Source organism: Rhinoraja longicauda, chromosome 31 (genome assembly GCF_053455715.1).
Source record: "Rhinoraja longicauda isolate Sanriku21f chromosome 31, sRhiLon1.1, whole genome shotgun sequence".
NCBI classification, from domain to species: domain Eukaryota; kingdom Metazoa; phylum Chordata; class Chondrichthyes; order Rajiformes; family Arhynchobatidae; genus Rhinoraja; species Rhinoraja longicauda.
In genome coordinates, this window is record NC_135983.1 from 29,236,817 (window position 1) to 29,368,584 (window position 131,768).

General features: G+C 48.9%; 3 protein-coding genes across 6 annotated transcripts; 2 read left to right on the forward strand and 1 right to left on the reverse strand.

Moving 5' to 3' along the window:
* Window positions 1-11,447: 11,447 nt before the first annotated feature.
* LOC144608419 (uncharacterized) lies at window positions 11,448-119,554 on the forward strand. 3 transcript variants are annotated; one of them, XM_078426163.1, is made up of 23 exons: window positions 11,448-11,521; window positions 16,632-16,697; window positions 17,209-17,349; window positions 19,719-19,928; window positions 22,389-22,569; window positions 23,349-23,599; window positions 25,304-25,455; window positions 28,268-28,445; window positions 35,298-36,371; window positions 38,486-38,671; window positions 40,669-40,828; window positions 42,608-42,774; window positions 43,830-44,049; window positions 48,963-49,184; window positions 99,702-99,849; window positions 101,437-101,600; window positions 102,459-102,602; window positions 105,033-105,311; window positions 108,489-108,574; window positions 110,888-111,045; window positions 112,977-113,622; window positions 116,615-116,806; window positions 119,139-119,554. In XM_078426163.1, exons 3-23 carry the CDS (start codon window positions 17,257-17,259, stop codon window positions 119,364-119,366), a joined length of 5,139 nt encoding a protein of 1,712 aa, XP_078282289.1. In that variant the 5' UTR covers window positions 11,448-11,521; window positions 16,632-16,697; window positions 17,209-17,256; the 3' UTR covers window positions 119,367-119,554. The 3 variants fall into 3 exon arrangements, with proteins under 3 accessions (XP_078282289.1, XP_078282292.1, XP_078282290.1); XM_078426166.1 differs by lacking the exons at window positions 112,977-113,622; window positions 119,139-119,554 and having other exon boundaries at window positions 116,615-116,658; XM_078426164.1 differs by lacking the exons at window positions 11,448-11,521; window positions 16,632-16,697; window positions 17,209-17,349; window positions 19,719-19,928 and having other exon boundaries at window positions 22,484-22,569; window positions 23,310-23,599; window positions 118,718-119,270.
* Window positions 52,126-68,744, reverse strand: rnf224 (ring finger protein 224). 2 transcript variants are annotated; one of them, XM_078426130.1, is made up of 2 exons: window positions 68,616-68,744; window positions 52,126-52,847 (listed from the first exon to the last, which is right to left on the reverse strand). In XM_078426130.1, exons 1-2 carry the CDS (start codon window positions 68,694-68,696, stop codon window positions 52,350-52,352), a joined length of 579 nt encoding a protein of 192 aa, XP_078282256.1. In that variant the 5' UTR covers window positions 68,697-68,744; the 3' UTR covers window positions 52,126-52,349. The 2 variants fall into 2 exon arrangements, with proteins under 2 accessions (XP_078282256.1, XP_078282257.1); XM_078426131.1 differs by lacking the exon at window positions 68,616-68,744 and adding an exon at window positions 68,338-68,393.
* rnf208 (ring finger protein 208) lies at window positions 82,936-85,460 on the forward strand. The gene has a single exon (XM_078426167.1). The coding sequence runs from the start codon at window positions 83,750-83,752 to the stop codon at window positions 84,485-84,487; it is 738 nt and encodes a 245-aa protein (XP_078282293.1). The 5' UTR covers window positions 82,936-83,749; the 3' UTR covers window positions 84,488-85,460.
* Window positions 119,555-131,768: the final 12,214 nt, after the last annotated feature.

Below are 131,768 nucleotides of genomic sequence, written 5' to 3' on the forward strand. Positions count from 1 at the left end.
CCCAATCATGTTTGAGAGATTCTGCTCTGTTATAAGTGGGATATAATTAAAGTTGCTAATGTATTCTTCACACATGGGAAAATTAGTCTCTTAGTGGAATAATTAATCTCTTCTCTCAGAAAGTAATGATGGGTCTGTGGAAACATGTCAGAGCGAGAGTATTTGTAAGGATCATGAAAGTAAGGTGCGTCACTGTGGTAAAGTTGGGTAGGCATGCCATCCAATCTGAAAGGAATATTCCCATGCCAACATTCCAACTTGATTGAGTTACTGAATTACTCCAGTGTTTTGTGTTTATCTTTTGTGTAAACCAGCATCTGCAGTTGCTTCCTATACTTTCTAACTTGATTTCCTGTTCTCTGTCACTGTAATCATTTTGCACAGAGCTTTGCTCTGTGGTTAACCAGGTTTCGGTCTGACTAAGCGAAATAACCGAAGATAGACCCAAAATGCTGGAGTAACTCAACGGGACAGGCAGCATCTCTGGAGAGAAGGGAAGGGTGACGATTTGGGTCAAGACCCTTCTTCAGACTGAGAGTCAGGGGAGGAGGAGATAAGGAAGGGTAAGGTGTGAGAACGAGATATCAAAGGGGGTGAAGATCAAGGACAATGTTGAATAGATCATTGTTAGCTCGTGGAAGGTAATCCACCTCCTTTGATGTGTCTTTCTCACACCTTACACTTCCTTACCTCCCCCTCCCCTGACTCTCAGTCCGAAGAAGGGTCTTGACCTGGAAAGCCACCCATTCCTTCTCTCCAGAGATGCTGCCTGTCCCGCTGAATTACTCCAGCACTTTGTGTCTATCTTCGGTTTAAACCAGCTTCTGGGGGTATAGGGAGAAGGCAGGAACAGGGTACTGATTGAGAATGATCAGCCATGATCACTTTGAATGGTGGTGCTGGCTTGAAGGGCCAAATGGCCTCCTCCTGCACCTATTGTCTATTGTCAATTACAGTTCTTTCCTACACAAGCTGAACAACATTCTTCCAATGTGCTAACCGTGCAGAATAGTTCAGACGATGAAACAATGAGCGTTGCTTTCAATTGCCGCTCCCAGCAGCTTGCCTGGGTTGTGGAACAGCCCATGGAAATCCCAGAACAACTAAGCTGAGGAATGCACTCGGGTAAGCCCTTGGGGGGCAGTGGGTGTACCTGGACCTGAGTCATTTACAGGTGTTCCCTAATGTTGGCCCTCCTGGGTGTTCTTTATTTAAAAGTTATTTATTCCCTCTCACGTTCTCTGGTGAGTAACTCACAAGCTTACAATCTTGGTAACATCTCGGTAACACCCTTTAGGCTAGCACTACTCTGAGTTAGATTTAGTTCCTGGGGCTACGGAATCAAGGGATACGGGGAGAAAGCAGGAACGGAGTACTGATTGTGGATAATCAGCCATGATCATATTGAATGGCGGTGCTGGCTCGAAGGGCCGAATGGCCTACTCCTGAACCTGTGTTTCTATGATATGATGCTGAATGGGATTGCATCTTTTATATCCTCCCTTTCTATTTGTTTATCAGTCTTTGGTTGAGTTGATCTTTGTTTATTGTCACATGTACCGAGGTACAGTGAAAAGCTTGTGTTGCGTGCTAACCAGCCAGTAGAAAGACAATACATGATTACAATCGAGCCGTCAACAGTGTACAGATAAGGGAATAACGTGAATAACATTTATCATATCATATCATATCATATCATATATATACAGCCGGAAACAGGCCTTTTCGGCCCACCAAGTCCGCGCCGCCCAGTGATCCCCGTACATTAACACTATCCTACACCCACTAGGGACAATTTTTACATTTACCCAGCCAATTAACCTACATACCTGTGCAAGATAAAGCCAGTAAAATCTGATCAAAGATAGTTTGAAGATTTCCAACGAGGTAGATCGTGGTTGATGGTGGTGCTCTAGTTGTTGGTAGGATGATTCATTTGCCTGAAACATCTGACCAAAACTAGGGAGCAGTCCTGAACGGACTATTGGACTATCGTCTGCTTTCAACCTTCAATAAAATGAAATTCCACCCTCCTTGTGTTCTTGTAAACTCGAACACCTTGCGTTGAGGACTTTATATTAGCCATGCAATGTAAACAATTGGCCATAAATTATACACACAGCATTAGGATTCCATAGAAACTTCCAGACTGACAACAAACAAAGAGAAGGTAGAAACTAAGAATTACAAATGCTGGTTAATACACAACAGAATACAAAGTCCTGGAGTAACTCAGCAGTCAGGCTACACCTCTAGAGAACGTGGACGGGTGATGTCCTGGGTGGAGACCATTCATCTCTGGAGAACATGGTTGATGTGGTGTCGCCAGTTGGAAGGTGGGAAGGATGTTCTCCAGAGATGTGTAGGAAGGAACTGCAGATGCTGGTTTAAACCAAAGAGAGACACAAAAAGCTGGAGTAACTCAGCGGGACAGGCAGCATCTCTGGAGAGAAGCAACGGGTGACGTTTCGGGTCGAAACCTTTCTTCAGACTGGTTAGGGATAAGAGAAACAAGAGCACAGAGTGGTGGGGGAGGGGGGGGGGGGGAGGAGGGGGGGCAGCGAGAAAAGATGTTGTAGAATTCTCGACGGAAAACCTCTTCAAAGTACACATACATTGAGGAGATTTCGCAGTGGGGCAGACAACATGTTCCTTCTTACACATTTTGGCTGCTCCACTGTGAATCTCCTCAAGGTATGTCTACTTTGAAGAAGTTCTCTCTCCAACCAGTTCTGCAACATCCTCTCTCGCTGTTCCCCTCTGTGCTCTTGTTTCCCTTATCCCGACTCAGTCTGAAGAAGGGTCTCGACCCGAAACATCACCCATTCCTTCTCTCCAGAGATGCTGCCTGTCTCGCTGAGTTACTCCAGCATTTTGTGTCTATCTGTAGGAAGTATCTGATCCACTGTGCCACAGTGAGGTTCAAATGGTGTTTCTGCTCAGCCTAGCCACTGGTGCCAACTTCACTAACTTACCCACTGCTCTACACAGGGCAAACAGGCTGCCTTCATTCATCTCCATCAAATCATCCTCTGCAGGGCCTTTATTCAGATCAAGTGGATCCAAACAGATCCTAACTTAGGAACTAAAAACTGCTAATGCCATAAATCTGAAATTAAAACAGAAGATGCCAGAAATGCTCAGCAGGCCAGGCAGCATCTGTGGAGAGAAACAGAGTCAATGTTTCACCAAAATTGAAAAAGTGGGGAAACAAACCTGCCTTTAGCTGCAGAAAGGGTGGAGAGAACTGTGTGTGTGATGGAGCGGAGACCAGAGTTGTTATTGCAAACACGAGCAGTTAGAGATGAAAGAGAAAAGAAGAGGCAATTTGAAAGTGATCCTCCAAGCAACATTTGTAGGAGGAAAACAGGGCGTTACCTGAAATTCTTGAATTCAACATCGAGCCTGAGGCTCGGCATGCCGCTACAGAAGGCGAGACGCTGCTGGCCGAGCTAACAGTAGTGCAGCAACTCAGACAGGAGTCTGACGCAAAGCCCAGTGGAGGAGTGGGACGGAGAGTTAAAGTGAGAGGTGTTGGAAACACAGGGCCAATCTTGAGGACTGAACGGATACCATTACTTGGTATCACTTACCAACGTCAACATTCCAGATCACAATCTCTTCTCTGTGAGAGGAGGTGTTAGAGCCTAGTGGGCACATCTACACTTTAAAACGTCTCTGTTTTTGTTTTTGCTTAAAACAGAGAAGGGTCTCCACCCAAAACGTCACCTCTCCAAGTTCTCCACAGATGCTGCCTGACCTGCTGAGTTACTCCAGCACTCTGTGAAACGTCACCTATCCATGTTCTCCACAGATGCTGCCTGACCTGCTGAGTTACTCCAGCACTATGTGAAACGTCACCTATCCAAGTTCTCCACAGATGCTGCCTGACCTGCTGAGTTACTCCAGCACTTTGTGTCCTTTTGTGAATTAAGCAGTATCTTTGCAATTCTTTGTTTCTAAATAGAAGCTTTGCTTGTGATGCTAATTTATATATAAAGTTAGTGATCAGACCTGTTTGTATTCTTCAGACATGAGATAGATCTGACCATTTTTAAACATCTTTTTGTTTTAAACATTGTTTTTTTCTATCTGTAAAACTGTTGTTTTATACACCAGGCCTTTACTGTCTGTGTAAACCGTGCTGCTGTGTGTGTCTTTACTGTCTGTGTAAACCGTGCTGCTGTGTGTGTCTTTACTGTCAGTGTAAACCGTGCTGCCGTGTGTGTCTTTACTGTCAGTGTAAACCGTGCTGCTGTGTGTGTCTTTACTGTCTGTGTAAACCGTGCTGCTGTGTGTGTCTTTACTGTCAGTGTAAACCGTGCTGCTGTGTGTGTCTTTACTGTCTGTGTAAACCGTGCTGCTGTTTGTGTCTTTCTCACACTTCAGTGCACATGCTCCAGACATTTCAGCACTAGCCTGCAGTTATTGGTTAAGCCTGGTGTAAGGAAATATTTTGCCAATGGGTCCTTCATTTTTTTAAAAATGTATCTAATTATTTTCTTGTATCTGCCTTTTTGTAAGTTTCTCCAAGGAGCTCATCCAGTTGTATCTGATTGCTGTATTTGAAGAAGGGTCTAACTTGTACATGTTATCCTTTAAACCAGGGGTAACGTATCTCAGTTACTTCTGTATCTCGTTGCTAAAATGCTGTTTGTGCTTGAATTTTGATTTTTACAATTGTGCATTGGATGATGGCCACAAAAAGCTGGGGTAACTCAGCGGGACAGGCAGCATCTCTGGAGAGAAAATGGGTGACGTTTTGGGTCAAGACCTTTCTTCAGTCTGACCCGAAATGTCACCCATTCCTTCTCTCCAGAGATGCTGCCTGTCCCGCTGAGTTACTCCAGCATTTTGTGTCTATCTTCGGTTTAAACCAGCATCTGCAGTTCCTTCCTGCACTTTGGATGATGGTGGTAGGCAAATTCCTGAGTCTTGTCCTCTGTCTACCCAGCCATCTCTTGCTGCAACAGAGTGCTTGTTCCTGCTGTCTGATGTTGTGGCCAACATTCCCTACCCTTTGGAGATGACTGAGTGTAATCCGTGCCTGATTGCTGGGACTTGTAGGGTCAGGGTGAATTCTCCACAAGACTTCTCGGCTGCCAGAGTCCAAGATTCAAAAAGGTCACGTTTAATATTAGATGTGCTCCCCACATTTCTGTTGGGACTATAATGTAGTGAGACATGAAATGAGACAGTCCACAATTAGTAATGACAGAATGATCTTGAAAAAGATTTAAGTGAGAGAATGATCAGGTATTTTGCAGGAACAATTACTCCCCAGAGCACTGAAGATCTTCTTTAGTGCATTATGAGTGAAATCTCAGGAATTTATGACCTTTTGAGAAACTAGTTGGAGACACCCTGACGGCATGAAACTGTCTGGCAGTCTCTGTTTCTCCCCTGAAACATCTATAGCGATGCTCATTGGTGGAACTACTTGCGTCTTTTTTCAGTAAGTTCTTTGATTATTTGCCCTGACTGCAGTGACAATTGTACTTGTGTAAAGGAACGGTGACCTTTGGTAAATTAAGGTGTGGTAAGAAAGAATTTAATTACGCACTATCAGAATAAACATATTATTATTACAGATGCCACTCAATTGTCAAACAGGGGAATACTAGATGATAGCATCAGACATACTTGGAGGTGTTAGTGGCAGCAAACAAGAAGACCCTGCCTCTAGGAGAGCTATCCAATTCCCTACTAGTTCCATGTTGCTCTACAAATACTCTCCCTGAAACGTTCATTTATTTGGCTTCCACTATCCTTTCAGGCAGCACATTCCTGATCACACCTCAATACTTAACTGTCTGCTCTTTGATTTGCCAAATCACAAGTCAAACTCCTCTATCTGTGATGTTGGACAATGGGATGTCATTAGAGTTAAAGAGTGATGCAACACGGACAGGTCCTTTGGCTCACCAGGTCTGCACGACCATCAGCAACCCATTCAGTTTTGTTTAGTTTACCTCCTGACCCATCTGTGCAAGAGTCTGTGGTTCTACGATAACTTCTGCAGCCATTTCTGAATCCACAGAACCAGGTTCAAATCATTCTCAATGCCAAAGGATTGCCCATGATGAAGATTTAACAAGCATACACATTGCTTATAGGGGGATTGCACGGTAGTCATACGGTCAAAGGTGTGATGCACGGTGTCGCTCAAGCCTTCTGGAGTACAAGGCAGCTTCCGGCATACACTCGTAACACCCGCAACACGTCAGTCCCACTGAGTTACTCCAGCATTTTGTCTACCTTCGATTTAAAGTAGCATCTGCACTTCTTTCCCACACATTTTGTCCATTCCACTGCAAAATCTCCTCAAGATACATCTACTTTGCGACATTCTCCTGCTCTCTCCGACGAGAGTTCAGCAGCATCCTCTCTCACTGCTCCCCCTCTGTGATTCCGCTGTATCATTTGGTCAGGCCAAACCCTTGGCCTTCCTTTTCTCCTTAACTTCATCCAGTTTGGCTACACTCCCTGCCTCCATTGTCTTCCAATTCCAGCATTTAAGTGAGCTGATTTAAATGCCTCCACCACCAATATCCATAGCCTTAAAGGCTTTGCAGGAATATCTTTTGAGATGTAACCAGAGCCACTGCAATTGCTCTCCTGTGTCCCAAAGCAGGAAAAAGGGACTGTAAAATACAAGTAAGCTCTTTTTCATTAAGCCCTAAGGAAAGACACAAAGTGCTGGAGTAACTCAGCAGTTCAGGCAGCAACCCAGGAGAGCATGGACAGGTAATGTACTGAGCCTGGACCCTTCTTCAGATCAGTCTAAAGAAGGGTTCCAACCCGAAACTTCGCCTATCCACATTCTTCAGGGATGCTACCTGACCTGCTGAATTATTCTGGCAGACATGTCTTTCTCTGGTATAAACCAGCATCTGCAGTTCCTTGTTATTACAAGCCCCAAGGAGCAGTGATTTGTGAGTTCTGCAGCTGGTATCTGGCTTATCATCTGTCATCAAAAGAGCATCTTAAACAAATGTCATCTTCACCATAGAAAGAGGTCCCAAAGAACACTACGACACATGGCACAAACTAACACAAGGACAAATTAGTCCATCCAATCAATGAGTAAGGGTAGGGAGAATGTAGGAAAGAAGTTGCTGGGGGTTATGGAGAAAATACCAGAGCTCAGAGCCAGAGCTCGGAGCCAGAGCTCGGAGCCAGAGCTCGGAGCCAGAGCTCGGAGCCAGAGCTCGGAGCCAGAGCTCGGAGCCAGAGCTCGGAGCCAGAGCAGAGAGAACCATATTCCGTAAGTCATTTCCAGAAGGGTGGAAACAAAATAGAAAAATGGAATAAAAAAGGTCTGCTTCACAAGGAGAGAAATATTGAGGAATATATCCTGACTATTTTCAGCTATGAGATGAATTATTTACTTTGATACGAAGAATTAAGACAAAAACAGATTTATTTAGCAAAATGTTAACATTCTGCCCAATCTCACTGTAAAGAGTTACAAGAGTGCTGATGCATAAAACATAGAAAATTAAAATGCTGTATGTCAAATGGTGTGTTGGTCTTTATTTCCAAAGGAAAAAGAAGAAAAACAGAATTTGAAACAAAAAATAAAGAATAGTGAGAACACTCAGCAGTCAAGTAGCATTTCATAGAATCATAGAGGAATCTAGCACCAACAGGCCCTTTGGCCCATCATGTCCTGCCGATCATCAACAACCTAGCTATGTTAATCTCATCTACAGTACTTTATTTATTGTCTTTTATGCCTCTCTGACAATGACCCTCCATGGGGTCGGCTCTGCAGGAGTCTCTCCCATTTTCATTAGTTATTGCTACCTTTAATTGCAGAAACTTGTCTTCTAGAAGAATGAGGAAGTGTTGTGGATGATACTGGGGCGGTGAGATTGACATGGTTCAACAGGCAGTGTTTGCATGTTGTGGTATGTAGAGTGAGGTTTGCAGCTGTACTATGTTTATTGTGATGAAGTTAAGCAGCCTAATAGGATTAAGCACTGTAATTATGTGGTGCCATTCATAAAGAGTTTTGGTTGTGTTGCAAGTTCAGTGGTTTTGGCTTCAGAGTCTCTGGCAGAATTCTGGCAAAAAACTGCGCCAATTCAACGGGACCGGAGATCCTGGCAGCCATAGTAAGTGCTTGCCTCTAGTACACCGCTTGTCCTCCAGAAGGCATTGCATGGTAACAGACGGGTTAGGGATTGTGACCTCGCCTGCCATGCAAGGGCCCTGATTCACCTGCTGTTTGCTCTGTACAGAGATATACTCTCCCACAGTATAAGAAAATAACTGCAGATGCTGGTACAAATCGATTTATTCACAAAATGCTGGAGTAACTCAGCAGGTCAGGCAGCATCTCGGGAGAGAAGGAATGGGTGACGTTTCGGGTCGAGACCCTTCTTCAGACTGAAGAAGGGTCTCGACCCGAAACGTCACCCATTCCTTCTCTCCCGAGATGCTGCCTGACCTGCTGAGTTACTCCAGCATTTTGTGAATATACTCTCGCACATTTCCCCGGTGAGGGACGAATAAAGGAATATATTATTATTATACATCCTGCTTACGATACTTTGTCATGTATCATTTATGCTTTCCAAATACTATTTAGGTTCTATTGCAAAGCACCCAAAGCCCCGATTGATTGAGATCCAACGTTTCAAATGGTAGTTCTCACAGTGTCTAGGGACTTCTCCCAAAGAACTACAACAAACGTAGCAGACTGGGCCATTTACACTGATCGACCGTGCTGGCATTATCCATTCTGGCCTCCCCTTCCTTGATATTATCACAACCTGTAAACTCAACTCGTTCAATGTTCAGGGAGATTGGTCCATCTTCTGGACATTATCTCTATCTTCTTACATGTGTAGGAAAATAACTGCAGATGCTGGTTCAAATTGAAGGTATACACAAAATGCTGGAGTAACAACAGCAGGTCAGGCAGCATCTCTGGAGAGAAGGAATGGGTGAGCAGAAGGGTCTCGACCCGAAACGTCACCCATTCCTTCTCTCCAGAGATGCTGCCTGACCAGCTGAGTTACTCCAGCATTTTGTGTCTACCTTGTATCTTCTTACAAGTTATTACTGAAAGAATTGTGTGGAGAAATTGGACAAATGTTGGGGCGACATGCAGTGTGTGTGTGCTTTCTGATCACTCTCTTTGATCACACACATGCAGTGTGTGTGTGCTTTCTGATCACTCTCTTTGATTACACACATACAGTGTGTGTGTGCTTTCTGATCACTCTCTTTGATCACACACATACAGTGTGTGTGTGCTTTCTGATCACTCTCTTTGATCACCACACATCTGACTCAGAATTAAAATTGTCAGTTGGCATTTTGCTATCTGAAATGAATCTGCTCATTTCATTAAGAAACACTCCACCTCCACCAATCTCTACATTAAACCACCATGCCAGGTTATGTAAATGGCTTTGATGTATCTCTTTGAGGTCAATGAATCATATGATTGCACGACAAATCAAACTTTCTTTTGAAGAAGCCTTTCTCTCGGCTGTTTTGCGGCAGATTTCACTGCCAGGTTGTTGCACAAGCCTTAAGCATGCAAAGAGAGAGGAAATCAACTCAAATACATAGCTAGGAGGAAATTCAAAAAAGGCATAAAAATACAGAAGCATCTCTGTACTTCCCTGATCAAGCTGACATGAGACTTTGTCTAAAATCCACACAGATTACGTCACATTTAACTACAGTAACCTTTTGTTATAACAGATTTCACTGAGAGCAGACGGACCCAAGGATGGCTGTCACAGCTACCCCGGCTCACACCACCTCCCTGGCCATTTGCAGCCCCGGCTGTCCCCATGCCTCCCCTGGCTCGCGCCACCACCACACCGGACTCCACTGCCATGACCGCCGGCACACACAGCTTCTCCTCCCCCACCCAAGCCGTGCCTGCCACCGCCACCACCGACCCTTACCTGCAGGCAGTGACCATCAACTCCGCCAATCCTCACCTCTCACCCGGCCACCAGCAGCCCTGGCCGACAACTCACCTGGATTCCAGGCCCAGTTCCAGACTGAGAGTCTGAAGAAGGGTTTCGACACGAAACGTCACCTATCCATATTCTCCAGAAATGCTGCCTGACTCGCTGAGTTAGTCCAGCACTTTGTCTCCTTTTGTGTATTAACCAGCAACTACAGTTCTTTGTTAATAATACAATGATAATACCTTACTTGGTTATGGCGGACAATCAGAAATAATGGAGCATTTCCCCCATATAGTCCGTTACAACGAGCATTTACTGTACTCTCTTTGGTTTCACTGGTTGTGATCAAGCAAAGCATTAGATGATCAATAACAGAGAGAAAACAGGAACTGTGATGTGATGAGAATATTTTCCAGAGTGATTTTTATTCCTCCACCTGTGGCTGTGGTGGTGGATATCTATCGTCATTCTCTGTTTGCGTTTGGGAAAATGGGGTTGAGTCATTTTCTGGTACTGCAGTCCTGGTGAACGTACTTCCACAATACGGTTAGCTGGAGAATTCCAGAATTTACACCCAGCCACTCAGATGGAATATGAAGGATATATTTCACAGTCAGGATGATGGCCTGTCTTGGAGGGGAAGCTGCAGATAGTGGCCATCCCACGTCCTCACCATTGTTGGAGGTTATGGGTTTGAGACATGCTCCTCAGGAAATGTTGGCATGGCATGAAATGTCCTCTGTACCGGGTGCACACTGAAGCTATGGAGACTGGTGGAATCGATAGGAATGGTCGATAATATGTTACTCAGTGGGCTGTGGTGCCTTGGACTCCATCAAGCATAATTTAGTTTAGAGATAGAATAGAGATAGAGATAGAATAACATTATGGGGGACCCCTACCACCCCAGCTGCTACGGTCAGGCAAACGCCTCCGCTGTCACGCTGTGAAAACAGAGAGGATGAGACGGAGTTTCTTCCCACAAGCCATCAGGACTGTTAACTCTCATATCACCAGGGACTAATTTAATTTACTGTATTAATTTATTTTTTGTGTTCTATTCTGTTTTGTAGTTTTAGCACAAACCGCAGGCGTTGCCACTTTAATTTCACTGCACATCTTGTATGTGACAAATAAAGTTGACTTGACTTGAATATGGAACAGGCCTTTTCTAGCCCACCAGGTCCATGCTGGCTGACCAGCGATCACCCGTAAATGGGGAGAAGGCAGACACGGGTTACTGACTGTGAATGATCAGCCATGATCACAATGAATGGCGGTGCGTACAGGTTCGAAGGGCCGAGTGGCCTCCTGCTGCACCTATTGTCTGTTTCTATGTTTTAACTGGTTCCACCCTGCACACAAAGGGGGCGCGCCCCCGTTCCCGCCGCCAGAGGGCGCTCGCTGTGCGCGCCCCCGTTCCCGCCGCCGCCAGAGGGCGCTCGCTGTGCGCGCACCCGTTCCCGCCGGTGACGCGGCGGCGTTTGTGCGCGTGCACATTGTCGCGGCGGTTGCCGTGGCGACGGGGGCGGCGCCGCCAGGTGAGAGGCCGCAGGTGGAGGGAGTGAGCGCAGCCTCAGGTGAGGCCGGGCCCGGGCCCGGGGCAGGGGCAGCACTTCCCCTCGGCCAGGCCTGGACATTACCCACCTAAATCAGTGCTGGAGTAGCAGCGGGACAGGCATGCTGAGGGGGGGGGGCATGGCAGGGGAGGGGAGGGGAGGGGAGGGGCGGGACAGGCATGCTGTGGGGGGGGGGGATGGCAGGGGAGGGGCGGGCAGGGGAGGGGAGGGGAGGGGAGGGGAGGGACAGGGGCGGGGCATGGCAGGGGAGGGGAGGGACAGGGGCGGGGCATGGCAGGGGAGGGGAGGGCAGGGGAGGGGAGGGGCGGGGCAGGCATGCTGTGGGGGGGGGGGGGGGGGGGGAGGGATGGGATGGGATGGGATGGGCGGCCCTTGTCCATACTGAGGGCGGGGCATGGCAGGGGCGGGCAGGGCAGGGCAGGGGAGGGCAGGGGGCGGGACAGGGGCGGGGCATGGCAGGGGAGGGGAGGGACAGGGGCGGGGCATGGCAGGGGAGGGGAGGGCAGGGGAGGGCAAGGGGCGGGACAGGGGCGGGGCAGGGGAGGCCAGGGGAGGGCCAGGGGCGGGGCGGGGCATGGGCGGGGTAGCCAGGGGAGGGGAGGGGAGGGGAGGGGAGTCTAAAGGTGGGGAAGGGCAAGGTGTGAAAACGACTGAAGTTCAAAGACAACGTCCATCAAGGAATGTCACGGTTGGCTGAGGGGAAGGTGACAACAAGTAGTACAATCAGTAACATCAATATGTGAAGAAGTAACATCAGTAACATCAATATCAGTCTGAAGAAGGGTCTCGACCCGAAACATCACCCATTCCTTCTCTCCCGAGATGCTGCCTGACCTGCTGAGTTACTCCAGCATTTTGTGAATAAATCGATTTGTACCAGCATCTGCAGTTATTTTCTTATACATCAATATGTGAAACTGGGGTGTGTAGGAAGGAACTGCAGGTGCTGGTTTGTGAAGATAGACACAAAGTGCTGGAGTAACTCAGCGGGTCAGGTAGCATCCGTTTGTAGTGATGATCGTAGTATGGTAACGTGTCGATAGAAGGGACTACACTCATTCAATCCAGAAAAAGACATTATCATAGAATAGACAATAGGTGCAGGAGTAGGCATTCAGCCCTTCGAGCCAGCACCGCTCATTCACATGCGATCATGGCTGATCACTCTCAATCAGTACCCGTTCCTGCCTTCTCCCCATACCCCTCACTCACGCTATCCTTAAGAGCTCTATCCAGCTCTCTCTTGAAAGCATCCAACGAACTGGCCTCCACTGCCTTCTGAGGCAGAGAATTCCACACCTTCACCACTCTCTGACTGAAAAAGTTCTTCCTCATCTCCGTTCTAAATGGCCTACCCCTTATTCTTAAACTGTGGCCCCTTGTTCTGGACTCCCCCAACATTGGGAACATGTTATCTGCCTCTAATGTGTCCAATCCCCTAATTATCTTATATGTTTCAATAAGATCCCCCCTCATCCTTCTAAATTCCAGTGTATACAAGCCCAATCGCTCCAGCCTTTCAACATACGACAATCCCGACATTCCGGGAATTAACCTAGTGAACCTACGCTGCACGCCCTCCATAGCAAGAATATCCTTCCTCAAATTTGGAGACCAAAACTGCACACAGTACTCCAGGTGCGGTCTCACCAGGGCCCGGTACAACTGTAGAAGGACCTCTTTGCTCCTATACTCAACTCCTCTTGTTACGAAGGCCAACATTCCATTGGCTTTCTTCACTGCCTGCTGTACCTGCATGCTTCCTTTCATTGACTGATGCACTAGGACACCCAGATCTCGTTGAACTCCCCCTCCTCCTAACTTGACACCATTCAGATAATAATCTGCCTTTCTATTCTTACTTCCAAAGTGAATAACCTCACACTTATCTACATTAAACTGCATCTGCCATGTATCCGCCCACTCACACAACCTGTCCAAGTCACCCTGCAGCCTTATTGCATCTTCCTCACAATTCACACTACCCCCCAACTTAGTATCATCTGCAAATTTGCTAATGGTACTTTTAATCCCTTCGTCTAAGTCATTAATGTATAATGCTGCATGTCCCACTAAAGTTAGAGAAGTCAATATTCATACCGCTGGGGTGTGAGCTGCCAAGCGAAATATGAGGTGCTGTTCCTCCAATTTGTGTTTGGCCTCACTCTGGCAGTAGAGGGGAGGTGCAGGACAGAAATGTCAGTGTGGGAATGGGAGGGGGAGATAAAGTGTTTAGTGTAAAGGAGATCACGTAGGCCTGGGCGGACTGAGCAGAGTGATTTTTGACCAATGATTTGTCAGGCATTCTTGATGCCATTGGTGAAAATAGACCTGGACTTGCATGAGTGAGTGGGCCGAGTGGCCGATTGCAATGCTGATTTTCACTTTGGTACACGTGACAATAAACTAAACTGAACTGAACTGATTTGTGCAGTCTGATATAAGCCAACTGTCATAGCAGGCTCTGGGATGGCTCATACTCTGCAGCAGTGTATGATTGAATTTCATCTGTAAGTTGAGGAAATGTGTGACAAGAAATTGGATATTTTAGTGTGGCTTTTCTTCAGTTAGGAACAGGAGAATTCCCCCTTTGACCTCCCTCTGCAGATAGTAACCTCCAGGCAGTCCATGTACCTGTAGCAACCTTCATCTCCTTTTTTTATTTAGATTCTATCTTTGCTTTAAAATATTCAATGACTGTTTGCACTCCATTTCAAACACTCAGCACTTTCTGAGAGAAAAATATTGTCTCATCTCAATCTTAAATGGGTGACCTTTTACTTTTAAGCAGTGACCCCTGGTTGTTAATTCTCCCATAATAGGAAACATGTTCTCCACATTCACTCTGTGAAGATCCTTCAAGATTGGTTTGTGATTCAATTAAGTCACCCCTCAAAGCTCCAGCAGATCCAAGCCTAGTCTGTCCTCATAAGACATGCATCCCCCAGCCTGCCATTCACTGTGCAGGTCCTGCCCTAGTTTTACTTCCTAAAATGCAACATCGACCTTGGACTTCTCTGTACTAAACTCTATTAACCATTAACCTCAGCCCACGTGCCCAAGCCATCAAGAACCTGTTGTAATTTTTGACAACCGTCTTTGCTATCTACAGTACAGTCTGAAGAAGGGTCTCGACCCGAAACGTCACCCATTCCTTCTCTCCCGAGATGTTGCCTCACCCGCTGAGTTACTCCAGCATTTTATGTCTACCACCCACTTTAGTGTAATCTGCAAACTTATCATGCTTTGTACGTTCTCATCCAAATCATCAATATTTTATTTTATATTTTGTGGAAAGAATAAATCTGAACTATTTTTAATCTTATATTATAAGAAAATAACTGCAGATGCTGGTACAAATCGATTTATTCACAAAATGCTGGAGTAACTCAGCAGGTTAGGCAGCATCTCGGGAGAGAAGGAATGGGTGACGTTTCGGGTCGAGACCCTTCTTCAGACTGAAGAATATTTTTAATCTTGTTGGGTAACTTGGCTGGAGGTATTCAACTGTTAAGACCAATATTGTTTGCTTCGCATTGCAGTCAGTGCTTTTTAATATAATGCGTAGTAGGTTCCCTGATGCTGTCTGTGGCAGCGGGAACTTGGGAAGAGCTGAAGACAATTATCTCTGGCATTTTTTATTGAATACATGGATATGCACTCAAGTTCCAAATAACTAAAGAAGGTGATGTTCTTTCTTTTCCTAAATGTAACAAAAAATGCCTGAAAAATTCAGCAGGTCGAGAGTATCTGTGGAGCGAAACAGGCAATGTTTTAGGGTGATGACCTTTCATAAGAACTGGGAAAAGCTAGAAATGAAACAAGTTGCAGAGAAAAAGAGAGGTGGAGAGAGTAACATAGATGATAAGGTAGAAATCAGGAGAATAGTTGGTGCTGGCATGGAGGATGAAAGCAAATGAAATCTAAAACACCAGAAAGCAAGAGGGAGACAAAAATGAATGTTAAAAGTTGGAAGTTCAAAACTGGAATGGCTGAAATGGTGGTCTGAAAATATGAAATGTTGTTCTTTGACCTTATCCCGCCTAGACTACTGCAACTCCCTATACACTGGGATCAGCCAATCATCCCTGTCCCGCCTGCAATTGGTCCAAAATGCCGTAGCGGGACTCCTGACGGGTACCCGTAAAAGGGACCACATCACCCCGATTCTGGCCTCTCTCCACTGGCTCCCAGTACAGTACAGAATCAACTTCAAGCTCCTCCTATTCACATACAAAGCCCTAAACAGGCTTGCCCCCCACCCCCCCTCCCATATCAAAAATCTTCTAACCCACCACTCTATCTCCAGGTCGGCCGACTTGGGGCTACTGACTATCCCGCGGTCTAGGCTTAAGCTCAGGGGTGACCGCGCTTTTGCGGTTGCAGCTCCTAGACTGTGGAACAGCATCCCTCTCCCCATCAGAACTGCCCCCTCCATCGACTCCTTTAAGTCCAGGCTCAAAACCTACTTCTACTTCCTAGCATTTGAGGCCCTCTGAGGGGGCGCTGTGAACTGTTTATGTATGTGCTGTTATGTTTGTGTGCCATTGTATGTTCGTTCTTAGTACCTGAACTGATGTACAGCATTTTGGTCAACGTGGGTTGTTTTTAAATGTGCTATACAAATAAAATTGACTTGACTTGACTTGACTTGACTTATGTTATTCTTCATTGAGGAAGCCCAACTAAAGGGAGGTTAGGCTGAGGTGATAATGAATGTGGAAATGTGAATTAATGAGAATTAAAGTTATTTCTGCTTGGTGGTTCACTATGATTCTCAAATGAATGCAGTAAGTTATCGAGTTTTGTGTTTGATCCAGTGATTATAGATTTACTAAGTTCAGTCCATGTTTTGCTGCTTCAGTCCTGTCCACATTTCTTCCTGAGACTCGAGTTTGATTGTAATGTACCTGTGTTGTGAAAGCCCCCTGGAAGGCAACCTCTCCCCTGTAGAACACCGAGAAACAATGGGATACATGGCTTTCTATCCATGGAGGAACGTGATGGTCTTAAATACTTGATTCTATTACCTGTTCTTGAAACTAGGTAAAACTTTCTTAACCTCTTTTACTTTATTTACTTTTACATTTTAAATAACCTTTCTTACCAGGACTTGAATTTTAACCAGATGAAATTAACTGGAAAAGAAAAACAGATCTTGGAAGTGACCATCCCTGTAAGTGAATCAATGCGCAAATTAAAACCTTTCAATAAATAGTTTTTTTTGGTCATATTTCTCTCTCTCTTTCTCTCTACCTTTCTCTTTCTCTCTCTTTCTCCCTATTTCCAGCCCTGCTCATGTTAAGGCATTTTTTTATTTTGCCGATGCTGAATAATTCCTGTATTCTGTCCTTGAATACTATTCCTTAATAATATTAATTTTACATTAAAATAGAAAGTGCAGGAGTTACTGAGTCGAGCTGAAGTGTGTAATAATACCCGCCTAGCAAGTGGAATAACATGCTGTCTGGACAGTATTACAGTGAGACTGTATACAGCCTGACTTAAAAAGTACTTGAGATATGGTATAGTAACTACCCTGGACAGGTTTCACATCTCTTGTACAGTGGCAAACTCATCTCTCCCTGTGTACTATTAAGCATACCGTCTTTGTTCTCTTGAAGTTCAGGGTGAATGCTAGTGATGCTGAGGACATAAGTTTAAAATCTGACCTGTATTCTGTTCAGAATTCTGTGAATCACACGTATATTGATCCGACAGATGTGTGAGTGAAGATGATCGCAAATGCTGACCAGAGCAGTGTGCCTAATGACCCCCCCTGCAGTCTAGAGTCACTTTCAACAGACATGGCTGCAGACTCTCAAAAGGTATATATTCATATATTATTCCTTAAATAACATGGCTGAACAACATTTTTCCTTAGCGTCATGTGTTTGATAAAATCAGGCATGGACGTTAAAAGGGATAATTAGTTGAGATAATAAGCATAAAGAGCCTTGGTAAAGAGTGTGTGGTTACACTCTTGTGTCCGGCATGATTGACCTGGTATTTGAGCCATAAAGTCACCCAATTTCATGCTACAATCAGTTGGTGAGTCTAGCTGATGCATTTTAGCATCACAGAAGTAGGTTTTCAATTTACTGTGTTTGGCCATGATGTATCAGGTTGCATGATAAACTCTGTTAGGTTAGATTGGATTGCAGACAGCGGAAAAACTGGCTCTCATTGCATCATTTTATGTGAAAAGAATGTTGGGAATGTGAATTTTAAATCACATTTCTCTCGGAAGTAAGCTAGCTCCCGCATAAGAATCCAACATTTTTATCCATGAAGGCTCCCTACCTGAAACAAGCATGAAGACCACAGAATGATCACAGCAGGCCCGAGGGCATTCAGGGCTCCAGTTGGCCTCACTCCCTTGCCTTTTCTCTGTGGCCTTAGACCTTCTTTCATTTGTGATCGTTGTCAGTGCCTTTTGAATGCTACTCTATTGCATCGGCCTTCACTACTCCCCTGAGACGAGCATTCCACATGCTAACCGTTGCTATGTGAAAGTAAATGTCCTTGTGAGACTTTGATTATTTTGCAAAACTGTGTTCTCCATGTTCTGTGTTCTCTGGTTCTTGATCCCACTACTCACTACCTACCTACCTGTTACCTTCATGGTTCTGAATACCTATCAGTTCACTCACAGCTTTCTCTCTTCCATGGGGAACCACCACACTCTTTCCAGTCTATCCATGCTCTGCACATATATCCCCAAATCTCTCCGTTCTTTTACCCCTTTTAGAATTAAGTCGTTCAGTTTAAAGATGGGGCAGGTTTTTAACACAGAGGGTGGCGAGTGCCTTGAAATGTGCTGCCCGGGTTGGTGGTTGAGGCAGATATTATAGTGGTATTTAAGAGAGGCGTATGGATGTGCAGGGAATGGATGGATATGGATTATGTGAATGTTGGTAAGAGTTGGTCGTGGCAACATGTTCAGTACACACATTGTGAGCTGAATGGCCTGCTCTTGTGCTATACTTTTCTATGTTCATTGCACCTTCAAGTTTGTGTCATAGGTAAATTTGGAAAATCTGCCCTATATACCCAGGCTGATGTAATAAGTTTCAAGAAAAACATTTGTTAATTCAGCTTAAAAATAAAGTGTGGAGAAGGGCCTTTTGCCCTACCGAGTCCACGCTGGCCAGCGACCATTCTGTACACTAACACTATCCTACGCACTCTAAGGACAATTTACAATTATACCAAGCCAATTAGCCTACAAACCTGTACATCTTTGGAGTGTGGGAGGAAACTGGAGAAAACCTACGCGGGGAGAAGGTACAAACTCTGTACAGACAGCACCCGTGGTCAGGACCCAACCCGGGTCTCTGGTGCTGTACGACTGCAACTCGACCGCTGTGCCACCATGCCCCCCCTTTACTAATCAATCCACACGTTCTTTTACTGACCTCTGGGGAATTCCAGTGTATACATTCTTTCAGTTCGAAAAACAATCTTTCACTTCTACAGTGTGTTTCCTGTTACCCAGATTGCTACAGCTCCTGGCTTCAGTATTGATGACAAGCCCATTATGTAGCAACGAATCAAATATTGTTTGGAATCAGTATATAATACATAAAGTTTATTTCATTCCAAGGTTCTCTCAGTTACGTCATCAAAACATGCTATCTTATTTGTTAGACATGATTCACCATCTTCTGACTAAAGAAATTCCTCCTCATCTTCTAAAGTTATGTCCTAAAGGTGCCAGGTCCTTGTTTACAGTCCACTGTATTTATCATTATCTCAGCTGAAATTTCACCCCATCTGTTCCAATTAGATCTGCCGCATCCTAATCAGTGAACTGCCTGGAGCCACTGCTGCTGATGAAATCACTTATTTCAACTTTGTTCCTGCGGTGCATTTTGTTAATTCCACAGAAATAGTGAGACGCTGCCAGCCCTTGCCTGAGCTTGATAGCGTGTGTATTGTTTATGCTTTGAACCTGATATTTGGATTGTGTTGTCAAATTTTCCAGTATATTCTGGCTTGACCAATGTAGTTTAATAAACTATAAACCTCCTTTCCTGACCAATACAGTTTTATTATTGTATACACTCGGTATAAGAGCAGGTGCCCTTCAGCAGCAGGTGAAGGTTGATTGCAAACAGTTGGTCCTCCTGCCTTTGGCCAGAGTTTATACAAGGGTTCTGCTGACTACCTGTTGTTAACCATGTGTCTGTTGCAGGTTGCTTGCCTGCAGGTGCAGGGGGATGGAGCATTGAAGAAGGGGAATTACCAGGAGGCGGTCCACAGTTATTCCCAGGGTCTCGTGCTGGATCCAAAGAATTGTGAGCTACTTTCCTGCCGGGCAGTGGCACTTATCCAGATGAAACAGTATGAGGATGCCAGAATGGATGGAGAAGTCCTGATCCAAATCCAGCCCACGTTTCCACAGGTAAAACCTGTGGGGAAAACCCTCTCAGGCAGTTTCAAAATTGGGGGAGGAAAAAAGTCTGCTAAATGCACTGATTGTGCAAAACGAAAAATATTTGTTTCTCTCATTATCTTGGATTTAGGGGATCTGACTACCTGTCCTTGTTTAACAGTATAAAATTATTAAGGGGTTGGACACGCTATATGCAGGAAACATGTTCCCGATGTTGGGGGAGTCCAGAACCAGGGGCCACAGTTTAAGCATAAGGGGTAGGCCATTTAGAACTGAGATGAGGAAAAACTTTTTCACCCAGACAGTTGTGAATTTGTGGAATTCTCTGCCTCTGAAGGCAGTGGAGGCCGATTCACTGGATGCATTCAAAAGAGAGTTAGAGCTCTTAGGCTAGCGGCGTCAAGGGATGTGGGGAGAAGGCAGGAACGGGGTACTGAGTGTGGATGATCAGCCATGATCATATTGAATGAAGGTGCTGGCTCGAAGGGCCGAATAGCCTACTTCTGCACCCATTGTCTATGTATTTATGTACCTATGTATCCCTAACCAATCTGAAGAAGGGTCTCAACCCAAAACGTCACCCATTCCTTCTCTTCAGAGATGCTGCCTGTCCCGCTGAGTTACTCTAGGTTTTTGTGTCTATTTACCTAAAAGGAGAGGTTGGGAAAATTGGATTGACATCTTGGGATTGTGCTTGAGGGGAGGCTGGATAGAAATATATAAAATTATGAAATACATAGATAGGATAGGCAGTCAGAAAGAACCCTTCTCATAGGGTGGAAATGTCAAGGACTACAGGGCATCTCTTTAAGGTGAGAGGGGCAAAGTTTAAAGGCGATGTGTGGGGCAGGTGTTTTACAGGGATTTATAGGTGTCTGGAACATGTTGCCAGGGATACTGGGTGCCTGGAAGGTGCTGGAACATGTTGCCAGGGATACTGGGTGCTTGGAACGTGCTGGAACATGCTGGAACATGTCGTCAGGGATACTGGGTGCTGGAACGTGCTGGAACATGTCGTCAGGGATACTGGGTGCTTGGAACGTGCTGGAACATGCTGGAACATGTCGTCAGGGATACTGGGTGCTGGAACGTGCTGGAACATGTCGTCAGGGATACTGGGTGCTGGAACGTGCTGGAACATGTTGCCAGGGATACTGGGTGCCTGGAACGTGCTGGAACATGTTGCCAGGGATACTGGGTGCCTGGAACGTGCTGGAACATGTTGCCAGGGATACTGGGTGCTGGAACGTGCTGGAACATGTTGCCAGGGATACTGGGTGCCTGGAACATGCTGGAACATGTCGTCAGGGATACTGGGTGCCTGGAACGCGCTGCTGGAGGTGCGGTGGTGCAGATACAATCGTGGCATTTTAAGAGGGTCTTCGATAGGCTTGGATCTGGAGGAGATTGAGCGATATGAATCATATGCAGGCAGAGGGGATTAGTTTAACCTGGCGTCATGGTGGGCATGGACATTTAGGGACAAGGGGTCTGTTCTTGTGCTGTAATGTTCTCTTTTCTATGTAATGCCCAGACTGATGAAGGCAAGACTGCCAAATGCCTTGTTCACCATCTTGTCCACCTATGTTGCCTCTTTCAGAGAACGATGTAGTTGTACTCCTCAGTCTCCCTGTTCTAAGACACCCTCCAGTGCCCTGTGATTTACTGTATAAATCCTTCCTGGTTTAACTTAGCAACATGCAGTTATGTGCACTTGTCCAAGTTACATTCCACTTGCCAATCCTTGGCTCACTTTTCCAGCTGATCTAGATCCTGTTGTGATTTTAGATAACCTTTTTCACTTCATATTATACAACCAATCTTGGTGCCATCTGCAAAGTTACTAACCATGTCAACTATAGTCTCATCCAAATGGATAATGTCAGTGACAAACAGCGTTGGACCCAGCATCAATCTCTGCTGCGCACTGCTGCTCACGGTCGACAAAGCACAGCGGACCACGGAGGCATCTGCTTCCATTCTTGGGCAGCCTCCCAACTGATATTCCATCTGACAAGTATCAAAGGTAGACACAAAAAGCTGGAGTAACTCAGCGGGTCAGGCAGCATCTCGGGAGAGAAGGAATGGGTGACGTTTCGTGTCGACACCCTTCTTCAGACAACCTCCAAAAGCAGTTTTAAACTCTTCATGTTGATTTTTTAACTTTGGTCTTTTGCAGTCGGGCCGGGTAATGGCTCACCCCATTAAATCCCGACAGCTCAGGGTACCGCACATTACACGCTGGGCAGGTGAGGTAGAGCCGAGGCCTGGTACCCCATGCATTACCTGTTGGGCAGGTGAGGTAGAGCCGAGGCCTGGTACCCCATGCATTACACGTTGGGCAGGTGAGGTTGAAAACTACAGATTTAAACAGTAAAAAGGCAGGGAAGTGCAGACCTGGGACAGCTAATCACAGGGTGAGATTCTGTGTCTTTGTGCTAAAACCCTGCTGCTTGTGTTCCATCACAGAATTATTACTTGGTGTCTCTGGCGAATGGGTGTCTTGGCAATCTCCAGCAGGCCTTCTGGTCTATGCTTCGCTGTCTGGAACTTGATCCAATGCATCAGAATGAGCTGGTGAAAGAACTTTACAAGATCACCAAGAAACTATGCAACACTGAAGTAGAGGACAATTACTTTGATGACAAAGGTACTCGATTTATTATCCTGCTCTAGAGAACCTTTAAAATCCAGCGTCAATCTTTCTCCTGTTTTTCCACTGCCTGCTACATTGATGAGAGGCTGGGAATTGAGTTACTGATGTGCCACACCCCCCGCTGTGCTTTGGTGCTTCACGGGTCAGATGTTCTTTAAATGTTGTGAGAGTACCTGTCTTCAGGCAGTACTTTCCACAATGCACCCACCTTCAGGGTGACACATTATTCCTGAGATTCCATCTCAACCATCTCATCTTAAGCATGGCCTCTAGTTACTTGACACGTCTGCCATGGGTCCCACAGGGTCGATGGTTGCAGGAGACAGTTTGGTTCATTCACCCAACGATAGTCCTGTCAGCTCCTGAGATGTTTAATGGTACACCAAGGCTTGTTGCTTCCACAGGGGGTCGTGGTAAAGGGGGGCTGTAATTTGCCACTTGCACTCAGGCCCAATATATCTTAATATGCGAGTGACTACAATCCTTTGTGGCCGGCCGCTATGACAGAAAACAAATACTACCCGATAAACATCATTTGCATTTCTCAAACATATGAAAAACAATCTTTTCATCAGATCAACCTTAATGAATGAAAGCTCCGATTATGATGAACTGGAACACTAATCCTGTTTTTCTGTCTGGAGATGCTGATTGACTTGCTGTGCATTTCCAGCATGTGTATTTGTTATTTTAGATTTGCAGCATTGTATTATTGAAACGTTATGTCTTGACAGTTGTGACAGTCTTGAGATAAGCATACATCTGCTGTTTAGGGCCGGACGAGGTGCTGCTGGAGATTGGGAAGCTGCTCTGTGATGCATCGTTGCACAATCCCTGCGTACAGCTGGTCAGCTCGGCCGTCCAGCTTTATCAATCTACGACGAGCGATTCCATCAGAATGCGGTTCCACATGATCCACGCCACGTCCTATTCAGCAATGAAGGAAATGGACATGACCAAAGCGGCCTATGAAAACTGTCTGAAATTAGCACTGAGGCTGGGCAGCACTGAAGAAATAGTCAAGGTACAAAACAGGGCAGCATTGATCTTCGTCTTTCCCTCCTGATCTATCATGGAATGCAGTGCTGTGGGCAGGAATAGGTTTCCTATTGGATTATATCCACGACAGAGGTCAACCCAGATCAGTTGTGACTTTCTCTTGTGAGGGAAGGAACTGCAGATGCTGGTTTAAACTGAAGATAGACACAAAAAGCTGGAGCAACTCAGCGGGTCAGGCAGTATCTCTGGAGAAAAGGAATAGGTGACGTTTAAGGTTCAGTTTAGTTTATTGTCACGTGTACCGAGGTACAGTGAAAAGCTTTTGTAGTGTGCTAACCAGTCTACAGAAAGACAAAACATGATTACAATCGAGCCATTCACAGTGTACAAGATACATGATAAGGGAGAAGGGAATAAGGTTTAGTTCCAGACCCTTCTTCAGATAGTCTGATAAAGGGTCTCGACCCGAAACGTCACCTATTCCTTTTCTCCAGAGATGCCTGCTGCCTGACCTGCTGGGTAACTCCAGCCTTTTGTGCCTATCTTCTGTGACTTTCTCTTCATTTAATTGGAGGATGTTTCTCGTATTATAGTACGATAGTACAGGTATTATAGTATTATAGTACAGCTGCTCCTCAGCTTCCGATGGGGTTCCGTTCCGAGAAACCCATCGGAAATCGAAAGTATTGTAATACACGCGGTCACGTGGCCGGAAGCGAGTGGCAGCTCGCTACGGGTCGCTGCCGTTGGCACCATCACAAAGACGAACTATCGCAAGTCGACACATCATAAGCCGGGGAGAACCTGTACCAGTTATTCAGCATGAACTGCACAGGTCTTGGACTGCCTGGCCTTGGCTGTTGCCAGGGTAGTGAGTGAAAGGCCTGATGTTGTTGCCGCTTCCAGTGAAGTTCATGCTTGCAGGAGATGCTGACTTCCACTGATCCCCTGCCAGGCTCAACAGGGTCTACTAACATAGTCTGAATTGCATTCGGTCCAACTCATTTGTATAAGTTTCCCAGCCTGCAGAATAGGAGGGGAAAATCAATCAATTTGCTCTTAACATTTATTTATAGATTTTAAAATCTGTTAACATTTCATGCTTTTAATTATTTACTGAGATTTTAATATAGTTAGAATGTCCTGAATACCTCTGCCATTTAAAAACTTGTCACATAGATAACTATATTCTGCACTCCGCATCTTCCCCTTTGCTTTATCTATTGCACTTGAGTTTGAACTGCTTGTATCTACATATGGCATATCTGATCTGTTTGGATAGTATGTGGAACAATGCTTTTCATTGTACCCTGGTGCATGTGACAATAATATACCTGAACCTAAATGTAGGAACTACTGTACCACAGAAGGTAGAAGGTGTATCAACTTCAAATGGGGATCACAGGGAACAAATCCCAATGTAACAGCATTGTTTTACACCTCACGTGATTTAGCCAGCATTAGTCTTCACCTATAGTTAAACAAAGAAAATGCTGGAAAAACTCAGCACATCAGACAGCATCTCATTTCAAACATCCCGCATCTGCAGATTTTATTAAATTTATATCTTACCCAGTCTAATAACAAGACATCTTAGCTAGTATATGACAATGAATTAGACCCCACAATTTCTCTGTGCTATATTCTCAAGTTGAAACCTCATCTGGCTTATAATGTAAAGGTTCTTATGGAAGAGTGGTGTAAGATGTAGCCGGGATTCTGCTTGCAGTGTTACGAAGGTCTGGCAGAGGTACACAGGGAAATTGGACAACCTGAAGAAGCCATCCAGTGCCTGCTTGAACTGCTTGCAATCGGGGAACACGGTGAACAGCAGCCAAGTCATCAGCAGTCCCCATACGAAAGACAGCCTCTACCCACAAGGTAAATGATTGAAGTTAGGGCATAGAATCAAAGAAGATAGACAACTGGATATAGAAAAATGTAACACCTCAAACATCTATTTCACTGCTTTCAGTCTTACCTGTCTGTTTCTGTCCTCTGACTCTAGTGTGTGTGTCCTCTTAACTTCAGTGTCCTTCCTGCTCACTCGGGTGTGCGACCTTCCCAGTTTTGACAACGTGGAAAGAATAAAACAGGATTGATGTAGTTAATATGTTAGTTAATGTAGTTAATATATTATTAACTATATTTCTATATAATACATGATAATGTTATTATTAATAATGAAGGAGTGTAAATAGATGGTTGATGTTTGGCACATACCCAATGGGCTGAAAGCATATTTGAGTGCTGCAGTCTGTGTGTCTGAGGGGCTAAATGGTTTACAAATGTTTCTAAATTCCAATATTCTACAGATAGTGGCGGTGTTTCAGAGGGTTTGGTACTTTTATTCCAGACACTAAGTATACCTGGTGCACAGTGGAAAACCTGCAAGTCTACTTCTCCCTCAGAGCTACATTGTAAGCCTTCATTGTGAGCTCAGAATCTCCAGAGGGACAGACAAGCTTTGGCCTCTAGATTTAAAATGAGAGTGCAACAAACTGAACCAAGCTGATATTTCTTTTGTCATAAATCACTCGAGTCATTAGTGATCCCAGATGATTGGGAAACTGCCAATATTACCCCGCTGCACAAGAAGGGAGCAAAGCAGAATAGTGGGAGCTACAGGTCTGACTTCGGTGGTCAGTAAGATTTTAGAGTCCATTATAAAGGATGAGTTTATAGAGTACTTAGAAGTTCACGACAAAATAGGCCGATGTCAGCATAGTTTGGGAAGGAGAGGTCTTGCCTGACAAATTTGTGGGATTCTTTGAAGAAGTAAATAGCAGGACAAACAAAGGAGAGTCAGTAGATGTTGTGTACTTAGATTTTCAGAAAGCCTTTTGATAAGGTGCCACCAGTAAGGTTGTTAAGGAAGATGAGAGCCCACTGTATCAGAGGGCAGATACTAGCATGGACGAGAGCCCACTGTATCAGAGGGCATATACTAGCATGGATGAGAGCCCACTATATCAGAGGGCAGATACTAGCATGGATGAGAGCCCACTGTATCAGAGGGCAGATACTAGCATGGATGAGAGCCCACTATATCAGAGGGCAGATACTAGCATGGATATCATGAAGATGAGAGCCCACTGTATCAGAGGGCAGATACTAGCATGGATATCATGAAGATGAGAGCCCACTGTATCAGAGGGCAGATACTAGCATGGATATCATGAAGATGACAGCCCACTATATCAGAGGGCAGATACTAGCATGGATATCATGAAGATGAGAGCCCACTGTATCAGAGGGCAGATACTAGCATGGATGAGAGCCCACTGTATCAGAGGGCAGATACTAGCATGGATGAGAGCCCACTATATCAGAGGGCAGATACTAGCATGGATATCATGAAGATGAGAGCCCACTGTATCAGAGGGCAGATACTAGCATGGATATCATGAAGATGAGAGCCCACTGTATCAGAGGGCAGATACTAGCATGGATATCAGGTTGGCTGGATGGCAGAAGACAGAGTGGCAATAAAGGGGGCTATTTCTGTTTAGCTGCCAGTGACTAGCGGAGTTCCGCAGGGATCGCTGCTGGGGCCACTGCTCTTCACGTTGAAAATTAATGATTTGGACGAGGGGATCGATGGCTTTGTGGCCAAGTTTACGGATGATACGAAAATAGGTAGATGGGCAGGTAGTGTAGAGAAAGCAGGGACTCTGCAAAAGGACTTGGCAGGTTGGGAGAGTGGGCAGAGAAGTGGCAGATGGAATATAGTGGAGCAAAGTGTGGAGTCATGCATTTTGGTAGTAGGAATAAAGGCGTAGACTATTTTCAAACCAGAAATTGGAGGTGCAAAGGGACTTGGAAGTGCTGGTGCATGATTCTCAAAAGGTTCATCTGCAAGTCGAATCGGTAATAAAGAAAGCAAACTCAATGCTAGCATTTATTTCGAGAGGGCTTGTATACAAAGCAGGGCTGTAATGCTGAGGCTCAATAAAGTGCTGGTCAGGCCGCAATTGGAATACTGTGAGCAATTTTGTGCACCATATCTGAGGAAGGATGTGCTGGCTCTGGAGAGGGGCCAGAGGAGGTGCTGGCTCTGGAGAGGGGCCAGAGGATGTGCTGGCTCTGGAGAGGGGCCAGAGGATGTGCTGGCTCTGGAGAGGGGCCAGAGGATGTGCTGGCTCTGGAGAGGGGCCAGAGGAGGTGCTGGCTCTGGAGAGGGGCCAGAGGAGGTGCTGGCTCTGGAGAGGGGCCAGAGGAGGTGCTGGCTCTGGAGAGGGGCCAGAGGAGGTGCTGGCTCTGGAGAGGGGCCAGAGGAGGTTTGGAATTCATTGCCACAGAGGAACACATTGCCACATTGTGGAGGAAAAGTCAATGGATAGTTTTACGGCAGGGATAGATAGAGTCTTGATTAGTATGGATGTCAGAGGTTATGGGGAGAAGTCAGGAGAATGGGGTTAGGAGGGAGAATATAGATAAGCCATGATTGAATGGTGAAGTAGACTTGATGGGCTGAATGGCCTAATTCTGCTCCTATCATATGAACTTATAAATGGAATAATTGATGTCATTGTAGAACACTGAAGTTATCCAATGTTAAGATGCTCCTGAGTCTCAGTAGTAATACTCAGCTATCTCCTCACACTTTATTTCCCCTTGAGTCCATAGTTTGTTTCCTGAAGTATTATGACCGCAATGTTGAAATGATGCTGACTTGCTGTGTTTTTCCTAGCCGCAGACAATTCTGGAGTTCAGAGAGAGATAAGGCTGTCTATCTGAACCTGACTGAAGCCTATTGTCTTATTCATCAGTACCAGAAAGCATTGACTTTTGGGAAGAAGTACCTGGAGCATCTAATAGGGGGACCGCTTAGTAGCTGCAGTCAGGATATTACATTTGCTTATTATCAGGTAGGTATTGTGTATCTGTACTCCTAGATCCCTCTGCTCTGCAACCCCAGGGCCCTACCATTCATTGTGTAGGTCCTGCCCAAATTTGACTTTCCAAATGCAAAACCTCAGCCTTATTAACATTAAACTCCATTAGCTGTTCCTCAGCTCACTTGCCCAGCTGATCAAGAGCCTGCTGCAATTTTATTAAATAACCATCTTCACTATCTATGATACCACCCACTTTAGTCTCATCTGCAGACTTAAAAATGGCCAGCAGGAATGATCAAAAATCACTGCTACACAAAAATCACCACACACTCTACACTGACAAACTGCATTACTGAAATAAAATCTTGGCTTCAATCAAACTTCCTCAAACTCAATTGCAACAAATCTGAAATCATCATCATTGGTCCAAAAATGCTCACCAAATCCACCCAAAACTTCATCCTCAACATTGATGGTCTCCCAGTATCCACCTCACCTCACATCCGGAATCTTGGAATCATCCTTGATCAAACCCTCTCCTTCGACAAACACATCAAACACATCACAAAGACAGCCTTCTTCCACCTCAAAAACATTGCCCGTCTCCGTCCATCCCTCTCCTCCACAGCTGCAGAAACCCTCATCCACGCCTTCATCACCTCCCGTCTGGACTACTGCAACAGCCTCCTCTATGGCGCACCCTCAAAAATCATCAATAAACTTCAATACATTCAAAACTCCGCTGCCCGTCTACTCACACACACCTCGATCCGTGACCATATCACCCCCGTCCTTTATAAACTCCACTGGCTCCCCATCCCCCAGAGAATCCAGTACAAAATCCTCCTCATAACCTACAAAGCCCTCCATAACCTGGCCCCATCCTACCTGACCGACCTCCTCCACAGGCACACTCCCACCTGCACCCTCCGCTCTGCCGCTGCCAATCTCCTATCCCCCCACATCCGGACTAAACTCAGATCCTGGGGGGACAGGGCTTTCTCCATCGCTGCTCCCACCCTATGGAACTCACTACCCCAAACCGTTAGAGACTCCCCCACACTCACCACATTCAAAACATCGCTGAAGTCTCACCTGTTCAGTACTGCCTTCAACCACTGAAGGTCACCTCACCTTCTGTCTCCTTTCTCTGTTCATTTATTTATTTACTTATTTATCTATTTATTAATTTCCCTATGTTCTCAAAATCTCTGTAAAGCGTCTTTGAGTATATGAAAAGCGCTATATAAATAAAATGTATTATTATTATTATTATTACTGCTGTAAAACAAAACACGAGCAGAGCTGGAGGGACTCAACTGGGCCGTTGAACTCAGGAATGGCAAAGTCACTTCCAGTTCTGTCTGGGCATCTGGGGACTGGTATCTAAATTGGGAAAGTGGTCCCCCGGGCTCTTCAAGCAACTTCATCTTCACAGGACCTCATCACATGGGTTCTACTGGAAGTTTGAACAGAAATCCAACTGCCCAGGCCCTGGTAGCAATGTCTTGGACATATAATAATAATAATAATAATAATACATTTTATTTATATAGCGCTTTTCATATACTCAAAGACGCTTTACAGAGATTTTGAGAACATAGGGAAATGAATAAATAGATAAATAAGTAAATAAATAAATGAACAGAGAAAGGAGACAGAAGGTGAGGTGACCTTCAGTGGTTGAAGGCAGTACTGAACAGGTGAGACTTCAGCGATGTTTTGAATGTGGTGAGTGTGGGGGAGTCTCTAACGGTTTGGGGTAGTGAGTTCCATAGGGTGGGAGCAGCGATGGAGAAAGCCCTGTCCCCCCAGGATCTGAGTTTAGTCCGGATGTGGGGGGATAGGAGATTGGCAGCGGCAGAGCGGAGGGTGCAGGTGGGAGTGTGCCTGTGGAGGAGGTCGGTCAGGTAGGATGGGGCCAGGTTATGGAGGGCTTTGTAGGTTATGAGGAGGATTTTGTACTGGATTCTCTGGGGGATGGGGAGCCAGTGGAGTTTATAAAGGACGGGGGTGATATGGTCACGGATCGAGGTGTGTGTGAGTAGACGGGCAGCGGAGTTTTGAATGTATTGAAGTTTATTGATGATTTTTGAGGGTGCGCCATAGAGGAGGCTGTTGCAGTAGTCCAGACGGGAGGTGATGAAGGCGTGGATGAGGGTTTCTGCAGCTGTGGAGGAGAGGGATGGACGGAGACGGGCAATGTTTTTGAGGTGGAAGAAGGCTGTCTTTGTGATGTGTTTGATGTGTTTGTCGAAGGAGAGGGTTTGATCAAGGATGATTCCAAGCTTCTGGATGTGAGGTGAGGTGGATACTGGGAGACCATCAATGTTGAGGATGAAGTTTTGGGTGGATTTGGTGAGCGTTTTTGGACCAATGATGATGATTTCAGATTTGTTGCAATTGAGTTTGAGGAAGTTTGATTGAAGCCAAGATTTTATTTCAGTAATGCAGTTTGTCAGTGTAGAGTGTGTGGTGGGGGAGATTGACTTGGTGGAGATGAGGAGCTGGATATCATCGACGAAGCAGTGGAAGTTGAGACCATGACGGCGGATTAATTGACCAAGGGGGAACAGGTAGAGGATGAAGAGGAGGGGGCCAAGGACTGAGCCTTGGGGGACACCTTGGGGGAGGGGAGCGGTGGGGGATTTACAGTTGTTAATGGAGATGAACTGGTGTCTGTCAGAGAGGTAAGATTTGAACCAGGATAGGGCTGTGCCGGTGATGTTAAGGGAGGTTTCAAGTCGGGTGAGGAGAATGGAGTGATTTATGGTGTCAAAGGCGGCGCTGAGGTCAAGTAGGATGAGGATGTTGAGGTTGCCAGCGTCGGAGGAGAGGAGAATGTCGTTTGTGATTTTGAGGAGCGCAGTTTCAGTACAGTGGTTTGAGCGGAATCCGGATTAGAAAGTTTCATACAGGTTATTGGTAGAGAGGTGGTATTTGAGTTGGGAAGCTACAGCACGTTCCAAAACTTTGGACAGAAAGGGTAGGTTGGAGATTGGTCTGAAGTTGTTTGGGGTGTCAGGGTTTAGACCAGGTTTTTTCAGAATGGGGGTGACAGCAGCGATTTTGAGGGATGGCGGGACGATGCCAGTGGACAGGGAGGAGTTTATTGTTGCAGTGATAAGTGGAGAGAGAGCAGGAAGGCAGGCCTTGACAAAGCTGGAGGGGATGGGGTCCAGAGAGCAGGTGGCAGTTTTTATTCCTGTGAAGAAGTCAGAGAGGTCGGTGGTGGAGATTGGGGAGAACTAAGGCAGGGGCTGACAGGATAAGGGGGGGGCAGGTGGTTTGAGGGGGAGCAGGTACGTTGGTGGTTAAGGTGCTGTAGATGTTGTCTATTTTGCTTTGGAAGAATGAAAGGAAAGTGGTGCATTTGTCAACTGTGAATGATTGGGAGATGGTGTCCAGGGGGCTGAGGAGTTTGTTTATTGTAGAGAAGAGTGTTTTTGGGTTTCCGGAGCCAGAGTGAATTATTTGAGAGTAGTAGGTGGAGTGGGCATGGGAGAGGGCATCTTTATAGTGCTGTATGTGGTCTTTGTAGGCTTGGGAGTGAATTGTGAGACCTGTTTTGTTGCGGAGTCTTTCAAGTTGGCGGGCATGAGTTTTCATCACGCGGAGTTCAGGGGTAAACCAGGGAGCAGAGTGGGTGAAGGAAACTGTTTTGGTTATGGCTTGGACATATGGCTTCCATTGTCCATATCCACCCTGTGCTAATTGTAATACAATTGAACATTGATAAATACATTTAGACAGGTACATGGACAGGACAGGTTTAGAGGAGTATGGGCCAAATGCAGGCAGGTGGGACTAGTTGAGATGCGACATGTTGGCCAGTGGACAGGTTGGGCCGAAGGGCCTGTTTCCACGCTGTAAGACTCTAAGATGTTTACTGCTTGCTTGGGGGCAAGGAAACACACATATCCTGAATACTACTGAAGCTAACAAAGATTCAAAATAATGCACCATGAATGCTTTATATGCCACAAATGGCAACGTGACAAAAGATTGCAGCAAGTTTATTATTATCATTAAAATAAATAACCGGCATAATAATGAATGCACATATTGCAGTAGATTGCTCAAGGCACTCACTCACACGCATCACTGCACAGGTTCTAGACTGGAAAACAAAACCTGTAAGGTACATCGTGTAGAAAGCTGTTGTGAAATGAGCTGCAGGTGGCACAAGGTAATTGTGAGCTTGGGCTGCACGTAATTGTAATAAATGCCGGTAGTGTTGGGCTTAGGGCTGGAGAAGAGCACTTGTCGTTCAAATATTTTGCTTGATCTCAATGCTCAGTGGAGCAGGACTAAGTCTTTTTACCCATTTAATGAGACGCAATGGAAAAGAGAGAGGAGTGGTGACAGTGGTGACAGTGGTGACAGTGGAGTCAGGAAACACAGGCTGGTCAGGAGCTGATTCTATTCATATCTAAAAGTCCCGCAATCTCTATTGAACCTGTGAGATAATGATCCTTCACAGTAACTTGTGTCATGGATTCCAACGATTCTCAGCCCGCCCTCTTGAATAAACATCCCCTTATGTTGAGCTCCTCTAAACATCCCAGCCAGGAAAACATCAGTCCCTGCATCTTTGCTGCCAAACTACCTTATGAATTGTCTGTATTTCAATGAGATTACCTGCAATTCTTGTACACCCCGCAGAGTAAAAGGTGAGCTGTTTATTCTCATGTCACAGGTAGGCCTGCCAAACTGGGCATCAATCTGTGGAATCTTTCATCTGCTGGCTTTATCGCGAGTAATTACAGTGTATGTCTGTTAGCTGCTGTGGGAACTGCAACTTTACGTTTGGTGATGCTATCGTACGAGAGGTTAACACTTGGTTATTTGCTATGAAATTGGTTGCATTGTTTTTGTAAATCATTGGTACCATGCTTGAAATACACAGCAGGTTAGCAAACATTTATGGAAACAGAAACAGAGTCAATGTTTAGAAACATAGAAAAATAGGTACAGGAGTAGGCCATTCGGCCCTTCGACCCAGCACCACCAGCCAATATGATTATGGCTGATCATCCAGAATCAGTACCCCGTTCCTGCCTTCTCCCCATATCCCTTGATTCTGTTAGGCCGAAGAGCTATATCCAACTCTCTCTTAGAAACATAGACATAGAAACATAGAAAATAGGTGCAGGAGTAGGCCATTCGGCCCTTCGAGCCTGCACCGCCATTCAATATGATCATGACTGATCATCCAGCTCAGTAGCCTGTACCTGCCTTCTCTCCATACCCCCTGATCCCTTTAGCAAAAAGGGCCACATCTAACTCCCTCTTAAATATAGCCAATGAATTGGCCTCAACTACCTTCTGTGGCAGAGAATTCCACAGACTCACCACTCTCTGTGTGAAGAAATGTTTTCTTATCTCGGTCCTAAAAGACTTCCCCCTTATCCTTAAGCTGTGACCCCTGGTTCTGGACTCCCCCAACATCGGGAATGGTATGTTGGCATTGCTTGAAAACATCCAGTGAATTGGCCTCCACTGCCTTCTGTGGCAGAGAATCTGTGCCTTCTGATGCACAGATTCACAACTCTCAGGGTTTCAGATCAGTAAGTCTTTGCCTGAACTGTTCTGTTGAAGGATCTCACAGCTGAAACATTAACTCTGTTTCTCTTTCCACATTTGCTGCCCAGGATTCCTGGCATTTTCCATTTTTGTTCCAGATTTCTAGCATCAGCAGTTTAAAAAAAAAAATCATTTAAAGCCATTCAGTTAAAACCTGTGTTTATTTTATATACTAAGTTGGTGAACGAGGGTTGGTGATATCAGCTCTGGAGACTTTTCAGAAGAACCCACGAAACACATAAAAACTCAATTCAGATATATTCTGCCTGTCTGCTGTTGTGTGTTTCTGGCACATTTGCATGTGTGGGGCAGGGGGTTGAGCCCAGAACTGACAGTCGGGCCACAGTCGAGCTACTGAACACTGTGCTTCAGTCCCAGGAGATGCCTTTGGATTGATGGTTTCCTATTGCGCTCTCTTGTCCAGTCCACGCACCCCCCACACCCCCGATACCCAGGCTCTCTGCATCTCCAGTCCACGCACCTACTCACCCCAATACCCAGGCTCTCTTGTCCAGTCCACGCACCTACTCACCCCGATACCCAGGCTCTCTTGTCCAGTCCACGCACCTACTCACCCCGATACCCAGGCTCTCTTGTCCAGTCCACGCACCTACTCACCCCAATACCCAGGCTCTCTGCTTCTCCAGTCCACGCACCTACTCACCCCCGATACCCAGGCTCTCTGCTTCTCCAGTCCACCCACCCCCCACACCCCCGATACCCAGGCTCTCTGCTTCTCCAGTCCACGCACCTACTCACCCCAATACCCAGGCTCTCTTGTCCAGTCCACCCACCCACCCACCCCGATACCCAGGCTCTCTTGTCCAGTCCACGCACCTACTCACCCCAATACCCAGGCTCTCTTGTCCAGTCCACCCACCCCCCACACCCCTGATACCCAGGCTCTCTGCTTCTCCAGCTCGAGCCTCCTGCTCATGTCCACATTTATTTCTTTGTTTTCTCCTTAAAGATGCTACTTAAAATCAGTCTTTGGAGTCCTGCTTAATTGCTCCTTAAACGGCTCAGCAACAAATATTGTTTGCTAACGTTTCTGTAAAATGCCTTGAACATTATAATACAATTTAAAAAAAAATGTTTCAGATTGTAACTGTTGCTGTAATGATAGATCCACAATGAGGACAGTGAAGTTACAGTGGAACAGCAAGTGTTTTTCTAACCAAGTGTATCCTTGGTACTAAAGGTCTGCAATATTTCCATGGCTGCCGGTTTCTAGATTGGATTAGGGTAGCAGGGAATGTCAGTAAAAGACGGTGATTCATTGTGTTTGTGTTGCAGGTTGCAAAGCTACAGGAGAAGTTGGGGCTTTACAGTGACTCAGTGAACAGCTACCAGCAATACTGTGATCTGAGCAAGGTACTGGGCAACAGCACTGCAGCAGCTGAGGCCCATGGAGCAATAGGTTCAGTTCACGCTGCACTGGGCAACTATGACCTGGCAATGTCGCATGCCCACAAGAGCTTCAACATGTCCCGAGCTGGAGGAGACCGCAAACTTCAACTGGCAGCACTGATTAGGCTTGGGGACATTAACAGTATCATGGAGAACTTTGAAGAGGCAGCAACTTGGTATGAACAAGCATGGGATCACAACAGGATGGGAGATACACCTAAACTGAGGAGTCAGACTGCTCTGGGTCTAGCGGAGGTTTACAAAGGGACAGGGCACTATCAGCATGCCTTGTACTTCTATGAGCAGGCACTGGAGGCTGCCGAGGAGGCAAGTGAAGGTGAGCTGATGTACAAATGTAAATTCAAGATTGCATGCTGCTGTCAGTTCTCCTACTCTGCAAATGAACTAGCGAAAGGTTGCAAAGCCGTGAAGGACGTGATAGCACATTACCACTGGCTTAGTAGGAAAGCCATTGTGGAAGGCATCGTGCAACCTGAGGAAGTTACTCACATTCTTGTGGAGAGCTACGATGTGATCCAGATAATTCTTGAGAAAATAGGTGAGCACGTCATGGCACTGCAGTACGCAGAGGCAGGGAGGAGGCACAGATTTCTAACATGCGCATTAATGGAGGAGGAACTGTCAGCATGGAATAATTCTGAGGATCCGTCTTTGTCATCAGCCATCCCAAGCTTGGAGAAGCTCTACAGCATCGTGGACGCCACCTCTGGATCCGTGCTGTACTACTCGTTGGTGAAAACGGGCCTGTTAGTCTGGATGCTGAAGGCAAAGCAAGGTCTAGTTTACTTCCATGCCACCGACAGCACTATGTCAGAGGCTGTCCACAAGCAGATCTGCCAGTTCCTCCAGTTACTCAAGAACAGGTCCCTGCTTTATGAGACTGAAGCCAGGAACATCCCCAAACGGCTGAAGCAACCCCCGGGTGACATAGCAAACAAGGTAATGATTGAATGTATAGACCAGGGGTTTCCAACCTATCGTCCTGTTTACCCCTTTGCAACTTTTCGAAAGTAAATTTACCTCCACCCTGTTTTGTTCAGTAATTTGAGTTTACACTTCCACCATAATAAAGCAACCGACAAAGGGGACATTTTAAAATACTGTTTTTAACATTATTATTTTAAGTTCAAATAACAATAATAATAGCACATAACAATGTTATTTCACTTATTTCTGAACAACTAATGAACGGGTACCAGTGTACAAGAACCAAACACAGTCAGTCAATGTGTACAAATCCAGAATCAACAAATCTACCCCCTGGGTCGGTGAAGTTTACCCCCTCGGGGGTAAATGTACCCCAGGTTGGGAACTCTTGCTTGTTTAAACCGATTAAAACACAAGGCAATGTCTTTGTGGGGAAGTACCGTGTGGTCTGGTGGATAAGTGTGTCTTGTTAGTCAAGGGGTACCACTGTCAACCTTGAAACAGACAGCTGTGGGTCCAGTGCCTGTGCCAGGGATTTGGGTCTCACATTTAGGAAAACACTCGAGTGTCTAATGCCCAGACTTTACCAAGCCTTTCAGATAGTCATAAAATATCCCGTGACATTATTTCAGACAAACAAGGATTTCTCCTGCAGAAACAAAGAACTGTAGATGCTGGTTTATACCAGAGATAGACACAAAGTGTTGGAGCAATACAGCGGGTCAGTCAGCATCTCTGGAGAAAAAGGATAGGTGACGTTTCAGATCAGGACCCTTCTTCAGACATTCTTTGGTCTGAATCAGAATTCCCACTCTTGTTTGCTTATTTATTGATCCTTCTTGTGTTTGCTGAACGAGGACTGGACTGGGCACCAGAGATGGTCTGCTCCTAAAAGCTGCCAGATATTTGACAAACATAACTTATATTCTATCCTCCACTGCCGAGAAATAGCCTTGCTTTTATCAGGCATCTTGGATAGTAGTTCTTCTTGATGAAGTTTGTAGAATCTCCAGATAAATGTTTTTATAGTGTTTAGGAAGGAACTGCAGATGCTCGTTTACACCAAAGATAGACATAAAATGCAGGAGTAACTCAGCGGGGCAGGCAGCGTTTCTGGATAGAAGGAATGGATGACGTTTCAGGTTGAGACCCTTCTTCAGACTGAGAGTTAGGGGAGAGGGAAACTAGAGATATGGAAAGGTAAGGTGCAAAAAAGGACAGATCAAAGCAGATGGTGATCAAGGAGTTGTACTATGGTTGATTGTTGGCTTGAGGGGAAGGTGGCGTACAAACAACAAGGCGTACAAACTCGTGTTGGTTGTGTCTGATTGTGCACAAAGCCCAGCTCCACCTCATTGGCAGGCAAAACGATGAACTTACACCAAGGTTCACCAGGTTAACCCCTGGGATGGAGGGACTGTCATATGAGGAAAGATTGGAAAGACTAGGCTTGTACTCACTGGAGTTTAGAAGGATGAGAGAGGATCTTATAGAGACGTATAAAATCACAAGCTGGATGAAGGAAGAATGTTCCCAATGTTGGGGGAGTCCAGAACCAGGGGCCGCAGTCTAAGAATAAAGGGGAGGCCATTTAAAACTGAGGTGAGAAGAAACCTTTTCACCTAGAGAGTTGGGAATCTCTGGAATTCTCTGCCACAGAGGGCAGTGGAGGCAAATTCACTGGATTAATTTAAAAGCGAGTTAGATAGAGCTGTAGGGGCTAGTGGAATCAAGGGATATGGGGAGAAAGCAGACACAGGTTACTGATTGCAGATGATCAGCCATGATCACAATGAATGATGGTGCAGGCTCAAAGGGCCGAATGGCCTCCTCCAGCACCTATTTTCTATGTTTCTAATTCTGCTTCCTGACCTACTCAATTACTCCAGCATTTTCTCTCTATCTTTGGTATAAACCAGCATCTGCAGTTCCTTTTTATTACATGAAAAAAGTTAATGTTCTGTTTCGGTACATATGACAATTAAATCTCTTGACTCTAGATTAAGGCTCATTCATCATATTATTGCACTACCTGCTGCAGATGAAGGCTCATTGTTCATATTATTGCACTAGCTGCTGCAGATGAAGGCTCATTGTTCATATTGTGCATTATCCTTCTGCTGCAGGTCCCTTGGACTGCCCATTCATCCTGTAAGTCTTCCAGGGCAACATGCGGCCCGCCAGAGGATGGGATGGAGACGGAGCTCTGGAAACAGATGTACCTGCTTCTGTTGGGACCTCTCAATGAGTTGCTGGATGAGTTGCAAGAAGGCAGCGAAATTCTGATTGTACCTGACCAATATCTCATCCAGGTCGGTATGGGTCCAAGCAAGACAGGGGGGTTGCTGAAATGGTGGAGTGGACGGGGCTGTTTGAAGTGATGAACAGATTATATCACAAAGCATTTCTGAAATGTATGCCATTGTTGAGAGGAGATCTGGGAGGTACACAGAATCGAAGGGCAATTAGTACCAAGTCAATTGTTCAAACAGGCCAGACCACGGTGGAATTCATTTGTGTAAATAGCATGAAATGCAGTCAATAAAATTGAAGAGCTACAGGTAATTAGGGCCATGGTGAGGGTTGCCAACTGTCCCATATTAGCCGGGACATCCTGTATTTTGGGCTACATTAGTTTGGCCCTTGTCCCGTATTAGTAAGGTTGCCAACTTCCTCACTCCCAAATACAGGACAAGGTGACGTCACCGCCCCACGCCCCACTTAACCTCACCCCACCCGGGCGGCCGGCATTGGTGGAGCGGGAGCACGTGACCGCTGCCTGGGTGAGGTCACGTGGGGCGCGGGGCGGTGACGTCACCCTTTGTCCCTTGTTTGGGAGTGAGGAAGTTGGCAACCCTAGCCACGATACATTGGTAACCCAGCAGTATGAACATTGACTTCTCTAATTTCAAGTAACCCTTGCCTTCCCTCTGTCTCCGTTCCTCCCCCACCCTAAGCGTCCTACTAATTTCACTGTTGTCCTGCTTAATTTCACTATCCACTCATTATCGCCTTCTCCACAGTCAACAATGGACCAATGTGGGCACCACCTTTACTTGATCATCTGGCTGGCTTAGATTTGTTCTTTCATACCTTTCATTCATTTGTTCCTTGTACCTTTTCATATCTCTAGCGTCCCTCTCCCCTGACTCTCAGTCTGAAGAAGGGTCTCGACCTGAAGCATCACCTATTCCTTTTCTGTAGTGATACTACCTGACCCGCTGAGTTACTCCGGCTTGTTGCTTCTATCTTCCATAATCGCAGAGATCTTGCTCAAAGTAGGGGAGAACTTACAATTCTGGGCTACAATGTTCCAAGGAAGTTTTAAACTTTAGACTTTTAGACTCATGACATGACAGAATGTAAAGAGGTCCTTGAGACAGTTTAATGAAACTTTCCCTGTCAGAATCTTAAACAACAGTAAAACCAGATAGGGAAACATAGAAACATAGAAAATAGGTGCAGGAGGAAGCCACGGCCCTTCGAGCCAGCACCACCATTCATTGTGATCATGGCTGATCACCAACAATCAGTAACCTGTGCTTGTCTTATCTCCATATCCCTTGATTCCACTAGCCCCTAGAGCTCTATCTAACTCTCTTTAAAATTCATCCAGTGAATTGGCCTCCACTGCCTTCTGTGGCAGAGAATTCCACAAATTCACAACTCTCTGGGTGAAACATATGTAGTGAAAGATATCTGGGAGGCAGACAGGTAAGGGTTGAGCTTAACTTGTATGTAGATATGTAGTGAAAGATATGTAGTGAAAGATATGTAGTGAAAGATATCTGGGAGGCAGACAGGTAAGGGTTGAGCTTAACTTGTATGTAGATATGTAGTGAAAGATATGTAGTGAAAGATATCTGGGAGGCAGACAGGTAAGGGTTGAGCTTAACTTGTATGTAGATATGTAGTGAAAGATATGTAGTGAAAGATATCTGGGAGGCAGACAGGTAAGGGTTGAGCTTAACTTGTATGTAGATATGTAGTGAAAGATATCTAGGAGGCAGACCGGTAAGGGTTGAGCTTAACTTGAGAAAACTAGATTGGGAAAATAGATTAAGGGAAATGCCAAAATTCCACAAAGAATGATCCATCTGTCACTATTACATTGTGCCATTTATAAATCCATTGTGCATTGTACCATTTATAAATCCCATTCACATGTCCCTCATCCTGCCGAACCCATCCTTACATTTGCAATTAGCGAGATTACCCTGAAACACTGGCTGTTGTGCCATTATTTGTTCATTTCCCATTCTTTTGATTCCTTCCTCTTAAATCTGATTGATTCCTTCTTTAATTCCAGATTCCCTTCGCAAACCTACCAGACGTGAATAATAAGATACTGGGAGAGAGGTTTTGGATTACCCTTGCACCATCCCTGTTTGCAGTTGAAGTTGTGGCTAATTTGAGTGAAGATTTTAAGCATAAAATAGAAAGTAGATTACCGTTGGATGTGAAATCAGGTAGTCCATCTCTTTGTGCACCAATTCCAATACCTTCAGTTGCCCATCATCGATGCGTCACTTTTTAACTATTGGACTTGAATTCTAAATCATGTCACTCCCAATTAACACTGATTATTCCTGCAGGGAAACAAATCTCTTTCGGTTGTATATTACATAATACTTCCAAAAGAAATGAGTTATTAAGGGTATTTGTTTAAGGGAGGGCATTTTTTTGCCTATGCTCTAAAATGGTGTCTTATGCGATTGAGCACTTTCCTGGGGCAGGTTGTGCTGCACAATTCATTCATCAGAGCTAGAGAGTGTTTGGCTGCTGCTTATTGAAGCCCTGGTGTTGCAGATGGTAATGCTAATCAGTGTGCAGTGGCTAATGCTGATATCAATCAAGAAGTTTAGCAGAGAAGGCCACTTGCTCCAAATCTGCACTGTTTCTTTCAAAGAGAGTTTCAGTTCCACTCTCCCTCCAAGGGGCCCTTTGACATGTCCTTCATCTATTATTTCTCCAATTTCCATTTGAGAGCTGGTATTGAATCTGCATCAACCATCCGATGAGTCGTTGAAATCCAAATTCTAACTTTCACAATGAATAATTCCTCATATTATTTGTGGTTTCATTCCTTTTACCTTTAAACTTGTGCCCTATTGTTATTGACACTTTGATCATTGGGCAGTGTCACTCTTTATTTACTTTATCCAAATATTTCTTAACTTTAAATACTCTTTCTTATTCTGCTCTAATAGACAATAGGGGCAGGAGTAGGCCATTCGGCCCTTCGAACCAGCACCACCATTCAATGTGATCATGGCTGATCTTTCACAATCAGTACCCCGTTCCTGCCTTCTCCCCATACCCCCTGATTCCGCTGACATTAAGAGCTCTATCTAGCGCTCTCTTGAAAGCATCCAGAGAATTGGCCTCCACTGCTTTCTGAGGCAGAGAATTCCACAGATTTATAACTGAGTGAAAAGGTTTTTCCTCATCTCTGTTCTAAATGGCCTACCCCTTATTCTTAAACTGTGACCCCTGGTTCTGGACTCCCCCAACATTGGGAACATGTTTCCTGCCTCTAACGTGTCCAACCCCTTAATAATCTTATATGTTTCAATAAGATCCCCTCTCATCCTTCTAAATTCCAGTGTATACAAGCCTAGTCGCTCCAGTCTTTCCGGGAATTAACCTAGTAAACCTACGCTGCACTCCCTCAATAGCAAGAATATCCTTCCTCAAATTTGGAGACCAAAACTGCACACAGTACTCCAGGTGCGGTCTCACTAGGGCCTTGTACAACTAATGGGAACATGCAGGGTAACTGCAGACTATCTACTTAACAGGAATCTTAGGTCCCTTTCTAATCTTTCCCCACTCACGTTAAATCTATGTCCTCTAGTTTTAGACTGCCCAGGATAACTATGTGCCTATACTCCGAGGTCTCTGCACTGTATAACTATGTGCCTATACTCCGAGGTCTCTGCACTGTATAACTATGTGCCTATACTCCGAGGTCTCTGCACTGTGAAGGTTCGACTGTAATCATGCGTTGTCTTTCCGCTGGCTGGATTGCACGCAACAAAAGCTTTTCACTGTACCTTGGTACATGTGACAATAAAATGAACTGAACTGCTCCAGGCCTTGCAGTTTTGGACTCGTGTGTGTTTTGACTTATATCCTCCATTCTTTAGGCTAGACGCCTACCTGCTTTGAATCATTGCCACAAAAGCTGAATCTGGATCCTTTGTGTACTTCCAGTTCCCCTGGATTCCTCCTTTTCTGTGTTTCAGGGTCCGCTCCAACAATGGCTATGCTGCAACATATGGGTGGTTCTCAGCGGGAACTTCATGGTTTGCAGAAGGTGGGACTGATGGACACGGTGAGTCAGCTGGTTAACTGTACGTCCACCAACACACTTGTTGCCAGCTCGCCATACGTCATTCTTCCATTCAAGCAGGCAAGTATCTGGACAGAAACTGTGTTGTTGCCTTCAGGCTGGTTCTGGCCATTAACCCTGTCAAGTATTGCTGAATTAAAGATACTTTTAATTTGAGAACATTGCATCTGGACATTTTGTTAGAAGACAATCGCATTCTGTATTTATTATACTTTGAATATAAAACTTTGGAAAATCCCCATACCTCCCAGAAAATAGTGGCAAATAAGAGTTATAGAAAGAATGAAGAGCTGTGCGAAACTAACATTGGTGAATAAAGTGTGTTGGAGAAATGAATGGGTTTGAAAGGCAACTATTCCCCAGGAGCTGCAGACCAACACAGGTTATTAAAGAGTGGCAATCCAAAGGTGGCAGTTGTTGAATATCTGAAAGGAAAACAAAGTGATGAGCAGAAAGAGATCCCTCCTCATCTCCTTTCTAAAGGCACATCCTTTTATTCTGAGACTATGGCCTCTGATCCTAGACTCTCCCACTAGTGGAAACATCCTCTCCACATCCACGCTATCCAGGCCGCTCACTATTCGATAAGTTTCAATGAGGTTCCCCCTTGTCCTTCTAAACTCCAGTGAGTGCAGGCCCTGCGGAATCAAACGCTCATCGTAAGTTAACCCAATCATTGCCGGGATCATTCTCGTAAACCTCCTCTGGACCCTCTCCACAAGTAAAATACTGGGATTATGAATTAAAAAACAAAATGATACAGAAATATTGAGGTCAAGCATGCTCGTGATCATGTGGGGGGTGAAACATAGTTATAATCTCAGATCGATGACCTGTTATCTAAAATGTTCTTACAAAATGTAATTGATCTGAAACATAGCTCAACTTCCATCTTCAATGATGCTACTTGACAGGTAGCGTGATTCTAGCATCTTCAGTTTATGTTCCTAATTTGGTTTATTCTGCTTTAGTGGAAGCTGAACAGACACATCTAATTTCAATCAAAGTCCATGATATAGAGTTTAATAATTCACATTCAATTCACTGATTGGAAATCGACCAGCTCTCTGGTACACTGATGATAATGTTTAACTGAAAGCTCTTTCTGTCGTCAGGTGTTTGGCAAGTCTCGGTCACTGGTTGTGGGAAGCCCACATTTCCCTTCAGCCTTGTCCTTGTGGGGAAGACTTTGGAAGCCCTGGGGCCCGTTAATTGGAGCTCAGAAGGAAGTTATCAAAGTGGCCGGGTATCTGCAAACAGAGGCTGTCATGGGTGAACATGCAACGAAGAAGCGTGTTCTGAGCGAACTTCCACAACTCACTGTGGTGCATATTGGTAAGCTGGGCTTTCTCTCCAGCTCCCTGTTGAGCTACATCACAATCAGGCCCCAAAATGGTTCCTTTATTTTGGGCTGACAATGAGCTGGTGGTTTGGTAAATTTGGCCCTTTTGCTAACCCATTCAGCCAGGACTCATAGAAACGAGGAACTGCAGACCCTGGTTTACCAAGGAAAGACACTAACCCAGCAGGCCAGGCACCATCTGTGGATAACACGGATAGGTGATGTTTCACAGAGTGCTGGAGTAACCCAGCAGGCCAGGCAGCATCCCTGGAGAACATGGATAGGTGATGATTCGGGTCGGGACCTTTTTTCGGACTCCTGAACTTAAGAGAACCCTTTTTCGGATTTCAAAGTCTGAAGAAGAGTTCCGATCTGAAACATCACCAATCCATGTTCTCTGCAGAAGATTCCTGACTCAATGAGTGACTTCACCATTTTGTGTCTTCAGTCAGGACTGAATGCCTATTTTATGCTTTAATTGGGTTTTAGGGAGTATTGAAAAACTGAAGGATTTCTGAATACAAGTCTACAGATCCTTGAAGGTCACAACGCAGGTAGATAACATGATTAAGAATATTTGGGATACTGGTATTCATTATTAGGGCATTGAAAGTAAGGAGGTTTTTCTAAAACTTTATAAAACCTGAGTGAGACAGAGCTCAGCTGGAGAACTACATGCAGTTTTGATCACCATGATATTGGGAGGATGTGATGGCTCTGGTCACCATGATATTGGGAGGATGTGATGGCTCTGGTCACCATGATATTGGGAGGATGTGATGGCTCTGGTCACCATGATATTGGGAGGATGTGATGGCTCTGGTCACCATGATATTGGGAGGATGTGATGGCTCTGGTCACCATGATATTGGGAGGATGTGATGGCTCTGGTCACCATGATATTGGGAGGATGTGATGGCTCTGGAGATGATACACAACAGGGACAGTGTGTAGGAAGCAACTACAGATGCTGTTTGTGTGGCTCTGGTCACCATGATATTGGGAGGATGTGATGGCTGTGGAGATGATACACAACAGGGGCAGTGTGTAGGAAGCAACTACAGATGTGATGGCTGTGGAGATGATACACAACAGGGGCAGTGTGTAGGGAGCAACTACAGATGTGATGTCTGTGGAGATGATACACAACAAGGGCAGTGTGTAGGAAGCAACAACAAATGCTGTTTGCAGACAGACAGACACAAAATGAATTGAATTGAATTGAATAAATTTATTAGCCAAATATGTAAACATTCAAGGAATTTGCTTTGGTGCTTTGCTCACAAGTAACAACACGATATACAGTAGACAAATAAAAATAAAACATCATAATCTGAACATGTGAAAAATGAAATAAAATACAAGTGCAAAAGGAGGTTATTGAGTAGAGCTACTAGAGACTTTTTATGTCTGGCTGTGGCAGCTTTGACAGTCCAGAGTCATCTTCCAGAGGGAAGTGCTTCAAAGTGTTTGTGGCCAGGGTGAGAGGGGTCAGAGATAGACAATAGACAATAGGTGCAGGAGTAGGCCATTCAGCCCTTCGAGCCAGCACCGCCATTCAATGCGATCATGGCTGATCACTCTCAATCAGTACCCCGTTCCTGCCTTCTCCCCATACCCCCTCACTCCGCTATCCTTAAGAGCTCTATCCAGCTCTCTCTTGAAAGCATCCAACGAACTGGCCTCCACTGCCTTCTGAGGCAGAGAATTCCACACCTTCACCACTCTCTGACTGAAAAAGTTCTTCCTCATCTCCGTTCTAAATGGCCTACCCCTTATTCTTAAACTGTGGCCTCTTGTTCTGGACTCCCCCAACATTGGGAACATGTTTCCTGCCTCTAATGTGTCCAATCCCCTAATTATCTTATATGTTTCAATAAGATCCCCCCTCATCCTTCTAAATTCCAGTGTATACAAGCCCAATCGCTCCAGCCTTTCAACATACGACAGTCCCGCCATTCCGGGAATTAACCTAGTGAACCTACGCTGCACGCCCTCCATAACAAGAATATCCTTCCTCAAATTTGGAGACCAAAACTGCACACAGTACTCCAGGTGCGGTCTCACCAGGGCCCGGTACAACTGTAGAAGGACCTCTTTGTTCCTATACTCAACTCCTCTTGTTATGAAGGCCAACATTCCATTGGCTTTCTTCACTGCCTGCTGTACCTGCATGCTTACTTTCATTGACTGATGCACTAGGACACACAGATCTCGTTGAACTCCCCCTCCTCCTAACTTGACACCATTCAGATAATAATCTGCCTTTCTATTCTTACTTCCAAAGTGAATAACCTCACACTTATCTACATTAAACTGCATCTGGCATGTATCCGCCCACTCACACAACCTGTCCAAGTCACCCTGCAGCCTTATTGCATTTTCCTCACAATTCACACTACCCCCCAGCTTAGTATCATCTGCAAATTTGCTAATGTTACTTTTAATCCCTTCGTCTAAGTCATTAATGTATATCGTAAATAGCTGGGGTCCCAGCACCGAACCATGCGGTACCCCACGGGTCACTGCCTGCCATTCCGAAAGGGACCCATTTATCCCCACTCTTTGCTTTCTGTCTGTCAACCAATTTTCTATCCATGTCAGTACCCTACCCCCAATACCATGTGCCCTAATTTTGCCCACTAATCTCCTATGTGGGACCTTGTCGAAGGCTTTCTGAAAGTCGAGGTACACCACATCTACTGACTCTCCCCTGTCAATTTTCCTAGTTACATCCTCAAAAAATTCCAGTAGATTTGTCAAGCATGATTTCCCCTTCGTAAATCCATGCTGACTCGGAATGGTCCTGTTACTGCTATCCAAATGCTCAGCAATTTCGTCTTTTATAATTGACTCCAGCATCTTCCCCACCACTGATGTCAGACTAACTGGTCTATAATTACCCGTTTTCTCTCTCCCTCCTTTCTTAAAAAGTGGGATAACATTTGCTATCCTCCAATCCACAGGAACTGATCCTGAATCTATAGAACATTGAAAAATGATCTCCAATGCTTCCACTATTTCTAGAGCCACCTCCTTAAGTACCCTGGGATGCAGACCATCAGGCCCTGGGGATTTATCAGCCTTCAGTCCCATCAGTCTACCCAAAACCATTTCCTGCCTAATGTGGATTTCCTTCAGTTCCTCCATCACCCTAGGTTCTCCGGCCCCTAGAACATTTGGGAGATTGTGTGTATCTTCCTCAGTAAAGACAGATCCAAAGTAACGGTTTAACCCGTCTGCCATTTCTTTGTTCCCCGTAATAAATTCCCCTGCTTCTGTCTTCAAAGGACCCACATTTGCCTTGACTATTTTTTTCCTCTTCACGTACCTAAAAAAACTTTCGCTATCCTCCTTTATATTATTGGCTAGATGATCTTGCCCGCTCGCTTCCTGGCCCTTGCAGTGTACAGTTCATCAATGGGGGGAAGGTTGCAGCCAACAACCTTCTCAGCTGATCAAACGATCCGTTACAGCCTCCGGATGTCGTGCTTGGTCTACAATCAGTGCCACCATCCTAAGAGCATTGAGCTCCAGGTTGTTGCAAAGGCACCAGGATGCCAGCTGTGTGTAGGCAGATTCCTCCCCATCCTGGATCAGTTCAATCTGGGTTGTGTCATCCGCAAACTTGAGAAGCTTGACAGAGCAGTCGTTGGGTTAACTTTTTTTAAATCTCTTACCACGACGGAGATGTTTTTTTCCGTATCGTATCTCTGTCCGCACTGTAGCCTAACATCGAGGAGTTGGTGGCCTCTGCTGGAGACCGACTTCGGGAGCTCAAACCACGGGAGCCTGTGGACTTAACATCATGGAGCTGGCAGTCCCTGGTTAGAGACCGACTTTGGGAGCTCCAAACCACAGGAGCTTCGACCGCCCTGACGCGGGGGCTTTGACCGCCCTAACGCGGGGGATTAGACCGCCCTGACGCGGGGGCTTTGATCGCCCTGACGTGGGGGATTAGACCGCCCTGACGCGGGGGATTAGATCGCCCTGACGTGGGGGATTAGACCGCCCTGACGCGGGGGCTTTGATCGCCCTGACGCGGGGGATTAGACCGCCCTGACGCCGGGGATTAGACCGCCCTGACGCGGGGGATTAGACCGCCCTGACACGGGGGATTAGACCGCCCTGACGTGGGGGCTTTGATCGCCCTGACGCGGGGGATTAGACCGCCCTGACGCGGGGGATTAGACCGCCCTGACACGGGGGATTAGACCGCCCTGACGTGGGGGCTTTGATCGCCCTGACGTGGGGGCTTTGATCGCCCTGACGCGGGGGATTAGACCGCCGTGACACGGGGGATTAGACCGCCCTGACGCGGGGGATTAGACCGCCCTGACGCGGGGGCTTTGATCGCCCTGACGCGGGGGCTTTGACTGCCGGCTGCGGGAGCTTCGATAGCCCTGACGGATGGTTCGACTGCCCCGATCACGGGAGAAAATGAGGGAAGAAGAATAGACTTTATTGCTTTCCATCATAGTGGGGAATCCGTTGTGGTGGATGGCTATGTTAACTTTTATGTATTTTTTGTCTCTCTTGGTTTTTTTAGTATGGCTGTGGGGTAATACCAATATCCCTGTCCCTTCATTGGTACACGTGACAACGAAAAACCTTTGAAACCTTTGAAACAATTAAAGGAATAATGTTGTTTTGGTTCACTGGGTATTTGACAGATGATTTCAGAACTTCCTGAGGTAGTCATTGAAGTGTCTCTATCTAGTTTGATGTACTCTCCACAATGCAGTATCTATTTGAGAGAGGATAGAGCAAGCCTTGCTGTGTATCAAACCTCTACAATACAAGGCCCTATGAGTACGTTTAAGACACAGTTGCCTTTCATCAATATAAATGTCATTTCAACAGTGAAAATGCAGTCCTCCAACGATGTTCTCTCCTTGCTTTACAGCAACGTATGGTAGCTGGGAAGAAGGTGTTTTACTCTTTACTCCACATCCCCCTCCAGCTGCTGGTGAACTGGTGGATGAGCGATCCTACTTACTGACCATTCCTGAGATCCTGGAGTTGAAACTGAAAGCCAAGGTTGTGGTGCTGTCGAGCTGTGGAGATGGAGGTACAACCCAGGATTCTGTGCCACCTTTGATACTGCCCAGTGCCTTCCTCAGAGCAGGTAAGTGTATGTTACTTTGTGGACACTAAGTGGAAGTTTTAGAGTCAACTTGAGCTCTATGTGGACTTGTTAAATGGCCGTGGATGATGTGGTTGCGTATACCCACTCCGTTGGGCGGAGAGCAGAAGGCAAGTCTGTGCCAAGGATTTGTGGCATGTTATATTATTACTCAACCTCCTGCAGCAATACACAGTGGCAGTGAAGACCAAATAGTTGGAACTTTAATCTGAAAAGATTACAGGGCTCTTATTAATACACTATGGTACAGGACATTCCATGTCATTGTAGTCCTGCATTCTTGAAATTCTGTGTGCATCAGCACAATGCTTAATAGATAGTCTACAAATTCCACACACACATGCTTATTTATCAGATGGCGGCAGAAAATGAAAGGGAAGATATCAATAGAGAATATTGGTTTGGGGAAAGTAGTAAATATAAAGTAGTATATGAGGTAAAGCAAATGTACAGTACGGTCTGGAGGAAACGACAAAGCAGATGTTGGGAGGAGCAGCATCTCCACCTGGTGTTTGGAGGACTGAAAGTTCATTGTGAGAATTTAAATACTTTGTGGTTGAGACACATCGCTACCTCCAACCTGCAGAATTGCACAAATTGCCGATTTCACATCAGGCCTCTAGTGCAGTGGCCCAGATTGTCCAGCCTGTGTCCAGCCCAAAGATACTAGAGGAACAAGATGGACCACTCCATTGAAATCGCCGACACTGAAGTGTAGTACGCAAAGGAGCAGAACGGCCACCATTTTAGTAGGCAAAACCCGCCGTTCGCAATGCCTCTCGCAGTGTAATCAGTGTTTTGGGGTATGTGTGATGATACCATTAAAATGCAGAATATATCTCATCTATCAATTCACAAATTTTTGTTATTTTTCTTTTGTTTCTGCAAGTTTCTGCCTACTAAAATGGCGCCATGACATACTACGGTTTTTAGGGGCGAGTGGTCTATCTTGCTCCTCTAGTATCTTTGGTCCAGACCTCTCCCTTCATCACAGCTGTGATTCTGGTTGCTCAGACCCCACACCCATCTATCTTTAAAGTAGACCCTGTGAATACAAACCGATAAAACCCTTGGATTGAAGGAAAGTGGATAACCTTACACTTATCCACATTAAACTGCATCTGCCATGCATCTACCCACTCATACAACCTGTCCAAGTCACCCTGCAACCTCATAGCATCTTCCTCACAGTTCACACTGCCACCCAGCTTTGTGTCATCTGCAAATTTGCTAATGGTACTTTTAATCCCTTCATCCATCATTGATGTATATTGTAAATAGCTGCGGTCCCAACACCGAGCCTTGCGGTACCCCACTAGTCACTACCTGCCATTCTGAAAGGGTCCCATTTATCCCCACTCTTTGCTTTCTGTCTGTCAACCAATTTTCTATCCATGTCAGTACCCTGCCTCCAATATCATGTGCTCTAATTTTGCCCACTAATCTCTGATGTGGGACCTTGTCGAAGGCTTTCTGAAAGTCAAGGTACACCACATCCACCGGCTCTCCCCTGTCCATTTTCCTAGTTACTTCCTCAAAAAATTCCAGAAAATTAGTCAAGCATGATTTCCCCTTCGTAAATCCATGATAATAATAATAATGCATTACATTTATATAGCGCTTTTCATACACTCAAAGACTCTTTACAGGGATTTAAAGAACATAGGGAAGTGAATAAATAGATAAATAAGTAAACGAACAGAACAGAGAAAGGAGACAGAATGATCGGAACGATCCTGTTACTGCTATCTAAATGCTCCGCAATTTTGTCTTTTATAATTGACTCCAGCATCTTCCCCACCACTGATGTCAGACTAACTGGTCTATAATTTCCCGTTTTCTCTCTCCCTCCTTTCTTAAAAAGTGGGATAACTTTAGCTACCCTCCAATCCACAGGAACTGATCCTGAATCTATTGAACATTGGAAAATGATCACCATTTCATCCACGATTTCTAGAGCCACCTCCTTAAGTACTCTGGAATGCAGACGATCAGGTCCTGGGGATTTATCAGCCTTCAGTCCCATCAGTCTACCCAATACCATTTCCTGCCTAATGTGAATTTCCTTCAGTTCCTCCGTCACCCTAGGATCTCTGGCCACTAGAACATCTGGGAGATTGTTTGTATCTTCCTTAGTGAAGAAAGATCCAAAGTATCGGTTCAACTCGTCTGCCATTTCCTTGTTCCGCATAATAAATTCACCTGTTTCTGTCTTCAAGGGACCCACATTTGTCTTAACTATTTTTTTCCTCTTCACATACCTAAAGAAGCTTTTACTATCCTCCTTTATATTATTGGCTAGCTTACCTTTGTACCTCATCTTTTCTCCCCGTATTGCCTTTTTAGTTATCTTCTGTTGCTCTTTAAAAGAGTCCCAATCCTCTGACTTCCCGCTCTTCTTTGCTATGTTATACTTTTTTATTTTTATGCTGTCCTTGACTTCCCTTCACGGGTGCATCTTATTCCCGTTAGAATCTTTCCTCCTCTTTGGGATGAATTGATCATGCAACTTCAGCATTATTCCCAGGAATACCTTCTGTAACTATCTGTTGTCAAAAATAGTAAACCTTGCTGCATTTCCCAAACAATATCCCTGCCAGGATCCCAACTCCCCCCCTGTGAACACCACTAATCAGCTGCCTGCCATGGCACCCGTGATGCTCACATCACGGCCATGTCCATCCGTGACATTCACAAACATGATGTGCCTTACTCAGGACATTTCTGAAAGTGAAGTCTCGTCTGGGTGATTTTCCAAATAATGTTACCAGTGGAGGAATCCCTCAACAACTGATGTTCCCAAAGTGGGAATCATTGAGAGATAGGCTTATAATTTTAGAAAGCAATTTTTTTACTATATTATTGTTTAAAAGCAGTGTGATCTTCAGTATTGTCACACTGTTCATTACAATTATCAGCCATTACAGATGCCTGTATAACACACTGTTATCCTTCCCTTGTGACACACAGTCTGGCCCATGCAGTATGCTGTGTGGCACTCCTCTTACACTGCCTCTGGATATCCATTTGCATTAGCATCAGATGAGGTGCAATGTGATGTGTAGTTTTCAGTGATGCCTTGTGATGACTGCTGTTAGCATGGATCCACCTGGTCATTACCACCAGTTATTCTCTCAAGCAAACATGTCATCCACAGCAACAGCCAGCACACCAGGCACAGCAGGGACTTCTGGAGAAACGTGGTTCCAGTGGGGTGTCCTGACACAGAGCTGCCGGCTGCTCAGTGACTGGCTGGGAGACAAGGTGCCCCTTGGCTTTGCATTGTCTCACTGTTGCTTTCACAGGCTCTGTTTCCGTTTTAAGAGCCAAAAAGATGCCCAAGTCTAGTTCAAGCATGAAGACACCTCCACGGGGGCATGGGGTATTCTGCCGGCACTGGGGGCAAGGGATCCATTTCTGCCCATTTAGCATGGTGTCTAGCCTCTGCAGACAGGCCTGGCAGAAGGTGTGTCCACAGTAAAGCTTCCGAGGCAGCCTGTCGGTGAGGTTGTAGATGGAGTAGCAGATGATGCATTCAATGTTCTTGTGCTGAGCTGGAAGGATGCGGCCTGATAAATCCCTGTCTGTGGTGTGATCTGAAACCTTATGCTGGGTAGCTTCAGCGTGATCTTTTCTGCAGAACATCTGAAGAAAGATTAGAAACACACTGAGTCTAAGGCACAAACCAATGGTTCAATGGTACTTTAATGTCACGTGTACCAAGGTACAGAGAAATTCATTTTTGTACACAGTTCAGTACCACTATGGATAAGCACTTAAGATACATCTTGGATAAAGATCTCAGCTAAAGTACGTATATGGTAGCAGTACACTGAGACAGTACAGAGCGTTGCCAGATCTGGCACCACATTCACAATACCTCTTTCCTGATTCAGCCAAGTAGTTCATTTTGTGACACTATTGCAGTGCAGGGAAATGGAGAAGCTGACTTTGCTTCATGACAAACTCTCTCAGGGATCATTTTCAGGTTATTTGTTTTTGGTGATGTGCACTGTGGGATAAATATTGATAGGGATTACAAGGACTTAGTCTCTGCTCATGTTCACAATGCTACCAGGAGGAGTTGTGAACACCAGTTGATGAAAATACAGATGGTAATTTGGGCAGTCAGGTCCAGCAATGTCAAACAGGCCTTTAAACTGCATTGTCCACCTGTCTCAGGTGCAGAGGTTGGGCTCAGAGGAGGGTCACTTCAAGTTGTTTTGGACAAGTCAATTGTACAAAATGCAAAGTCAGGATATGCTGCTTGAATAAAAATGAGCTATTTTATATTTGCATTTGTTCTGAAAAAGTGCAGCTCGGAGATTTGTATCAGGTCGTGCCTCAGCATTGTGTATGACGAGCTCGTGCCTCAGCATTGTGTATGACGAGCTCGTGCCTCAGCATTGTGTATGACGAGCTCGTGCCTCAGCATTGTGTATGACGAGCTCGTTCCCCTTAATAGACGTGTTAGGCCGCAAGAAGCAAACGTCAAGATCTGATCTAGGGATCATATTCTTGTGCTTCTTGATCGCATTATCCCAGAGTCTATTTGTGCAGTAATATTTTATTAATCCTCAAAAATTGAATTGTAACATAAAAGCAATTACTGAACGTGATCAGTCCCTGGTTCTGTGGCCCCTGGTTCTGTGGCCCCTGGTTCTGTGGCCCCTGGTTCTGTGGCCCCTGGTTCTGTGGCCCCTGGTTCTGTGGCCCCTGGTTCTGTGGCCCCAGGTTCTGTGGCCCCTGGTTCTGTGGCCCCTGGTTCTGTGGCCCCTGGTTCTGGACTCCCCCAACATTGGGAACATTTTTCCTGCATCTCGCTTGTCCAGTCCTTTTATAATTTTATATGTCTCTATAAGATCCCCATATGTCTCTATAAGATCCCCATATGTCTCTATAAGATAAATGTTTCCCTTCTCACCTTAAATCTGTGTCCTATGGATCTAGACTTCTCCAACCAAGGACTCTATTCTAGCAATGCCCCTCATAATGTTATAAAGAGCTGGCTCAATACGGCCAGCCCTTAACCTCCTATGTTTGTGAGAATAATCCTTTCTGTGCTGCCTTATCCATCCATCCACCCATGTCATCATTTTAAGGGTGCTCTGAACTTGAACTCCAAGGTTCTCCACATCAACATTCCTATGGTCCCTGCCATTTGCTGTTGATGTCTTGATATTTTATGTCTGGCTAGTTTTATCTCATTACTCTATTTTTTTTTCTTCATTATTAATCTGTGTCATTTGTTGCTATTATTAGATTATGACTAGTCTTCCACCAGCCACCCATCTTTACACAATTATATGTTTTCATGTTAAAAAATGTGATACTATTGTTAACTTTTTTAGTTAGCCAAGGATGGTTGGAATTTCTCTTTCCCTTTAGAATGTATCTGTGCAGTGAATTCTGAAAGATTACCCTTAACCCTCTGCCACTGCATTTCAACTGACCAATCTCTTAAATCATATTATTACTTTGAGACCCCATTGAAACAATATAAAATACAATCATGCCAGCTACTGTTGAAGGGCGTCTTCACAATGAGGGCATTAATTAATCCGATATAGCTCTGCACTGTCGTCTAATATAGTCTGGTCTCTGGTTGGCTCCAAGACCTGCTGTTTAGTTTAGTTTAGAGATATCAGCATGGAAACAGGCCCTTCGGCCCACCAAGTCCATGCCAACCCGTGATCACCCCATACACTAACACTACCCTACACACATTAGGGACAATTTACAATTTTACTGAAGCCAATTAACCTACAAACCTGTACGACTATGGAGTATGGGAGGAAACTGGAGCACCCCTGGAGAAAACCCACGCAGGTCAAGGGGAGAATGTACAAATGCTGTACAGTCAGCACCCTTAGTCAGGATCAAACCCGGGTCCCTGGCGCTGTAAGGCAGCAACTCTACCGCTGCACCACCGTGCTGCCCCGGTGTTCTTTCCAAACACTGACCAGAAACACCTTTTCCTGTCTGATTTTTCAAGTCAGCATAAAGGTAATATTAAGCCTCATGAATATGTAAAAATGCCATTAATCTTCATGTATGCACAATCTCGGCCTCCTTTACTTTAGGTATATCCAGTGGGCTATCCACAAAGTTGGGTTTGACAAGGAAAGAATAAGCCCTACTCCTGCTCTTTCAAAAGATTATCAATTACTTTTGGGAACAAACTTCAGTCTGAAGAAGGGTCTCGACCCAAAACCTCACCCCATTCCTTATATCCCAAGATGCTGCCTGACCCGCTGAGTTACTCCAGCATTTTGTGTTTACCTTATGAGTGATTATCATGACTATACACAAGTATATATACAAAGTAAAAATGGTCACATGACTGTCAATGTTTAGCACTGACTTTCAGAGTAGGTAAAATTTGTACGGTCTTTAGTTGCTGGTACTTGTCAGTAGCAAGCGGACAAGTCTAACCTTTAAGTTAAAGACATGTCTTTGACAAAAGAAGATTTATTTTCTGCTGATGCTTCTGCAAGGTTTGAAATTATTCTGCTTTAATAATTCAGGAAGGCACTTAAATAAAAAATTAATATTCAAGCATAGTAACATTAGAAAAGTAGTGTCCTGAACCACTGCTGTTAATGTAGTGAGGGAGCTTCTCCAAGAGGTTCATTCATTCAGAGTTTGTGGGATTTTTAGCCTGTTGTAATAATGCAAAGCTGATGTTTATACATGTCAAGAGGGTATGTGGCCAACATGCTCCGTCCGACTGCTCAGGACCTTGGGGCTGTTGAAGGTTTGGAAGTTCCTGTTCTCAGATTTCTGCAGCTGATCTATCACAATATGGAATTGGAATAAGCCCTGGAAAACTTTGAATATGTTACCTTTATTCCAAAAGGATGGGAGGTAAAAAAAAACGAGGCAATCATAAGTCAGTTACATGACTTCCATTATTGGAAAATTGTCAGAATTGTCTACTGTGGAAATAATAATGGAACATTGAAAAATAACTTGGCCTCATGAAGAAATCGTGCCTGATAAATTTGAAAAGAAGAGCTGCTGTTCCTCACATCAGATTTGATATTATTGATTTATTCATGTCATCTGGTATTGCAAAGTCAAATTGAAAAGTGGTTCTTTCACTTCAGTTAAGATCGCCACTTTGTACACCATAAAAATTCACTAATTCATAGTCAATGGGTCAATGAGTAATGGAAAAAAAAGGCTGAGGTATTATTATACTAGTTAAAGAAACTGTTGAAAAGTTCCCTTGGCAAAGAGCTTGTGAGTATATTATCCTGTCCCTCTGAAACAACCTATTGTGCTCTTGGAGTGCTGCCACTTTTCCTACTTAACCAAATGTGGCAGCCCTTTAGTAGACAACTAGACCAAGTGGACCCGTTGGACCCAAACCTCTCCTCCCCCCCTCCCCCTTCCCCTCCCCCTCCATCCCCCTCAACCCCCCTTATCTTCCCTCCCCCTCTCTCCCCCTCCCTCCCTACGAGATAGATTTAAACTTTAAAATGTGAATAACTTAAAAAAAATAACACTGATTTCAATGAAACTTCTTCCATTAGCATCAAAGGAACGACGGTGAGTAAGGTGGGCCTAAAATTGTTGCGCTATCATGTACCGTTTTAGCTGTAGTTCAGGAACAAACAAGAGTTTTAGTATATAGATGATGTTGCACCAACAGTAGTGACATGTATAAGCAGCAAATCATCTTTGGAGAAACAAGGAAGTGCAACTGCTGGTTCCACAATTGTCATGGCTGACCATTGGCCTACACCACCCCCACCCAGGCCAATGTAGGTCATGCTGTGTGGACCTGCACTCGCCACGGAATGTGTTTGTTGCCTGGACCTCACAAACACTCGACCAAGATGCTCCTCTCTCTCTCTTCCTCTTTCTCCCCTCTCTTCTATTCTCCCTCCAACTTTCCTTCCTTTTATTTCTACATTCTCCAAATGAGTGATTTCCTATTGCACTGTTCAAAAATATTGGGACATCCATTTATTATTTAAAAATGTAATTAAAATGGTAATTAAGGCAATTTTGTACAAGCAACATTTTCTATTGAAATGACAGAGGAGGTAGTTGAGGCAGGGACTATCCCAACGTTTAAGAAACATTTAGACGTGTACATGGATAGGGCAGGTTTGGAGGGATATGGGCCAAACGCATGCAGGTGGCACTGGTGTAGATGGGACATGTTGGCCGGTGTGGGCAAGTTTGGCCGAAGGGCCTGTTTCCATGCTCTGTGACAATGCTAATTATGTGTTAAGTATGTAAATGATGTATTAGCTTGTGTTGACATATTGACAATTAACTCAACATCTGATGAAACTATTTTTACAGATAACGTACTATAGACAATAGACAATAGGTGTAGGAGTAGGCCATTCAGCCCTTCGAGCCAGCACCGCCATTCAATGCGATCATGGCTGATCACTCTCAATCAGTACCCCGTTCCTGCCTTCTCCCCATACCCCCTCACTCCGCTATCCTTAAGAGCTCTATCCAGCTCTCTCTTGAAAGCATCCAACGAACTGGCCTCCACTGCCTTCTGAGGCAGAGAATTCCACACCTTCACCACTCTCTGACTGAAAAAGTTCTTCCTCATCTCCGTTCTAAATGGCCTACCCCTTATTCTTAAACTGTGGCCCCTTGTTCTGTACTGTTACAGTACTTTTATCTTTTTACTATTATATGCCATTATTTTGTTACTGTTATATTATAACATTTGTTTCTCAACCACAACAAATGTCTTAGGAGTTGGAAATAGATAAAGTTTTGAAAATCTTTGTACAAGGGTTGACAAATGCATCTGTTGCAATAAGTAATCATTGTGAATGGATGATGGGGGTGCAGATTGGCAAGAATGAGGTGCTGGGCGTGCTCTACAGTCCAGCCCAGGTGCAGCAGGTGAGCTGCATGAAGTTAAACAACGGGGCCACTGGACCCCTGCCAGAACAGTCTGCTGTACTGATGCTGCCTCTGATGATCACGTCGCCTTTCATGCAGTCTTTTCTTGACATAGAATGGATAATTGACCACAAAAACATCGCAAAATTTAAGCCAGATCCTTCCTGAAACATAACCTATTTCTTTTCTCCAGGGTTGCTGCCTGACCTGCTGAGTTACTCCAGCTTTTTGTGTCCTTACAAAGGGTTGTGTGCGTATTAGTTGTGGGTACCTGACCGTACCAACCAGTTCACAAGTGTTTCTGTAATGGATATGGGCCAAGGAGCCTCTCTAATGATGTCCCTCACCAACAGAGGGACAACGGCAGTATGATCAAAGTTGAGTTCAACTCGAAGAGGAGGGATAATATGAGGATGGCAATGTGGAGGTGGGAAGTATCATCACTTGGATACCAGTTACCAGCTAATGTTGTGAATCTCTGCGGGTTGGAGGATTGGGGGGAAGACGATATAAAAGAAGCAGACTTAGAACTAATAAGTTGGTTTCTTGTTGCCGCTCCTCCCCTCCCCCTCCCAACACACAGACAGACACGTGAATGAAAAAGTGACAACGCACACCTTCACATTCAGGGACAGGTTCTTCCCAGCTGTTATCAGACAGCTGAACCATCGTACCAACAACTAGAGAGCAGTCCTGAACTACTATCTACTTCACTGGAGACCCTTGGGCTATCTTTGGGCGGACTTTATCTTGCACTAAATGGTATTCACGTTATTCCCTTCATCATGTATCTGTACACAGTGAATGGCTCGATTGTAATCATATATTGTCTTTCCGCTGACTAGTTAGCACGCACAAAAGCTTTTCACTGTACTTTGGTACACATGACAACAAAACTAAACACAACCTCAAACATGCACACACTGTGAAGTCATAATTGAGCCGTGTTTTAAATGTATTAACTTGGAAACATGCCACCCATGCACCTTCTGTGATGACTTTGCTCTCCCTCTCTACCTGCATCTCCAACAAGCTCGCTGTAGGAGCAGAGCTACTTTTTAAAGCTACTGGGCTGTTCAACACATGGTGATCACACTAGAGCCAAGACTACCCAAACCTCAGTGGAGCAGCAGCAGCAGCAGGCAGGGACAATAATCAGTCGCTGACGCGTTTACTGAAGCTTACGGGAGGATGAATCAGCAAAGTATTTGTATTGTTTCCGATTCTGCTCGTAATCCTCATCTTTACCTCTGAGCACTGTCTTTCCTTCGGCCTTGATGCTCAGAATGTGGATTGTACTCATCCCGTTGCACGTTATCCTCGATGCCCGTCACTGCTGTGTGGCTCATCGCAAGGCTCCGCTCACAAGGACTGCACTGCTACCAGCTCCCCTTCAGTTTTACTCTGGTGGAGTTGCATCAGTTGTGGTCTTTGCACACTTTTCACCATCAGCCCACAGCTGTAATCATCCAGCTCTTGGCTTTACATGTCATCCAAGGAACTAATAACGTAACAATTCAGCCGTGGAACAAAGCATGCAGGGCTCGTGGTTCTGGTGCAGACATCCAATAAAAAGCAGGGCACAGGAGAAGTTAGTTCCAATGGTCAGCGGTGTGAAGCATTATTGGAGAAAGGCGCTGCTACACACAATCATATCGCAGTTTGTACTGTAATGCTCCAGGTGGAAGGCAATGATCCTGATCTGCTGCCAGCAGCAGGGCATTCAGCTGTTTACATTTTCTATCCACGCCTTTATGTCCCTTTTTGTCTCTCAGAGATAAGAGCTTCAAGTTTCATTTTAACGGCCCTGTCCACCATTGTTCTCCTGCAGCCCATCATGGGATCTTGGTGTAGGATAACAGCCCGTATCACATCAACAACAGACAGGCAAATGCATTGGAAATAAAATACTGTGGCTCTGGATGAAGGAGAAGTACAGTATCCATTATGATAGCCCCAGTATATTTAACCCTTTCACATCATGATTACTCTCGAGTATCCTGCCTGTTTAAATCAGAGAACCATTGCATGTTTACAGCATAAAGCGAAGCCATTTAGCCTGACATGACGATCAACTCTACAACAGAGCAAACCAACTGGTCCCATTCCTCCCAATTCAATCCTTAGCTGACATTTTGTGGACACTTGGACAAGAACGCTGTCTGTTCACCTTCTGACCTTTCAAAGCTGGGATTGTCAGCCTGAGGTGGTGCAGAAACAACCAAGCTTTTAAACCATTTAAATACAAAGATCTTATGATTGCCCAATGGACCCATCAGACGTGGCAGACCCCAACCCCCAGAACACAAGCACAGCCACTGTGGAAACAACTGGCGCACCAGAAAACGTGCTCACTGAGGAGGCCTTGAGGTAAGACTGAGGCATCGGGCACGAGATGCCCCCTACCCCAGAATCCTGGCCGATATCCCGTCACTAGAGAACAAGATAGAAGCCAAGCTACTGCATCAGAGTGATGTGAGAGACCCTTGAGTACTCTGGACATCTGTGTCAGGAAAAGGAAGAGGTGGTGGAACCTCCTTCGTGCCCAGCATCAGCAGATCCTGAATAGTGTGACAAACCGAGTGCTCAAATCATCTATTTGCCCATGTGTCAGAATCGGTTTAGTTTGGAGATGCAGCACGGAAACAGGTCCTTCGGCCCACCGAGTCCAAACCGACCGACCAGTGATCCCCACCGAGTCCACACCGACCACACAGTGATCCCCACCGAGTCCACACCGACCGACCAGTGATCCCCACCGAGTCCACACCGACCAGCGATCCCCACAGAGTCCACACCGACCGACCAGTGATCCCCACCGAGTCCACACCGACCAGTGATCCACCTATGCTGGCACCATCCCACATGCTAGGGGTAATTTACAATCTTTACCAAAGCCAATCAACCTACAAACCTGTGCGTCTTTGGATTGTGGGAGGAAACTGGCGCACCCGGAGAAAACCCACACGGTCACAGAGAGAACGTACAAACTCTGTTGATCATTTGCAGAATCGGGCTGAAGTTCACCTTGAAGCTTTGCACAAGTCCCAGAGTTGTTGATGTACTGAAACTGAGATTGACTTTTTGCCATTGTATGATTGATCATTTTAGGATGCACTTGCAGCTGGAACCTAGGGTTGCCAACTGTCCCGTATTAGCCGGGACACCCGGATTTTATAGACAATAGGTGCAGGAGTAGGCCATTCGGCCCTTCAAGCCAGCACCGCCATTCAATGTGATCATGGCTGATCATTCTCAGCCATTTTGGACCAAATTACTTTGTCCCGTACGGGACCGCCCTTGTTCCGTATTAGTAGGGTTGCCAACTTCCTCACTCCCAAATAAGGGACAAGGGGTGACGTCACCGCCCCGCGCCCCACGTGACCTCACCCAGCCAGCGGCCACGTGCTCCCGCTCCACCAATGGTGGCCGCCCAGCCCGGGAGCACGTGGCCGCTGGCTGGGTGTGGTCACGTGGGGCGCGGGACAGTGACGTCACCTTGTCCCTTATTTGGGAGTGAGGAAGTTGGCAACCTTACTAGAGCCTGAAAAGGATTTTGTCAGAGTCAAAGTCAGCAGTGTGCATTAATCAACCGTGTGTCGGTCATGGATGTTTCTGTGAGGATTCAGTAAAAGTCAAGGTTGAGGTGTTTCCCAGTGGCTGCCTTATGATTACTGCTTTAGAACGGAATTGTCATTTTGCTGAGGCTACCTGTTGCCAGTGATGTGTCCTGGTGCTCCCCATCTATACACATTTTAAAATGTATTCACCACAAACTGTGGCCATTGTTGGCAATGCCAGCTGTGATTTTCTGCCCCTGAAAGTTGTGAGTCACGAGAGGTCACTGAAACAGCAAGTATACAGTAATAAAATGCTGTTAAGCCCTTCCATTAAGTCAAATGTATGTAGGATCAGCCAATGGCTCTCTCTGGTATTGGTATCTAGTGAGGTTGATATTGGTGAGAGTTGGAAAGGGCGGTTTGACACACCATCGGCACAAGTCATTTTCATGACATCAGATTGTGAGCTAGTAGTAAATGATTCCCAATAACGTTGATCCCCAATAACTGCAGTAACTGGTAGCTCCAGCTGATGGTGCAACAAACCTCTTAGCCTGGACCCTACTGCCGCTTGCAGATGCCTGCTGGTACTACATATTACTCTCTGCTGTTGAGCTCACGAACAATATTTCATAAATCACAAGACAAGGAATTGCAGATTCTGGTTTACAAAAAAATGTCACATTGCTGGAGTAACTCAGCGGGTCAGGCAGCATCTCTGGGGAACATGGATAGGTGACGTTTCACAGAGAGCTGGAGTAACTCAGCGGGTCAGGCAGCATCTCTGGAGAACATGGATAGGTGACGTTTCACAGAGAGCTGGAGTAACTCAGCGGGTCAGGCAGCATCTCTGGAGAACATGGATAGGTGACGTTTCACAGAGAGCTGGAGTAACTCAGCGGGTCAGGCAGCATCTCTTGGGAACATGGATAGGTGACGTTTCACAGAGTGCTGGAGTAACTCAGCGGGTCAGGCAGCATCTCTGGAGAACATGGATAGTGACGTTTCACAGAGAGCTGGAGTAACTCAGCGGGTCAGACAGCATCTCTGGAGAACATGCATAGGTGACGTTTCACAGAGTGCTGGAGTAACTCAGCGGGTCAGGCAGCATCTGTGGGGAACATGGATAGGTGACGTTTCAGGTGGGGACCCTTCTTCAGACTGATTGTGGTGAGGGTGGGGACAAAGCTGGAAGAGTGGTGGGACAGGACAAAGCCTGGCAAGTGATTGGTGGATACAGGTGAGGGTGGGGAGGTTTGATTGGCAGATAGTTGGACAATGGTCAGAGAAAGTACAAAGTACATGTGACATTAAACTAAACATCAGTCTGAAGAAGGGTCTCGACCCGAAACGTCACCCACTCTTTCTCTCCTGAGATGCTGCCTGACCCGCTGAGTTACTCCAGCATTTTGTGAATAAATACCTTAGATTTGTACCAGCATCTGCAGTTATTTTCTTATATTAAACTAAACTAAACTCGATTTCAACTTTCACACCAGTGAGAGCTGCTGTCAAAGCTTTACATGCACTTATGCTTATTTTTCCCTCCCTAATTATCCTTAATAATCTATTTAAATGAGCAGCTCTATTTACATATGGAATCAGCTCAGCAACCCTGGCCCCTAACTCCCTTTGTCCTGCCTAGCCCCCCCTCACCTCTCTGATTCTGACATGCAGCAAATTAAAAGCTGACTTCAGACCATAAGACATACAAGCAGAATTAGGCCATTTAGCCCATCACATCTACTCCGCCATTCAGTCATGGCTGATCTATCTTTCCCCCTCAACTCCATTCTCCTGCCTTCTCCCCATAACCTTTGACACCCTTACTAATCAAGAGCCAATCAATCTCTGCATTGTCTGCATTAAAACACCCATTGGCCTCCACAGCCTTCTGTGGCAATGAATTCCACAGATCACCACCCTCTGACTAAAGGAATACTTCCTCATCTCCTTTCTAAAGGTGTGTCCTTTTATTGAGGCTGTGCCCTCTGGCTCTAGACTCTCCCATTACTGAAGTTGTTATCTTTCCTTGTTCTGATGAATGATCTTTGACCTGAAGCGTTAACAAAGTGTTTTTCTTTCCACAAATGATACCTGACCTGTTGCTGAGCGTTTGATATTTTTGTCAGATGTCCATGTTGTTTGCATGCGCGCGCGTGCACATTTGCTCATTCTGCAAATATTTCCAAGTAACCCTTTCTCCCAACTTTCCGGGTAATCGTTCATTTTGTTTACACAGTTTTAACTGATAACATTACTGCATCTTCAAAAAAATATGACAAGCAGTAAGGGACTGTTGTCAGAGTTGTTCACATGCATCGTCTAAACCCGTGGTGGCAACCTATGGAGTAGCAACTTTAAAAAGGAAATTAAAAGTGGGAAAGAAAAAAGGGTCATGGGGAAAGGTTTGAGCTGCGGGATTGGGTTGGACATCAAAGAGCAGACACGCACAAGTGGCTTTGTACTTTACAGCTGCACCAATGGCTTATAGAGTGCTGTCATTGGGTAACCAACCAATAAAAATAATAATTCATTATATATCTCTTTATGTACATTTGGGTTTTGTGCAATTTCCATGTAGCCAATATTAATCCGATACACAGAAATTGATTTTTTGAACATTTCTCCGGCTGGAATGGGCTGTCAAGATGAAACCGGTTAGTAATGTGCAAACAACACTCCCTCCCTCCGTGGAAGGAAGGACCCTGATCATCAGGTGAATGACCCTGATCATCAGGTGCAAGGTGCTCCTGGTGTTCCTGTACATGGCACATGCACTAGCACTACCCTGTACACCAGGGATAATCTACAATCTTTACCGAAGCCAATTAACGTACAAACCTGTATGTCTTTGGAATGTGGGATGAAACATGGTAGAACTGCTGCCTCACAGAGCTCGAGACCAAGATTGGAATCTGACTCTGGTTTTTAGAAACGGTAGAGTTTGCATGACTCCCTCTGCCTGTGTGGGATTTGTCCGGGTGCTGTGTTTTCCCCCTATATTCCAAAGACGTGTGTGTTTGTCGGTTAAAAGGCCTCTGTAAATTGCCTCCCGTGTCTAGCGGGCGGATAAGGAAATGGGACAATGAGCACCCTGAGAAAGCCTGGCCAGTCACAGGGTCAGGATTGAACCCAGGTCTCAGCGCTGTAAGGCAGCAACTCTACCGCTGTGCAGCCCCTCAGGGGACTGTGACAGTTGGCTCTCATGCCACCAGTCCCCTAAGCCATGTTCCACTCCATCTGGAGATTTAAAATGGATCATGACTGTGGGGATGTGATGTACAGATCTCCAGGGAAGGGGGGAGAGACACGTATTGTGTCTTCACATGTAGCCATCGTGCTCGAGTCACAAACGCCAAGTGTCTTTATGTGGCTCACTTCACTGATGGCAGGACGAACCCTCCCTGTCAGACCCTTCACACACAGCTGGACACTCAATCCCACCACACACTGAGAGTCATCCACCACCTGTACACTGCGTTTGCCAAGAATGTACAAGAGATTACAGATGCTGGAATCTGGAGAAAAAATAATTAGAACTGCAGTCGGAACTTGGTGGATGCAGCGTTGGAGGAAAATGGAGGGTTGGGTTGAGGGTTTACATCTGAACTGGAACTTAGTTTTTTGCCAAGAAGGTTTAGTTTTGTTGGTTTAGAGATACAGCGTGGAAACAGGCCCTTTGGCCCAACGAGTCCATGCCGACCAGCAATCCCTGTACATGAGCACTATCCTACACACTAGGGACAATTGACTAGTTTTGCCGAAGCCAATTAATCTACAAACCTGTACATCTTTGGAGTGTGGGAGGAAACTGGAATACCTGGAGGAAATCCACGTGGTCAAGTGGAAAACATACAAACTCCATGCAGACAGCTCCCGCCATCAGGATCAAACCCAGGTCTTTGGCGCCGTGAGGCAGTAGCTCTACCACTGTGCCACCGTGCTGCCCAATGCAGTGGTCTTTGTCAAGGTTCTCCTTGTGTAACGCAGGACTCCACTGGCTGTTCTGAGAGACACACTTGGAGGCAGACATTGACTGGTGCTGCAAGATCACCAATCTGGTGCACAGGCACTTGAGTCTCCCTGAGACTGGTTAGTCCTCCTTTGGAAGGATGTGTCTGCAAGTGAATGCTGCCAACATGCACATTGTAGGGTGCAGGAGTACAGGCCGAAGCTCAGTGCAGCCGCGGCAGTGGGGAAAGACTACTACAAGGTCCTCCTGCCTGCCACCAAGGGGCTGGGCCATGTGCATCAGCTTCTCAAACCCATCACTAATATTTAAGGATGAAACTTTAGTGACGTTCAGATCATAAACAGAAATTAGATCTTTCTGATCCTTTGGTTCCAAAACTCGTTTGTGGAAACACCAATTAATCTTTGTCATTGTATTCTACAATATCAGGCTAGCATTTTGGATTAAGCATGCAATTTCCAAAATTATTGATATTGTAAATAGTCTACTGACCAAGCATATTTATTTGCATGATTTTCTTTATTTTGCTCAAGAAACATCTGATTAGTAGAAAGGCAGACTGCAGTGATTACTTGAATATGAACATTTTATTTTGTCAATTTATTTGTAATTCTAAAATCTGAAGGTTGATGCATTTGTCTTAAAGTAATTGAAAATATCTGACATCAAAGCAGAAATAACCTCAAACTGAACCAACTAAAATGTTTAAAAAATCAAGCTCTAGTGCAGCACTGTCTCATTGGAGGCAGAAGGCCAATGGTAAACAGTGGTCAGAGGCCTGGGTCTCCAATCCAGGATGTCATCTCAGTACAGTGCAGTGAAGAGGACTCTGCGATGCTGGGCAGGTAGCGAGGGGACTGTGATGCTGGGCAGGTAGCGAGGGGACTGCGATGCTGGGCAGGTAGCGAGGGGACTGCGATGCTGGGCAGGTAGCGAGGGGCACTCTGCGATGCTGGGCAGGTAGTTAGGGGCACTCTGCGATGCTGGGCAGGTAGCGAGGGGACTCTGCGATGCTGGGCAGGTAGCGAGGGGACTGCGATGCTGGGCAGGTAGCGAGGGGACTGTGATGCTGGGCAGGTAGTTAGGGGCACTCTGCGATGCTGGGCAGGTAGCGAGGGGACTGCGATGCTGGGCAGGTAGCGAGGGGACTCTGCGATGCTGGGCAGGTAGCGAGGGGACTGCGATGCTGGGCAGGTAGCGAGGGGACTGCGATGCTGGGCAGGTAGCGAGGGGACTGCGATGCTGGGCAGGTAGCGAGGGGCACTCTGCGATGCTGGGCAGGTAGTTAGGGGCACTCTGCGATGCTGGGCAGGTAGCGAGGGGACTCTGCGATGCTGGGCAGGTAGCGAGGGGACTGCGATGCTGGGCAGGTAGCGAGGGGACTGCGATGCTGGGCAGGTAGCGAGGGGACTGTGATGCTGGGCAGGTAGCGAGGGGACTCTGCGATGCTGGGCAGGTAGCGAGGGGACTCTGCGATGCTGGGCAGGTAGTTAGGGGCACTCTGCGATGCTGGGCAGGTAGCGAGGGGACTGCGATGCTGGGCAGGTAGCGAGGGGACTCTGCGATGCTGGGCAGCCAGTCTTTCACATGGGCTGAAGTACCGAGTGCCCTGCACTACTAGAAGGGCTGTCTGTCAGATAAGATGAGTAACAAAGGCTTCATCTGCCTTTTCAGTTTGATGTGAGGAAATGTCACTATGCTGTTGTACAAAATAAGGCAAGCTGCCACTGGATAGAGTGGATGTGGAGAATGTTTCCACTAGTGGAAGAGTCCAGGACCGGAGACCATCGCCTCGGGATAAAGGTATATACCTTCAGGAAGGAGATGAGGAGGAATTTTTTTCATTCAGAGGGTGATGAATCTGTGGAATTCATTGCCCCAGACAGCTGTGGAGGCCAAGTCAATGGATATTTTAAGGCAGAGATTGACAGATTCTTGATTAGTCAGGGGTTATGGGGAGAAGGCAGGAGAATGGGGTTGGGAGGGAGAGATAGATCAGCCATGATTGAATGGCGGAGTAGACTTGATGGACCCATTGGCCTAATTCTGCTGAAACAGCAACGATGACAAGAAAGGGGTCACACAAGGGGCCGATATTCACCAGAAAGGGGTCACACAAGGGGCCGATATTCACCATAAAAATAACTCTGGCAAAATATTGTCTTGTCATTATCACATTGCTGCATCAGATGGAGATGGCTGGCTCATTCTGTGCAACTGTTACACGTCAGAAGGCCTTAATTTGGCACGCAGCCTATGTCACCTTGAGCTTGGCTTCTATAAATGCAGGTACTTCCTCCAAACCGGGACAGCATTTGGCAAGTAAAAGACTTATTACTTCAAGGTACAAATGGAGCTGTGTAACTTGAGCAGAAAGTCAGCCAGGATCAGGTTGAAAAGTGTCCCATTTACACACCACGGGCCCTTAGGTACTGGTCACCTCAGACCTGCAGTTAAGTCCATCAGTTTCAGAATAATTTACAGAGTGTGTGTGTGTGCGCGCGCGCGTGTGCACATGTATGTATATGTGTGTGTGCATGTGTGTGCACATGTATGTATATGTGAGTGCGAGTGTGTGGGGTCTGGCTTTTTCTGCTATCTGTTCTAAAAATTACAGAGACATATTCACTTATAACACAGGTTATTTGGCCCACCGAGCCCATGCTGGCCCTCCCCTCTATCGCATTCCCCCACTATCTCTCCTTAACCTCACCCTCCTTCCAGTGGCCTGTGAGCACATGAACCCCTCTTCAGGCCGGGCAGCTACATCTGCTGCCTGGTCCAAGCGTCACAGAGTGTGGGCAGAAAGTCACCAATAGTTCACCTGCCGCCGACACCTCGACCGGATGGACGGTGGCACCTTCACCACCAGGTCCAGGAGCCAAGGCGGGTGGTAGAGGTTTCTCAGCATCTGGCACCAGTAAAGCCGATCAATCCCTGCTTCCCACTAAGCCGGGCTGGCGAGGGGGATCTCATGGCCATTATACTGACCGGAGCTGTCGCCCAATGATTGTGCCACCTGGAATCCATCGCCATGAGCCCGCAGACTAGCTGGTCCTTTAGTGACACCATGCAGGCACAGAACGTGTCTCCATTATCATCATTGGCAAGTCTATAGACACAAGGTGCTGGAGTAACTCAGCGGGTCAGGCAGCATCTGTGGAGAACATGGATAGGTGACGTTTCACAGAGTGCTGGAGTAACTCAGCGGGTCAGGCAGCATTCCTGGAGAACATGGAGACGTGACGTTTCAGGTCGAGACCTTCCTTCTTCGGAGCAGCCATTGAACTCTGAGCTGTACAGTGTGATTGATCCCGCCTCTCCATGTGAGGTTGCTGAGTCCAGTGGGCGATGGTATCAGACAGGCGTCGTGTTGCACCCCCTGCAACACTGGGACGGCAGGGCAGGGCAGGGCAGGGCAGGCAGCGAGGTCCCATCACAGTGTGGGCCGCGGGGCCCTGGACATGGTTGACGAGAGACCCATCGGCACACAGCTCGGCTCCGAGTCCAGCCCGCTGGTCCTCAACGTTGAACCCAGGGGACATGTTAATAACACAGAGCCACTCTCCGGACCAGACAGTGCGGGCTGGACATCTCTGACTGGCGGGCGGGATAGTACGGGGGAGAGAGGGCGAGCGGACGTCCCGTCCACAGACACCCCCGGGGAGGGGAGGTCCGCTGCGGCCACTCTCTCGGCGCCCTCTCCGCTCTGTTATCCCGGTTCCCGCTCAGGAGATGAGGCAGAGGCGGCAACAAGGGCAGCAGCCGCCGCGCCGGCAGCAGGGACACGGCCGCCCGGCCCCCTCCTCGCTGCTACCCCCCGGGCCCGGTGTTGGTGTCGGGCCGCCCGCCGCCGACCGGTAGATGGACCCGTACGGGTTGACGAGCGGCGGCCGCGCCCCGTCCCCGTCCTTGTCTTTGTCCGCCGCCCCGTTCAGCTGAGCCGGGGGAAACTTCTTCACATCCCCGCCGGGCCGCCCGGACTCAGGGTCGGGCTCAAAGCCCTGGTTGGCAAAGTAAGGCTTGGCCGAGACGTTACTGTCAGAGTACGGGTTGGTCACACTCATCTCGCTCACCTCCCGGGGACACAGCTAGTCGCCGCTGCCCACAGACATGATGTGGCTGGCTGGCTGGCTGGCTGCCCCGACCCGACACGACACGACACGACACGTCCCAGCTCTCTGTGTCCCGGCCCGACCAGACACGTCCCGGCTTGTCCCGCAGCTCTCCGTGTCCCGACCCGTCCCGTCCCAGCTCTCTGTGTCCCGGCTTGTCCCGCAGCTCTCCGTGTCCCGACCCGTCCCGTCCGCCACAAAGCAGCAACTATTTCCAGGTGCGATGTCAGCGCCGAGGTGAGGAGTGGCGGGCGGGCACGCCCAGCCCAGCACTGTCTGCCCAGCCCAGCCCAGCACTGTCTGCCCAGCCCAGCCCAGCACTGTCTGCCCAGCACTGTCTGCCCAGCACTGTCTGCCCAGCACTGTCTGCCCAGCACTGTCTGCCCAGCACTGTCTGCCCAGCACTGTCTGCCCAGCACTGTCTGCCCAGCACTGTCTGCCCAGCACTGTCTGCCCAGCACTGTCTGCCCAGCACTGTCTGCCCAGCACTGTCTGCCCAGCACTGTCTGCCCAGCCCAGCACAGCACTGTCTGCCCAGCCCAGCACTGTCTGCCCAGCCCAGCCCAGCACTGTCAGCCCAGCACTGTCTGCCCAGCCCAGCGCTCTCCCAACACTCGCCAACAATCCGACCCACAAACTCACACCCTCACACGGCGGAGGGGGTGTCCGGGCCGGGCCGGGCGGGGCCGCGTCCACCTCTTGCAATGGTGGGGGTGGGTTTGGGTGGGGAGAGATGAATTTGAGGTGGGACGGGTTGGTTGTGAAACATAAACACCGGCCCACACCTATGACGCATGTGGCCTCCTCCCTTGGTGTGAGTCAGGCACAAAGTGCTGGAATCCCTCAGCGGGTCAGGCAGCATCTGTGGAGAGAAGGAGTTTAAATAAGTTTATTGGCCAAGTATGTGCACATACAAGGAATGTGCTTTTGTGCTCCGCTCGCAAGTAACAACATGAACATACAGTAAACAATTAAGAATAAAGCATAAAACATTAAAACATTATGAATACAATATTACTGTTTAAACATGTGAGTGAAATAAACCAGAGCAAAAAGAGGCTGCAGACTTTTGGTTATTGAGTAGAGCCACTACTCACGGAACAAAGCTGTTTTTATGTCTGGCTGTGGCTGCTTTGACAGTCCGGAGTCGCCTTCCAGAGGGAAGTGCTTCAAAGAGTTTGTGGCCAGGGTGAGAGGGGTCAGAGATGATCGTGCCCGCTCGCTTCCTGGCCCTTGCAGTGTACAGTTCGTCAATGGGGGGAAGATTGCAGCCAACAACCTTCTCGGCTGATCGAACGATCCGTTGCAGCCTCCGGATGTCGTGCTCGGTGGCTGAGCCAAACCAGACCATGATGGGGAAGGTGAGGACAGACTCAATGATAGCAGTGTAGAATTGGAGGTCAAGTCAATGGATATTTTTAAGGCAGAGATAGATAAATTCTTGATTAGTGCGGTGTCAGGGGTTACAGGGAGAAGGCAGGAGAATGCGGTTGGGAGGGAGAGATAGATCAGCCATGGCGGAGTAGACTTGGTGGGCCTCATGGCCTCATTCTGCTCTGAGAACCTATGAACATGAAATCTTGAGTAAAAGCCAGAATGAGCTGGCAGTGTCTGGGGAGAGGTGTCTATCAACTCCTGGGGACAGGGATGCCCCGCCCCCTGACATCAGTCTGAAGAAGGGTCTCGACCCGAAACGTCACCCCCGAGATGCTGCCTGACCCGCTGAGTTACTCCAGCATTTTGTGCCTATAGTACAGTATCTTGTGGGTTGTGACAGTCTCAGATAAGGTACCCTGTCCCTTACAGAGCTGCGATCACATCAAGAGTGTTCTATTGTTGTATGTACTGAAATGGAAGGATGAGATTGTTACTGAAGGTGGCACAGTTACTACACAGTTACCCCTGCTTCACAGCACCAGAGCTGGGGCTTCAGTCCTGACCTTGGCTGGTGTTGCGATGGCGTCCGGTTGCTTTTCCTGTGTCTGTGTGGGTTTCCTCTGGGTGTCCCAGATTCTACCCGCCACTCAATGGCGTGCGGGCTGGTAGTTTAACTGGCCACTGTCACTTGCCCCTAGTGAGTGGTCAAAATGGGAGGAATTGAGTTTAGTTTATTGTTACATGTACCGAGGTACAGTGAAAAGCTTTTGTTGCATGCTAACCAGTCAGCAGAAAGACAAAACATGATTACAATAGAGCCATTTACAGTGTATAGACACGTTATAAGGAAATAACGTTTAGTGCAAGATAAAGCCAGCAAAGTCCTATCAATGCTGGTCTGAGGGTCACCGATGAGGTAGATAGTAGTTCAGTGTGGCTCTCAGGTGCGAATGTGGGGAGAATAACAGAAAGGAATGAATGTAGCATTAGTGTGAATGGGTGGTTGATGGTTGGCCTGAGCCAGAGGGCCAAAGGGCCAAAGGGCCTGTTTCCGTGCTGAATTTCTCTATTGCTTTATAAGAAAACGATTAACTCAGTTCCTTACTGTTCTGTCAGCATCCTGGTCAGCTTGTAACACATTCAGTCTGGATGTTTGCCAATTTTAGCCATGTAATTAGAACAAAGCTATTCAAGTCATGTCAGCATTTCTCTCTGAGTCCAATGGAAATTCGGAACTCTGACCCGGTAAATCACACGACCGCAGGTCAATGGAAATGTTCAGACTGAGATTGATTTGTTATTGTTGAGCAAGGAGTTGATGTTTACTGAACCTAGGTGGATGGGTGGAGCTAGGTGCAAATGACCTTTCATAAATGGTAGAACAAGCTGGAGCTTGTGCTCCTAATCTGAACTGATTCCATATTCTTGCTGACCCCATCCCTTCTCCCCACCCCTCTCCCCTCTCCCCTCTCCCCGCCCCTTTCCCCGCCCCTCTCCCCACCCCTATATCGTAAATAGCTGGGGTCCCAGCACCGAACCTTGCGGTACCCCACTGGTCACTGCCTCCCATTCCGAAAGGGACCCATTTATCCCCACTCTTTGCTTTCTGTCTGTTTTTTGAACAACCGAGTCACTAAAAATGGGTTAAATTCAAACTATGAAAACCAAATAACTGCAGATGTTTGGAAATGTAAAGTAACGGCAGTAAAAGGGTGGAAGCATGTCGGCAGCAGCTCTGGAAAATTCCAATGATTCATTACCCTCTCTTTCCCTCTCACTGTCTGCATTTTGTAACTTTGTCAGCGCCAAATGAGGCAACACTTGCGTGTGACCGCGGTGAGGTCTGCTGTCTGATTGTACCAGTTTATAGGCAAAACAGCAGCTCACTGCAGCTAGGTACAGGTGATAAAGTATCATTGACACGTTATTTCTAAAGCCATGATCCTCCAGATAATCCCACTGGGAGAAATATCCTCAGCATTTACCTTGTCAAACCCCCTACAAATCATACATGTTTGGTTCCATACATGTTTCCATCTTACTAGATGCTTGTTAACTTCAGATTTGTTAAATAACCAAATGTAAATTCTACAGTTCTATGGTGAACCTGTCTTTCTGTATTGTTGAACCAAGTTTCTGGGTTATCTGCCATAACCACAGCTATCTCATGGGCACCAAGGCACACCTGGTAAAGTGTAGTACTCGAAATGTGGAGGAAGGAACTGCAGATGCTGGTTTAAACCAAAGATAGACACAAAATCCTGGAGTAACTCAGCAGGACAGGCAGCATCTCTGGAGAGAAGGAAAGGGTGATGTTTCGGGTCGAGACCCTTCAGACTGAAGAAGGGTCTCGACCCGAAACGTCACCCGTTCTTCTCTCCAGAGATGCTGCCTGTCTCGCTGAGTTACTCCAGCACTTTGTGTCTGTCAAAGTGTGGAACTGAGTAGGAACTGTTGTGGTTCAGTTTAACACTTGCTGGGGCAGGGCCCAGCCCAGGCTGAAATGTCCTGTGACTGGGTGCGGCTTATATTTAGTCATCTTGTTGGCATGGGTACGTACGTACAGCAGTGGTTGTCATGCAGCTGATAAATAGCAACGGTCATTGGGGAGGAGGCGGCCAATCCAGGTATTGTAAGGAGAATGCTAGGCCGGTTTGTAATAAATATAAATGAATGCTTTACGATTTTGAAAACTTTTGAATAAAGGTTTTGTCACATCAACATGTGGAATGTGAAGTTGACTTCTGAGGAAAGGTTGGAGAGGTGAGCCTTGTCTCATCCAAGATGGCGCCCAGCCCTGGTGACTATTTGTGTGCTGGCCACAGAAGCAGATCTGTAATCACACATTACAATCGCTCCACACTCTTAATTCTCTTCTCCTCCAGCACTGAACGTTATTCTCTCAGCATGCATCCGTACCCTGTAAATGGCTCGATTGCAATCATGTCTTGTCTCCCACTGACTGGTGCTTACACTGAAATGTCATGTATTGTGCCCAGGCAGATATGCCTTTGACTTCCCTCTCACCTTGCTCACAGTTACCTGAACATCCAGTGTTTACTGCAAACAATGTCAGAGCCTTCTTTCCAAAAGTCACCAGGATGGTTTACCAAGATAAACAAATAAATGTCTTCTGTTTAAACTAAGGTAATCTTCATTTTAATAATACCAGTGGAACCTACACTATCAAAAACTATGCTCTCTGTGGTACCCAGGGAATGGTACAAGAACCACATACACTCACACACACACACACTCGCACACCCACACTCACACGCACATGCACACACGCGCGCACACACTCACGCGCACACACTCACACGCATACACACTCACCCATACTCACACGCATACACACACTCACACGCATGCATGCACGCACCCACACACACACTCACACGCACACACCCACACTAACTCACACCCACTTGCACACTCACTTACACACATGTGCACATACGCACACACACATGCATGTGTGCACATATACACACACACATGCATAGATTTGGATCTAGGAATAGCGACCATAATTTACATGTTTGAAGATGTCTCATAACTTGGAGGTCTAGGGAAGTGTGAGGACAATAATGAAAGACCAAGAAGGTACAGAACCACAACAGGTCCTACAGAAGGTACAGAACCACAACAGGTCCTACAGAAGGTACAGAACCACAACAGGTCCTACAGAAGGTACAGAACCACAACAGGTCCTACAGAAGGTACAGAACCACAACAGGTCCTACAGAAGGTACAGAACCACAACAGGTCCTACAGAAGGTACAGAACCACAACAGGTCCTACAGAAGGTACAGAACCACAACAGGTCCTACAGAAGGTACAGAACCACAACAGGTCCTACAGAAGGTACAGAACCACAACAGGTCCTACAGAAGGTACAGGAAGGTATGGGATAAAGGGCAGCAGATGAGCTTTCATGAATGTAAGAGAGTTAGAGAGGGCTTTGGCTTGTCTTGAGTGGGGAAGGGGCTGGAGAGACCCCATGTGGGGGTGGGGCATTAGTGGGAAATATAAGGTTACACCACTGATTAACATAACGTTCTGAGATCAGGCAGATGCAGGGCCGGGGAAATGAACAGGCTGTGGTTAACATAACACATCAGTAACTTGAGGCACCAGGCACTTTGAGAACTCGGCTGTGTGCCAGCAAGGCTCAGCCTCAGGGTGTGTCCTTGTCCGTGTGTGTGTGTGTGTGTGTGTGTGTTGCTTCGTGTGTCCATCTCTCTCTTCTGTGTGTGTCCATTTCTGTGTGTGCGTGACTTGAGATATGTGTTTCTAGATTGGTGTGTACAAGTTTGTTTGTGTGTGTACGTGTGTGTATGCCTGTGCATGTTCAGCTGCCTGTATGTGTGTACATGTGTGTATGCCTGTGTGTGTTCAGCTGCCTGTATGTGTGTACATGTGTGTACATGTGTATGCCTGTGTGTGTTCAGCTGCCTGTGTATGTGTGTACATGTGTGTACATGTGTATGCCTGTGTGTGTTCAGCTGCCTGTGTATGTGTGTACATGTGTGTACATGTGTATGCCTGTGTGTGTTCAGCTGCCTGTGTATGTGTGTACATGTGTGTACATGTGTATGCCTGTGTGTGTTCAGCTGCCTGTATGTGTGTACATGTGTGTACATGTGTATGCCTGTGTGTGTTCAGCTGCCTGTGTATGTGTGTACATGTGTGTACATGTGTATGCCTGTGTGTGTTCAGCTGCCTGTATGTGTGTACATGTGTGTACATGTGTATGCCTGTGTGTGTTCAGCTGCCTGTGTATGTGTGTACATGTGTTTATGCCAGTGCATATGCCTGTGCATGTTCAGTTGCCAGGGTACGTATGTACATGCACCTACAGGCACACGCGTGTGTGTATCTTACCCTCACAGACTGCCAATGTTCCCTACTGTAACTACAGCTCGTGGTGCTTCAGGTGTGGTGTCAATAAAGCATACCAAAACCATTTACAATAAAGGTCAACATACCATTTGACTTCTTAAGAACAAGGTGCACTTGCTTCATCTGAACCAACACACTGAGATCCTTCTGCTCCCACATTTACTAGTTTATCACCATTTAAAACAGGCAGTTTTACAATACTTTCTACCAAAGTAAATATCCTTACATTCCCAACATGAGACTCCATCTGGTCTTGAATTGCTCAGATGATGATTAACCTGTCAAAAGTCTCTTCAGAAGCTCATAGGTCCTGGTAACATCTCATTTCCCCACCTGACTTTGTATCGCTGCCAAATATGAAGATGTGATATTTGCTATGAAAATCATTATGGTGTGAGTAGTTGAGCAATCACTGTACAGAGCACATTGCTGATGCATGCACTCTCTCTGCAGGCTTTAAGCATTTCAAATGCAAGCAATCACATACAGGCAATTTTGCTTCTTTTAATTCTCTTAATTTCTCCATCACTTTGTCTCCAGTGATTGTAGGTATTTTAAGTTGAGGCCCAGGCATTCTATTGCCCTCTTCCTTTCTCACAGCATAGTCACTCCTTTAACTGGGCTACCCTTGTGTATTGTCTTCTCCCTCTTCATTGTTTCCTCATCCATTGCTGCTTCAACAGCTTCTGCAAATCCTCAATCTTCTTGAAAATACGTGAAGGCCCTTCCATCAATCCTATTATATACTGGCTGATACTGATGCACTTTGGAATGTATTTTGAATGATATTGATCTGATATTGAAACATGAACTAACTGCTCTATATCATGTATTGGAATAGGTACCAGTTATTGATCAAAGCTGGAAGTTTTCTGAATGCTATTAGTGTGTTTACAAGTATGTACAGCACATCACTGGCTATTTATCTGGAACTCGAATATATACTGACTTCTAGTTATCTTTTTCTAGAATATAAACTGACTGCTATTGATCATACAATGCAATATACCATGACTTTATTGATCTGATACTGGTATATGCACTGATGTTTACCTTATATTAGAATAAACAGTGGTTGCTACTGACCTGAATAGTTCACTGATGGAAGGGAGTAACACTTACCTGCCCTCAGTCCATCAAACATTGGCAAGAGTGGACCAGGAATTATTCAACCAAATAACTTCATGCAATAGCCACCTGCTGGATTGACATTGCATACTATTAGAATGAAAACTCTCAGGAATTGTGATTTTGTAATAGAACGAGTGGATATGATTCCCTCAATCCTTGGTGTGAGAAAATAACTGCAGATGCTGGTACAAATCGAAGGTATTTATTCACAAAATGCTGGAGTAACTCAGCAGGTCAGGCAGCATCTCAGGAGAGAAGGAATGGGCTACCTTCTCTCCTGAGATGCTGCCTGACCTGCTGAGTTACTCCAGCATTTTGTGAATAAATACCCTCAATCCTTGGGATCATCCTCATTTTAATTGGGTTGTGAATGAGACAGTTAAGTGAATGTACAATGTCATGCTGCAGAAATGTAACCTAGCTGTCAGATTGTAAGCAAATCATCCTCCCAATTACTGTTCATAATACAACCTTTGATAATCACGCACACACTTATGCATACGAACGCAGCAGTGAAGATCTCCATTCAACCATTTATGCAAAAACCAGTCTGACGAGATGTTTCCTGTGGTTGCAGTGGAAAGAATGTGCATTGTTAATATCCTGTCTTGCTGCGTGCCTTGCTGTGAGAGGGCTTTGCTCTGCCCAACCTCCGTGACTGTGCTCCTTAACCGCGGGCCAAGTGAGAAACTGGCCCTGCTCACAATTCATAAATGATAAGAGCAGAATTAGGCCACCCGGCCCATCTACTCCGCCATTCTCCCTCCTAACCCCATTCTCCTGCCTTCTCCCCACACCCCTGACACCTGTACTCATCAAGAATCTATCCATCTCTGCCTCTGCTCATTTCACAACAGGAACCTTGCCTCTGCTGTTTGCCCTTGAAGAGAAGGCTCTGTGCTGGCGTACCAGCTGCCTGCTGCATTGGTCAAAGACTTTTTTACAGAAAATAATCCACTTGTGACAGAGTCCAAACCCGGGGTCATAATTATAACATAGTTATTAATATATTCAATAAGGTCTGCAGCAGGATTGTATTTCTGCAGAAAAGTTAGAAGCAGAAAGTAAAACACATGGAGCAGGTGAGATGTCGGGGGTTATGGGGAGAAGGCAGGAGAATGGGGTTAGGAGGGAGAGATAGATCAGCCATGATTGAATGGTGGAGTAGACTTGATGGGCCGAATGGCTTCATTCTGCTCCTAGAACTTGTGAACTAATGAGATTTGAGATGTGAGGAGGGAGCAGGCACATGTTAACACCACCCTACTGTTAACACCACCCTTCCTGGTTACACACTGTATTGCAAATGTGTTGCTGTTGCTTTACTGAAGGTGTGTCTGCATTTTGTTTGGTGCATCCACAGAGCAATGCAATGCCAGCTGTACTAAAGTGATCCCACTTCAAAACTGTCACTATTTGTTCAGTGTGTGAGTGTGTGCGTGAGTGTGCATGAGTGTGTGCGTGAGTGTGAATGAGTGTGTGGATGAGTATGTCGATGAGTGTACGTGAGTATGTGTGCGAGTGTGCTTGAGTGTGTGTGAGTGAGTGTTGAGTGAGTGTGTGCGTGTGTTCGTGAGTGTGTGGGTGGATATGTGTGAGTGTGTGCGTGGGTGAGTGTGTGCGCATGTGTTGTGTGTGCATGTGTTGGTGTGTGCGTGTGTTCGTGCGTGTGTGCGTGTGTTGTGTGTGTGTTGGTGTGTGCGCGCGTGTTGGTGTGCGTGTGCATGTGCATGTGTTGGTGTGTGTGTGCGTGTGTTGGTGTGTTGGTGTGGGTGTGCATGTGTTGGTGAGTGTGTGCGCGTTTGTTGGTGTGTGTGTTGGTGTGTGTGTGTGTGTTGGTGTGTGTTTGTGTGTGTGTGTGCGTGTGTGGGTGTGTTGGTGTGGGTGTGTGCGTGTGTTGGTGTGTGGGTGTGTGTTGGTGTGCGTGTGTATGTGTTGGTGTGTGTGTGCATGTGTTGGTGTGTGTGCGTGTGCGTGTGATGGTGTGTGTGTGTTGGTGTGTGTGTGCGTGTGCGTGTGATGGTGTGTGTGTGTTGGTGTGTGTGTGCGTGTGATGGTGTGTGTGTGTTGGTGTGTGTGTGCGTGTGATGGTGTGTGTGTTGGTGTGTGTGCATGTGTGTGTGCGTGTGTTGGTGTGTGCGTATGTGTGTGCGTGTGTTGGTGTGTGTGTGTGTTGGTGTGTGTGTGCGTGTGTGTGTGTGTTGGTGTGTGTGTGCGTGTGTGTGTGTGTTGGTGTGTGTGTGTGTGTGTGCATGTGTTGGTGTGTGTGTGCGTGTGTGTGCGTGTGTTGGTGTGTGTGTGTGTGTTGGTGTGTGTGTGCATGTGTTAGTGTGTGTGTGCGTGTGTTGGTGTGTGTGTGTGCGTGTGCTGGTGTGTGTGCTGGTGTGTATGTGTGTTAGTGTGTGTGCGCGTGTGTTGGTGTGTGTGTGTGTGCATGTATTGGTGTGTGTATGCGTGTGATGGTGTGTGTGCGTGTGTTGGTGTGTGTGTATGTGATGGTGTGTGTGTGCGTGTGTTGGTGTGTGTGTGTGTGTTGATGTGTGTGTGTATGTGTTGTGTGTGCGTGCACACGCAACAATGTAAGTACTTTTCCGCTGACTGGTTAGCACGCAACAAAGACTTCTCACTGTACATGGGTACACCTGGTGATGAACGAAGGTGAAGCAGCTTGGCAGTGATCAGAGTGAGGCTCCAGCCCCACATTGTACACTCTCCGTGTGGACAGACAACAGCATCACACAGGCAGCCACGTTGGCCAGAGGAGGGAGAGTCCCGAGGTTGACAGACAGACCATGAATGACAGAGGTGGTGGGCAGAGAGCCGGCAATAAACCCGTAAGAATTATTATGAGAAAACAACAAGAGAAGGCTGGAATTTCCGTCTACAGAAGTGACACTCCAAGGTGCATGGAATAATGCAGAGTGAAGAATCCTGATAAAGTTCTGATAAACTATCCTGACCTTTCAAGATATCTGTATTCAGCAACACTCTTACTCATTCATAATACACACTAACTAGGGTTGCCAACTTCCTCACTCCCAAATACGGGACAAAGGGTGACGTCACCGCCCCGCGCCCCACGTGACCTCACCCAGCCAGCGGCCACGTGCTCCCAGCCCGGGTGGCCGCCATTGGTGGAGCGGGAGCACGTGGCCACTGGCTGGGTGAGGTCACGTGGGGCGCGGGGCGGTGACATCACCCTTTGTCCCTTCTTTGGGAGTGAGGAAGTTGGCAACCCTACTAATACGGGACAAGGGCGGTCCCGTACGGAACAAACTAATTTAGCCCAAAATTTAGCCGGATGTCCCAGCTAATACGGGACAGTTGGCAACCCTAACACTAACACATACGTGCAACCAACACAACACACCTCACAACAACAAAACTCACAATGCCGAATAAGTTTCAATTTAAAGATTGCAGTTTACATAAATTTGGATCTTTTGAGGTATAATGCAAACACACACACAGGTGACAATTGCAGCTCCACTTTGACATGGTCAATAAGGACAGAACAAAGGCTGTAAGTTGGCAGATACAGTTTGAAAAGTTTTATTAACTTAAGTACAATAACATTAACCAGTCATTCCTCACTGATGCTTTAACTGTTTAATGTAAAAACCATATCACACTGAGCACTGCCTCGGTGAATCGACACGATCAGTGGTAGATTCCATGACTCAGTGTGTCTGTGGTCTGCCGGGAATGTAGTTAGCTACTGACGTGAAATAAAGTAGTGACTTTAACTACTAAGTAAAGAAACTGACGTTGGTAGGTTCAGACAACATCTTTGGAGAACATGGATAGGTGATGTTTTGGGTCCATGTTCTCTGAAGATGATACTGCCTGACCTGCTGAGTTACTCCTGCACTTTGTGTCTTTTTTTTTTGTAAACCAGCATCTGCAGTTTCATTTTTTCTACTTGGCCAGTCATCAGATGTTCTGATGATTGGGAGAAAATTAAATTTCTTACCAATCACATTATTAGCATCATTGTCTGTGTCTACGTACGTGACATGGAACTGTACAACTGATGAGGCTCTGTGTTCTCTGGTCCTAATGAGCAGCTCTGATGCTGGTGTAAAGTTCACCCAGAGATGGCAGAGAGAGAATCATCTGCTGGGTGCTCAGACAGTGAATGTTGATGCCACACCCACAGCCCCCACACACCAAACTCCCCGTAAACATAGAACTGAATTGAATTGAATACATTTTATTAGCCAAGTATGTATACGTACAAGGAATGTGCCTTGGTGCTTTGCTCGCAAGTAACAACACGATATACAGTAAACAATTAAGAATAAAACATAAAACATTAAGAATAAAACATTATAGTTTAAACATGTGAATGGAATAAAATACCAGAGCAAAAGGAGGCTACAGACTTTTGGTTAATGAGTAGACCTACTGCTTGTGGAATGAAGCTGTTTTTATGTTTGGCTGTGGTGGCTTTGACAGTCCGGAGTCACCTTCCAGAGCCTCTCTCCAACTCCTGCTCCTCCAACAAATGTCCCACCACCACACTCGTAATCCAGCGAGCATTGGGAAATGTGGCCGGTAATGGTTGGCCGACTGTATTTCCCTCTCTCCCATACCACTTTGAACATTGCCATTTGCCAAAGATACACTCAAAATGCTGGAGTAACTCAGTGGGACAGGCAGGATGTCTGGAGAGAAGGAATGGGTGACGTTTTGGGTCGAGACCCTTCTTCAGACTAGTCAGGGGAAAGGGATATAGACAGTGCTGTAGAGAGATATAAAACAAATGGATGAAAGATATGCATAAAGGAATAGGCCATTGTTAGCTGTTTGCTAGGTGAGAACGAGAAGCTGGTGTGACTTGGGTGAGGGAGGGATGGAGAGAGAGAGAGTGCAGGGGTTACTTGAAGTTAGAGAAATCAATATTCATACAACTGGGGTGTAAGCTGCCTAAACGAAATATGAGGTGCTGTTTCTCCAATTTACATTTAGCCTCACTCTGACAATGGAGGTGGCCCAGGACAGAAAGGTTCTGTGTGGGAATGGGAGGGGCAGTTAAAGTGTCTGGCAACAGGGAGATTAGGTAGATCCAGGTGGACTGAGCAAATCATCCAGTCTACGTGTGGTCTCGCCGGTTTAGAAGAGTCCACATCTTGAACAGCGGATACAGTAGATGAGGTTGGAGGAGGCGCAAGTGAACCTCTGCCTAACCTGAAAGGACTGTCGGGATCCCTGGACAGATTCGAGGGAGGAGGTATAGGGACAGGTGTTGCATCTCCTGTGGTTGCAGGGGAAGGTACCTGGGGAGGGGGTGGTTTGGATGGGAGAGACGAGTTGACTGGGGAGTTACGGAGGGAGCGGTCTCTGCTGAAGGAGGGAAGGGGTGGATGCCATTATCAGTTATGAAACATACTGTGTATCACTGGCACAGGTTGGTCATTTTCCTTGTTTTCTCTCCTGCTCTGTGAAAACTGTCCCTTCATCTGTCACCTCCCAGTGAATTAACATTTGCTTTCACTGCTCCTTGCAGCACTCATGGGACTCGTTCAAGCCCATTTTGAATTTAAAATTCTAATGTTCACAAATTCTCAGTAAACATCGATGTGTTAGGAAATTTTGAGTAAAACATTTCAGGCAGTCTTAAGGCGCCTTGGAACAAATATAGTTTCATTTCATGAGAAGCGAAAGCGTGTGTGGCGTGAGAAAGCGCTGAGCAGCGCGAGGGAGGAGAGGAGGGTTTAGTGTGAACTGTGTAGAGGTGACCTCGCTGATGGGGAGGGTGTGAAGTGCTGGGGAGACGAGCTGCTGCTGCTGGTGCTGCTGTGTCTTGTAGTAACAGCACCGAGCCACTGTGACTCAGGAAGCATCCTCTGCTTCCTCAGCATTGATTGCACCACGGCACGAGCTGTTTGAAGGTTAGACAGATGAATGAAGAAGGCAAGCCACAGAGGTTATCTTCAGTTGCAGAGCCCGCCTGTGCTGGAGGACTGGGGGCTGGAGCCATCACACAGTGCTGAAGGAGAGAAATGTGAGCTTGCTGCAACGCTGCGGTGCTGCTGCGGATAACACTGCCATCCGAGGTAAACAGGAGGCTGCAAGAGGCAGAGGGAGAGACAGCGAGGAAATACACTGCAGGGCAGGCACTGCCGTTACCATCAACACCAAGGCACACACTGCTGGGGAGAGGAGAGGAGAGGAGAGGAGAGGAGGCTGTGTACATTGTGAAGCAGCAAGTGCAGGTAATGTGATTGAAGCATCCCTGCTCGCTGCCTGCCTCCAGCAGCACTCTCTCATCCAGCAGCGTCTGGAGCATGTTTGTTCTACGTGCCTCATGCTGCAGCGTTTGCTGCCATTAGGAGCTGGAGAGGAAGAGTAGTCAGATTGTCAGGCTGACAGGGAGAGCCCGTGTCTCCACAACCACAGAGTGTGAGCAGGGATGCTGGTGGTTGGGGCAGCCTGCTGCTGACTGTGCTGCAGCCTTGCCCGTCTGAATGGGAGGTGTGTGGTGCTGGTTCACAGAGGCAAGGCGGCACGGTGCGGGCATGGAGAGAGGGTGTGAGTACAGCCGCAGCGTGTGAACCCGGCCCCCCGTACTGCCGCGCGGCCCCCCGCGGGCCCATGGCGTGTCTGAAACAGCAGCAGGCCGGCATCAAGATGGAGGCGGTGAAGATCGTGCCGGCGGACAAGTTTGTGGAGTGTTCGGGGTCCCAGTCACGCTACGGTCCGCCAGGGTGCACGCGGGATCCACCGCCCGTGGGCAAGTGTGCCTGGCCTCTACAATCAGAGATCATCACCAACCAGGCGTGCACCGACATGCCGGGCCTAGACAAAGCCCGCAGCCCCAACCGCCTAGCCAGGACTCCGCCCCGTACCGACAAGTGTAGCCACAGTCACCGCAAGGCCAGCGCCGACATGTGCTACCACCGGCAGGCCCCGGCCGACGAGGTCATTGTCAATCAGTACGTGCTGCACCAGTCTGCTGTGTCCGAGCCTCTGGAATGCCCCACCTGTGGGCACATCTACAACGCCACCAACAAGAGGCCACGTATCCTCTCCTGCCTGCACTCCGTGTGCGAGGAATGTCTACAGATCCTCTACGAGTCCTGCCCCAAGTACAAGTTCATCTCCTGCCCTACCTGCCGCCGCGAGACCGTCCTCTTCACCGACTATGGCCTGGCTGCTCTGGCCGTCAACACCAGCATCCTAGCCCGTCTGCCCACCGAGGCCCTGACCGCCAACCCCGGCCAGTGGGGCGGTGAGGCTGACCGTAGCTGCTACCAGACCTTCCAGCAGTACTGTGGCGCTGTCTGCAGCTGCCACCTACGCAACCCTCTCGCCTCCTGCACCATCATGTAGGAGCCGAGAGACAGGGGAGGCCACAACAACAACAACAACAACAACAACAACAACCAGGAGAAGCATTATGCCAAGACCGAACAATTTGCTGTGTTTTTGCAGCACTCTTTACGGTAAATTACCTGTAACTCAATTATCCCATCTGGGAGTTTCTGTTTTCTGTGAAATCAAAGGTATCCAATTGAGACTGGCAAGTTCGATGCTGCCCTTGAGTGGCGCACTGGTAACCTACCTACCTGCACAAACCTGACTCTGGATTTGGGACTGCTCTGTCCACACTATTATACAATGCCAAAACCCATCGCCGATGCAGCGAGCTATCCTGAGGGCCGCTACTGTGCAGTATTTAATATGTTCTCGGTCCATGCTTCAGTGTTCGGGTTACTCCAGCCCAGGCTCAGGCCTGCCTGGGCAACCCTTCACCAGGATGCCAAATCTGCAAGGACATATTTTTTAACCTAAATTTTAGATCCTGGTCTTTAGATGGAGAGCAAAGGGGTTGAGTTACTTCTAACTGCGAGCGTCCTGGTCTCAGCCACAGACTTGTGGCTAGCTTTGCTGACGTCACAAGCAGGTTGTTAGCTTGCTTGCAGTTACAGCCCAGAGTAGCACTCTGAGACAGAGCACACCCAGCTCCCTGCAGCTCTGGTGATGCCCAGTACAAGAGGGTTCACAATGACTTGTTTCCCCATCACCGTCCGTCAGAGTAAGCAGATAATGAAAGCAGCTTTCACCACAGTATTGTGATTATTTTAACCTCTCCCCCCACCCCAGCCCCGTGGACCTGACTCCGCACAGCCACTGGCACACCTGTGCCACACCTGTGCCACACCATGATGGACAAGCCCTTGTCTTCATCATTAAGTATTGTGTATGGAACGCCTCCAATAGTAACGGTGCTGGAGTCACCATAACAGTGCTCGCAACATAAAGAATGTTTCTTTATTAATTGTATTCTGTGAATAAACTCTATATCAGACCTTACACTTGTACGGTGCTGCTGCAGTGATGATGGGGTTAAGTAAACACGTGCTGGCACACCCTCCAGCAATGGATTAATCCCGCGGCACATTGACTGGTGCAGACACTAACACAGTAACATGGTGGAGTATCTGAGGGGGTTTTCACTCACCGCTCTGCCTTCACTGCGTGTCAAATAACCATCGGCAACTGTATAAATATATGTTTCACTGTGGCTGAATGCACCAGAGGAGATGCTGCATTTCATGGCCTTCTGCTTCAGCACTGGGAGATTCAGGAGATGAACATCACACAGCTGCTTGACCATTACCCATATCCTGCAGCCCCTATGTGTACACCTCAGACACAGACTACATGTAGTTCACAGTGCCATCACACCCATCACACACACCCAGCTCCATGCAGTGTATCATTCAGGAGCGGAGAGGCAAGGCAAAGCTGAGTTTTAATGTTTCAGATCATTGTTACAATATCTCAGGATGTTATCTGATTATTTTCAGCTTGTAGTTAAGCATCGTAGGAAGTAATTTAAATGTTCATGTTGTAGAATGACTATTAAGACTGCAATATGAGCATTGAATTCGTTACTAAACCAGGCCAGGATGCAACCAGTCAGTGTGCTCTCAATGTTACTACTGTAGAAGCTCAATGGAGTATTTGTGACGTGCCAAATCATTTGAGTAATTAAGTGGAGTAATGAATGTTCTAGGGTGCAGGTTGAGAATTACAGGTACAAGTAGTGTGGTTACCAATGAGCATACGAGGCAGGCCTTGCAAAGTGTGTGAGAGTGTTTCAGGATGTACGGCAGATACAAAGCCAGCAGCTCAGGATGTGGAGCAAGATCTGACGCCTGCAGTTTCAATGTGTGGGGATGGTACGTAGCTCGGCTTAAATCATGCAGACTAGTTGGAGTACTTCATGGTGCAGCTGGAGTAGTCATAGCTGGTGTATGTCTGAGTGCAGCATCACTTTATTATTGACAACTTCAACACTCTGTAGGTATTCCAGGGTTGGGGTTCACTATTAGATGTGGTTTCATAATTCAGGATGTAGGTTCATAATCCATTTTGTTTGCTGGTGTAGACAGAGTGTTGCAGGGTGAAAGTGAACTATTGCAGGTTGTAAGTCGGGCAGCAGACGGAGCAGGATGTGTTTTGTGAAATAAATGTTTTAATATTTCAGAGTTCATTATGATCCGTTCAGAGTGCATTTTGGAATGTAAGAGACCGCAGAATGGTTCAGGAGTGTTTAATTATCATGTGCACCAACACGTGAGCAATGGGATTCTACTTACAGCACAACAGAACTGTAAGTGCAATACACATAGATACATAGACAATAGATGCAGGAGGAGGCCATTCGCCATTCAACGTGATCATGGCTGATATTCACAGTCAGTACCCCGTTCCTGCCTTCTCCTTATATTCCTTGATTCCGCTAGCCCTAAGAGCTCTATCTAACTCTCTTTTGAATGTATCCAGTGAATCGGCCTACACTGCCTTCTGAGGCAGAGAATTCCACAAATTCACAACTCTGTATAAAAATGTTTTTCCTCATTTCAGTTCTTATTCTTAAACTGTGGCCCCTGGTTCTGGACTCCCCCAACATCGGGAACATGTTTCCTGCATCTAGCGTGTCCAATCCCTTAATAATTTTATATGTTTCTATAAGATCCCCTTTCATCCTTCTAAATTCCAGTGAATACAAGCCCAGTCACTCCATTCTTTCATCATATGACAGTCCCGCCATCCCGGGAATTAAACCTCGTGAACCTACGCTGCACTCCCTCAATAGCAAGAATGTCCTTCCTCAATTTCACACATATATACAACAATATTTTTTTAAATTATCAATTAATATTGTTATACTAGTGCAAGAACTGCAATCCTTAGTGCCACCAAAGACAGTGTGTAGAGGTTGCCCAGTGTTCACAGCCTGATGGTTGCTGGGAAGAAGTTGCTCTTGAACCTGGTTGCCATGCTGCTGATGGTCAGAGTGAATGGAGAGTTTGGCCAGGGCGGTGTGGGTCTGTGACGACATTGCCTGCCTTTGTGAGGCTCCACATAGATTCCATCGATGAAGTGCCCATGATGGACCAGGCTGTGTCTATCGCTCTCTGTTGCCTCCTTCATTCCTGGGCATTTGAGTTACTAAACCAGGCCACATTGCAACCAGTCAGTGTGCACTCACTTCACAACTGTAGAGGTTAAATGCAGTATTTGCCACATGCCAAATCATTTGAGTAATTTCATTTGAATTATTTCAGAGACTTTACAAAACTCAGGATGCTGCTTAAATATTTTAGTGGATACAAGGAACAGCAGAAGTTGGTTTACAAAAAAAGGCACAAAGCGCTGGAGTAACTCAGCAGGTCAGGCAGCATCTCTAGAGAACATGGATAGGTGACTTTTCACAGAGTGCTGTAGTAACTCAGTGGGTCAGTCAGTATCTCTGGAGAACATGGATAGGTGACGTTTCACAGAGTGCTGGAGTAACTCAGCGGGTCAGGCAGCATCTCTGGAGAACATGGATAGGTGACGTTTCACAGAGTGCTGGAGTAACTCAGAGGGTCAGACAGCATCTCTGGAAAACATGGATAGGTAACATTTCGGGTCGGGACCCTTGTTCAGGCAGAAATATTTGTTGCTGGAGAATTTCAGGATATAAATGAAATGTGTTATAATTTTGTTTGTCTATTACAAGGCATGGCTTCTACCATTCAAGATATGGGTTTGGATACTTCTGGGTAGAGTTAGAAGTTTTCAGATTCATTGGATATTTTAGAGGGACGTTCAATTATTGTGGAATTAAAGTTCAGTATTTCAGAATACAATCTGAGGGTAATGATGGTTGCTTTGCAATATGTAGTCAGGTATTTCAAAGTATTATTTAAGTAGTTTAAGTATTTCATGTTGCTTGGGCATTCTGGATGTAGTGGAGTATTTCTGGAGTGGTTCTATGCTCCAGGTTGGGATTTTTTAACTCAGTTACCAGAGTATTTATTGCAGTTTCAGTATTTCATGGCTCAACCTGAGTATTGAAATAAATGAAATAAAAACAGAAAATGCTATAAATATTCAGGAAGTCAAGTCGCACGTATAGAATGAAAAAAAACCTGCAGATGCTGGTTTAAATCGAAGGTAGACACAAAATGCTGGAGTAACTCAACGGGTCAAGCAGCACCCGTCTGAAGAAGGGTCTCGACCCGAAACGTCACCCATTCCTTCTCTCCGAGATGCTGCTTGACCCGCTGAGTTACTACAGCATTTTGTTTCTACCTTTGCACCTCTCGAATCTTTAACAAGAGTTCAAACAAACTTACCTTTAAAAAATGTAACATGATTCCTTTTATCTCATAATTAGCTGCCTGTCCTCCTGAGAATTTTCACCATTTTCTGTGTTTATTTCAGATTTCCATCATATCAAATTTATTTTGCTTTTCTTTTTAAGACATAATGGGTTTTCCATGTTCTTTGTGTTTCTCGGGGAGTTTCTGCATTTGATGTGAATATTTGAGACGGGGGAAGGCCAGGAGCAGTGTGAGTCCCTGAGCTGCAGAGACTGTATAACACTGTGCAGGTTAACATCACAGGGTGTAACTTGAATACAGGGAGATTATTGCAGATTATACATGGGTTCCATGGGTGCCGGAGAAATATTACAGAGTATATGTGCAGGAAGGAACTGCAGGTGCTGGTTTAAACCAAAGATAGACACAAAATGTTGGAGTAACTCAGCGAGACAGGCAGCAACTCCGGAGGGAAGGAATGGGTGACGTTTCGGGGCGAGACCCTTCTTCAGTTTCGACCTGAAACATCACCCATTCCTTCTCTCCAGAGATGCTGCCTGACCCGCTGAGTTACTCCAGCTCTCTGTGAAACATCACCCATTCCTTCTCTCCAGAGATGCTGCCTGACCCGCTGAGTTACTTAGACCGAGCAGGTTCATCCTTCCCATTCTGCCAGTCAGTGCCACACTTACATGTGTCACAACACACACACACAACTAGGTGGGATCAGCTCTTCCCACACTGATACCACCACACCCTCGCCTAGTCTTTAAGGAATCCTTGAATATTTCAGGGACTAAGTTTTTAAAGCAAGCTGATATTTCAGAAGTCATTCAGAAATTCAGGGATCATTCAGTATTTCAGTGTGTAGAGTATGCTTTGTGTACCAGTTAGATCATTGCTGTGCACATTGACTATTTCAGAGTAAAGACAGCAGTAGTTATGGAGTTCAATTTGATGCAGACAGACTATTCCAAGGTGTGTCTGATTATTACAGTCAGTTTTGCAGTGTCATGCAATGAGTATTTCAAGAAAATAAGTCACATCAGGAAACATTGGGCAGTGCAGTGCAACACAACACAGGAACAGGCCCTGTGGCCCACAATGTTTGTGCTGAACATGATGCCAAGTTAGACTGATCTTGCCTGTACATGACCCATATCCTTCTATTCCCTACACTTCCATGTGCCTGTCAAACACCACTACCATATCTGCCTTCACCACCACCCCTGGCAATGCGTTCCAGACCCCACCACTCTGTGCAAAAACACTTGCCCCCCACATCTCCATTAAACATTCCCTCCTCACCTTCCAGCTATGCTCTTTGTTGGCCATCTGCACCCTTGGTGAATGGTTGTGACTGTAATACTGGGTGCTGCCTGCCCCGAGCCATCCACACACGGGCAGCCTGGACACAAGGCAGGCTGGCCTTGACTACTTTGGCAAAATGGAGCAGGCTGCAAGTGGTGACTAGGCCTAAGCACTGCTGTCAATGCCCACTGACTGCTTATTTAAAGGCTCTGGTATTCAAAATGTCCAAGAGGAATAGAGTCATAAAATCATTCAGCACAGGAACAGGCCTTGGTGCAGGCTAACCATCACTCATCTACACTGATCCAACTTACCACTTAAAGCTCAAATCATTTTTTAAACTAGCAGTTTTAAGATAAATTAATACATATTAAATCAAATTTCCTTACAAAAATAACGCAATTAGTCCCACTGTATCAGTGGTGGGCACAGAATAATCCCATTAACCCACCAGTTTTCCCTGCAACCTATTCTCTGCATGTTTCCATCATGTCGACTGCCCATCTACACTAGGGGCAGTTTACACCAGTGGCCAATGAACGTGTCCGTCCGTGACCTGGGAGAAATCTGAAGCACCCGGGGGAAATCAGGAGGCCAGCATTGAGCTACGAGACCGCAGCTGTACTGCCACGCCACTGTGCAGCCAGAATCCAATTATCTTTCATTAAGAAGGTCTTAAAGTCATAAAGAATAATTAAAATCACTATTAAGTAATATTGTACAAATATACCACTTAATGGCATTGTGTGGTGACTGAGTGTGCGTCGGGCTGCAAAGGTCAGTGTGGGTCATCTGGTGGTTCCACTGACACACCCCAGCTCCTGACCTCCCACCTGCCTCTGATTCCACCCCCCGTTTCGCTGCATGCGCTCACACCCCACAGAGGAGGCGAGCACTGAGGAGGGCCGGCCAGCCGGCCGCCTGGTGCGTTGGCGATCGCTCAGCTGTGCATGAGCCAGCCCACTGGAGACACAGAGTCTGCAACACTGCATCCATCAGCTCAGTCCTGCCTTTCCTAGTGGAGATTCATCTTGTCCCACAGAATTTGTTCCAATAGCTTTTGAACTCTAATTACCTGGCTCATCCTGTAATTGTGAGACCACGTGTACTGTAGGTGTGGGGAAATAACTGCAGATCGAAGGGATCACAAAATGCTGGAGTAATTCAGCAGGTCAGGCAGCATCTCAGGAGAGAAGGAATGGGTGACGTTTCGGGTCGAGACCCTTCTTCAGACTGATGTCAGGGGGGCGGGACAAAGCCCCCCAGCATTTTGTGATACCTTCATAGGTGAATTAGCTGATCACAGATAATTGATCACCAAGTCGTGAAGAGGAAACACAGAGTGTGCACAATGATATAGATATGTTATGTGAGTGGGCAAGACATTGCCATGTGGAATATAACACGGAAAGATGAAGAGGCAAATCATTATTTAGAGAGTGACGCTGTGGTATAACTGTGATCCCTGGTATTTAAAATTCAGCCAGTCAGCGTACAAATACAGTGCATAGTTCAGGAGGTGAGTGGAATATTGGCCTTCACTGTAAGGCGAATGGGAAGTTGTGCCACAACTCTACTGGGTGGGGGTGAGATCACACAGAGTGGGAGTGTGGATGCATCGCACAGAAGCTTCACCAGATTGATTCCTGGATGACGTGCTTGATGTAGGAAGACAAGGTGAACAGGTAAGGTATATACTCTGTGGAGTTTGGGAGAATAAAGGGTGCACTGACCTGAGGGGAGGGGTTGTGAAGGTGAACAGGTAAGGTATATACTCTGTGGAGTTTGGGAGAATAAAGGGTGCACTGACCTGAGGGGAGGGGTAGACAAGGTGAACAGGTAAGGTATATACTCTGTGGAGTTTGGGAGAATAAAGGGTGCACTGACCTGAGGGGAGGGGTAGACAAGGTGAACAGGTTAAATCCGTGAAACCAATCCTATCCACTCCGTCCCTTAACTCAGCTCCCAACTCCCAAACAAAACACACAACTCCATCCCAATCCATATCCCAATTCCCTCTGATTCCTACTCAGCACTTTCCACTCGCCACACTGACCAACTTCACCCTTTCACCAATTCCATCACATAGCCAGCCTCCGGTCTGACCCACCCTAACCTAACCCTCTGCCACTACTACACCCCATAGCCCCCTGCTACCCACTCCACCCCTTACACTTCTATCCCCTTTGCCTCACAACACTCTGCTCTCACCCCTTGGCCCCTCCACCTCCTGCCCACTCCATCCAAACACCTGCTTTGACCTTTACCCACTCCATCATTCATTCCCTGCACTCCTAATCCTGGAAACAATCCATAAAACAACCCCTACCCACTCCATCTCCTACCCCAATCCATCCCTACACCATCCAGCCAGTGACATAAACGGCACCAATCACCCATTTCTCTTACTAGTACATCTCTCTATTCCAGCCCCGAGCCAATTGCTCCTTGTTACACCCAATCTATAATCCATCTGTCAGCCCAGCCTGCCCTGTCCTGCCACCCATACACATCTGTGGTGCAGCATTGTGGAGCGCAGAGGCTGCAGCTGAGACGTGCCTCACTCCTTGCCCAACAAGGTGAAGAGGAGGATGAGTATGACCACGGGGGTGAAGATGAGCGAGAGGCAGAGCAGTTGCAGGCTGTACAGGAGGAGGATGGCACACAGGTAGCAGCAGGAGCATCGCCGATCACACCGTGCCAGGGCGTTGACAAGCCAGGACGGGTAACGCAAGCAGGGCAGGTAGCCGCAGCGGTGTGTAGTCATCATCCGCTGCTGGAAGCCCTGCTCCAACCAGTCGCACAGCCTGGCAGCGGGCACTGGGCGTGTGGGCACCTCGCCCAGCCTGGCATCCCTGACACACACTGCCCCGTTCAGGAAGCTCATCTCCTCCTGCAGCTGGCGGATCTCCCAGTGTGGCATGGGGGTGGTCTGGCGGCACACGGGGCAGCGCATGTGCCCACTGCTCCTCGCTGTTGCCCTCTCCATGATGCTCCGCACACAGCTGGCACAGAAGCTGTGGTTGCAGTTCAGCAGGGCCTGTCTGTGAGTGTCCAAATCAAACAGCTCAGTACACACGGGGCACTCCTGCTCCACACCCCCTGGGGTCAGCTCAGCCTCAGTCAGTGGCCTGGTGTCAGATGTCTGGCAGCTCAAGCCATCTTCCTTCAGCTCACCGCTCTCTGGACAGCCACAGGCCACAGGCTGACCTCCACCAGCACAAGCCCCGGACACCTGGCACCCAACCACAGTGACGTTGTGCCAGTCTGTGCCTGCGTTAGACAGCAGGCAGGGATGGTCAGGCTCTGCCATGCACTCTCCTGAACCAGCTTCATTCATCCAGTGCCGGCCCACTACCCCTGCCAGGGCATTATCCCGGAGAGGATAGCAACACTCTGCCTGGATTCCCGTTAACAATGTTCTAATCGGTGCATCCTCCTCCCCAGCCTGGTCCTCCCGTGACTCTGTGAGGATATCTCTGTGAGAGAGGACAGCTCCATGTTCTGCAGCTTCTGTTACCAGTGGTGGTGCATGGACATCACATTCAGTGGCACAGTGTGCGTAACTCTCGGCCGCACTGATAACTCCGGCTACCTCGTGCTCTGGAACATGGCTCCCCTTGCCTTGAATGTCACACCTGCTCATCATCCCGGAGTGGTGACTGGGTTCCACGGTCCCCACCTTCATGTCCTGGCTCACTGGAGCGTTGGGTTGGTGTGAATGCAGGGCTGGCATCACAGTCATCTCTGGATGAGTCCATTCCTCCAATGCTCTAGTCCCCTGGCCTTCCCTGTTGGAGGCAGTGTGCACCTGGGGGGGTAGCAGCGTGTCTCTTGTATGCATCTGTCTTGGGGCAGATGGGTGAAGCGTAGTCACATTGTTGTGACCTTCTACATGCCTGTGCACCCCTGCCATATCAGCCTTCACACTATCCCCCTCCTCATGACCAAGGCACTGAGTAACGGCTCCTGTTCGCCCTTCCCTTCTCGGGCCATCCACTTGCCTCAGGACCTCCCTGTCCTTCCGCTTGCTGCCGTCTCTGCCATTCACAGCCTCTTCCAGCAATGTGCCGTCAGTATTGAAGTCACCAAGCATGTCAGTGCTTGCCTGCGATACCAAGTGGCTGCCGTCAGTCAGGGCTTCACTCTTACAAGGGGAGGACTCCTGCTGCATCACATCTGCCAACACAGACCTCTGGTACATGGTCGCATCTGGCTCTGTGGAATCAACACTCTCAGTGCCCCAGGCTTCAGCTGTGTCTGGAACATGGCCGTCACCCTGTGACTGTGATTCTGTGCCGACTTGTGCTATGTTCCAGATAAGCTGCACCCCTCCACACTGGATAACAAGCTTGTGAACAAATGGTAGCACCGAGCTGGGTCAAGGTGGCTCTCAGCAACCAATGGAGGCAAGCCCTGCACCTGAGTGTGCTGACACTGTGCAAATGACCGATTATGAAACAGCTTTGGCCCAACGTACAGCTCAATATCACCATTAACCCTTAAAGATCTTGCATTCGCCTCACCTATTTATATGCAGAGCAGAACAATGTAGTCCTGACAGTATCCTCAAGAACACAAATAGTCATAGTGATACAGTGTGGAAACAGGCCCTTCAGCCCAACGTGCCCACACCGACCAACATGCCCACACCGCCCAACGTGCCCACACCGCCCAACCTGCCCACACCGACCAACATGCCCCCACCGCCCAACGTGCCCACACCGCCCAACCTGCCCACACCGGCCAACATGCCCCCACCGCCCAACGTGCCCACACCGACCAACATGCCCACACCGCCCAACGTGCCCACACCGCCCAACCTGCCCACACCGCCCAACGTGCCCACGCCGCCCAACGTGCCCACACCAACCAACATGCCCCCACCGCCCAACGTGCCCACACCGACCAACATGCCCACACCGGCCAACATGCCCACACCGACCAACGTGCCCACACCACCCAACATGCCCACACCGCCCATCATGCCCCATCTACACTAGTCACAGCGTGATACAGTGTGCACACAGACCCTTCAGCCCAATGTGCCCACACCGGCCAACATGCCCCATCTACACTAGTCATAGAGTGATACAGAGTGGAAAGAGGCCCTTTACCTAACATGCCCACATCGGCCAACATGCCCCATCTACACTAGTCCCACCTGCCCACACCGACCAACATGCCCCATCTACACTAGTCCCACCTGCCCACACCGACCAACATGCCCCATCTACACTAGTCCCACCTGCCCCCACCGACCAACATGCCCCATCTACACTAGTCCCACCTGCCCACACCGACCAACATGCCCCATCTACACTAGTCCCACCTGCCCACACCGACCAACATGCCCCATCTACACTAGTCCCACCTGCCCATACCGACCAACATGCCCCATCTACACTAGTCCCACCTGCCCACACCGACCAACATGCCCCATCTACACTAGTCCCACCTGCCCACACCGACCAACAAGCCCCATCTACACTAGTCCCACCTGCTGGGCAGCTAAACGTATCGTGATAGTGAATGCTCAGACTTCACTGAGTAATGGATCTAGTACCGAGCGGTAATGCCAAGAACAGCTCGTGAGAACCTGTAGCTGGGGAGAGTGCACCTGACTGGGGGGTCTAGTACACCACTGAAGACAGCACACAGGGAGGGGACAAGTTACTGAGCTAGTAACAAGACGGGCTAGCACTGAGTAACAATACCAGGACAGCTGGTTCATAACTAGAATGATTGCTTCATTGAGGTACAAACCAGGAGAGCCAGTACCTGTCTGGGGTACTAGTGCCACAGTGGCATGGCGATAGGGACTCGTGCTCTACTGGGGTACCCCACAGCAGGTGATAGTACTTTGTGGGGTACCGTATCAGGAGAGCCAGTACTTTGGAATGCAATACCTGGGCAACAAGTTCTTTCAGGCTAATAACGGGGTTTTGGAACCTTGGTTGAGAACAGTCACAATGTTCCCTGCTGACTGATATTGAACACCAGACCAGCTGGTACCCACTGGAAATAAACCCTGCTGGTAAATGAACCCGACTGGCTGCTGGGATATCATGCTAAAGGAGCAAAAACTCAAAACAAAACGGCAGGTTCTGTAAACCTGAATTTAAAAAAACAAATGATGGAACACTTTCTTGATTAATATGGGTGTCAGAGGTAATGGGGAGAAGGCAGGACAATGGGGTTAGGAGGGAGAGATAGATCGGCCATGATTGAATGATTGAATAGACTTGATGGGCCGAATGGCCTAATTCTGCTCCTATCTTATGATGTCAGCAGGTCAGATTTAGATGAGTGTTGTCATATGGGTCGTTTAATTATGAGGAGAGGCTGGATTAGCTGGGCTTGATTTCCTTGGAGTGGAAGAGGCTGAGAGAGGTGGACCATTATGTGGGGCATAACAGAATAGCTGGTAGGGAACCGTTCCCCATGGCGGGTGGAGAGCCAGAGGGCATCGGCCAGGGGCAAGAGGGATGTGAGGTGATGTGAAGAGGATTCTATTTCACCCAGAGGGTGGTCACACTGTCTGGTAAGGTGGAGAAGTAGAGATGCCTACTGCATGTGAGCAGTATCTGGACAACGACAGTGTAGAAGATCACAAACCAGGTGCTGATGAATGAGATGAATATAGTTAGAGACGTGATGGTGTGCTGATGGCCCCGTCTCTGTGCTGTGGGAAACAAGTGTGTGTCACGCTGCACAGAGGGGGAGGGGAGGAGAGAGCGTGTAAACTCTGTACTAGGGTGGGGACCAAGTCTGTCCAGATGGTCCCGATGCAGTCGGTGGTAAAACAAGAGGGTGATGAATGGTTGTTATCACAGCTGAACTGTCTGTCTGGAGCGGGTTTAGATAGAGGGAGAGGTAAGAGGGCAGAGGAGACCGGCTGACAAAGGGTCTCGGCCCGAAACATCACCCATTCCTTCTCTCCACAGATGCCTCCTGACTCGCTGAGTTACTCCAGCATTGTGTGTCTACCTTCGGTTTAAACCAGCATCTGCAGTTTTCTTTCCTGCACAAAGTATCATGTTGGCACTGGGGCTGCAGAATGCACCCTCGTCTGGAAATGTGAATGAGTTCAGGTGGACAATCTCAGCCTCTCCCCTGACCTGACATTCCCTCTGTCCACTCCACCTCTCCCACTTGCAACATCCTCGTTTCCCCACTTCTCCAGTTGTGATGAAAGTTCGTCATGAACTCTGTACCTTAGTGTCCAAAATCATGAGAGGAATGGATTGGGTACAACACAGTCTCTAATCATGAGAGGAATCGATTGGGTACAACACAGTCTCTTGCCCAGAGCGGGGAATCAAGAACCAGAGGACATGGTTTAAGGTGATGGGGGAAAGATTTAATAGGAACCTGAGGGGTAACTTTTTCACAGAAAGGGTGGTGGGTGTATGGAACGAGCTGCCAGAGGAGATAGTTGAGGCTGGGACAATCACAATGTTTAAGAAACATTTGGACAGGTACATGGATGGGACAGGTTTCGAGGGATATGGGCCAAGTGCAGGCAGGTGGGACTAGTGTAGCTGGGACATGTTGGTCTGTGTGGGCAAGTTGAGCTGAAGGGCCTGTCTGCATGCTGTAGGACTCTGTGACCATTCTTCACAGATGTTGCCTGACCTGCTGAATCTCTCCACATGTTCAGCTGTCATTTGAGAGGTCGGGGAGTTGCTGTTTACTGCATGCCTGACTGTTTCCAGGAGCTGTGGACTGGCTGCAAGTGTCTGTGCCTACTGCATTGTATGTAGATACATGTACGGAAGTTATTCAATCACAGGCAATGACTGATTCAGTCATGAAAGACAGGAGGCCCAACACAGGAAGACAGTCAGTGGATATAACTTCATGTCAAGCCAGTGCATTGTCTTTGTTCCCAGAGAAGGCCACATAAAAACGATTAAATTCATAACTGACGTAAATCAAGTAAGAGTTGTGTGAGTGGACATGAGCTGGGCACTGTGCCTGCATTATCCCTGCACCAGACTCCAGCAACAGCAGAAACACAGCACCACTCAGCAGCTCAGCAGGGAAGAGATGCAGAAACACAGCACCACTCAGCAGCTCAGCAGGGAAGAGATGCATCCCATATCAACAGCACCATTGTGACCGGGAAAGCACAGTTTTTAAAAGAGGACATATACAGTCACAGGGTGATACAGTGTGGAAACAGGCTCTTCATAGTCACAGGGTGATACAGTGTGGAAACAGGCCCTTCATAGAGTCACAGAGTGATACAGTGTGGAAACAGGCCCTTCATAGAGTGATACAGTGTGGAAACAGGCCCTTCATAGAGTGATACAGTATGGAAACAGGCCCTTCTTAGAGTCACAGAATGATACAGTGTGGAAACAGGCTCTCCATCCATAGAGTGATACACTGTGGAAACAGGCTCTTTGGCCCAACTTGCTCACACCGGGCAACATGTCTCATCTACACTAGTCCCACCTACCTGCGTTTGGTCCATATCCCTCCAGATGAGGAAGAACTTTTTCAGTCAGAGGGTGGTGAAGGTGTGGAATTCTCTGCCTCAGAAGGCAGTGGAGGCCAGTTCGTTGGATGCTTTCAAGAGAGAGCTGGATAGAGCTCTTAAGGATAGCGGAGTGAGGGGGTATGGGGAGAAGGCAGGAACGGTGTACTGATTGAGAGTGATCAGCCATGATCGCATTGAATGGCGGTGCTGGCTCGAAGGGCTGAATGGCCTACTCCTGCACCTATTGTCTATTGTCTATTGTCTATAAACCTGTCCTATCCATGTACCTGTCCAACTGTTTCTTAAACAATGGGAGAGTCCCAGCCTCAACTACCTCCTCTGGCAGCTCGTTCCATACACCCACAGCCCTTTGTGTGAAAAAGTTACCCCTCAAATTCCTATTAAATATTTTCCCCTTCGCCTTAAACCTGTGTCCTCTGGTCCCCAATCCACCTACTCTGGGCAAGAAACTCTGCATCTACCCGATCTATTCCTCTCATGATCTTATACACCTCTATACGATCACCCCTCATCCTCCTGCGCTCCAAGGAATAGAGGAGTCCAAGCTTACTCAACCTCTCCCTGTAGCTCAGACCCTCTAGTCCTGGCAACATCCTCGTAAATCATCTCCCCCACACACACTCCCCCACACACACTCCCCCACACACACTCCCCCACACACACTCCCACACACTCCCACACACACCCTACCAGTGGAGTGTGTGGGAGTGTGTGGTAGGGGAGTGTGCACTGACCTGCATGGGTAAAGTTTACCCTGGGTAGACATGCCTCTGTACCCAGGGGAAGACAGGACAGTGCTCTCATTCACTCACTCACATTTCCAGCGAGATGTCATGCAGCCATGGGCTCTTCTGAGCCAGGGACTGTGGCAGCCTGTCCAGCCTGAATACTCACAGCCTGAGAGGGGATGTGTTTTGTGGGATGAGGGAGTGTTTATCCTGAATATTCCCACTGGAACATAAACATGTGGAATACAGCACAAGATGGGCAGTTTGTAGTCTGTGTAGAAGATGGAACCGACAAGCAGGGAGGCCTGGTGTGACGTGGACTTAGTGTCCACGCTGTACTAAAGCGGTCAGCTGGTGTATCAGGAACCGTGAACTCCTGCCTCCTCTTCCCCCAGGAGCGTCGTCGGTGCTGATGCAGATTAAGTCTGTTCCACTGCAGGCTTCCCTCACCTTCTATCACAGCTTCTACATTGCCCTGTGGTACGGCTCACTGGTCAGTTACGCTGTGGAGTACGCAAAGCACCAGCTGCAGAACGACGCCAGGTACAAAGCAGCCCTGCACACGGCGAGCCCTGCACCCAGAGAGCCCTGCACACGGCGAGCCCTGCACCCAGTGAGCCCTGCACCCAGAGAACCCTGCACCCAGCGAGCCCTGCACCCAGAGAGCCCTGCACCCAGCGAGCCCTGCACCCAGCGAGCCCTGCACCCAGAGAGCCCTGCACACGGCGAGCCCTGCACCCGGCGAGCCCTGCACCCAGCGAGCCCTGCACCCAGCGAGCCCTGCACCCAGAGAGCCCTGCACCCAGAGAACCCTGCACCCAGCGAGCCCTGCACCCAGCGAGCCCTGCACCCAGAGAGCCCTGCACACGGCGAGCCCTGCACCCAGCGAGCCTTGCACCCAGCGAGCCCTGCACCCAGCGAGCCCTGCACCCAGAGAGCCCTGCACCCAGCGAGCCCTGCACCCAGAGAGCCCTGCACCCATCGAGCCCTGCACCCAGAGAGCCCTGCACCCAGAGAGCCCTGCACCCAGCGAGCCCTGCACCCATCGAGCCCTGCACCCAGAGAGCCCTGCACCCAGCGAGCCCTGCACCCAGCGAGCCCTGCACCCAGCGAGCCCTGCACCCAGCGAGCCCTGCACCCGGCGAGCCCTGCACCCGGCGAGCCCTGCACCCAGCGAACCCTGCACCCGGCGGGCCCTGCACCCGGCGAGCCCTGCACCCGGCGAGCCCTGCACCCAGCGAGCCCTGCACCCAGCGAGCCCTGCACCCATCAGCCCTGCACCCAGAGAGCCCTGCACCCGGCGAGCCCTGCACCCAGCGAGCCCTGCACCCGGCGAGCCCTGCACCCAGAGAGCCCTGCACCCAGCGAGCCCTGCACCCGGCGAGCCCTGCACCCATCGAGCCCTGCACCCAGAGAGCCCTGCACCCAGCGAGCCCTGCACCCAGCGGGCCCTGCACCCAGCGAGCCCTGCACCCAGCGAGCCCTGCACCCGGCGAGCCCTGCACCCGGCGAGCCCTGCACCCAGAGAGCCCTGCACCCAGCGAGCCCTGCACCCGGCGAGCCCTGCACCCGGAGAGCCCTGCACTGATCCACATCACTGGCCCAGAGCTCCAACACTGGCTGCTGTCCTGGCACCAGAGATATTCCCCCACTGGAGTTCCTCAATGAGCAGCAATGATCTCCCAGTTCCCTGAAGTATGTCAGTAAAACTGTAGCTTTCAGGACAATTCCACAGGTTCACCATTACTGATTGATCGCTGCTTTTAATTTGCAAAATATTCAAACCAGACTATGATTTGCACTTGTATTCGAGCTTCTATCCATACGCCCGCGTGCTGACCCTGCCCGCTCCCCCGCGTGCTGCCACGTGTGCCCGCTCCCCCGCGTGCTGCCACGTGTGCCCGCTCCCCCCGCATGCTGCCACGTGTGCCCGCTCCCCCCGCATGCTGCCACATGTACCCGCTCCTCCCTTGTGCTGACCCTGCCCGCTCCCCCGCGTGCTGACCCTGCCCGCTCCCCCGCGTGCTGCCACGTGTGCCCGCTCCCCCCGTGTGCTGCCACGCGTGCCCGCTCTGGCTGCATGTTCGTGGGTTTCTGGGCTGTGTAGTGCTAGTGTTCGTGTGCCTGCAGGTTCGGCCGGTACTGGTGTAGCTTTGTGCTCCTTGGACTGGACGCATTTGTCAGTCTGCAGGACATCAAGCATGACATGTTGCACCAGGCCATGGAGAACGCTGAGCAGGAGGTGGCTGAACAGGACAAGAAGGACTGGCTGAACCCTGCACCCTACGCCCCAGGTAACCCACAGCAAAGCAAGGTCAAAGGCCAGTGCCCTCAGCCAAGAGCAACGGGAAACTGCTAGTCACAGCCCCGGCAGTAACCAGCGTTTCCATTTTATATCACTGCCAACTGGACTAGAAGTGACACCAGATCATTTATAAATGGGCATGCACAGCAAGACAGAGTGTGGAGGCAGGTACACAGCAGCTTGCCATGGATAGCCACTTACCATCCGGTCACGTAGCAGCACAGACGAGGTTACTCAATGTAAAGAGTCTGCAACTGCAGGTGCAGCAGTGATGTGATGCTCAACTGCCTGTCACTGTCACATGGGCTGTGTACATGCAGTACATGCCTGTCACTGTCACATGGGCTGTGTACATGCAGTACATGCCTGTCACTGTCACATGGGCTGTGTACATGCCTGTCACTGTCACATGGGCTGTGTACATGCAGTACATGCCTGTCACTGTCACATGGGCTGTGTACATGCAGTACATGCCTGTTACTGTCACATGGGCTGTGTACATGCAGTACATGCCTGTCACTGTCACATGGGCTGTGTACATGCAGTACATGCCTGTCACTGTCACATGGGCTGTGTACATGCAGTACATGCCTGTCACTGTCACATGGGCTGTGTACATGCAGGACATGCCTGTCACTGGGCACATGGCCTCCTTGTACACAGCATAGAGAGGAGCTGCCCATTGGACAGATTACACGTGGTATAGGCTGGCACCTGACCTTAAATGCCAAGGCTTGGCATGTCCTAGTTGTAAGCAGCACAGACTGGGTTTGGCACATGCTCTATACGGGCACCTCTGCTGACCCGACACCCAGTGCCGGCACTAACAGGGTCTCCATTGCTTCAGTTCCAGATCGGGATGACCTTCATTTACAGATACAGAGGAGTATTGAAGAACTGCTGGTGAACCAGGGCTCCATGTCAGCTGTGTTGAAACTACTGCACATGCTAATGAGCGAGGCAGGCCGCAGGCTCTCCGACACAAATGCAGGTGGGTGTTTACACGAAGGGCCCGCTGTGACAGGGGCAGAGGCAGAGACAGAGGCAGGCAGGAGCTCTCCGATACAGGTGGGTGTTTACACGAAGGGCCCGCTGTGACAGGGGCAGAGGCAGAGGCAGGCAGGAGCTCTTCGATACAGGTGGGTGTGGACACGAAGGGCCCACTGTGACAGGGGCAGAGGCAGAGGCAGAGGCAGAGACAGGCAGGAGCTCTCCGATACAGGTGGGTGTTTACACGAAGGGCCCGCTGTGACCAGGGGCAGAGGCAGAGGCAGAGGCAGGCAGGAGCTCTCCGATACAGGTGGGTGTGGACACGAAGGGCCCGCTGTGACAGGGGAAGAGACAGAGGCAGGCAGGAGCTCTTCGATACAGGTGGGTGTTGACACGAAGGGCTCTCTGTGACAGGAGGCACCTTCACGTCCTCTCACCACAACGTCCCACTTCAGGTGATGAGGAGCTCTCTGCATGCCTTGATGTGCTCCTCATCACACCAGGCCTCTGCTCCCTGCTTCACTGTGGCAGTAAGGTGAGGGACATGCTGAGCCCTGAGCCATGGTGAGCATTTCTGCAGATAGTCCACAGAGTCTTGACTACCTTACATGGCTCATTGTGAGCTGCCAGAGGTGTACTGTTGCCCCCATTGCAGATCATTGCCACGAGAGTATGTTGATGATACCAGCATTGTCTGTACCAGAGGTGTCCAGTGGTCACATCTACAGGGGGGGGGGGGGGGGGGTCATGTATTTCCCACAGACACATTGGTAAGGATGAGGTTAATGATAATATTCCCCATGCCAGGACAGTCCCCTGCAACACCAGCCAATGCCCCTGTACCCCCCTGCTCCCCAACTTAAAATCCAGCCCTCCAATCCCCCCAGTCCCACTGTGGCTAACCCTCCCTGCCCATCTCTGCAAGACAAGGGCCCAGGCCCACAGCCTGTGAGTGGGTAAAGTCCATTAACATAACTAATACCAAAGATCATTGTCCCACCTTGATTTCTCCATCCCAGGACCCCCTCTGGAGTTTACAGGAATTTGGAATGATGACTTTAAAACCGCCCTGCTGGACAAAGGGGAACATGCATTGTCATCTACTGTCATCTTCTGGTGTTTCCAACTGGAGCTTCCTTCTGAAGATAGACACAGAGTGCTGGAGTAACGCAGCGGGTCAGGCAGCATCTCTGGAGAGAGAGAGTAGGTGATGTTTCGGGTCGGGACCCTTCTTCAGACCCCAGGTCTACATCTACGATGAGTCAGTAGTTGAATGGCCAATGGTAGAGTGAATTTATTAGATAACAAGACACCGGAGATTTCCCTTGGTGATAGATCTTCACCTGAGGTTAAGGGATTACCCTCACCTTGATGTGACAACTAGCACTGGCTTTGCCTTGACGCCTGGAGTAGACAAGCTGAGGCCCATATTCATCGCCTGTCAGGGTACCCTGCTGACAATGTAAAGAGGCATGACATTGCTGAGTGATACAGCCATCCTCACCTGAACGCAGCACCATCATGGTGAACATCTGAAGTGGACATTGACAGGTTCTTGCGGGCATCAAAGGTGATGGGGGAAGGCAGGAGAATGGGGTTGAGAGGGAAAAATAGATCTGCCATGATTGAAAGTTGGAGCAGACTCGATGGGCTGAATGGCCTAATCTTGCTCCTATATCTCATGATCTTATGTACGAGGCTTGTTTTAACGGTAAAACAATACTAGTTATTTACAGTTCCAATTGCAGCTCAGATTGGCCGTTGATGTCAGAGTAGGATTCACACATCCCCCACCCTGATGGAACTCGCTGTCCGCCTCCTATCTCCAAATCTATGGCAGTTGCTGGAGATCATTTACAACCGCACAGCTTCGAATTGCGTTGAATTGCAGAAGCACAATTTCAATAGTAACAATGGCGTTACCTTTTAGATGGGGCAATATAAAGTTTACGATCTTCCAGCACTTATTTATTTTTCTAAAGGAGCCAATACATTTTGATATGAGATGGCATCCATAAACAGAGTTAAGTTTAGTTTAGTTTCTCAGCATCGAGTCTCAGCAAAACCCATCTCCTGGTGTACTTCAGCCGGTAAGGCAGCATCCGTGGAGGGAATGGATAGGATTGACGTCTCAGATTGGGGGAGATTGGGAGAGGGAGGATGGGAGGCAGTGTACGCAATAGAAAGAGAGAAACATAGAAACATAGAAAGTAGGTGCAGGAATACCTCTGCAGGAGTAAGGCCCATCAAGCCAGCACCACCATTCAATATGATCATGGCTGATCATCCACAATCAGTACCCTGTTCCTGCATGCTTCCCAATTTGTGATCTACAGGATTTGATCAGTGAGGGAGTTGCAATGTGCACTGGTGGCTGTGGTTAAAGTGACTGGCAGCTTGCAGTTCTGATCATCTGTTTGTCTCTCCACAGACCACTGCACAGTGAAGCTGACTGCAAACATCATCAACATCCCAGGAGTGTACTCCATGCTGAAGCTGTTGGGCTTTCACTTCCAGTCCTTGGTGCCTTACCCACCCAAAGTGGACACCCACCACCTGTGGCTGGCCAGGGGCAAGGCCGGGCATGGTGGGGTGGAGAGGGACTCTATGCCAACGTTCTCCCACCCCCACCCTGTGGCTGCCCTGTTCCCACACTGGAACCCGGACAAGCTCCTCGCAGTTGCTCAGCAAGTGGTCGCAGCTCTGATCGGTCAGTTACTGTTCAACCAACTCACTGACCAGTGTGGTGACCAGTGTGGTGACCGGCGTGGTGACCAGCGTGGTGACCGGCGTGGTGACCAGCGTGGTGACTGGCGTGGTGACCGGTGTGGTGACCAGCGTGGTGACCAGTGTGGCGACCGGTGTGGTGACCGGTGTGGTGACCGGCGTGGTGACCAGTGTGGTGACCAGTGTGGTGACCAGCGTGGTGACCAGTGTGGTGACCAGCGTGGTGACCGGCGTGGTTACCGACATGGTGACCAGCATGGTGAACGGTGTGGTGACCGGCGTGGTTACCGGCATGGTGACCGGCGTGGTGACCAGCGTGGTGACCAGCGTGGTGACCAGCGTGGTGACCGGCGTGGTGACCAGCGTGGTGACCGGCGTGGTGACCGGTGTGGTGACCAGCATGGTGACCAGCGTGGTGACCGGCGTGGTGACCAGCGTGGTGACCGGCATGGTGACCAGCGTGGCGACCAGCGTGGTGACCAGCGTGGTGACCAGCGTGGTGACCAGTGTGGTGACCAGCGTGGTGACCGGTGTGGTGACCGGCGTGGTTACCGGCGTGGTACCTGCGTGGCGACCAGTGTGGTGACCAGTGTGGTGACCGGTGTGGTGACCAGTGTGGTGACCAGTGTGGTGACCAGTGTGGTGACCAGTGTGGTGACCGGCGTGGTGACCAGTGTGGTGACCGGCGTGGTGACCAGTGTGGTGACCGGTGTGGTGACCGGTGTGGTGACCAGTGTGGTGACCGGCGTGGTGACCGGCGTGGTGACCAGTGTGGTGACCGGTGTGGTGACCGGTGTGGTGACCAGTGTGGTGACCAGTGTGGTGACCAGCGTGGTGACCGGCATAGTGACCAGCTTGGTGACCGGCGTGGTGACCGGCGTGGTGACCAGTGTGGCGACCGGCATGGTGACCAGCGTGGTGACCAGTGAAACTACACAGCACTGGCTGAACCCTCCACTCACACCCACAACACCACAGCATCACTGCTCGTCACACACCGACACACTCACTCACTCACTCACCCGCCCTGATACACTCACCCGCCCTGACGCACTCACTCCCCGACACGCTCACTCACCCGCCCTGACACACTCACTCCCTGACACACTCACTCACCCGCCCTGACACACTCACTCCCTGACACGCTCACTCACCCTCCCTGACACACTCACTCACCCTCCCTGACACGCTCACTCACCCGCCCTGACACACTCACTCACCCTCCCTGACACGCTCACTCACCCGCCCTGACACACTCACTCACCCTCCCTGACACACTCACTACCTGACACGCTCACTCCCTGACACACCCACTCACCCGCCCTGACACACCCACTCACCCACCCTGACACACTCACTCCCTGACACACCCACCCCCTGACACACTCACTCACCCACCCTGACACACTCATTCCCTCTTCCTGACACACCCACTCCCTGACACACTCACTCACCCACCCTGACACACTCATTCCCTCTCCCTGACACACCCACTCCCTGACACACTCACTCACCCGCCCTGACACACCCACTCCCTGACACACCCACTCCCTCTCCATTACACACCCACTCCCTGACCTGCCCTGACACACTCACTCACTCACCCGCCCTGACACACCCACTCCCTGACACACTCACTCACCCACCCTGACACACCCACTCCCTGACACACTCACCCACCCTGACACACCCACTCACTCGCCCTGACACACCAACACTCTCCCTCACACACTCACTCTCCTTGACACACCTTCTCTACCTGACACACTCACTTGCCCTGACACACCAATCCTCTCTCCCTGACACTCACTCCCTCTCCCTGACACACTCACTCTCTCTCCCTGACACACTCACTCTCTCTCCCTGATACACTCTCTCCCTGACACACTCCCTCCTTCCCCTGACACACTCACTCTCTCCCTGACACACCCTCTCCCTGACACACTCACACCCTCCCCTGACACACCTTCTCCCTGACACACTCACTCCCTCACTCTCACTCACATGAGCCCAAAAAGGAATCTAATCTATAAGAAAATAACTGCAGATGCTGGTACAAATCGATTTATTCACAAAATGCTGGAGTAACTCAGCGGGTCAGGCAGCATCTCGGGAGAGAAGGAATGGGTGACGTTTCGGGTCGAGACCGAAGAAGAATCTGAAGAAGGGTCTCGACCCGAAACATCACCCATCCCTTCTCTCCCGAGATGCTGCCTGACCTGCTGAGTTACTCCAGCATTTTGTGAAGGAATCTAATCTGATATGATTTTGTTTTATTAAAACAGCAGTTTCTTGGCAGTTCGTTCTCTCTGTCAAACCTCATTTAAAATGACTGGGAATAACTTAAAAAAAATATTTAGACTCTTTTGTGAGCAAGATTGCAGTGCAGTCAGCAGTGAATAGCTTTAAACTATTTGCATCAGAAGTGATTTAACCCTGTCTCCATGATCAACCATACAAGCTTGAAGGCCCCTCCGACTGGAACAAAATACTGCTGAACCTCACTTTATCAAGAAAGCAGTTTGTAGTTAAAGTACTGTGATCTTGCACAAGGTATCACAGCGGCAGAGACTCGCGTGCTGTCTGTGTGGAGTTTGCACGTCTTCCCCATTCATCCTGTGCGTGCTCCGGTTTCCTCCCACATTCCAAAGACGTGCGGGTTGGGAGGTTAATTAGCCTCTGTAAATTGCCCCTAGTGTGTGTAGAGTGAGAGAGTTAGAGGGTTAGTCGATGGCAATGTGGAGAAAATAACATGGAATTGGTGTAGGATTAGTGTAAATCGGTGATTGATGGTTGGCCTGGACTCAGTTGAGAGTAAATGAACAGAGCTGGAGAATGCAACGGGTTATGGACGAGAGGAGTTCTGTGTAGAGGAGAAGGCTGGAGTCCTTAAACTGCAGAAGAAGAGAGTGCAGAGTTAATCTGGGAGACTGTCAGCCTTCTCATATTCCAAGGGTTTGACCTTAAAGCCCTGCCCTGGCCATGAGAGGGTATGCAAGGTTGGCACGTCACCGTGCTACTGAGAATGTGTGGCATTGAGCCAGTGCCTGCTCTGGGCAGCCAGTGTGTGCAAAACCGCCGTGAATGAAAAATAGAAATGTTGATGAGATTGTGGGAAGTGGCCATTTTTCATGGGGGCGATATGTTTGTGTGATTTCAGATCTCAGCGCCTGCAGTCAGTGTGTTAATGCCTTAATCTGGATCCTTCCCTTGACCTGCGACATCTTGCAGCAGCTCATTACTTTGGTACGTACAATCTCACCCCTTGTTTCCTTCCCACCTTCCCAGCAGACCCTCTCGCTGCTCCAGACTGTGGATGGACATGGTCCAACTGCAGCCTCAGTGTGGTGACCATCACTCCTCCTGATGGTCCATCTTGCTCCTCTGTTTGTATTCGCTGTCCCTCACACTGACATGGCTGATGGGCTGCTCACCAATACCCATCGTAACCCCCCACCCTACTCTTTGTTCTTTCCTTTCATGTTACTAAATGTCCCCCTCATCAGTACGCTCCCCACCACTGTTTAAAACTTCATCAACAGCATGCGTTCTTTGCCTCGGTCCAGCCCCACTAAAATGCAGGCTGGCTGGTAGATGAGCTCAGTTTCCCCAGCCCTGCGTGGCCCTTCCTGCTAGTTCCAAGATGGGATCACGATGAACACGGTAGCGTTTCCATTATTTCACAGCAGAACCCCAGCTCAATACTGCATGCCAATGCCAATACTGCATGCCAATGCCAATACTGCAAGCCAATGCATTTTGCAGTGTTCCTGGCCATGGTGTCATTGCAGCTCTGTTAGACGGACGGCACGGTGGCGCAGTGGTAGAGTTGCTGCCTCACAGCGCCAGAGACCCAGGTTCAATCCCGACTACGGATGCTGCCTGTACGGAGTTTGCACGTTCTCCCCGTGACCCGCAAGGGTTTTCTCCGGGTGCTCCGGTTTCCTCTCGCTCCAAAGTTGTTCAGGTTTGCAGGTGAATTGACTGCGGTGAAATTGTAAATTGACCCTGGTGTGTGTAGGATAGTGTTGATGTGCAGGGACCGCTGGGCGGCACCGACTCAGTGGGCCCAAGGACCTGTATCTCTAAACTAAACTAAATGAAAGACAGTTTTCCCCTCCTAAGCAGTAGTACGTATACATCCCTAAAGTGGGTGGTGGTAAAGAATGAAAGGGTAGATTGTTTTATTCACAAAATGCTGGAGTAACTCAGCAGGTCAGGCAGCATCTCGGGAGAGAAGGAATGGGTGACGTTTCGGGTCGAGACCCTTCTCCAGACTGTTTAGATTGTTTTGTTTTACATGATCCTGCATCTTCACATGTTCACACTAGTATACAGGTTCTGTGAACAAAATGAAAAGGCCAGTTGATGTTCGTCTGGGGGTTTATATAAGACATAGAAGCATAGAAGCTGAACCAGTTACATGTCTTGTATATACTATACTAAATTCTGGCAATAGGTTTCAAGTGTCTATTCAGCACATGGGTTCCCAAAACGACAAGGTCTTATTCTAAGAGGGTCATTGAAATGTTTCACATTAAATTGCAGTGTTGACAATCTCCCAAAATTCCCTGGATTTCGGCAGGTTGGAAACACAAATACTTATAAAAGGAGGAAGAGAATAAAATTGCAAACTATATACCAGTTAGCCTGAAAAAGCACACTCTATACCAGTGCTGGAGTAACTCAGTGTGACAATCAGTGAAGAAGGTAATGGAATGTTGGCCTTCATAACGAGAGGGTTTTGAGTATAGGAGCAAAGAGGTCCTTCTGCAGTTGTACAGGGCCCTGGTGAGACCGCACCTGGAGTACTGTGTGCAGTTTTGGTCTCCAAATTTGCGGAAGGACATTCTTGCTATTGAGGGCGTGAAGCGTAGGTTTACTAGGTTAATTCCCAGGATGGCGGGACTGTCATACGTTGAAAGACTGGAGCGACTAGGCTTGTATACACTGGAATTTAGAAGGATGAGAGGGGATCTTATAGAAACATATAAAATTATTAAGGGATTGGACAAACTAGATGCAGGAAACATGTTCCCGATGTTGGGGGAGTCCAGAACCAGGGGCCACAGTTTAAGAATAAGGGATAGGCCATTTAGAACTGAGATGAGGAAAAACCTTTTCACCCAGAGAATTGTGGATTTGCGGAATTCTCTACCACAGAAGGCAGTGGAGGCCGATTCACTGGATACATTCAAAAGAGAGTTAGATAGAGCTCTTAGGGCTAGTGGAATCAAGGGATATGGGGAGAAGGCAGGAACGGGGTACTGATTGTGAATGATCAGCCATGATCACATTGAATGGCGGTGTTGGCTCGAAGGGCCGAATGGCCTACTCCAGTACCTATTTTCTATGTGTCTATGTCAGGCAGCATCTGTGGAGAACATGGAGAGGTGACGTTTTGGGTTGGATGAGCAAGTGGACTGGAGACGAGATATGTCCGGGTTGGTTTGGCAGACTCAAGGAGCTGACACCTCTACTGGAAGAATGAAGATGTTAGTGGCGTTGCTTTCTATCCTTTAATCCTGAACCTCTCTTCTCTCTTTCATCCCGTTCCAGTTGAAGAAGTCCCAGGCACCTCCCGCCACGTGCCCTCGGCTGACGGAGAAAGAGGTGGCTTCACTTTGGAACCAGCCCCACCTCAGAGATTACCTGCAGGTCATTGGATACGAACAGGCTGGACTACTCTTGCTGCATAACCCTCGTGCCCAGAACAGGTGCGTGCACCCACCCAGCAGCCAGAGCCCACACTGGCACAGAGCCCATACCGGCACAGAGCCCACACCGGCACAGAGCCCACACAGGCACAGAGCCCACACCGGCACAAAGCCCACACCGGTACAGAGCACACACTGGCACAGAGCCCACACTGGCACAGAGCCCACACTGGCACAGAGCACACACTGGCACAGAGCACACACTGGCACAGAGCACACACTGGCACAGAGCACACACTGGCACAGAGCCCACACTGGCACAGAGCACACACTGGCACAGAGCCCACTGGCACTGAGCCCACACTGGCACAGAGCACACACTGGCACAGAGCCCACACTGGCAGCCTGAGCCAACACTGGCATCCTGAGCCAACACTTGCAGCCAGAGCCAACACTGGCACAGAGCCAATACCAGTACTGAGCCAACACTGGTAGCACAGTGATACACAGTGGCACACACAGTGATACACAGTGGCACACACAGTGACGCACACAGTAACGCAAACAGTGGCACAGTAACGCTCTGCACAGTGCGGGGGACGGGCACCTGAGCAGATACATACACCACAGGCCGCGTGCATGTGGTGGAGCTCAGTGTGGTCGTTCATCTCATCCGTTGTACAATCAGCGTGATGATTAGTGCGGGTGTCAGAGGTTATGTGGAGAAGGCAGAAGAATGGGGTTAGGAGGGAGAGAGAGATCAGCCATGATTGAATGGCGGAGAGGACTTGATGGGCCGAATGGCCTCATTCTGCTCCTATTCCTTATGACCTTATTGACTTATGATATTTGTTGCTAATGAGCGTTTGACGGCACTGGATGACCACAGTCTGAAGAAAGGTCCTGACCCGAAACGTCACTTATCCAAGTTCTCCGGAGATGCTGCCTGACCCGCTGAGTTACTCCAGCACTCTGTGAAACGTCACCTATCCATGTTCTCCACAGATGCTGCCTGACCCGCTGAGTTCCTCCAGCACTCTGTGTCCTTTTGTCTCGGAGACCGGGGACAGGAAGAATCATTGATTATATGTAGAGATAAGATGGACTGTAAGAGGCATCGAGCAGAAAATTAGAGCTTAAGAAAGTTCTTATTGAATGAAAGATAAGTCTCAAATGGGAATATAAGTACCTGTGTCCCACCAGGAGTGCTGACTGTCACAGGTACATTGCTCACTACCACAGAAGAACAAATGGGTGTATGTATGGTCTCAGAGGAAATGAAGGCAGGTTTTCCAGATACCTGGTTATCGCTGTCTGAAGCACACCTGCCATTCACTAGCTTTGTGTTGCTAGACAGATTAAGGTGATGTATTTCGGAGATCCATCAGAGTACATAGATATTTATTTAGCCAGGGCAGTCTAGGATGGGAACAGCACTTTCTTCACACAAAATGAAACACAGTGTCTTGTGTCATCTAAACATTGTGTAATGAGCAATGAACATCCTCTCTTCTGAGCTTCTGATGGAAGGAATGTGACTGGTGAAGCAGGACATTGGTCTCCAGCAACTCCCTACGTGAAATCAATGACAACAACATCAGAGTGTTCAGCCCTAATTCCCATCGACTTTAGTTCCACCGGGTTACCGTGTTACTGAACTCCCACAGACGCTGTCTGGATTCACAGGCACCTCACCTCACCTCACCTCACCTCACCTCACCTCACCTCACCTCACCTCACCTCACCTCACCTCACCTCACCTCTGGAGTTGGGGTAGCTGGAACAGTTCCCAGCCCAGCCCAAACTGACCAGTGATAAGCATCTTACTGGCCATTCCTTGCTCCCTGACACCTCTAGTCACTCTACTGATGGGTGAGAATAGACAGGCCTGATTATGCTGCATGTAACTGTATTTAGAGTTCACTATTTGTAGACAGGTCAAAAGTGTATTGAAGAATGTAATCAATTCAGGTCTTTGTGCTCGTGCACAGGTCGCTGCAGCTGGGAAGCCTCAACCTATTCCTGGCCCTGCACCCACAGTCTCCACAAGGCCAACGTCAGCTGGACCCTCGGCATTGCTCTTCCACTGAGGTGAGAAAGCAGGAGCCCACACAGGAGGAAGCAGTGGCACAGAGAGAGCCCTGGCACACACAGCAACCGGCAGCACAAGCAGAGGAGCTGAGGCCACAGGGTGCTGTGGAAACTCTGCCCCTGACCAGCGGACAAGTGGAGCACAGTAGCGAGGAGGGATTGCCATTCACACAGGAGCAGTCTGGCCCCAGATCTCAGGAGAGTTTAACACCGAGAGAGAAGCAATCGAGTCCGGAGCCTCAGCAACCACTGACGGGCAGGTTGATGGGCAAGAAAGGTGGACCAACTTCCCATGAAACGCTTGTGGATAAGAGCAGGAAACTCAGACAAGGTCAGGGAGTCTCAGGAATCTCTGTCAGAGGCAAGAAAACTAAACAGTGTCCTCGGGAAATGGCTGCTAGAAAAACCGTGAAAAACAGCCACCAGGCTTCAGAACCACCACTGTCCACACAAGATGCTGAGGGATTGGCAGCAGACATCGACAGGGCAGCAACCTCCAAAGTCTGTCTCAATACTCTGAAGCCATTGCTAGTACTGAGGCACCAGGTAAAGGCCAACACACTGGAGAAATGGACTGTAGCTGGACTTCCCTCCAGTAACACCACACACAGTCCACACACATGCGCGCACCTTCATAATCATAGCATGGAGAATAATAATGATGGCAACTGCCTCCACATGATCTTTAGTCAGAGGGTGGTGAATCTGTGGGATTCATTGCCACAGACAGCTGTGGAGGCCAAGCCAATGGATATTTTTAAGGTAGAAATTGATAGATTCTTAATTAGTACGGGTGTCAATAGACAATAGGTGCAGGAGTAGGCCATTCAGCCCTACGAGCCAGCACCACCATTCAATGTGATCATGGCTGATCATTCTCAATCAGTACCCCGTTCCTGCCTTCTCCCCATACCCCCTGACTCCGCTATCCTTAAGAGCTCTATCTAGCTCTCTCCAGAATGCATCCAGAGAATTGGCCTCCACTGCCTTCTGAGGCAGGGAATTCCACAGATTTACAGCTCTCTGACTGAAAAACCTTTTCCTCATCTCCGTTCTAAATGGCCTACCCCTTATTCTTAAACTGTGGCCCCTTGTTCTGGACTCCCCCAACATTGGGAACATGTTTCCTGCCTCTAACGTGTCCAACCCCTTAATAATCTTATACGTTTCGATAAGATCTCCTCTCATCCTTCCAAATTCCAGTGTATACAAGCCTAGTCGCTCCAGTCTTTCAACATATGATAGTCCCGGGATTCCGGGAATTAACCTAGTAAACCTACACTGCACACCCTCAATAGCAAGAATATCCTTCCTCAAATTTGGAGACCAAAACTGCACACAGTACTCCAGGTGCAGTCTCACTAGGGCCCTGTACAACTGCAGAAGGACCTCTTTGCTCCTATACTCAACTCCTCTTGTTATGAAGGCCAACATTCCATTGGCTTTCTTCACTGCCTGCTGTACCTGCATGCTTCCTTTCAGTGACTGATGCACTAGGACACCCAGATCTCGTTGTACGTCCCCTTTTCCTAACTTGACACCATTCAGATAATAATCTGCCTTCCTATTCTTACCACCAAAGTGGATAACCTCACACTTATCCACATTAAACTGCATCTGCCATGCATCCGCCCACTCACACAACCTGTCCAAGTCACCCTGCAACTTCATAGCATCTTCCTCATAGTTCACACTGCCACCCAGCTTTGTGTCATCTGCAAATTTGCTAATGTTACTTTTAATCCCTTCATCCAAGTCATTAATGTATATTGTAAATAGCTGCGGTCCCAGCACGAGCCTTGCGGTACCCCACTAGTCACTGCCTGCTATTCTGAAAGGGACCCATTTATCCCCACTCTTTGCTTTCTGTCTGCCAACCAATATTCTATCCATGTCAGTACCCTACCCCCAATACCATGTGCTCTAACTTTGCCCACTAATCTCCTATGTGGGACCCTGTCGAAGGCTTTCTGAAAGTCGAGGTACACCACATCCACTGACTCTCCCCTGTCCATTTTCCTAGTTACATCCTCAAAAAATCCCAGAAGATTAGTCAAGCATGATTTCCCTTCGTAAATCCATGCTGACTCAGAACGATCCTGTTACTACTATCCAAATGCTCCGCAATTTCGTCTTTTATAATTGACTCCAGCATCTTCCCCACCACTGATGTCAGACTAACTGGTCTATAATTTCCTGTTTTCTCTCTCCCTCCTTTCTTAAAAAGTGGGATAACATTAGCTACCCTCCAATCCACAGGAACTGATCCTGAATCTATAGAACATTGGAAAATGATCACCAATTCATCCATGATTTCTCGGGGTTACGGGGAGAAGGCAGGTGAATGGGGTTGAGAGGGAGAGATAGATCAGCCATGATTGAATGGTGGAGTAGACTTGATGGGCCGAATGGCCTCATTCTGCTCCTAGAACTGAAGAACAAACAAAGCAACACATGGAGATAACCATACAGCATGTCACGTGAGGAAAGATTGGAAAGACTGGGCTTGTATTCACTGGAGTTTAGAAGGATGAGAGGAGATCTTATAGAGACGTATACAATTATAAAAGGACTGGACAAGTTAGGTGCAGGAAAAATGTTCCCAATGTTGGGGGAATCCAGAACCAGGGACTACAGTCTAAGAATAAAGGGGAGACCATTTAAAACTTTCACCTGGAGAGTTGTAAATTTGTGGAATTCTGTGCCACAGGTGGCAGTGGAGGCCAATTCACTGGATGAATTTAAAAGAGAGTTAGGTAGAGTTCTGGGGGCTAGCATAATCAAGGGATGTGGGGAGAAGGCTACTGATTGTGGATGATCAGCCATGATCACAATGAATGGCGGTGCTGGCTCGAAGGGCCAAATGGCCTCCTCCTGCACCTATTTTCTATGTTTCTATAATGAAAGAGAAAAGAGAAATACTTTACACAACACACAGGATTTCTTATTCTCAAGAACAACAAGAAAAGGGGAAGGTTTTATTCTGAAACTAGAGTCTGTTTCTAGACCCTCCCACGTGGGGTAGACTGAATGGGCCGAATGGCCTAATTCTGCCGCTATAACATGAAATGTGATAACACTGACCTGTAGGAGGCGCACTCAGCAACTCAGTAACTCATCAACTCAGTAACTCAGTAACTCAGCAGCTCAGTAACTCAGCAGCTCACTAACTCAGCAGCTCGATAACTCAGTAACTCAGCAGCTCGGTAACTCAGCAGCTCAGTAACTCAGCAGCTCAGTAACAGCAGCGCAGCACGGCTTGGGTTCAGCACTCCTCCCACTGATGATGAATGTACTATTGTGAATCACCCACGTCTCTCCCTCTCTCTCTCTCTCCCTCCCTCCCTCCCTCCCTCCCTCCCTCCCTCCCTCCTTCCCTTTCTCCCACTCTCCTTCCCTTTCCCTCCCTCTGTCCCCCTTCCCCTCTCTCCCTCACTCCCTCTCTCCCACTCTCCCTCTCCCCCCTCCCTCCCCCTCCCTCCCCCTCCCTCCCTCTCCCCCCTCCCTCCCCCTCTCCCTCCCCCACCCTCCCCCACAGGTGATGATGCAGGCCCCATGGCTCACTGTCAGAGCCAGCTCAGAGGAGGTGCAGGTGAAACATGGCTTGGTGCACAGGTTGGCCTCTCTACATTCTCAGCAGCAAGCCCACATACGGGGGATGGAGCTCCAGCACAAGAAAACTCTGAAGAACCTGGAGCAAAAAACAGAGAAAAGTGAAACGGCAACACAGGTACCAACTGAAAGGGCAGAAAGAAACTCAGCAAAGTCACGCTGTTCCAGATGCCACGAGTCCACAATCACTCACAGTGACACCAATGATAAATGAAGCCGTCTCAGTTATCATGGTGTCAGGGGTTATGAGGAGAGGGCAGGAGAATGGGATTGAGTGGGGAAGATAGATCAGCCATGATTGAATGGTGCAGTAGACTTGATGGGTTGAATGGCCTGATTCTGCTCCTAGAAGCTATGAACTTGTGATAGTATGTTTACAGGAAAGACACACAGCCATCACGAGTCAGGTCACGTTCTTAGTTCCACTGCTGCTGCTGGTGTGTGTGTGTGTGACTGTCACTGGCAAGAGGTTTCCATGTCCCTCTACAACACACAAGGCCTCTTTGGCCCATCCAGTCTTTGCAGACTCCCAGAACAATCCCATTGCTGAACTACATTCCCTGCACCTACTACCCCTCCTGATTCTACCCACACATACTGGCAGCAGGTAGGTCACAGTGGCCAGTTAATGCACCGCCATATCTGTGGGACATGGGAGGAAACTGGAACACCCAAAGAAGCCGACAGAGTCACTGGGAGAACCTGCAAACTCCACATAGACAGCACCAGAGGTCAGGATGGCATCCGGGTTACGGAGCTGTGGGGCAGCAGCTCTACCAGGTGCACCACTGTGTGGCCCATGCATTACTGGGCATGCACTGGGCCACTATTACTGGGCATATCACTGTCACTGGATGTCACTGGTAGTGAGATATCACTGTCTGTGGGAGACACTGCGTGAATGGAGATGGGATGTGAATAGAGGAGGTCCTTGGTCCATGGTATTGCTGGTGGGAGGTACACCAGGAGAGAGAAACATCTTCACAAATGAGCAGGTACTTTGATGTTCATTCTTCCATTATTGTGTTGAGGCAGTGGTCCACAGTACAATGTACAACACAAATGCACACCTCTCTCAGGCATCCCTCGCTGTTGCTGATGACTTTCTGCCTCTCAGTTGTTGCTTTTGGAGGTGAATGTGGGGCGTGTGGACCCTGGGGCCGGAGGGGGGTCGGTGGAGATGTTGGTGCTCTCCTTCCACCTGGTACCTGGGCCCATCGGTCACTCCCAGTGGATGGACCGGTGATTGTCCACGCCCTCCTGTTGTGCGGCCATTAGACAGCGCTCGCCACGGCCCTGACGGAATACCCCTACACGGAGACCAGTACATCCCTCTACCTTCATGAGAGGGGATGGACCCCGCTAATGGGGGGGGGGGGTGGGCCCCGCTAATGGGGGGGGGGGGTGGACCCCGCTAATGGGGGGGGGGGTGGACCCCGCTAATGGGGAGGGGTGGACCCCGCTACTGGGGGATGGACCCCGCTAATGGGGGGGGGGGTGGGCCCCGCTAATGGGGGGGGGTGGACCCCGCTAATGGGGGGGGGGGGGGGTGGACCCCGCTAATGGGGAGGGGTGGACCCCGCTACTGGGGGATGGACCCCGCTAATGGGGGGGTGGACCCCGCTAATGGGGGGGATGGACCCCGCTAATGGGGGGGGTGGACCCCGCTAATGGGGGATGGACCCCGCTAATGGGGGATGGACCCCGCTAATGGGGGGGTGGACCCCGCTAATGGGGGATGGACCCCGCTAATGGGGGGATGGGCCCCGCCGAGACCCTTCTGGTCCCTGTACTTTAATGCGCGTGCACGGGCCCTGTAATGCGCGTGCACGGGCCCTGTAATGCGCGTGCACGGGCCCTGTAATGCGCGTGCACGGGGCCCTGCACCTTGATGCGTTTGTTTCCAGCAGGCTGAGGGGTGGGTGGGTGCCTTGGCCCAGCGCTCTGCTCTCTCTTCTCTACTCTGACTGCTCTACTCTGCACCGCTCTACTCTGCACCGCTCTCCTCTGACTGCTCTACTCTGCACAGCTCTACTCTGCACAGCTCTACTCTGCACAGCTCTACTCTGCACAGCTCTACTCTGCACCGCTCTACTCTGCACAGCTCTACTCTGCACAGCTCTACTCTGCACAGCTCTACTCTGCACAGCTCTACTCTGCACCGCTCTACTCTGCACAGCTCTACTCTGCACAGCTCTACTCTGCACCGCTCTACTCTGCACAGCTCTACTCTGCACAGCTCTACTCTGCACAGCTCTACTCTGACTGCTTTGACTGCTCTGCTCTCTCTGATCTACTCTGCACTGCTCCGCACTGCTCTGACTGCTCTACTCTGACTGCTCTACTCTGACTGCTCTACTCTACTCTCTCTGCTCTACTCTGACTGCTCTACTCTGCACTGCTCTCTCCGCTCTGCTCTGACTGCCTGACCCGTGTGTTTGCTCACTCAGGGCTGCTACACGAAGGTGAAGGTGAGGGGACCCCGGACCCCCAGCTACAACCGCACGCCCGTCGAGCCGCCCAAGCCCGTCCCACACAACGTGGCCCAGAACCTGTCCCTGCGCCGCGCCGCTCACGACATTGTCAAGGAGCAGGACCAGACCATTCGGCAGCGGCACCGAGCGGAGGCCAACGAGCTGTTCCTGCCCTTCATTGACCCGGTGCCTGACACAGCCTGACCGTGCTGGCAATCATCACCACTGCTTCATGTTCACCTCCACCTCTACGCCACCTTTAAACAAGACGCACCTTCATTTAATAATTACCAGTTGAAATGAGTCAGGATGTGACAGACACTGACTTACAATGATCTGACTATTTCAATAAACTCAGATTTCCATTCCCCAAACAAGAGCAGCAGATACCTCTGTGATCAGTGGAGGGGCAGGAACGTGGGCGTGAGGGGGGTGGAGGGGCAGGCAGTGGGAGGGGAGGTGAGGAGAGGGGAGGGGAGGAGAGGGGAGGGGAGGTGAGGAGGAGGCAGGCAGTGGGAGGTGAGGAGAGGGGAGGGGAGGGGAGGAGAGGGGAGGGGAGGAGAGGGGAGGGGAGGTGAGGAGGAGGCAGGCAGTGGGAGGTGAGGAGAGGGGAGGAGAGGGGAGGGGAGGAGAGGGGAGGGGAGATGAGGGGAGGAGGAGGCAGGATAGTGCAGGGGGGAGGAGCTGAGTGTGACCTGCCTTCCTGATGGCTCTGGGTAATTGGAGTTGTTCTCCCACCCTGCACAGCTGCAATGATGCGCAGGAAGGAACTGCAGATGCTGGTTAACACCAAAGATAGACACAAAGTGCTGGAGTAACTCAGCGGGACAGGCAGCATCTGTGGAGAGAAGGAATGGGTGAAGGGTCTCAACCCTAAACATCACCTACTCATTCCTTCTCTCCACAGATGCTGCCTGTCCCGCTGAGTTACTGCAGCATTTGTGCATCAGCTGTAATGAGGTCCGGCAGCAGAGGTGTTGGACACCAGACGCCAGCCTTGCCTTCCTTGATCTCACCGTCTCCATCACAGGAGACAGATTATCGACACATCCATTACAAGCCCACTGACTCCCACAGCTATCTCCACTGCACTTGCTTCCTGCAAAGACTCTACCCCCCACACCCGATTCCTCCGTCTACGTCGCATCTGCGCCCAAGTTGCGGTGTTCCAGACCAAGGCATCTGAGACCAGCCGGTCACAGGAAGAACATGCAAACTCCACACAGACAGCACCTGTGGAGGATCAAACCCTGGTCTCTGGCGCTGTGAGGCAGCAGCTCTACCCGCTGCGTGCCACCCATGAAACACCTGGAAGAGCCCAAGCCTTCAGTGCACTGCGTGCAGTCACACGGATCCTGCAACCATTACCGTTCCTCCCACCTCCGTGCTCTGCCATGGTCCCACATCCATGTGGCCAGAACCAGAGGCCACAGCCTCAGAATGAAAGGATGTACCTTTAGAAAGGAGATGGAGAGGAATTCCTTTAGTCAGAGGGTGGTGAATCTGTGGGATTCATTGCCACAGACGGCCGTGGAGGCCACAAGTCAGTGGATATTTTTAAAGCAGATGTTGACAGGTTCTTGATTAGCAAGGGCATCAAAGGTTATGGGGAGAAGGCAGGAGAAGGAAAGATAGATCAACAATGATCGAATGGTGGAGTAGACTTGATGGGCCGAATGGCCTAATTCTGCTCCTACATTGAGTTTAGAGATACAGCTCGGAAACAGGCCCATCGGAACCAGCGATCCCCGCACATTAACACGATGCTACACACACTAGGGACAATGTACATTTATACCCAGCCAATTAACCTACAAACCTGCACGTCTTTGGAGTGTGGGAGGAAACTGAAGATCCCGGAGAAAACCCACGCTGTTACGGGGAGAACGTACAAACTCCGTACAGACAGCACCCGTAGTCGGGATCGAACCTGGGTCTCCGGCGCTGTAAGGTTGCAACTCTACCGCTGTGCTCCGTGCTGTGATGGTGGTAATTCTACTGACTGGGATGGAGCAGTGGTTGGTGTTTCTCTAATTGGAGATGATCGCTGCTTGACACCAGCCTTGCTGTGTGAAGGAATGGGGTGCTTCACTGCCCCAGGACTAGTGAACGACGTTGAACTTAGTGCAAACCTTCCAGCTTCCAACCGTGTGATGGGAGGAAGGTTGACGTGGTGAGGGAAGGTTGGGCGAGACACTGCTGAGGAGCTGCTGCCACCAGGTCCAGGGGCTGGGTGGACCACCTCCAACTCACACATGGCCAAGCTCTGCCTTCATGTCAAGTGTCATCACCGTCACCTCACCTCTGGAACTCAGCTCTTAGACATAGAAAATAGGTGCAGGAGGAGGCCATTTGGACCTTCGAGCCAGCACCGCCATTCAATGTGATCATGGCTGATCATCCACAATCAATATCCCGTGCCTGCCTTCTCCCCATATCCATTGATTCCACTGTCCCCTAGAGCTCTATCTAACTCTCTCTTAAATCCAACCAGTGATTTGGCTTCCACTGCCCTCTGTGGCCGATAATTCCACAAATTCACAAATCTCTGGCTGAAAAAGTTCCTTCTCATCTCAGTTTTAAATGGCCTCCCCTTTATTCTAAGACTGTGGCCCCTGGTTCTGGACTCGCCCAACATTGGGAACATTTTTTCTGCATCTAGCTTGTCCAGTCCTTTTATAATTTTATATGTTTCGATAAGATCCCCTCTCATCATTCTAAACTCCAGTGAATACAAGCCTAGTCTTTTCAATCTTTCCTCATATGACAGTCCCGCCATCCCAGGGATCAATCTCGTGAACCTACACTGCACTGCCTCAATTACAAGGATGTCCTTCCTCAAATTAGGAGACCAAAACTATAGACAATACTTCAGATGTGGTCTTATCAGGGCCCTATACAACTGTAGAAGAACCTCTTTACTCCTATACTGAAATCCTCTCGTTATGAAGGCCAACATTCCATTAGCTTTCTTCACTGCCTGCTGTACCTGCACACCAACTTTCAGTGACTGGTGTACAAGGACACACAGGTCTCGCTGCACTTCCCCCTTACCTAACCTAACACCATTGAGATAATAATCTGCCTCCTTGTTTTTGCCGCCAAAGTGGATAACCTCACATTTATCTATATTATACTGCATCCGCCACGCATCTGCCCACTCACTCAACCTGTCCAGGTCACCCTGCAACCTCCTAACATCCTCTTCACAGTTTACACTGCCACCCAGCTTTGTGTCATCCGCAAACTTGCTAGTGTTGCTTCTAATTCCCTCTTCCAAATCATTAATATATATGGTAAACAGTTGCGGCCCCAACACCGAGCCTTGCGGCACTCCACTCGCCACTGCCTGCCATTCTGAAAAGGACCCGTTTACTCCTCTTTGCTTCCTGTCTGCCAACCAATTTTCTATCCATGTCAACACCCTACCCCCAATACCATGTGCTCGAATTTTACTCACCAATCTCCCGTGTGGGACCTTATCAAAGGCTTTTTGAAAGTCTTAAAGCTGAAACACCTGGAGTCGCAGAGTCTTACAGTGTGGAAACAGGCCCTTCGGCTTGTAACACCTGGCATTGTGTGTTGCTATTGGAAGCCAGAGTATCTGACAAAGTTTACTTAACATCAGTGCCAGTGTCACTTCAACTAGTGCTGATCATCTCAGACGGTCAAAGTGACAATGGGCCAGGCTGATGGGCTCCGCTCTGCAAGGACACTGTCAGACGGCTTGCTGACACAGTGATGTGCCCCTCTATTCCATCCCTCCTCCCCCATCCTCGTTATCACCTCTTCCCCAGCTGGGGCTGCCAACTGTCCCGTATTAGCCGGGACATCCCGTATTTTGGGCTAAGCTAGTTTGTCCCATACGGGACAGCCCTTGTCCCGTATTAGTAGGGGTTGCCAACTTCCTCACTCCCAAATACGGGACAAGGTGACGTCACCGCCCCGCGCCCCAGGTGACCTCACCCAGCCAGCGGCCACGTGCTCTCGCTCCACCAATGGCGGCCGCCCGGGCCGGGAGCACGTGGCCGCTGGCTGGGTGAGGTCACGTGGGGTGCGGGGCGGTGACGTCACCTTGTCCCGTATTTGGGAGTGAGGAAGGTTGGCAACCTCTATCCCCAGCCAACAATCTTTTGCCGGCCCTGCTTTGTTCTGGCCTTTTCCTTCCTCCAGTTCCCCCTCCTAATTGTGAGCAATACAATCGATTGTAACCATGTATTGTCTTTCCACTGACTGGTTAGCATGCAACAAAAGCCTTTCACTGTACCTCGGTACACGTGACAATGAACTCAACTCAACTGAACCCTCTACTTTCAGTCTGAAAAAGGGTTCTGACCCAAAACGTCACCCATCTTGTTTCTCCAGGGATGCTGCCTGACCCCGCTGAGTTACTCCAGCACTTTATGTCTGTGTTCGTTATAAACCAGCATTTCATAGTCATAGGAAAGAATACTGCAGACACTGGTTTAAATCGAAGTAGACACAAAATGCTGGAGTAACTCAGCGGGACAGGCAGCATCTCTGGAGAGAAGGAATGGTGACGTTTCGGGTCGAGACCCTCCTTCAGACTGACTCTATGACTCTGAGTCATAGTCAGAGAGTCTTACAGCGTGGAAACAGGCCCTTCGGCCCAACCTGCCCACACCAACATGCCCCATCTACATTAGTCCCACCTGCCTGCGTGTGGTCCATATCCCTCTAAACCTGTCCTATCCATGTACCTGTCTAAATGTTTCTTAAACCAGCATCCGCAGTTGCTTCCTGCAGATATTTCTGGTTTCACGGCACTGGGCTGCGGGTGGACACCAGGGGGCAGTGTGGGACCAGAGATAAATACACTGCATCTACACACTGCATCCAGCCCCGCTCTGTACATGTTTAATAAAACCATTCACACTCTGGCAACATCCTCGTAAATCTGCCATGCACCCTTTCCAGCTTGACAACATCTTTCCTACAACACTGTAAATGTGGCCTCACCAACGCATTATATTACAGTCCCATCCTCACAACCTCTGTGCTCAATACTGACTGATGAACGCCAAAGTGCTGAAGGCTTTTTGACCATCCTATGTACCTGCAAGGAATTATGTACTGGCACTCCTAGATCCATTGTCCTACATGTCCAAGTTACAAACAGCAAGGGTCCCAGCATATCACCAAGGACACCACTAGTCACAACCCTCTACCATCGCCCTCCGTGTCGTGTTGCCAAATCACTTGTGGATCCACTTTGCCAACTTGGCTTGGACCCCATGCGCCCAAACCCTTTGGTCCAGTTTCCACAAGCAGGTTCTTACTCGAGCTCAGTTGTCTTGCTCGAGTCCATGTATTGCATCAGTGTTGCCTCCAGAACCATTCAATCATTTGGTCCAGTTGCATCTGCCTTTGACAAGCAGACGAGTCCCAGATTAGTCTGATTATTCTCTGGCTGATCGCGAATCCAGACCTTGAGTTTCCCAATCATCTCCACACCTCTGAGGCATATCTTCCACCCCTCCCCTTCCTTTGAGCATTTAGACCATTCCCATCCATGGTTCTGGTGTTCACTCCACCGCCTCCAGAGACAACTTCACTTCTCACGTTACTTTCCCGTGCAACCACAGGGAGTCGTCTAGAAAGTCAGGGGCATTTGGAACAAGCTTGCTCCAGACGTTTGACAAGTGATGCCCTGAGCTTCTCAATGTGGGTGTAGACTCAACCCTGGTCCTAAAAGGGATCATGCGTGGTGCAACACTTGTTGTCACCTCCTCGCTTCCCATCCATGGACCACAACGTTGTCCCAGGTGATGCAGTAACTTGCTTGCACTTCCAGTAGTGTTGGTGATGGTGAGCAGATTCACTCCCTACCTGGTGACGTTCCCACACGCAGGGTCTCTCCCCATCACACCCTGGGGAGGTGGGTTGGGCTGAGGGCACATGACATACTTCTCTCCTCAACCAACTCGGTGCCATCACATCACGTCTCATCCCAGGCCACTTGCGACCAAACTCCCCCTCCCCCTCCCCTCCCCCCTCCCCCTCCCCCTCCCCCTCCCCCTCCCCCTCCCCTCCCCCTCCCCCTCCCCCTCCCCCTCCCCCTCCCCTCCCCCAGGCACTGAGGGCCTGAAGAACGAGTGTTGGACGGATATAATAGAGGTGTTGGTCGGGAACACTTCGGTTGGACAATCAACAACTCTTGTAATGGAGGTTAGATCGCCACCATTAACCCAGGGATGGAGCACTCAGGTGCTGGGCTACTGAACCTGAACACTGTCCATGGCTCAGTTGTAATCATATATTTGCTTTCCGCTGACTGGACAACACGCAACAAAAGCTTTTCACTTTACCTTGGTCCACATGACAATGAACTAAACTGAAACTGAAACATTCATCTGTAAACCTATTGGAATGGTATTGATGTACGATGGTCACGTGTACTGAGATAGTCAACTGTTCTGTTTGCCTTTCAGGCAGATCACGCCAAAGGTGATCATATCAGGTGGTGCAAAAGAGGAAAGTTAACTACAGAATGCAGGGTTACAGGTACAGAGAGACTGTGGGTTATTATGAAGTGCAAGGGCCACAAGGAGAGAGGTTGCTAGATTGGAAAAGTAATCCATGGGGCTATGAGGGCAGTGCGAGACCCCGACAGTGTGGGACCCCGACAAGTGTGGGACCCCGACAAGTGTGGGACCCCAACAACAGTGTGGGACCCCAACAACAGTGTGGGACCCCGACAAGTGTGAGACCCCCGACAAGTGTGGGACCCCCGACAAGTGTGGGACCCCCGACAAGTGTGAGACCCCCGACAAGTGTGGGACCCCCGACAAGTGTGGGACCCCCGACAAGTGTGGGACCCCAACAAGTGTGGGACCCCGACAAGTGTGGGACCCCGACAAGTGTGGGACCCCGACAAGTGTGGGACCCCCGACAAGTGTGGGACCCCCGACAAGTGTGGGACCCCCAACAAGTGTGGGACCCCGACAAGTGTGGGACCCCGACAAGTGTGGGACCCCGACAAGTGTGGGACCCCCGACAAGTGTGGGACCCCAACAAGTGTGGGACCCCAACAAGTGTGGGACCCCAACAAGTGTGGGACCCCGACAAGTGTGGGACCCCGACAAGTGTGGGACCCCCGACAAGTGTGGGACCCCGACAAGTGTGGGACCCTGACAAGTGTGAGACCCCAACAACAGTGTGAGACCCCAACAAGTGTGGGACCCCGACAACAGTGTGGGACCCCGACAAGTGTGGGACCCCCGACAAGTGTGGGACCCCGACAAGTGTGAGACCCCAACAACAGTGTGAGACCCCAACAAGTGTGGGACCCCGACAACAGTGTGGGACCCCGACAAGTGTGGGACCCCCGACAAGTGTGGGACCCCGACAAGTGTGGGACCCCGACAAGTGTGGGACCCGACAAGTGTGGGACCCCGACAAGTGTGGGACCCCAACAACAGTGTGGGACCCCGACAAGTGTGGGACCCCGACAAGTGTGGGACCCCGACAAGTGTGGGACCCCGACAAGTGTGGGACCCCAACAACAGTGTGGGACCCCAACAAGTGTGGGACCCCGACAAGTGTGGGACCCCGACAAGTGTGGGACCCCGACAAGTGTGGGACCCCGACAAGTGTGGGACCCCCGACAAGTGTGGGACCCCAACAACAGTGTGGGACCCCGACAAGTGTGGGACCCCGACAAGTGTGGGACCCCGACAAGTGTGGGACCCCGACAAGTGTGGGACCCCGACAAGTGTGGGACCCCGACAAGTGTGGGACCCCAACAAGTGTGGGACCCCAACAACAGTGTGGGACCCCAACAACAGTGTGGGACCCCGACAAGTGTGGGACCCCCGACAAGTGTGGGACCCCAACAACAGTGTGGGACCCCCGACAAGTGTGGGACCCCGACAACAAGTGCGGGACCCCAACAACAAGTGCGGGACCCCAACAACAGGACAACAGTGCGAGGTGGTCCCAGGTGGGGTGTGGGGGTCCCCGGTGTGGGTGGTCCCGGCTGTGCTGCCTGCCTGGGCCCCCAGTGTTGGTGGTCCTGGGTGGGGGGTCCCCGGTGTGGGTGGTCCCGGGTGGGGTGTGGGTGGTCCTGGGTGGGGGGTCCCCGGTGTGGGTGGTCCTGGGTGGGGTGTGTGCCGTTCCCAGTTTTGTACAAGTGCCACAGTAGTAACGTTTATTTCATTCAATATTAAAAACAATTTGTGCTCCGTCTGAGACGGGTGGAGCCGCAGCAGCGAGTCTGTGACTGACCCAGGCTCGACCCTGGTCGCTGTGGGCACGGGCTGGAGCTGGAGGGACCGGTCAGTGCATCACCTCCCCTGGCACTCTGTGTCTGCACAGGCACAGTGCAGGGTCAACAACACACCCAGCGTGCACACACACACACATGTGCACACACACATGTGCACACACACACACATGTGCACACACACACACAGACATAAACACACACACACATACAGTGCCGAGCAGTGCCATACATACTGCAGGGTCAACAAACACCATCCGCACACAGACAGACGTGTAGCTGCTCACCCCGCACTGACATGTGCACAAGCAAAGCTCAGACAACACGGGTGTGCGAGAGATGCTGCCCGGGGGTCCCGCTCCAGCACTCTGTGTCTGTCCTGGCTTTAAACCAGCATCTGCAGTTCCTTCGTGTTGTGCACAGAAGTCCAGGGTCCAGCGGCCCCGGTTCAAGTCAGAGGTTCGGCCCCCAACTCCAGCCCTGACCCCGGGAGTCGCGGCTCCTGCCCCGGGTGGGTGGGTGGGTGGGGGTCGGTCCCCAGTCCCGCCCGCCCGCGGCCACTCGGCCCCTCACCAGTCGAGGCTGTGACTGGGCGCCGGGAAGCGGGGGCTGTTGTCGGTGTAAAACTGCGAGTACCAGCGGCGGTGGCGCCCGATGGCAGAGTCCTCCTTCACCAACAGCGGCCGCGGCACATAGGTCTTATTGTTCCAGATCATCACGTCCCGCTCAAACTGTGGGTAGTGGGCAGATGGTCAATCACCCCGGACCCACCGGCTCACCCCCCCCTCCCCATCCCCCCCCCCACCCCCCCTCCCCATCCCCCCCCACCCCCCCTCCCCATCCCCCCCCCCCATCCCCCCCCCTCCCCCCTCCACACTCCCCACTCCCCACCCCCCCTCACCCCCTCCCCATCCCCCCCCACTCCCCCCCCCCCACTCCCCCCCCTCACCCCCTCCCCATCCCCCCCCACTCCCCCCCCCACTCCCCCCCCTCACCCCCCTCCCCATCCCCCCCCACCCCCCCTCCCCATCCCCCCCCCCACCCCCCCTCCACACTCCCCACTCCCCACCCCCCACCCCCCCTCACCCCCTCCCCATCCCCCCCCACTCCCCCCCCCACTCTCCCCCCCCCTCACCCCCCTCCCCATCCCCCCCCACCCCCCCTCCCCATCCCCCCCCCACCCCCCCTCCACACTCCCCACTCCCCACCCCCCACCCCCCCTCACCCCCCTCCCCATCCCCCCCCCACTCTCCCCCCCCCTCACCCCCCTCCCCATCCCCCCCCACTCCCCACCCCCCTCACCCCCCTCCCCATCCCCACCCCCCCACCTCCCCTCCCCCCCACCCCCCCTCCCCATCCCACCCCCCACCCCCCCTCCCCATCCCCCCTCCCCATCCCCCCCCCACTCCCCACCCCCCCTCCCCATCCCCCACTCCCTCCCCCCCACTCCCATACCCCCTCACCCTCCCTCCTCCCCCCCTCCCCCTCCCCACCCCCCTCTCCCCATCCCCCACTCCCCACCTCCCCACCCCATCCCCTACCCCCCCACTCCTCACCCCCCCTCCCCACCCCACACCCCCCCTCCCCACCCCACACCCCCCCTCCCCACCCCACACCCCCCCTCCCCTCCCCACCCCACACCACACCCCCCACTCCCCACCCTCCCACCCCAACCCCCCCCCACTCCCTCACTCCCCCCACCCCACCCCCACTCCCCCCACCCCCCCCCCCCCACTCCCTCACACCCCCCCCACTCCCACCCCCCACCCCCACTCCCACTGGCGCAGTGGGGGGTCAGTGTGGGGGTCAGTGTGGGGGTCAGTGTGGGGGTCAGTGTGGGGGTCAGTGTGGGGGTCAGGGCGGTGGACACACACTCACCTGGATACACTCGCCCATGATGAGGAACTTGGGGATGAGGGCGGGCATGTTGCTCTGGTAGTAGATGCAGTGGGTGACGCGCTGGAGCAGCGGTTCCACTGGCGTCACACAGTGCAGGATCACCCCCCGGCCCAGGAAGGCGTGGTTGAAGAGCATGTAGACCAGGCCCGGGCCCACCTGCAACGGGACAGGACACGGGACATGGCTCACACACGGGACACGGCAGAGGGGGGCAACACGGCTGGGGGGGGGGGGGGGGGGGGAGGAGGGGGGAGGGGGGAGGGGGAGGGGGAGGGGGGAGACGGGACAGGTGGGGGGGGGGGGGGTTGTAGAGACAGGGGGCAGGGAAGGATGGAATTATATTGTATAACGATACATTAAGTAAAGGTACAGAGAATATTTACGAGGATGTTGTCTGGACTAGAGGGTGTGAGCTACAGGGAGAGGTTGAGTTGTCCGGGTCTCTAATCGTTGGAGCGCAGGAGGATGAGGGGTGATCATGATAAAATCATGAGAGGAATAGATCGGGTCGATGCAGAGTCTCTTGCCCAGAGTCGGGGAATCGATGACCAGAGGACATGGGTTGAAGCTGAGGAGGAAAAGATTAAATAGGAACCTGAAGGTTAACCGTTCCACACAGAGAGAGGGTGGTGGGTTTATGGAACGAGCTGCCAGAGGAGGTAGTTGAGGCAGGGACTATCCCAACGTTTAAGAAACAGACAGGTACATGGACAGGACAGGTTTGGAGGGGTATGGACCAAACGCAGGCAGATGGGACTAGTGTAGATGGGACATGTTGGCCGGTGTGGGCGAGTTGGGCCGAAGGGCCTGTTTCCGTGTTGTGTGACTCGAGGGGGTGGTTGGGAGATGTCTGGGTGAGACCGACCTGTCGGGCCACTACGTGTAGGTCGAGCAACGGGCAACGCCAGCCCAGGATGTGAAGCGTGTGGTTCACCAACATCCGCGAACAGTGTCTCTCCGGCTCCTGCTCAGCGCTCCACTGCACCTGCACCAGGTACTGCGTTAGTGTGGCGCCAGGCCCATCCCTGCCCCCTCCCCCTGCACCAGGTACTGCGTTAGTGTGGCGCCAGGCCCATCCCCCGCCCCTCCCACCCTCCCCCTGCACCAGGTACTGCGTTAGTGTGGCGCCAGGCCCACCCCGCCCCTCCCACCCTCCCCCTGCACCAGGTACTGCGTTAGTGTGGCGCCAGGCCCATCCCCCGCCCCTCCCACCCCCCCGCCCCTCCCACCCTCCCCCTGCACCAGGTACTGCGTTAGTGTGGCGCCAGGCCCATCCCTGCCCCCTCCCCCTGCACCAGGTACTGCGTTAGTGTGGCGCCAGGCCCATCCCCGCCCCCTCCCCCTGCACCAGATACTGCGTTAGTGTGGCGCCAGGCCCATCCCCCGCCCCTCCCACCCTCCCCTGCACCAGGTACTGCGTTAGTGTAGCGCCAGGCCCATCCCCCGCCCCTCCCACCCTCCCCTGCACCAGGTACTGCGTTAGTGTAGCGCCAGGCCCATCCCCCGCCCCCTCCCCCTGCACCAGGGACCCGCGTTAGTGTGGGGCCAGACCCGTCCCCCGCCCCCTCCCTCCCCCACCCCCCCCCCCATCCCCTACCTGCATCAGTGTAGCGCCGGACCCACCCCGTGTAGGATAGTGCTAGTGGGCGGGGGGGATCACGGGTCGGTGGGCCGAGGGGCCGGTTTCCTCGCAGTATCTCTAAACTAAACTACACCAATGCTGCCTTAAGGCGAGGCCCACCGCCCTTCCCACCACAGCCCAGACCGGCCCGGCCCAGACCGGCCCGGCCCAGACCAGCCCGGCCCAGACCAGCCCGGCCCAGTCCAGCCCGGCCCAGACCAGCCCGGCCCAGTCCAGTCCGGCCCAGACCAGCCCAGCCCAGATTACAGCGCACGCTGCACAAAGGACAGGACTCTGGAGACGCGGACGGTCAAGCAGCATCTGTGGAGGCTGTGAATGAGGGGGGACCTCACTGAACGTACAGGATCGTGGAAGGCCCGGACACAGTGGATGTGGAGAGGATGTTTCCACTAGTGGGAGAGTCTGGGACTAGAGGGCACAGCCTCAGAATTAAAGGACGTTCTTTTAGGAAGGAGATGAGGAGGAATTTCTTCAGTCAGAGGGTGGTGAATCTGTGTGATTCTTTGCCACTGACAGCTGTGGATACAAGTCAATGGGTATTATTAAGGCGGAAATAGATATATTGTTGATTAGTGCGGGTGTCAGGGGTTATGGGGAGAATGGGGTTAAGAGGGAGAGATAGATCAGCCATGATTGAATGGCGTAGACTCGATGGGCCGAATGGCCTAATTATGCTCCTAGACCCGCTGAACTTAATAATTCCTTACTTTTGTATCGACAAATACATTAACTTCTTGCCTGATATTTGTGGGAGACACAATAACAGGCCCTTCGGCCCGACGTGTCCGTGCTGCACCCGCTGCTCATTCACACTAATGCC

Coding starts and splice junctions, on each gene's coding strand:
- LOC144608419 (XM_078426163.1), top strand. CDS start 17,257: ATGATCGCAAATGCTGACCAGAGCAGTGTGCCTAATGACCCCCCCTGC. Junction 22,570..23,348: donor CAATTACTTTGATGACAAAG/GTACTCGATTTA, acceptor TCTGCTGTTTAG/GGCCGGACGAGGTGCTGCTG. Junction 25,456..28,267: donor AGACAGCCTCTACCCACAAG/GTAAATGATTGA, acceptor TGTTTTTCCTAG/CCGCAGACAATTCTGGAGTT.
- rnf224 (XM_078426130.1), bottom strand. CDS start 68,696: ATGGTGTCACTAAAGGACCAGCTAGTCTGCGGGCTCATGGCGATGGAT. Junction 52,848..68,615: donor ATCATTGGGCGACAGCTCCG/GTCAGTATAATG, acceptor ATCTTTCTTCAG/ATGTTCTGCAGAAAAGATCA.
- rnf208 (XM_078426167.1), top strand. CDS start 83,750: ATGGCGTGTCTGAAACAGCAGCAGGCCGGCATCAAGATGGAGGCGGTG.